The following is a 144,179-nucleotide window of genomic DNA, read 5'->3' as shown; positions in this document are numbered from 1 at the left end:
GTCTGTTTCTGTTTTGTAGATAGGTTCATTTGTGTCATATTTTAGATTCCACATTATAAGTGATATCATATGGTATTTGTCTTTCTCTTTCTGACTTACTTCACTTAGTATGATTATCTCTAGTTGCATCCATGTTGCTGCAAATGGCATTATTTCCTTCCTTTTTATGGCTCGGTAGTATTCCATTGTATATATGTACCACATCTTCTTGATCCATTCATTTATCAATGGACATTTAGGTTGTTTCCATGTCTTGGCTATTGTGAGTAGTGCTGCTATAAATACAGGGTGCATGTATCTTTTTGGATTAGAGTTTTGTCTGGATATATGCCCAGGAGTGGGAATGCTGGATCATATGGTAATTCTATTTTTAGTTTTCTGAGGAACCTCCATACTGTTTTCCATAGTGGCTGTGCCAACTTACACTCCCACCAACAGTGTAGGAGGGTTCCCTTTTATCCACATCCTCTCCAGCATTTGTTATTTGTAGAGTTTTTTTTTAATTAATTTATTTAATTTATTATTTTTCACTGCGTTGGGTCTTCATTGCTGCACGCGGGCTTTCCCTAGTTGCGGTGAGTGGGGGCTACTCTTTGTTGAGGTGCACAGTCTTCTCATTGCAGTGGCTTCTCTTGTTATGGAGCACAGGCTCTAGGCACCCGTGCTTCAGTAGTTGTGGCATGTGGACTCAGTAGTTGTGGCTCATGGGCTCTAGAGTGCAGGCTCAGTAGCTGAGGCACACAGGTTTAGTTGCTCTGCGGCATGTGGGATCTTCCCGGACCAGGGATCGAACCTGTGTCCCCTGCACTGGCAGGCAGATTCTTAACCACTGCACCACCAGGGAAGCCCTGTAGAGGTTTTAATGATGTCCATTCTGACCAGTGTGCGGTGATACCTCATTGTAGTTTTGATTTACATTTCTCTAATAATTAGTGATATTGAGAATCTTTTCATGTTCTTATTGGCCATTTGTATTTGTTCTTTGGAGAAATGTCTATTTAGGTCTTCTGCCCATTTTAGAAAAATACTTTTAATTTTGCACTAAATTGAAGATTCAGTGGTAGAATTTAAGACATCAATAAAAGTCTTTTAATATGGTAGAAAAATATTCAGCTAAGGGCTCTTTATAATACTTCACAGGCTAACTCACATTCTGCTTTTTCTTAAGACCAATCTCAGCCATATGTTTAAAAATTAGAGTAAATAATATTACAGTAAATCTTCACTCAGTATTAGGGAACAGGAGATATAAGAAGAGCAAAAATCCTGCTAAATACTTTGTTTGAAATTTCTTCCTAATTTCCAGCTTAGACCTTCACATTATATACAACTTCCCAGTATTAACTTATCTTTTGTATTTCTAGAATTATTGTTTCGGGGAAGAATAGGACAAATTATTAAAAATAGCATTAATTCCCAACTCATTGATAAATTAGAGTGTGGGTAGACATTAACTGGACATGTGGTAATGGGCAAATGGAAAGTCATATTATTTAAAAACTCAGGAATTTTGTAGTACATATTAGAACAATGACCTACTAGCAAGCAAAGAGGCACAATTTTAAGTTCAACTGATGCACTCTAAAAAAATTACAGTGTGAAAAATTGCTTCTTCATATAAAAAATAGGGGTGATGATTTTACTTTTTAGTTACTAACAAGATATGAAGCATTCGTATCTTCTGGTAAAATAGCTAGATTTTGAGGTGGTAATTAATTTGTATAATTCTAAAAATAGGAAATATTCTTTATATATGTATATATGTACTATATATGCCTTATATATATACATAATAAACATTACATGCTATCATTATAGGCACTTAAAAGACTTTATACACAGTAAATACCATATTTCATATAAATATCCCAAAGAAGTATACATTAAATTTTTTTTCTGAGTAGATCAATAAAATTTTAGGAATAGAATAAATATCCAATATCATTAAGTGTTCTGTCTTATTTTATAGCAGATGACATTAAGATCCAGAAAGGTAAAATGGTTAAAGAAGGTCAAATATTGACTAATGGAAGAGCTGGGATGAGAGCCCCAGGTCCACAAACTCCCAGCCCCCAGTTTGTTCTTCACTTCCATGTGCCAAATAAAATGTTATTGGTTATACATAGATTATGTCTACATTTGGATAAGCTTTAGGTTGTTTCTGAATTGAAAGAAAATTTCTCAATTAAGCTTCTTGATTTAATTGGATACATAAATTCTTGCTGTGAATTTGGACACATTCCTGGCTTCAGACAAATCCATAAACCCAATGAAACCAGGGCTTTAATCAAGAGAATAGATGGAAACTTTGAAATGCTAAACAATGAAATTGAACTAAAGGAATTTCACCCATTTCTTTTTCTTTTTCTTTTTCTCTTTACTATGTAACTTTGAACTGATTTGAAATCCCCTGGAGTGCTAACTTCAGCTGAAGAGTTCAGTAGGATGTAAAACCCCCAACTTCACAGAAATGTGAAATGTAACACTTTTCTACCTTGAAAAGTAATTTGATCACTATCTTTTAAATCTCATGTGTTCTGTTTCTATCCGTGACATTTTCATTTAGGTATGCTTTTAATTTTGTACGTTAAGGCAAATATATAAACAAATAAAGAACAAAGAAAGTCTGTTGGAAATGCAGGTGTATCTTTTGCTATTTAAGAGAATGACAAAGGGTTGTCTTTGATTTTTTAAAAGGGCAAATAGATTATGCAAAAGAAAAAGTAAATAACCTGACATTGTAGTCTAGAGATTTTTGTTTCATTAACATTGTAATATGAAGAAATTATTAGTACAAGATTACAGTTCATCAATGGTAAGGAGTTGAGATACCTATTTTGAAAGAAGCTTAGAGAAGAACACTATAAATCACTATGGAAATCACTTTTAGACTTTTTTAAGTCAGAGACACTTGACAGAAGAAAGCATCTCTGAAAACTAACACTAAAATTGACATTTTTAGAAACTACATTTCAAACCAAAAAAGGAATATACCTAGTTTGCTCATAGTATTTACATTTTTCAATGGGTACTCTGAAACTAGAAGAAAGAGGAAACACACAAAGGAACAACTTCAAAAGAATGAGCCAGAGCAATGATTCATATATATTTAATATTCTACATGTTTGAGTGTTTGTTGGTGTTATTCCCTTATGATGCACTTTCATTAAATAAGGTACAAGAGAGAAAGAAAGGAAGAATTCAGAGATCTGGGTGGAAGGATAGAAAATATTCTTGAATTCATTACTGCTAGAATATCATTTTTGCTGGAAAATTCTTCTCAACTTAACTCCCTCTGACTTACGACCTCATTCCTACCTCAGCAACTCTCTACTCTCCTCAACATTCCCATCCAACCTCTGAATGTTGGTGTTAGCATAATATTACTCCTGTCTCTAGAGAATGTCACAGCCACCTGCTGAAGACTGTCTCAGGGCACCATCTCCACTTCAGAATCTCTTTACTTTCCTCCACTAAGTTATTATTATTTTTCCTTATCTCTAATGAAGAATACTCCTCCTCCTTTCTAAACCTAATTCATCCACATCTCTCTGCTACCTCCTTAAGGAATTTCCTTCACTAATTATGTACTCCCATATATATATATATATATGTGTAATATCTTCTCTTTAAACGTTTCCCCTGAGTAAAGACGATTCAAGCTACTACCCTGCTTCTCCTTTTTCCTCCATCATCTAAATGAATAATAATAAAAAAATTTTAGTCACTGATTATTCACTCACTGACCACTAACTTTTTAATACTTTAAATTTTATATATCTCCCTCATTTATCTCATGTACTTTTATTAAATCAAATATCCATTTTGTAAAGATGCAGACGTAGAGAATGGACTTGAGGACACAGGGAGTGGGAAGGGTAAGCTGGGACTAAGTGAGAGAGTGGCATGGACATATATACACTACCAAACATAAAATAGATAGCTAGTGGGAAGCAGCCACATAGCACAGGGAGATCAGCTCAGTGCTTTGTCACCACCTAGAGGGGTGGGATAGGGAGGGTGGGAGGGAGACGCAAGAGGGAGGAGATATAGGGATATATGTATATGTATAGCTGATTCACTTTGTTATAAAGCAGAAACTAACACACCATTGTAAAGCAATTATACTCTAATAAAGATGTTAAAAAAAACAAATATCCACTTTGTTTGGAAAAAGTCTAAATATGTATATGTAGATTTGATCTCTGGTTCTTGGTTGTAAGGAGCAGATAGCCATTGGGCTCAATTTAAGCAAAAAATGCAATTTAATGTAAGAATATTGGGTCAGACAAAGGGAAGAGTATGACACGAACATGATTCAAAAATCAAGCAGGAATGAAGGTTTTTAACTTAATAAAAAAAAAGACAGCTAACCCAATTAAAAAGATGGGCAAATAATTTGAAAAGGCATTTCTCCAAAGAATATATATGAATAACCAATAACCAAATGAACAGCTTCTCAACATCATTAGTCATTAGAAATGTAAAGCAAAATCCTGAAGAAACTTCTTTATACGCACTAGTATAGCTGTAATAAAAATGATACATAATAACAAGCGCTAGTAAGAATGTGTTGAAATTGGAATGTTCATACACTGTTAGTGAGAAGGTAAAATGGTGCAACTACTTTGGAAAATAGTTTGACAGTTCCTCAAAATGTTAAACATGGAATTACAATATGTCTCACCAATTCCAGTTTTAGGTATATAGCCAAGAGGAGTGAAATAATATGTCCACACCAAAGTGTATGCATAAATATTCATAACAATGGTATTTGAAATATCCAAAAAGTAGAAACAATCCAAATGTCCATTAACTGATAAATGAATAAACAAAATGTGGTATATCCATAAAATTTTTCAGCAATGAAAAGGAGTGAAGTACTGATACATACTATAATATGGATGAACTTTGAAAACACTATACTAAGTGAAACAAGCTGCTTACATAAGACTGCATGTTATGTGATTCCATTTATAACGAATGTCCAAAATAGGAAAATTTATAGAGACAGAAAGTGGATAGGTGGTTGCCTGGAGGGAGGTGGGTTGACTGCTAATGGGTACAAGGTTTCTTTTGGGGTGATGAAAATGTTGCAAAACTAGATCATGATGTTTACAAACTCTGAATATACTAAAACCTACTGAACTGTATACTTTAAATGGGTGAATTACTATATTGTGTGCATTGTATTTCCGTAAAGCTGTTTTTAAAAAGTTAATCAGGGGCCATGGAAAGCCAGCCAGAATAAGACATAGCCAGCTCTGACCACAGGACCAATCAAGTTTTCATGCTGCCACTGGTCCTGTCACTCTGTCACCAGTGGGAACAGATACTGGGTGCTTACACTGATGACATGAGACCAATGCTCCTAGCTTCTTTGTGTAAGCCACTCAGACTCACGCTCTGAGTGGAAGCATCTGATTGCTCAAATTTAAGACATGTCTTTGAGGTCTAGAGTCAAGAACCTGGGGGGGGGCTTCCCTGGTGGTGCAGTGGTTGAGGATCTGCCTGCCAATGCAGGGGACACGGGTTCGAGCCCTGGTCTGGGAAGATCCCACGTGCCACGGAGCAACTAGCCCCGTGAGCCACAACTACTGAGCCTGCGCGTCTGGAGCCTGTGCTCCGCAACAAGAAGAGGCCGCGACGGTGAGAGGCCCATGCACCGCGATGAAGAGTGACCCCCGCTCGCCACAGCTAGAGAAAGCCCTCGCACAGAAACGAAGACCCAACACAGCAAAAATAAATAAATAAATAAATTAATTAATTAAAAAAAAAAAAAAAGAACCTGGGGGGAACAAGTACCTGGCCTTTTATGTAAAACAAAAATGATGTCTACTTCCCTAAATATAGACAGGGAGTTCAAGTGCTCAGTAGCCATAAAATGACAAATATTACCTACAGTCTCTCCAGAAAGCTTTGAATACGCTTTCTGTAGGGCCAGATGGATAACTAGGTATCCTACCTGAACCTGAATTTTAGGATACTCAATACTGAAGCCCTCCAACCAGTAAGATTCCTGAATTCTCCCCTAACTTCTATAATGGAGGCTTTATCCTCCCAGATACTGAAAAGAAGTTAGAGTTCTCTTTGATTCCTTATTTCTCATTACTCCCCTTCCTCAGTGAGTGGCAAAGTTTTAAACTCGTATTATCCTCCCCTCACTTTTTATAAAAATTATCATTACTGCTACTTCTAATTACTTTAAAACTCTGTGTTATGACATTCAGTTTATTTTAGTAACATTCTAACAGGATTTTCATCTCTTCTAACACAAATCTACTCCACACACCACTGCCAGATCAATTTTCTCAAAGACCACATCAAGATACTATCCTGTTCAAGAACCTTCAATGGTGAAACATGATTTCCATGTTAACAAACAGTGACTGGTATTCAGGGCCCTTAAATTTTACTGTCTTTTTTTCCAGAATACTTCCTCAGTTTTCTCATTCATATAAATATGTATTAACAAAAGTTCTGCTCTTCTCTCATTTAAAGTATACAATTCATTGGTTTTTGGTATACTCAACCATAATTTTGAAAAAGTATTTTATAAGTAGATGAACTTTAAAAGATAGGAAAATTTGCATCATTCCTAAACTGCTGCAAATTTAATAATTTTTTACTAGAAAAGCTAAAATTTAAGTAGGTTTAAATTTAAATTAAAGAAACTGATTATAATTTCTTAAAATGGCAAAAGGTATCTCCCCAATCCCTTAAAAATATCTGAACAGACATTTAATTATTTAACAGGTGATAAATTTTAGGAGAAATGTTATTAGATAGAAACTATAGGAAAAATGATCTCAAATAAATGAGCTTTAGGCAACCTATTCTAAAAATGTCTTTTTTATTATAAACCTCTCCCCTAAAATGGATTTAATATCATTCCTTTTTATTTTTTGGTTTTGGTTTCTTTCAACTTCACTAAAGTATAATTAAATTTCACTGAACGTCACATTTTTAAAGTGTACAATTGGATCAGTTTGGACATATGTATACAAATCTGAGAAACCATCAAAGTAGGATAACAAACATTTCCTTGTACCACTTTGTAACCCATCTCTCCCGCACCCCATATCTGACCTGATTTCTGTCACTATAGATTAATTTATTCTTTAGAATTTTATATGAATGGAATTATAAAATTTGTATTATTTTCTTACTTTTTTTTGGGGGGGGGCCTGGCTTCTTTCATCTAACATAATGATTTTTTGATTTATTCAATAGCATGAATTAGTAGCTCCTTATTATTGCTAACCAGTATTTCATTAAATGGCTATATCACAGTTTGTTTACCCATTCGTGTATGTTAGACATTTGGATTATTTATGGTTTTTGTCTACTTAAAATAAAGCCGTTAAGAGCATTTGTGACCTAGTCTTTGTGTGGTTGTATATTTTTGTTTCTCTTGGGTAAATACCTAGGAGTAGAATGTCTGAATCGTTATTAAGTGTATGTTTAAATTTTTGAGAAACTTCCAACTCTTTTACAAAGTAGTTATACAATTTTATATTCCCACCAGCTATGTATGAAAATCCTAGTTGCCCATATCCTTCCCTTTTCTCTTTTAATTTTGTTTAATTTTACCATTCTGATGGGTGTGGTGTTGTATCTCAATGTGGTTTGAATTCTTACCCCTAAAGACTAATGATGCTGTACCTTATGTGTCTGCGGGCCATCTGCATATTTTCTCTTTTGAAATAACTACTAAACTCTTCTGCTCATTTTTTAAAATTTCATTGTTTATCTTATTATTATTGAACTGTAAGCATTCTTTTTATCTTTGTCTGATTTATGTGTTGTGAATATTTTCTCTCAGTTTGTGGTTTGCCATTTCATTTTCTTAATTGTATCTTTAGAAGAGTGAGTTTTAAATTTTAATTTATCATTTTTAATAAATGTATGGTTCATTGTTTTTGTGTTCTATCGAAGATCTTTGATCACTTGAAGTTTGCAAAGATTTTCCTTTATGTTTTCCTCTAGGAGAATTATAGCCATAGTTTTCACACTTAGGTCTGTGATCCATTTTGAATAAATTTTTGCATATAGAGCATGATAAGGGTCACCCTCTATTTTTTCCATATTGATAGAACAACACTTTGAATTGCCTAGAAGGCAATATTCCATGGATATGTATGTCACTTTTCTCAAGTTCCACACTGTCTCGGTTAGTATACTTTTAGACTATGTCTTGAAATCAGATATGGTAAGGCCTTTTACTTTATTCCTTTAAAAAATTGCTTTAGATATTTTAGGTTCTTTGCATTTCCATGTAAAATTTAAAATCAGCTTGTCAAATTCTACAAAAGAAGCCTGATACAGTTTTGACTGTATCCCTCTTGGTTTAATCACCATAAAATTATGCCCCTTATTGTTATTTTTCTTATCTTATAATCTTCTGGGATTTGATATTTGGAAAACAGGAGTTCACTGATTGAATAACTGGGGGAAGAGCATTCCACCTGCCACAGGTATACCATGTGATATTGTACCAGGTGAGGTATTTTGGTACCTGGCATAGAACACTGATTTCAGTGCTTTGTAGTTGTAATAATAATGATGACAACATTTATACAGTCACAAAATGGAGAGACCAGTCATGACTTGATAATACTGAAACTTCTGCTGGTCACCAATATTGGCTTCACCTCTTGAAATATTCTGGCATAGATGTTGGAGTCTGTGACTTGCCTCCCTATATTCTGTTCCTAACTTAGATCTTCTTTTCCAAGCTTCTTTTATAGCTTGCTAAAATTTTACATCCTGGAATAAACTTTGAAAATTAAATTAATTGTAATTTATTTCAGCATTGCCTTATATTGTCTATTCTTAATTGTTTTGGAGTAACTGATTTCTGACGGGATGATATTCAGCTTTGAGTCACATATCTCCTATATTGTATACTTCATTGGAACACTATCAGTAGGTGCATCTGTATCTTCTGGAAAGTTCCTGATAGAGTTATAACATGCATCTAATAGAAATTTACACTAAGGCATATAGAGTGAGAATTTTTTTAGAATGTTTTTGTATCTTAATTATTATAATTTTTTGCTTTGCCCAAGAATCAAGCTCACTATCAAATAATGTGCTTGTGTAAGTTTATTAATTAGTACATGTGAAGCCCCATAATTTTTAGAGAGGAAAATTTTTGTCATAATCTTTACAATCTCCATTAATTTCCTTCAAAAAATTTTTTGTTGGGTTTGGACAGTCTGAGATACTATGATCATTAAGAATAGTACACTTGATCATTAAAGAGAACGAGAGTGAGAGTACCTTTCCTTAATGCATTTTTAAAGAAACCAAACACATTAGATACATTTATAACTTGTGTCATTTCATACACAAAGCAAACCTCAATTTGTGTAGAAAAGAGTATGACATTAACATTTTAGAGGACAGAATGTTTCTTACTCATGTTCATGTTAGCTGCCTGGCCTAGTGCCTCCCAATTTCCATATTACTTATTTGTGTCTTCTGTATAATTTCAGTATAATCTACAAAATCTTCAAAATGTCTGCTGATTACATTTTTCATTGTGAAATGAGATTTATAAAAGATATTTTATAGAAGACATTTTATGGGAAAAAATATTTTGGCATTCTTTCTAACGTGACGTTGGTGATGGTGCACAACTTCATTGTCATGGCAACAAAACATACATGAGAGATTATTTTAATTATTACATATGCTCAAGTTGAATGCTTAATTTTTAATGGGGAAGACAGAACTACAGTTTTCTTGGTGGTAGAGCCCTGAATTGCCTCAATTACTCATCAACTGAGGGAATTGAGAATGAGTTATGATCTGCATTTGTGCTGCTCTTACAGTAGAACAATGTGGTAGGCTGCCATGTTATATGAGGATGAGAACAGGATTCCTTAATCTGAAGACAGTTACTTCAGGTTTCTGTAGGTTGTCTGTACTCATGCTGGATGAAACTGGCTAGGGTATGGACAGCAATCGTTAAATGTTCTGACCTGACTTTGAGAATACCTAGTTTTCATGGGTTGGATTCTAGTTCTCTATCCTCCATATGTTTTTATCTATTATTTAATTTTCCTTTGCCTTTTTAATTTTTTTCCTGCATCAAACTTAAATATATTAATTTACTGTTTCTTATTTAAAGTTCACTTCCAATTTTTATTTTTTTCCTTTTTAAGCCATTTTATCTTATTTTCTTTACATAATACTATTTTTTCTTATCTTGAATTTTCCTGATTAACTCAGAAATTTTCCTCTCTATTATCATAATTTTAACCCATGATGATGTGCTGATCCTACTTTTTGATTGTTACTTTGAAATTCAGTAGGACATTGTAGACCAGCTAATGCTTTGTCACTGGCAATGCAGGTGCACAGCCTCAGCTTCTAGAACTTTTATCTCCCCCATTGCAACCTGTCGGGATCACCTTTCCCCTGATCCCATCTGGCTCTAGGCTGCCTCTTCTACACTGAGCAGGTCATGCTGTCTCCCAAGAAACTCTCTTTGAAGTCCCCACTAGCAGGGAAAGGCCTTAAGAAAATGGGAATCATTTTCATGTTAGTCACCTCTCAAAGTTTTGACTCCCCCGTATTCTACCTGATTTTGTTTATTACTCAGTATCCTCTGGCAGTTGTTTTTGTATTTTTCCCAGTGTACCAACTGGAGAGTTGCTCTGTATGGGTATACATATCTATTCTGGAAGCATAAACATCCAGATACTGAGCCATTGGATTGTTTGGCTAGGTTGCTATTAAGAAGGTTTCCCTGTGTTCTTTCCCTAGGTGTATAGCTAGGTGTATAGCTTTATATAAATCAAAGCTTGAAGCAGATCTGATTAGCAGCACTTTTCAGCTTTCTTCCCAGTGAGTTAGTGGCAGAGCCCTCTAGCCCCAGATCCTAGTATCATGCATTGAGCCTAGGTAATTTCTTCTATCTTCTGTCTCCTAGAGGATACTTTTACTCTCCATTAAAGAAGGAATGGACTTCCCAACCACCTCTACTGGCTTCTGACTGATAGCTCAGAAGATCTTCAACTTAAGCTGATATTTTAGTTTTGTGTTTATTTATGGAGATGTTTACCTTTTTTGGATCTTGTTGTATATGTTTGGTTCACTCGTTTTGTATTTTATCTTTCATTGCTGTATACTTGGAGTAAAGGGGACTCCTTAATGCCTGAACTTACAAACCCATCTTGACAAGAAATTTCATACTATATCTTATCACCATAGTGTCCCACACTGGGTCTAAAAGTGTACTTGAAAAAAATCAAAACATGTTTATTGAAGTATCAGTAAAAGACATCTACATGAATTTTAAATTTACTAAAAAGAAAGAAGCAGAAAGAAATCATTCTCATTAGAAATGGTTATTTGTTTTTTGTTGGATTCACAATAAGGTATGTCTGCCTTGAAAATTCCATAAGTGTGGTGCAAATGTGATTCCATCTGCATAACTTTTATTCACAGACAACTTTGTAAAGTGAAATACACTATCATTTTCGTGGATTCTGACATTTTGTTCCATGGGTGCTAAGAAAAAATCTACTTTAACTAGATAGGGCATAGCTGGAAGACCTAGCCTGTAACTTCCAAAGAAAATTAATACCTCTGAATCATCAATCTAGTGTGCTTTATTTGTCATCTCTTGTATGCTCTTATTCTTGCTCTTTCCAGATTTATCTGGATATCTGACCTTTCTCAAACTATGAAACTTATTGGATTCAAGTGTTGTGATTTATCCCCCCCTTTCCTTTCTCATCTGGCTCCTTCTTGTGTGCCTCTCCGTTTTTAGAAGTTGCAGATTCAGACGGTGAACAAATTCTCAGTTGGTTCTAAAATTCCTGTCCGTGGTCCCTCCCCTGTTTCTTCATTCCCTTACTTTCATCCTCCTTTTTTTTTTTTTTTATTCTTCAGCACTTTGCTAAAAGGACTGCATTAATTCTGTTGGTCTACAAGCTTTGCAAGTATAAAGATGAGGTTTGAATTTTTCAATACTGTATCACTACCACTTAACGCAGTACCCGATATATAGTAAGCATGCACTAATATTTCTTAAATGAAAGTTTTTGAAGTTTTTTCTAAATGTCCAATTCATACCTCATCCCTTCTAGCATGACCCTCTTTTTACTGAATCCAGAGCACATGGACCCTGCTGCTTCATTACACTCATCACATTGTAATGTAATTATTTCCTTATGTGTCTTCTCTCCTAGCAAGCTTCTACAGTCTCAGCTCCTGGCACAATGTCTGGGAGACAGGAGCTGCTCAATAAATGTTTATTGAACTGATTTATTGAATTATTTAGTAATGTATTAAAATCAGTCAGATCAAAAAATTGAAAAGGAGATGGTGAACATGGCACCTGGTGACAGTTTGGAATTTGGAAGATTATAATTTCCTTTAAGGCAGGAACCATAGCTTTTGAATTTTATTTTCATAAGAGCTGCTAGTCAGAACATAAATTGTTGTGGAATAAACTGATAACAGTCAACAAGTGAAGTGAAGAAGTACCAGTTGGTAGGTGAAAGTAGAACAAGTTAACCTTGGGTTTTTAAAAGTTTCTCAACTTTAGAAATTAGAGTTAATCTGTTGCTTTTAAAAATAAACTGATCTCATTGGATGCCATCAGATTTCTACTTGACTCTGATTTTCTGGAATTTTGCCCAGATATTTCTTCATTTTTCATAATAAATTCTGAATCTCGATTTCATTGCTTAAGCCAACTTACTTTCTTCTCCCTTCAAAGTTATTTCTGATCAAATTTCTCCTTCCATGAAAATTTCCCTGTTTACTAAATATTCTCTATCTCATCTATAAATTTTACTAGCCTTTACAATTTGTTCACTGAACAGAAGGTTATGTGCTTTGTTATTGAAGTGCTTAAGAGCCAAATGTTGGAGTCAGATTTCCTGGGTTGGAATCCCAACTGCACCACTTACTAGTTCTGCCACTTTGGGCAAGTGTTTTACCTTTTCTGGGATTCAATTTTCTCTTCTATAAAATAGAGGTAATAAATATGTCCAGCTCCATCAAATTGTTTTTTCGTTATGAGGATTAAATGGGTTAATACATGAAAATTACTTGGAACATTTCCTGGCACATACTAAGTGCTATATAAGTGTTTAAAGTTTTTCTATATTTATTGGATCTGAAAACTGTGTTTTTTAAAACTCTTTAAGTTTTAATTATGTTATTCTAAAATTAAGATGAAATATCTACTTCATTAAGACAGACATGAACAGACTGGTGAGAAATAGTGAGGTAATGGCTAAGAGCACAATTGCTAGAGCCAGACTGCCTGAGTCCAAATGCCAGTTCTGTCACTTATTGGCTGTGTCACTTATGACAGGTTACTTAAAAACTCAAAACTTCTCATACCTTGGTTTTCTCCCCTGTAAAATGTGCATAGTATAGCACATTTGTAATAGGGTTATGCTGAGAATAAAGAGTTAATGGATATAAGTTGGCTAGAAAAGTGACTGACACATAATAACTACTCAAAAAGGGTTCGCTATTTGTACTATTAAGCCACCCAGCCTAACAAATTATCACATATTTCAATACATTAGTTTTAAGGCAAGTATTGTTTCTCTTCTGATTATAAACTTTGTGTAAAGTGTAAACACTTTCCTGATTGTAAACTTCTGGTGAATGAGGGTACTTCTTCCCCTGATTTAGGCCCAGGCTGTACCCCATGTTCTGGGTATAAACTTGTACAAATAATGCTGAACTTCAGTTTACCCATTGGCTAAATAATAATATTCCTGTGTCACTCTATCATTTGTTGATTGTGTTTGGCTCTAAATATCATAGAAGACAAAATAAATCATCTTTCTATTCTCTTGATAGAAAATGATATTCTGTTGAATTGAGGCTTAAATAAACTTGAAATATATTTTACTACCATGCAACAAGATGCCAGGAGGGAAGCAGTTGTTGGCCTTGGTTCAAAATCTCAAGGATTTCAGGGCTAGTCTTTTGATGTTCTGAGATTTTCTTAATTGTTGAAATATCATTGCTTTGGTATCTCCACTCTTTATGACCTCACCCCAGTCAGGGAGAAAAAGTAATGAAGGAGAACGAGGAGGATGCTGTATCATGAAACAAACACTTTCCTGAAATTCCCAACACTTCTAAATAGTTTCCTTGGCTAGAGTGCCACATGGTCACTGCTAGACACAAGGTGGCCTAGAAAGATTGGATTTTAGCTTTAAAATATAAGAAATGAAAGAAAACAGGGCTAGAATAAACGTTGATCGAGTCTACTTAACATATAAGTAGTTATCTCATAAGGTCTTTATACTCAAATGATTTAATGTATGTAAACTTGCTTTTTAAGCTTTATAAAAAGACACGTGCAAAAATAGAAACACTTATTTGATTTCCCAGAACATCTAATTTCCAGTATGTTGCACACGGATTTCTCCTAAGAAGAAAATAGAAAATTTAAAACATTTTGATAACAGTTGTCGATTTCTATTTACAAAGTTAAATGATTTGTTTCCCTCAAGACAGTATTAGTTTAAACTCAGTCTTTGAAAAATTCTTTTCATTATATCCCATTCATTATCTTAACCATAAATATTTGTTATCCTTAAAATAGGAGAAATACTGATAAATTTGAGTTCATTCACCCATTCATGCAATACAATAAAACCCCTCTCTAATGAACTGATTGGAATCCAGACAACCCAGTCTTACAAATGCAGGATAGCAATATTGCAAATTTAATAATATGATCAAGAATGGTTACAATCTAGCAAACCTACCAAGAGTTTCGATCCCAACTCTGGTTTGGCATTAGCTGGTATCAGATGTGCACATTGGTTTAAATATCAATGGAATTAACCCCTGTTCTTGTGGCTGTGATGGAATATCTGGGACAGTAGCTATGATTTTAATAATCTTGTTGTTGTTTCATGCCCATTATTTTGGCTGGTCCAAGGAGAACAGGCTGGGAAACACATTGGGAAGGTCAAGAGACACCTTTTGTGAATTAGGGTTGCCTGTCAATTCCCTGTGTTTGGCCTTACATCTCACCCTCTCTTCCATTTCCATACCTCCCACCAAAGGTAAAAACTTAACCTCACCTTGTTTGGGAATGTAGACTGGGTGAGTTTACCTTACCCTGGGGTTTTACTGTAAATACTTATTTAGTACCTATTATATGGCAGGAACTGTATTTGGAACCAGGGGATTACTGGTAAATGAACAAATAAATATATAATTACTAATTTGGATAAGGGTTGTAACAGAAGTTAATGAAGTACTGTGATAAGAAAAAAAAAACTAACAGATTGGTTGGGAAAGAGATTGAAGGGGAAGTTATAGTTAAGATAAGAACAGAAAGATGAGAGGGTATATCAAGCAGATTCCTTGCAGAAAACAGATAGTACAATCCGAGTGAATAATTAATTAGCATTTACAAGTATAGGAACGATTTAAGAGGAATGGGTACGGTATAGGAAAGTCTTAAGGGGCAGAACAGCACTTCAGATCTAGTAATACTGTGTTTTGGGCAGAAGGAGGAGTGGAGGGCTTGCCACCTCTTGAAGGCAAAGGAAAAGGAGCAATTATTCTGGAATCTGGATGAAGAGGAACACATAAAACTTTTGTACATACTGTAGAAGGATGCAACCTGAGAAAGTCATTTACTATGTTTTCACATTAGATGTTTTTGTAAAATTTGAAAAGCTGATATACTTTTGTGTGTGTGTGCATTTTTTTACCATCTTTATTAGAGTATAATTGCTTTACAATGGTGTGTTAGTTTCTGCTTTATAACAAAGTGAATCAACTATACATATACATATATCCCCATATCTCCTCCCTCTTGCGTCCCCCTCCCTCCCACCCTCCCTATCCCACCCCACTAGGTGGACACAAAGCACCGAGGTGATCTCCCTGTGCTATGCGGCTGCTTCCCACTAGCTATCTATTTTACATCTGGTAGTGTATATATGTCCATGCCACTCTCTCACTTTGTCCCAGCTTACCCTTCCCCCTCCCCGTGTCCTCAAGTCCATTCTCTACATCCGCATCTTTATTCCTGTCCTGCCCCTAGGTTCTTCATAACCATTTTTTTTTTTTTTTTAGATTCCATACATATGTGTAAGCATATGGTATTTGTTTTTCTCTTTGACTTACTTCACTCTGTATGACAGACTCTAGGTCCATCCACCTCACTACAAATAACTCAGTTTCGTTTCTTTTTATGGCTGAGTAAAATTCCATTGTATATATACTTGCCACATCTTCTTTATCCATTCATCTGTCGATGGACACTTAGGTTGCTTCCATGTCCTGGTATTGTAAATAGAGCTGCAATGAACATTGTGGAACATGATTCTTTTTGAATTATGGTTTTCTTAGAGTATTTGCCCAGTAGTGGGATTGCTGGGTCGTATGGAAAAACTGATATATTTTAACTACAGTCAGTCACTTTCCTCTCTGTTGTATTGGGTAACAATGGCCATCTTGGGGATCCAGCTAAAGTGAATTTGAAACGATTGAAATATTTGGTTTTTGTGGGCTATACGGTTTGTAATCACTTCCATAGAAGTTAGGTTATTTCTAGCTATTTATGTAGAATGATGTTCAGGAGAACATCTACTGTCTGCTTGCTGACTCATCTGCCTGAGAAGCTAGTCTGTGGAAAACTCTTTCAACATTCAAACATGTCAAAATTTCAAGCAGAATAGGTCTCTTTGATGCTTTGTCAAAATGAAAATTCCCATGAGGAACATGCTGAATATGCAGAGGGTAAAGTTAAAAACTACCATCTCTTTTTTTTCTTTTATGATGGAAATTGTACAAAACATAATTTACCGGTGTCCCTGTGTTTGTAGAGCACCTAACTGTAAGCAATGATACAAGTGACTCTGGCTAACATTGTGATACATGTTTTACAAATCCCAATTATCAATATTTTCTATTAACTACACTAGTAGGCATAATAATTATCTTTCCTATTCACATGATGGAAAATGATATTATGTAATCAACATCACATGAATAGGTGATCAAAAAGAAGGCAACCAAACAGTATACTAAGGATGTGTCAGGAAGCTGATTAATCAATATTCTTTTTTCTCCTTGATTTTGTAACTTTTGTGGTAGTTGTCACATTTCAGTTAATTTTTATATGTTATTTCTCAGTGTAAAATTTACTTTCCTATCAAATATTGTGTTGATAATATTGTTTTCTTTTTCTTGAAGTATCTCCACAAAACTTAAATCTGCCCTTGAACCAAGGTTGTTTTCTGAGTAATTATCTTTTCCAGTGAAGGAGAGAAGGAACACTAACAGGTTTCCAATGACTTACCTCATGTGTCCTTAACTAAACCTTCTCAAACTGGTGGCATGACTGGAACCATTTCTTGGAAGACACAGCTTACTTATCATTAGAAAATACCAAAAATCTGCCATGATCAATTATACTCAGTAATTCTCAAGAAGTAAGATGCCTATGTGTAAAAGAGAACCTATCACTACTAATGACTATCTAGAAAACTGAGCTCAATGACATCTTGTAAGTTAATTAGTAAAGCAGTTTATTCTAAATATTCCCTAAATATTCTTTCAGTAGATTCTAAATATTCTCTTTGTACGTAAAAATGCACACCAAAGGTAACATTTTCAAGGATAAATTATATCCTATTTATTTATATAAATAAATTTCAAAATTTATTTATTTCATCTAATAAATTATATCTCATTTATTAGCATATTTATTGCATGTTCAATATTGAAAACCCTTATTAATGATCCATAATTGTTATTAATCTTATAATAACTCATTTAACTATAAACATAATTTATTAAAGTTTATTAATTATTGGTTAAGACACAACAGATTATTTTAATTTCCTATCTATGTTAATCCAAAGTATATCCTTTGACTTCTAAGTCCTACCTTTCAAAAATGAATTTAAAAAACAGTCTTGAGATGATGCTAAGTCTGTCCTTCACTCTAGGGACATTGCAAAGAATGTGTCCACATCTGAAGCTCAAACTATAAGTCATTCATTTTGTCATTTAAAATCTGTAGATCTTCTGGTGAATAGATAGGTTTCCACAGAGCAGACAAAGTAATATTCCTCAAACATAAAATTGATCATCTCACTCACATACTTTAATCCTTCATTATCTTATCAATGTCTCTAGGATAAAATTTAAACCCTTAACACATCCCCAGGCCCTGACTCATTTCTCAGAATATCTGCCATTTCACACCAGACTCCAGCTATACTAAAGAAGTCTGGATCATTTTTACCCCCAGGCTTTCATATCTGTGGGTAGAACACTCTACCCTCTCCTTGTCAGCTGACAAACTCTTCTTCATCTCTTTTGGTTTCAGTTACAGTAACCTATTTTTAAGAGATCATTTCTTGATCAATATAGTAGATGTTAGTTGGTTCTACTTTGTGATTTCCCCAAGGAAGTTTATGGAAATTCTTACTTAATTTTCTTATTTTCTGCTAAAGTACAAATCTGTTAGAGATAGGATCAAATCCATCACATTTATGTGACTGGCACATAGCAGGCACATTGACTGATTTAATGTATCCTTTTTTGGCAAGTTTGGAGATTAGTTTCCCATTTCAACAGTTGTGCTAATTGAACAAAGCTGAGTTATTCCATATTTGATTGTGGCACTTACTTCCTGAACGTGGCAGTGAACTGAGATAAAACTTACATCTTTGGGTACTAGTTGAGTGGGTTGGTTGGTATAGAGGAACCCACATAAGCAAAGACTGAGCACCAAGGGGCATATTCAGAAAACTGAGAGCGGTCATTCTAGGGTGGCTAAGGAGTACATGAGACAAAGCAGGCTGGAGATCGGACTGAAAAGATAGGTTAGGAACACATTAAAAGGGGCTTTTAAATCTGTGAACTTTAGTTGTTTTGAGTTTTAACTTTTAACTATAGTTGCTATTTAAAATTTGTAATAGCATTATCAAAACTGTTCTCATAGACAGATAGCACTGATGACTATGTGGGTCTGCATGAAGAAAGATCCTTGAGAAGAATTATCTTGAAAAACTGCTAGAGAAAGAGAGTGGAAAGAGAGTGGGAAGGGAGGAGTGAGGACAGAGCAGAGTAGAGGGTAGAGGAGCAGAAGAACAGAGCGAGGAGAAGAGAAGAGAAGGAAGTAGTGGATAACAGAGGGGAAGAAGGAGGGAAGAAGATGTGAGAAAAGAGATTGGGCAAATGGGATCATTAGCAAGAATATTTTTCCAGAACAAAAGGAGAGAAGACATTATCAACAAGTGGAATGGAAGTGAGGAATAAAAGTATAGCTTTGCTGTCTCTAGCTATCTTATTTTTTTTTCTGTTGTTTTACTTTTTAAAAAAATTATTGAAATATAGTTGATTTACAATGTATTATTTTCAGGTGTATAGCAAAGTGATTCAGTTATATATATATATATATATATATATATATCAATTCTTTTTTAGATCTTTTTGATTATAGGTTATTATAAGATATCAAGTGTATTTCCCTGTACTATGTAATAGGTCCCTGTTGGTTATCTATTTTATGTATAGTAGTTTGAATATTTTAATCCCAAACTCCTAATTTATCCCTCCCCTTATGATATCACTTATGTGTGGAAACTAAAAAAAAATGATACAAATGAACTTATTTACAAAACAGAAATAGACTCACAGATACAGAAAATGAACTTATGGTTAGCTTTCCTTCCATTTGATGCCTCATTTGTATTAATAGGACTATTCAGTTTGCTCATATTGCCCATGAAATGTATGCTGTATTATTTCGGCTAGAATTCTTTACTTCTGAGTTATTATTCAAAGGTTTCAAAGTTAACTTGATTATCAAGAGGCTTTTCAAAGGCAGATAATTTATCCTCTAGTAAAATGAGCATGTGCCAACTTTTAGCTTTGTTTTTAGATACTATAATGATAACAAATTTAAAAACTGAATTCTTCCCTTTTTAAAAAATTTGGAGTCATTGTAGATGAATACTGCACCAGTTTTGGAAAAACTAACATGTTTTACCTATGCTTGAGAAAATTCTAACTTTTAATCTTATGATAAATGTTTTAATTTAAAACTAATGGAATTAGAGATTTGACCTGTCAAGTTTGATTTGATTTTGATATATATTAACCTTTTCTTTGCTCAATAAACATTATTTTAAAATAAGCTAAGAACATGATATAATCACGTCTCTTTCCATTCTCTTAAAATCCTGGCCTTGATTCTTATAAAGGGACCTTCATAAGTCATACAGGTCCAAAATTCTATTTGCTCCAGTAGTTTCTGTCCCACTGGTCTATAAGCAGTTTGGTATTTTTCTGAAGAACATTTTTGTTTCATTTTTCCCTTGATTGAATGAAATCTGTATGGAACAATTGAATTCTCACTCTGCATTCTGTCTATTGAAATTGAGGTCATGGACAGCCCTAGCATTATCAGGATGTTAAATTTTAGACACATTTTATATCAAAATGAAAATTAATATTTTACTTCTTTCCCTGTTCACTTCTTATATTGACTTTAGTGAAACTAAGACATACCACAGGGTATGAAACTTTAGATATCCTAACATAATAGAATTTATTTAGTAAATTCTGCTCATATCAATTTTATTTTGCCATGTTTTCAAAATGTCTTCTGACCTTTGTCAAGTAGAAAGTGTAATTATAAATACGGGACAACTTTTCTCTATCAATATTAAAATTATTTCAGTCATTTTTCAAGGAATTATTGCAGGCATATGCAAACAGCTGGTTAAAAATCAATGACTGTAGGGACTTCCCTGGTGGCACAGTGGTTAAGAATCCGCCTGCCAATGCAGGGGGCATGGGTTTGAGCCCTGGTCTGGGAAGATACCACATACCGTGGAGCAACTAAGTCGGAGATCTGCAACTAGTGAGCCTGTGCTCTGAAGCCCACGAGCCACAATTACTGAGCCCACGTGCCACAACTACTGAAGCCAGAACGCCTACAGCCCATGCTCTGCAACAAAGAGTAGTCCCTGCTCACCGCAACTAGAGAAAGCCCGCACGCGGCAACGAAGACCCAACACAGCCAAAAAATAATTAATTAATTAATTAATTTAAAAAAAATCAATGACTGTGAAGCATGTTCTTAATATACCTAATTTTTTAAAAATGTGTTTTGTGCTGAGTTTAAAGTGTGAGTGGTAGAAACAAAATTTCAAAATTTAATATCACCTATTGGAGAAAGTTTATTTATTTGTTAATTAATGATAAAAGACTATTAGTTGATACTTATTGTGCTCTAGACCAGAGTTAAGTATTGAATGGCATAATCGAGCATAAAACTTAGATATTTAAGAGGTAGCTTTTTTTCTTCCTGGACAGGAGAACTCATGACATATTCATTACATCCATGTATTTCAACAAATACGTAGCAAATACTTATTATGTGCAAAGAACCGGATCTATGAAAAGTTAAATAAAAATATAGTGCAATCTGTAAGTGCCAAAATGGTGGTAGAGAACCTAAATGTATAACAGATATTTAGGACTTTGGAACAAGACCAGCAGGAATTAAGATCAAAATGATGTATTGTTTGAAAAGCTTGATGTGACTTGTAAGTCTGTTAAAACAAAACATAGAAGATAAATCTTGCTCCTTTTTTATTATAAAAGCTACAGAGAAAAATGAGTACCAATAAAATGAAGGGGAAAATCATTTGTTATTCATATAGAAATAAACATAGAAAGAGATTAGCAAGAGATAAAGTGACTGAGAAATGTGGCAAAATATTGGATAAAAGATATTGCTCATTTTTTAAACTTTTCTCTGAGTTTATTTTTTTTTTAAGTAAAAAGTTAGGCAGAAAAGGTGGCTCATCCTTCCACCATATTCAGTTCTTTGGATATTCATCCAGAAATATTCAATCCATTTATACCTCATGTTTACACAAAGGGTAGTACTATCCTACTTGTTTTTCCCCGCCAACATAACAAGTTATTAGCACCTTTAAGTCTACATGTTTGTTTAATGGTTATGTTATATTCTATTGTTTCTTATTTGTTGAATATTTAGGGACCTTTCTATTTTGGCTTTTGTTATTATAAAACCATGCCAAAACTGAACATCCTTGTACTTACATCTTGGCGTACTTATTTGATTTGTTTTCTTTTAATAAGATTAATTCCCAGTAAGAACATTACTGGATCAATGAGAGTGTGAGTTTGAAATGTAATAGATATTCAGTTACCCATCCAAGAAGGAAAAGGTCAGCAAAGAAAGAGGGTATGGTCTAGGGCTTCCCTGGTGGCGCAGTGGTTGAGAGTCCGCCTGCCGATGCAGGGGACACGGGTTCGTGCCCCGATCCCGGAAGATCCCACATGCCGCGGAGCGGCTGGGCCCGCGAGCCATGGCCGCGGAGCCTGTGTGTCCGGAGCCTGTGCTCCGCAACGGGAGAGGCCACAGCAGTGAGAGGCCCGCGTACAGCAAAAAAAAAAAAAAAAAAAAAAAAAAAAAAAAGAGGGTATGGTCTGATGCTCCCCAAATCTGACACCAGAACACTCCTAATCTCTCCCCAGGAATTTAGAGGCCAATCTGGAATGCAGATGAATGGTATCATGATAATATTGAATTGAGATATTTTTTAATCAAAGTGGATAGTGTGGACTGAGAAATTAATTAATAGAATTGACTTTCAAGCTGAAAATAATTATGAACTGGCAATAAGAGTTTAGGAGAATTTTTTTTTAATGGCTTGAGAAGAGGTTAAATTCAGTGGAGAATGTTGAATATTTGTAAACCCAAGTCTTGTGAAATTTTATAACCAAATATGTATACACAACATGTATGTATATTATTCTTTATCACTGAATTTAAATTTAACAAGTAAGTCAAATTGTTTTATATTACATTCTGTAATCAATATATATGCAACATTTTAAAGTTCTGAAGTTTGATGGGAGAGCATTTTTAAATTGAAAATAGGGCTTTCCTGGTGGCACAGTGATTGAGAATCCGCCTGCCAGTGCAGGGGATATGAGTTCGAGCCCTGGTCCGGAAAGATCCCACATGCCGCAGAGCAACTAAGTCTGTGCACTACAACTACTGAGCCTGCACTCTAGAGCCCGTGAGCCACAACTACTGAGCCCGCATGCCACAACTACTAAAGCCGCATGATTAAAGCCCGCACTCTGCAACAAGGGAAGCCACTGCAGTGAGAAGCCTGCACACTGCAACAAAAAGAGTAGCATCCAGGGGCTTCCCTGGTGGCGCAGTGGTTGAGAGTCCACCTGCCAATGCAGGGGACATGGGTTCGTGCCCCGGTCCGGGAAGATCCCACCTGCCACGGAACGGCTGGTCCTGTGAGCCATGGCCGCTGAGCCTGCGTGTCTGGAGCCTGTACTCTGCAGCGGGAGAGGCCACAACAGTTAGAGGCCTGCGTACCGCAAAAAAAAAAAAAAAAAAAAAGAGTAGCACCTGCTTGCCGCAACTAGAGAAAGCCTGTGCACAGCAATGAACCAACACAGCCAAAAATAAATAAATTAAATAAATAAATTTATTAAAATAAATAAATAAATAAATTCAAAATAGATTTACCCTACTGCCTATATTACTTAGTAGATTACTTTTTAAATTAAAAAATCAACAGTATTTGGGAAACTGATTTCCAGTTATAAGAAGAAATGTTATGTAAAGAATCCAAAAGAATTAAACTTGTTTACATTGTAAAAAATAAAATATGTTATGAATTTGGTATTATTTACAAATTGCAAATATATTATGTACCTCTATGTACCTTCAAGGCTGAAAGAGATTATACCAAAACCAGAGGTTGAGCAAAACATTTCATAGTGACTTAGTACTGGCAAGGCTCCCACACCAAATTGTGGTCTAGACACTCACTGAGTGTCATAGTCAGGGTTAGAGACAATTCCAAGGGCCTTGAATGCATGACTCAAGGAGCAGTCAAAGCTAGCAGAGCTAACAAAAAGGCAAAACAAGAGACTGGATGTGGTGACATATCCATTTGAACTCTTGGGAACCCACTCCCATAAGCTCATTAAAAGTTCAAAATGAAATGTAGTATGGGTAAATCAGCATAACACAGTAAAACCTCACCAAAAATGCAGATATTTTCAACTCAAATTAAGTACTTTAAATCAGGCTAAAGGATTTGACACATAAAGTGAAGCTAATGAGATATTTAATCAGAAAACTTGGTGACTTGGGTCAGAAGTTTGTTATATCTGATCTCTTGTTTTCAGGTCAAAGATGGTAAAGGATAAAAAGTTACAAAGAACAATAGCTTTGAAATAGTGCATATGGAATAAAATATCTTTTCAATAGAGTTATAAAGTTAAAAGAATTCAAAATCCTCACCATAAGCATCCAGGGGTCAATTCTTTGTTGTGGAATTTGATTGAAATACTCTTTTCAATTGACCTCTTGGAGTTATCCAAGCACCCCTGTGTGTCAAAACTCCATGCCAGAAATAACAAATGCTATTGAAGGGAATGAATTAAGTGTTCTTAAAGCAGGACTAAACCATACAGCAATGGAAGCTAACTTAACCAGCTTAACTTGAATTTCAGTGAAAATCAGCATAGACCTTCTGATCACTTTGTTCTCAAATATGCAGTGGGACAGCTAAATAAAAACAGGCCAATAGAACACTGACATGAAGATAAACTAGTGGTGAAAGAAAAGGTTAAACTGAATGAGACAGACTCCATGAGTTGCATAATTAAGGTAATACCCAAATGCATGCCATTACTTTTTCCATCACTTTCATTCAAGAGATTCATAAATCCTACAGCAGGATGGCTTTACACAGTTATCAGATAAAATAGAAATATCCAGAGGCAGAGAGCAGAGGGCACACCACTGCTTTAACCAACAAGAAAGAGATTACTACAATTGATACTAGCAAATTCACATTGGATATTCCAAAAAATTATTGAGTAGTAAAATACCATTGGATTTTCATCTTTCTGTTTTAACAAATACTTGGAATCAACATTACTATTGAATGCTACTTTCAGAGGAAAATCATTCTAATGACTTTAGTACAAAATCATCCAGAAAAAAATTTGAAACTGTTACGTTTCTGAGGAATAACATTCAACTGGCATTACAAAACAAAGAACACAAGTATTTCTGGTTAACATTAAAAACAAAATCTGACCAAATGATTGAATCTTGCAAAAGTAGATAAAAAGTAAAAAGAGCTTCTTATAATCATTTCAAGACTATCACTAAAAGAAGAAATGGTATTTTCCAAGTTATTATGAGAATTGATCTATTATTCTTATCTATAATTTTTGGTAAAAATCACAATATTTAAATCAGTGATAAAACTACTCAGTCCCCAGTATTAAATTAATGCTATCATTAAATTAATATTGTGAGATGATGAATGGATTCTAAAATTTCCTAAAAGCCACTATATATTTGCATTTACAAAAAACAAACAATGCAAAACAACTAGTAAAATATTTCAAGGCTTAGGAAAAAACAGCAAAGTAATTTAAAATGTCCTTTTATTTACTTACTTTTATTTTGTTTATGTAAACCAAGGAAAGATAGCTATCTGATTTTCATGCAAGCATTAAAGATATTCATTTAGTGCAAGAAGATACTACACAGGGAATAGATTTTTATTTGGGGGGAGGTCAAACTATGTATGTTATGTCTAAAGAAATATGCATATGTGTATGTGCAATTTTTTGCCTTTTTAGATATTCAAACTTAGTTACATCTGAAAAATAAGGTTTTTTTGTATAGTATGAATTAAGATGGAAAAATTATTTTGTTTGTGCTTTTATAAAACTGCTGTTAAGACAATACACACAGGTCAGAATTATGAAAGGTTCTGACTACTGACATTGAAAAATCTTGATTATAACAGTGTTACATGTTTATTGTAAAAAAAAATTAAGAAATAGGAATACGTTTTATAGTTTTGTAGTTACAATCCATTACAAAATGGATCCATTTTGAGTTAATTTTTGCCACTGTTAAGCAAGAGTCCAACTTCATTCTTTTGCATGTGGGTATCCAGTTTTCCCAACACCATTTTTTGAACAGACTATGATGTCTCCATTGTGTAGCCTTGACACCTTTGTCAAAGATCATTTGACCATACACATGAGGATTTATCCCTAGGCTCTATATTGTTTCATTGGTCTATTATGTCTGTCTTTATGCCAGAACCATAATATTTTGATTACTGTAGCTCTGTAATGTTTTGAAATCAAGATTGTCAGGTCTCTAGTTTTTGTTTTTGTTTTTGTTTTTGTTTTTTTCTTTCTCAAGATTGTTTTAACTCTTCAGGGTCCTTTGGGATCCCATATGATTTTTAGGATGGCTTTTTCTATTTCTGCAGAAGAAAATGCCTTTGGGGTTTTGATAAGGGTTGTATTGAATCTATAGATTGCTTTGGGTACTATGGAAATTTTAACAATATTAAGTCTTCCAATCCATGAATATAGGATGTCTTTCCATTTACTTTTGTTTTCTTTAATTTATTTCCACAATGTTTTATAATTTTCAGTGTACAAGCCTTTGCTTCCTTAGTTAAGTTTATTGTTAAGTATTTTATTCTTTTTTGATGATACAGTTAAGTTTATTGTTAAGTATTTTATTCTTTTTTGATGTATCATCTTTTTTGATGATACAGTAAATGGGATTGTTTTCTTAATCTCCTTTTCTGATTCTTCCTTCTTAGTTTATAGAAATGCAACTAATTTTCATGTGTTGATCTTGTATCCTACAACTTTAGTTTGTTATTCGTTCTAACAGATTTTTTGTGGAATCTTTAAGGTTTTCTGCATACAAAATCATATCATTTGTGAACAGTGATAATTTTACTTTTTCCTTTCCTGTTTGGATCCCTTTCATTTCTTTTTCTTTCCTGATTGCTCTGGCTAGGACTTCAGTACTGTGCTGAATAGAAGTAAAGAGAGTGAGTGTCTTTGCCTTGTTTCTGATTTTAGAGGGAAAACTTTCAGTCTTTACTGTTGAGTATGATGTTAGCTGTGAGCTTTTTAAATACGACCTTTATTATGTCAAAGTAATTCCCATCTATTCCTAGATTTTTAATATTTTTATCATGAAAGGGTGTTGAATTTTGCCAAATGCTTTTTCTATATCAATTGAGATGGTAATGTGGTTTTTATCCTTCATTCTGTTAATGTGGCATATTACATGGATTTACTTTTATATTGACTCATCCTTACATTCTAGGAATAAATCCCACTTTATCATGATGTTCAGTTATTTTAATGTGTTGCTGAATTTGGTTTGCTAGTATTGTGTTGAGGATTTTTATAACAGTATTTATCAGGAATATTGATCTGTAGTTTTTTCCCTTGTACTATTTTTGTTTGATTTTGGTGTCAGGGTAATGCTGGCCTTATACAATGAGTTTGGAAGTGTTCCTTCCTCTTAAATTGTTTGGAAAAGTTTAAGAAAAATTGGTGTTAATTCTCCTTTAAATATTTATTAAAATTCACCAGTGAAACCATCTGGTCCTGAGCTTTTGTTTGTTGGGAGATTTTTGATTAATGATTCAGTTTCCTTACTAGTTATTTGTCTGCTCAGATTTTTTAATTTTTTCATGATTCAGTTTTTGTAGGTAGTACATTTATAGAAATTTATCTAGAATTTCTAACCTATGTCATCCAGTTTGTTGATGTGTGCTTATTCATAGAAGTCTCTATGACCCTTTTTATTTCTGTGCCATCAGTTTTAATGTCTCCTCTTTCATTTGATTTTTGTTGTTTCAGTCTGTTAGGGACTGAATGTGTGTGTCCCTCCAAAATTCATATGTTAAAATCCTAACTCTCAGTATGATGATATTAGGAAGTGGGGGGGGGGGACTGTGGGAGGTAACTAGGTAATGAGGGTAGATCCCTCATTAATGGAATTTGTGCTCACATAAGAAAAGACATGAGAGAGCTCGCTTTCTCTTCTGACTTCCCACCATGTGAGGACACATGGCCATCTGCAAACCTGGAAGTGGTGTCTCATCAGACACTAGATCTTCTGGCACCTTCATTTTGGAATCCCCAGCCTCCAGGACTATGAGAAATAAATGTTTATTAAGCCACCCTACCTGTGGTAATTTTTTTCATAGTAGCCTGAACTACTAAGACATAGTCTTTTCTCTTTTTTTCTCATTTAGTCCAGCTAAGGATTTGTCAATTTTGTTGACATTTTTAAAAAATCAGCTCTTTGTTTTGTTGATTTTTTTCTATTGGTTTTCTATCTCAATTTTGTTTATTTCTGCTCTAAGTTTATTATGTCATTCCTTCTGCTAACTTTGGGTTTAATCTGTTCTTCTTTTTCTGGTTTCTTGAGGTGTCAAGTTAGGTTGGTGACTTAAGATCTTTCTAATTTTTAATGTAGGTATTTACAGATATAAACTTCCCTCTTAGTACTGCTTTTACTTCATCCCACAATTTGTGTTGTCATTTTCATTTGTCAAAGATATTTTCTAATTTCCCTTGTGACTTCTTCTTTGACCCATTGGTTATTCAAGAGTGTATTGTTTAATTTCCACATGTTTGTAAATTTTCATGTTTTATCTTTACTACTGATTTCTAGTTTCATTCTACTGTGGTCAGAAATACACTTGGTATGATCTCAGTCTTCTTATATTTGTTAAGACTTGGTTTTTTTACCTAAAATGTGACCTATTTTTGAGACTGTTCCATGTGTACTTGAGAAGAATGTGTATTCTGCTTCTTTTGGATAAAGAGTTTTGTATATGTCTATTAGGTCTATTCAATCTATAGTGTTGTTGAAGTCCTCTGCTTCCTTATTGGTCTTTTGTCTACTTGATTTATCCAATATTGAAAGTGGGGTATTGAAATCTCCTATTATTTTGATGCTATTTCTCTCTTCAATTCTAATTTGTGCTCTGATGTTGGGTATGTATATATTTATAATTGTTATATCTTCCTGGGGAATTGACTTTTTAATCATTGTATTATATCCTTCTTTGTCTCTTGTGACAGTTTTTTACTTAAAGTCTATTTTACCTGATATAAGTATCACCCCTGCTCTCTTTTGGTTACCATTTGCATTGAATGTCTATACCATCCTTTCATTTTGAGCCTATGTATTTTCTTATATCTAAAATGAGTCTCTTGTAGACAGTTTATAGTTGGATCTTGTTTTTTTTGTTTGTTTGTTTTTTTGGTTTTTTTTGTGGTACACGGGCTTCTCACTGTTGTGGCCTCTCCCGTTGTGGAGCACAGGCCCCGGATGCGCAGGCTCAGCGGCTATGGCTCACGGGCCTAGCTGCTCTGCGGCATGTGGGATCCTCCCGGACCAGGGCACGAACCCATGTCCCCTGCATCGGCAGGCAGACTCTCAACCACTGCGCCACCAGTGAAACCCCTGTTCTTTTTTTTTTAAATCCACTCTGCCACTCTATGTCTTTTGATTATGGAATTTAATATATTTACATTTAAAGTAATTTGTGATAAGGAAGACTTACTATTACCATTTTATTAATTGTTTTCTGTATGTGGTATAGTTATTTTTTCTCTTTCCCTTTCTTGCTGTCTTCCTTTGTATTTTGTTGATTTTTTTATATGCTTTGATTGACTTCTTATTTTCTTTTGTACATCTTTTATAGGTAGATTTTTTGTGGTTATCATGGGGATTATATAAAACCCTTATAACAATGTATTTTAAACTGATAATGACTTCAATTGCATAAAAACTCTACTCCTTTACATCCCCGTTGCTTTATGTTATCAATGTCACTAATTGCATTTTTAAAAATATTTTGTATTTTGTATTCATTAACATAGTTTTATAGTTATAGTTATTTTCATGCTTTTATCTTAATTTTACAACTGAACTAAAGGTTATTTACTCACCACTATTGCAGCATTACAGGAAGCTGTTTTTGCCTATATATTTACCTTTGCCAGAAAGTTTTATATTTTTGTACACTTTTGTGTTGTTGCCTAGTGTCCTTTTGTTTCAACTTGAAGGACTCACTTTTGCAATTCTTTTAAAGCAGTTCTAGTGGTGAGGAACTCTGTCAGCTTTTGTCTCTCTGGGAAGGCTTTAATTTCTCTTTCATTATTGAAGAACATTTTCATCAGATATAGTACTCTTGGTTGTCTGTTGTTTTCTCTCATCACTTTGAATATATCTTTGCTGGTATTCTAATATTTTTCATATGCTGAGTTTTCTGATTTCACTTAGTTGTCTATCTGTGTTCTCTTGTAGTGCACTGAGCTTAATATTTTGAATTCTTTGTTAGGTAATTCATAGATTTCCACTTCTTTAGTGTCAGTTTGTGGCGATTTATTTTGTTCCTTTGATTGGGCCATGTTTCCCTTTTTCTTCATATGCCTTGTTATTTTTATTGTTGTTGTGATTTATGCATTTGAAAAAATAGCCACCTCTCCCAGTCTTTACAGATTGGCCTTTGTGCAGGAAAAGACCTTCCCAATCAGCCTGGCTAGAGCTTTTAGGGGTCCTGAAACCTTTTATGGGGATGTGTCTTGTCGGGGTTTGGGTGTGTAATTTCTCAATTAGATTGGTTTGCTGGTTTCTTCTTCAGGATCCTGTAGTCTTGCTCCCTCTGGTGTTTCTTTTTATATTACTGCAAGCTCTAGGGCTTCCACAAACTGCTGAGTTCTTTTGTTCTCTGAATAGCCCAGGAATACAAGCTGTTCTAGTTCCATGAACACTCAAAATCAGCTGAGGTACAAATCAGTCCTCTGAAAGCTTGAATATTTGATGTACATTCCACTCTTCTCCTTTCTCTCTCAAGTGAGAAGCCAAGAGTTGGACATTTTCTCCCAATCACTGTGAGCTGTGCCAGTTTCTGTCTGCAATATTATAAATTATCTGGTACTACCGCAGGCTGCTAAGCTTTCTTTTGTTCTCTGTGGTCCGCAGGCCAGTTCTATTTGCATTCTGAGTCAGGCAAGACAGAAGCCAGCCCCTAGGACAGACTGCTAAAAAGCCAGAACTTTCTTTCTCAAGGATGAAATGATGGTTTGGGTTTTTCCTCCCCAACATGAGTTGTGCCAGCTTGGGGGAAAGCCTGATGCAGTTGAAATGAAATGGCTTTTCTTACCCATTTCAATACAGTTCAAAGCTATTCTTGGCTTTTAGTTTGTCTGAGTATTGAGACTTTCTAACTGGTTTCTCAAGTTCTTATAAATCTTTTTTGGGTCATTATTGCTAAGTCAGTGTCTGTGGAGGAACAAGGTATAGGACTTCCTCTTCTGCCATCTTGCTGATGTCATGCTATTGATCTTGAACTCTAATTCAACTTGCTATCAGTTTTATATTAGTGGAAATATCTCTTAGAGTTTAAGCCTGGGTTGGCTACAAGATCCAATATTTTGTGTTTATGATTTTTTTCCATGTTGTAATATGTATTTTTATGGGAATTTTGGACACACTGAAGCAAGTACTGCTAGACAAGTGTCATGTCAACCTCCAGGTCAAGAGATGAAAATAAACATTATTACTTTAAACATCATATTTGAAAAATCCTTCATGTGTCTCCTCTTCACACCCATTTTAATGAGAATTTTAAGGAAACTTGTTCTGCCTATAGCCAAGAATAAGCAGCCAAGATTGTACCATGAGTCCAGTTGACAGCTGACTCATGGTCAGCTAACCTATTTTTTGGCTAACAACAAGATTCTCTCAAATTTTGAGTTAAGAAATTGAGACAATAGAAAGTCGGATGGTACTGGGACATATAAGGTCATGTAGGACTTGGGACTGCAAAATCTCAGTGACTTATAATAATTATATTTTTCTTGCATGCCAGTTTGCATGTGGCCAGTGGTTCAGCTAATATAAGCCAGGCAGGGCCAGCCTAGGCTGGGCTCCAGGCTTCTGGTTCAATACCATATTTCTCCACGAGTTTTTATTCTGGGGTCCAGGTTAATGGGGCAGCAGCTTCCTGAAATGTGCTCTTCTCATGGCAGATTATAGTAGCACAAGAGGCCAAGCCAAATAATACCATGATATTATCCAAACCATGAAAACCATGTCTGTTTGATAACATTTCATTGGCTAAAGCAAGGCATATGGCCAAATCCAACATTAATAGGATGACAAAATCTACTCTGCCCACACTGATGCAAGGGGGTACAAAGACATGTGACAAAATCCTTGATGTAATATAGAAGGGGTAAGTATTAAGCGCAAAAATTCAGTGTACTTTTAAGAGAAAAATATAAAGAAAGAAAAGAGAACAAATATATCTGATAAATTTTTAGTTCATGTAATCACTGCATATAACTTTTGTAAATATATATGCTGGATTCCCCCAGGAGCCTTCAACTAACCTATATGAATTTAAGCAGATTTCTATCCGTTGAAATAAAGTATTACTGAACAAGGAAGACATTTAATGTTAGTTAGTTTTAAACAGAATACATGTTAAGTGTAAATTATTTAAAATCTTTCCTAAATTTAACTAAGTACCAAAAAGTACAAAACATAGAATGAAATGATCACAGTCTTCTACATTGTCTTAAATCTTATTTTTGATATATATACATGGTGTCTCTTTATGACTCTTCAGTTATTATAAAGTATTTTGTTCAATAAGTCCCTTAAAAAAACACCCCTCCTGCCAACTTCTTCTCCCCACTACTCTTTGTCATGCATGGAGAAATGAAGGAGGCACATCTTACTTTTACAAATATTTTTAATGAAATTACAAGGAATCTTCACCAATTTTTATTACGTTTAGCAAGTCAGTTATAAAGAAAAATCAGTATCTTCATTCCATTTACATACTTGTCTTACAAAGAAAGAGAGAAGTTTGAGGTTTTTATTCAGTGCTTTTTCAATAATAGTGAGGCACAAATTCAGAAGCTAACTTTAAAAAGTTTTGCAATTTCTTATGACTTCCTATTAAACTATAAAGGCAAAATTGAGAGGTTTTGACCTGAGAGTACAATGACTTAAGACTGAAAATTTAAAAATCAATTGGCTTTATGAGGCAACTTCTCTAAATTCCAAAATGTGACAATTTCTAAAATGAATAAGCTTAATATTTTAGTGTTCAATTTTTATTGGTTTTTCTAAGCTCTGAAAGCAAAAACTATAAAGGAGAACGTAAGAAACAAAAAGGTGCACAGCACAAAATATTAATACAGTAATTTCTTGCATTTTTATTATCCCTTCAGTACTCCAAGTACTTTTTAGGCAATATTTAAACTTTATATCACTTTGAGAAGGGCTATTGGGATAGTCATTATAACCACTTTTTAGTTGTGGACACTGTAAGAAATCTTGACAAAAATTCACTCATAGTTTTATAGAATTAATCCCATTGAACACTGTGTATAGTCATAGACTATATTACTTAAATATTCTCTACTAGGTGAAGAGTAAAATAATAAAAAGAGTAAAATAATTTAAAGAGAGTAAAGTAATAAAGGGCAAATTAATGAAGTAAAATAGAGTATTTCTGCATTTTTTATATAATCGTCCATAAACACTTAGTTCCATTAACATATTCAACAATTCAGTAGCTGAAATGACAACCTTCTTTATGATTTACCTTGTATACCCATAGTCTGATTTTCTTTCAGCAAGCAGTTCTTAATTTTTCAGGGATTGGGAAATTCTGTTAAAAGATAAAGGATATTCTGAGAAGAACAAAACTTATGCACTTATACACAACCTATTATATACAATTCGGGAGTAAAGAACTTCTGGGACGTATTCTAGTACTCTGCAAGTCCTTGAACTTAATGTTCAGTACCTCAGTAAGTTTAATTAGCCTAATTTCTTTTTTGTCTTCATACTCCTTTTCATGGTTGAAAAAGAGTGTTTTCCAGGACCTGAAGGGTAAAGTTATACTTCCAGAGTCTGAATGGTATTCAGTGTATCAAATAAGTATTTTTTTAATCTCACTCTAGGTATATAAACTGAATCAGAAAATAATAGCTCTTGAGGAAGAAAATCCCCAAGATTTTCTATTTTACTATAAAACAACAACTATAATTAGGTTAGGTAGAGATTTAACATAGCTATTGGGAAAGTTAGGACAAATATTAAAATCTACTCTGTTGACAGAAAGTCTTTAACTTATTTTGATGGTAGAATTTACTTTAAATTAAGTATGCATATTCCCATATTAATTTACAAAAGGATTTCATAGTGTCTTTTTCTATATCTTTATAATAAAGTGGTTAGGTATATAAGGTGCATATTATCATTAATCCCTTTTTGTATGTGAGGAAGGTAAGAATCGAGAGGTCAAATAACTTGTCTAAATCACTAATTCAAATATTAATATTTAAAGCATGGACTCAGATTCGGCTATCCTATCATGCTACAATAGGATAAATTTAAATGAATGAATGCATAATGCAGTAGTCCCTTGAATTTACTGCCTGTGTTGCTATGTTGCTCTATTTCTTGAGAGGCTTTTGTGGAAACATGCATTTCTTGATTCACTTGTAGTTATTGGTTAGCTGTCTGGGCCAGTCTGCTTTAGGTGCTGTTTACAATTGGGAATACAGTCCTTGATCAGCTGGAGCTTATGATGGGCCGTGGACTGTAGCATCACATTTTTTGTCTGCTATGACTTGTTTAAAGCCAATATAGAAGAAAAAATAATATATTTTAAATGGAAACAGTGTTTTTATTATTAAAACTATATAACAGTTTCAGATGTGACAATACTCTGACTATGGATCAAAGATAATGCACTTAGTAGAAAATGCTCTATAAATTGTTTACCTGTAATGATGATGAGGTAGACTGATTCTTCCATATCCTCTCATCAGTAGCTTGTGAGACAGCTGTCTCCGTTTTTGGCTTAGAATGATGTCAGTTGACACATTCAAGAATGTGCAGAAAAGCTTTGAAATATTAAGTGTGTTAAACTGGAACTTTTCAGTTCAGATAACATAACATTTCATAATGGCTACCATCTTAGACAGAAGGATTGATTAAGTATTGCTAAGGTATTGTAAACTCTTCCATTGAAAATTTGAAACTGCTTTGGTGCTTGCTTAGTGTATTTTTTTAGATTGGGAAGGGAGGCAGCAACAAGTGTGCTACTAAGATCCATGTAGTAAGTCCATGTTCTATCAATTCTACAACTCCCAAAACACCAAATGTTTGTATAGATAAAGTTCATTTTTAAGGCACTCATATCAAGCTCTAATGCAAGAGTGAATTAGTGTTGATCTCTGTTTTGCCAATAAACTTCAAAGTCTTAAAAGATGAAGTTTCAATTAATTGATGAATATATCAACATATCAATATATCAAATTATTCATTAAAATTTTTTTTAAATTTATTTATTTTTGGCTGCATTGGGTCTTTATTGCTGCGTGTAGGCTTTTCTCTAGTTGTGGCGAGCGGGGGCTACTCTTCGTTGTGATGCACGGGCTTCTCATTGTGGTGTCTTCTCTTGTTGTGGAGTACAGGCTCTAGGCGTGCAGGCTTCAGTAGTTGTGGCATGCGGGCTCAGTAGTTGTGGCTTGTGGTCTCTAGAGCGCAGGCTCAGTAGTTGGGGCGCACAGGCTTAGTTGCTCTGCAACATGTGGGATCTTCCTGGACCAGGGGTCGAACCCATGTCCCCTGCATTGGCAGGTGGATTTTTAACCACTGTATCACCAGGGAAGTCCCTCAACAGTTATTATTGAACGTTCAACATATTAGCAATTCAAGGTCACCATGAGCTGATGAAAATTGAGAATTTTTCCTTAAGTTTAAAAGACATTAAGACACTGTTACTTACTCTTGCATGCTTACAAAAATATAATCTGATGAAGCAGAGGTTTATAGTGAAAAAAGTGTACACTCTTCACAATCAAATAAAAATTCTATAGGCTTAGTGTTAAAAAATGTTCTTAGACTTATTTTATTTTATTTAACATCTTTATTGGAGTATAATTGCTTTATAGACTTATTGTAAATACCTTATCCAACAGGAATTCTTTTTAGAGTACTCTCTAATTCATCCTTTTGAAATGATGGCTTTGCCTTTTAATAGGAAATCTACATTTCTTTCTTAAAGGAAATACAAAGTTCTTGGCTTCATTGTCCTCCAAATTAGAGAGTAATGACACAGTGTAGTAAAGACACAGTGGCAAATTTATTTCAGGCCTGCCAGACTGAAAAATCTGTTTTTATAGAAAAATAGGCTTCCTTTGAGTTCACTAAGCTGTATTCTTCAATCAAATAAAATATTTTACGAATGTTAATCTGAATGTCCCCATCAAGGGGTTACTCTTTCATTTATTATTCTAAGCCTTAACCACTTAAGCATTCATCCCCACAGCTGTTCAAAGTCTGTCATGTCTAACCCCGTATTCCTGAAACCACAGGGTTATGGTAATCTGTCAAGTTGCTCCATCTGGGCTCACCTTGTTTCATGTCTTCTTTCCTTCTACATACTGCTAGAGTCTGCTTGGTTTCACCCACAGTGAAATTCACCCAAAGTGAATATGTCCAACTCCACTTTATTTTCCAAAGCACCACACTGTACGATCTTTGTTACATTCACTAGTGTAAATGTAAGAGAGTTATAGAACAAAATATGAAATAATTTAATTTGATCAGACTCTATTTTCCTATTGATCTTCAACCATCTGCTACATGGGAAGACATTCCTAGCTATTTCAGCCTATGATCTAGTCCTAAAACCAGACTACTGGAACACAGACTCTCCTAATGAAGAGCATTTTCCTCACTTCTTCCCTTTTCCTGAGTTCTAACAATTGATCCCAAGGGTTTTCTACTTAGAGAAAGTGATATATATTTATATATCCTTTCATATTTATAATTTTTATGTAGTCAATTGTTCCACAATCTTCATGTGTGCCAGAAAAAAAAATCTATATTTTTTGTAGCACAGATGATTAACTGTGCAATTTAAATCTTCTGTGCCTTCACTTAATTTTGGGGTTATTCTGATCCATAGTTTTCTGAGACAGCTGGGTAAAAAATTCCCCAGCAAGAACGTAGATTGTTCAGTCTCTCCCTCTAATTCTGTCAGTTTTGTCATGTGTGATTGTAAGAAGTGTTACAAAGGTCCTACATGTTTGTGGTTGAGAGATCTCTTGAGCAAGTTTTTTCCTTTTTTACTATCTGGTAGTTTCTCTCTTTCTCTTTATTAATATTTTACCTTAAATTCTATTTTTTTCTGACATTAAAATTATAACACAATTTCTGTTGGGTAATATTTGTGAAGTATAGCTTTTTCAATCATTCTGTGTAATTTTTTTCAATGTGTTTTTTTCACGTAAAGTATATAACTAGAGTTTTTTTAAGTCTTATGGTCTTTGTCTTTTAATAGGTGAATTAAATATGTTTATTTTGTTATTAATATATTTGAATATATTTCAGTCATGTATTTTTGAGTTTTCAATTTATCGTGCCATTTTTATTTTTACTTTATTTTTTTCATTCTGATGAATTTAAACATTTCCTTTATTGCAAACTATAAATTTAATTTAGTCTTCAATGTGTATTCTTAAATTTTTAACACACGTATCACACTTTATACTTCTTTAACAATTCTAAATCAATTCAGCATCTCTATCCTTCTCAAAGAAAATCGAAACAAAACAAATGTTACATTTGAAAAATACCCACTGAAGTACCCCACCTATCTTCCTTCTTGTATATACAATTTTAATTCTATTATATCATCTGCCAAGCATAGAAAGTCAATAGTTCATTCATTATAGCCAGTAATTAAAGTAAATGTATCGGAAGTCACCCTTACAAAGGACTTACCTGTAGAATGAAGCTGTGGGTGGTAGAATTGAGAAATAAAAGGAAATTGGGTCTTTGATTGGATCTGTTGAGAGCCATTGGATCAATCTGCCCAGTTTACCTTCCTCAAGACTTTACACTTATTTGACACAGAAAATTCCCTTTTTTATTTATGAAAGAGTTTGCTCTGTTACCAGTCTGTTATTTGCAACCTAATAGTCAGATTTACTACTGTTCCTTTGCAAATATTTTTGTTCCTTCTTTTCTTGCATCCCACTCATGAGTAAACATTTCTTCATGTTGAAATATTTCTTTTAATGTTTCCTTCATGAAAGATTTACAAAATCTATAAAATAAATACTTTTATTTGTGTTATTTCTTTAGAAAGTAATTATTTTGCCCTCATAAACAAAAGTTTATGTGACCATTGAATTATAGATTATCAGTTCATTCTGAAAATATTACTCTTTTCTTCTGGCCAATACTGTTTCTGATGAAAAGTTTTCTGTAAGTCTAGCTGTCATTCAATTGTAGATACTCTTTCCCTTTTGTAGTTTGTAGGGTTTATTTTTTTCTTTATCATTCTTATTCTGCAGTTTCACTGGGTTATATTTAGAAGTGTCTTTATTTTCTTAATCACAGAACATGTTTTCAATCTGAAATCTCCTCTCTATTTCTGTGCAATTTTTAGCCATTATCTCTTCACATATTGATTCATCAATGTTCCCTCTATTTTCTACAGTTGAAAATTCATTTAGACGTGTATTTTAGAGTCTCAATCTATCTTCATTCTTTATTATTTGTGCTTTTATATGTTTGTATTTATCTCTATGTCACTTTCTGGACAAATTCTTGAGTGCTACATTTCAAAAACTTCTATTTCTTTCTTTAACTATGTTCTATCTTACTTTGTTGTTTTATAAAGTAGTACTAGCCATGTATGCTCAGTTAAACAAATTGAAATTAATTATAATTAAATAAAATTTAAAGTTCAATTCCTCAGTTTTAGTAGATATAGGTGAATTGCTAAATAGCTAGAGTGCAGTTACCATATTGGACAATGCAGATACAGAATCTTCCTATCATAATAGAAAGTTATATTGGACAAGTCTAGAGAGTATTCCCTATATTAATTCTTTAAACTTGATTACAAAAAATGTTTATATGCTATGTTTCTAATTATATCTCTTCTGTAGACATCTATCTTTGACTAATTTCTGCCTCAGTTTTCTCATAATGACTCATTTATAGATGTCATTCTTTCTATTGTCTTTTTAATTATTTAAAAGTATGTATCTTAAAGCTATTACAAAGCTATTATTTTCAAATTGAGTATTTTGTTGGCTCTAGTTTTTAGTGTTTAGTATTGTTTTGTTTTGTTTTTCAGGTGTTTTATAGTGTTCATGTGCTGGCACACTGAGGCCTAATTTTGGTTCATTCTGTTTGTTTTTCTCTCTCTTGTCCTCTCATTGTATTTTTCTCTGCTTGTCTCTTCTCCAACTCAGTCAAGAAGCAGGTCATATATAAGAGTCTTGGCATCTGTCCCATGGTGACACTGGAGATATCTCACATCCACTTATGGAGGTAGCAAGTAAGTTGGCATAAGTCCTAATCTGGTGGCTGTCTCTATGTCATTTGCCAAACTAAGTCCATGGGTCATAGTTACAGGGAATAATTACATTTATGCTCAGCATCTTTCTGTGGATGAAGAGAATTTATTCCAGACCTTGATTTCATATTGTAAGCCCAGCTCTTTCTTCTCCAAATCATGTGTAGGCAGTGTTTGGGTCCCAGTTACTCTGGAAGGGGCAAAAGAACTGGCAGCATCTATCTGTTTCTGAATTTAATGCCAAAAAGATCTGAGATTTTACGCTTATTTTATAATTTCTAAGCTATAGTGATTTATCATTTTGTTTTGATAATGGCTATACGTCTTTAATTTAATTTCCAAAAATGTTCTATTGCTATCATTTGTGATGAATAGGTATACTTAAAAGTGTGAACTCAAGATCATTTTGAGTGGAAACCTCAATATCTCTCTCAATTTATTGAGTAGAAATTTATTACTACTTTGATATTTTCTGTTTCTCATTTTTCTGTTCTACTTGAAACTTTTTAACTTGCTGTGTTTAACATATTTTTGAGAATTGTATCTATTTTCCAAAACAAAAAAAAATAGATAAGAATGTCACTATTTAAATTTTTGAAAATCTTATTAATATCTGTCTAAATAACTAGATTTTTATACATACTAAGAGAGCTGGTATTTCCTATCTACTTCTGTGTTCATTCTGTTGTCATGTGATGTTTTGGTTAAAGTATTGTAAGAGACCCTCTCAGATATGTAGTTGCAAAAAGTAAGAATTTTTTTTTAGTCTTTTCAGGTAAATGTCGTATTGTTTTTTTGATAGTTTCACTACCAAACAAAACTCAAATGGTAGTTTCTTAAAAGTTGCTTGCCATATATAATTTAATAGAATATCAACAAATGTTTCATACTTTGTTAAGTTAAAGATCTTGGCCTAACTGACATTTTGAATTGATCTTTTGCTCACACGTGATTTTTAACACCATTCATTGCTAGTTTTTGGATCCCTGCTCTTCTCTATTTACACTCTCCTGTTATAGTGGTTAGACCTAAACCTGAAAATATCTTTTACTTTGAGAGGCCTATGAGGAAATCCATATTTGTCCACTTAGTACTATCATTAAATTTTATGTGAAATGGAAAAGAGACCATTAAAATAGTCTTCCTAGGCTAGATTCAGTGGGCTACAAAAGCAAACAGAAATTTAGATTAAAAAAAAAACCCAACTGATGAATGAAGAATTGTGCTTTGGATGGGAGTACCTACTACATCCTATCTGTTGGTTACTGGAAAAAGGAAGTATGTGGCCTGATATGACATTAATTCACCCTAAGGGAAATATCCCTTCTTGAGAATCAGTCACTTATAAAAAATAAAAAATAAAAAAATAATAATAACAGACTCCATAAGAAAAAATTTTTAAATATGGGCTAATAATTGAAATATCTTATGTTGAAATAATTGGTTATTTTAGAAAAGCAAACCAGCAGAAGACTTCTCAGGTGCCATTGGCTAAGAATTGAAGATAATCCTCTTTTTATAAAACACCGACTTTTCTTTCCTCAATGTGTTGTCATTTGCAAATCATAAATACATTAATTTTCCTCATAAGACTTTCAAACCACTTTTTCAAATTTAAATCTCCTGTGGCCTGTCCACCTCTAAATTCTGTTGGATCTAAGGCAAGGATACAAAAGGAGGTCCACATAGTAATTGTCTATGTACTGCAAAGCTATAAATCATAGAATTCCTAAAATATATTATTTGCCCTACCTTGGAAAGTGTCCCTTTTCTAATAAGAAAATTACATATATATATATATAGCCATATGATTCAGACTTGGTGAAATATCAAGACATGTAATATGTAAATTATTTGGCATTTATTTCATAGCTTTTATTTCAAGCAAAATTAGATTGTTAAAATAATGACTTTTACACAAATTGTGTTTTTATGATAGTAACGCCAATTTAATTTTTGAGTCATATTTCTTAGGTAGTGTTTTATTCATATTAATTTATAGACAGTTTGCTTTGTTAAAGTTGTCACTAAATTGGAATTACTAATACATTTTTTAAAGTAAAACAGATTCAGAAATTATCCATGAATTTTACCTATGGTACTCAAAAATTGTAAAAGAATCACATGCATGATAAATTATAATTACAGAATAACTCTTACAGAGGAGTTAAAGTTTTATCAGAAAGTTCACCTCACTTACATGATTTCTGCTCTCCCTTAAAGTAATATCTAGGGTATGTTTGTTAATGTCAACAATTGTTACATACTTCATCTATGTTAATCATGATCCACAGATATATAAATTTGAGAATAATATGAATTGTTTAATTTTTCAAAATATTTCTCCTCTTGCTCTATATAGTTTTGCAAACATTATAATTCTTGAGTACTTCCTGAGCCAAGCTTTGGACACAAAGAGAAAAAGAAAATGGGTGTATGGCACCACTATGAAATTATATTTCACTATGCAAAAACTATTGTTTTATGCTATTTGACAGGAAGAAGTACATTTATTTGTTTGTCTTTTCTCAAACCTATGTATCCCACCAATAAAATTCTTCTAGAACACTGAAACAGTGCCCCTCTTCAATGTCAGCAGCAATCCAAACCACAAGCCTTCATTTGGACACAGTTGACTTCTGTTTCTGGATATATGGCAGGAGATGTGGAGAAGTGTTTCCTTTTCCTTGGTACTTGCATTTATCAGGAGAGCAGGGTTTTTTGTTTGTTTGTTTTTTGGAAGAGTAATTTGCCATTTTATATATATATATATAATTTTTTATTGAAGTATAGTTAATTTACAGTGTTGTGTTAGTTTCAAGTGTACAGCAAAGTGATTCAGTTTCATATATATATAATATATATATTCTTTTTCAGATTCTTTTCTATTAGAGGTTATTACAAGGTATTGAGTATAGTTCCCTGTGCTATACAGTAGGTCCTTGTTGTTTACTTATTTTATATATAGTACTGTGTATATGTTAAATTAGGAGTTTAGGAGAGCAGTTCTTTAGAGCTACTGGTTGTGTGCCAGGGCTGCACATTGGATCCCAAATGATAGACTGGTTCATGTGTTTTTTAAATTAAATTTTAAGTTTGTGTGTGTGTGTGTGTGTGTGTGTGTGTGTGTGTGTGAGGCAAGAGAGGAGAGGAGAAAGGGGAAGTGTGGGGAGGAGAGGAGAGAACCCTCTAAAGCATAGGACCCAAGCCAGAGTCCCCTCTTGCTCAGGCCTAACAAGGTGTTTTCCTATAATCATGAGAATGTGTGTTAATGACAAACCTGAGTTCAGCCTAAGTGGATCCCAGAACGTGCAGAGGCCTTGGTGTTGATGACTGACACTGAGATAGCGTCCATCTCTAGACTAATCCAACTAGGTTTAATTTAGTAAAAGGGCCGGGACAGGTATCTGTTAAACAGTCACCTGACTGGATTTTCTCTGATGAAATAGGACCCAGTTTATTCTTTGCTCTATGAACTATTTATCATGTTTTCAGGAAGTCTGGATTCATTTAATAGGATAATGATTGTCTGAGAGTCAGACAGTTTATGTGCAACTATTCTATTTTCTGGATGGCTGCTGTTCTTATCATCTGTTCCTTAATGCAGGGAATATGTGCTTAGTATTACATGTATACAATCTTTACTTGCAATTTTAGAAATATCAGCTAACAAATATTGAAAAAGTCTTACTAAGAATTTTTGCAAATTTTTAATGTTTTATTTTAAAACCCCATCTTATTTATTTATATTATTTCACAGTTTTAAAGATTAATTTCTTTTTAATGAAGGCTTAAAAAGTAGTCAGTAAACCATTCAACTCCAAACATGAATGCAGTGTTTACATGTTAATAAATTTGGTTATCAACACAATATTTATTTTCTATGAACGGTAATGTATTCTATTGTTTTTATAACTATTGTTTAAATAGGCAGATAACAAAAGAACTCAAAATCACCAGAAATATTTGTATGGTCAGGCCACTCAAGATAGCTGTTGACATCCCCTGCTCAACTAGTGCCTGCTTCACCTATACCCTACTCACATGACTGACCTTCCTATGTACTTGCCCCAGGCCCCAGCTAGTGATTGCTCTTATCAAAAAGGCCGTGAGGGGTGTGCCCATCTGTTAGTTTCCTGATAACCGATGAGCCAACCTGACATCAATTCCCCCTATAACTGGCAATCTCCCCTTTCCCCAGGAGCAAATACTGCCCTCCGCACATGGTGGGGTATGGCTCCAGGACCCTGCTTCAGACGTGTAAGCTCCCCCTATCCATTAGCCATTAATGTCTCTGTTGCTGACTCTGGGCTCTTTCTTTGGTCTTGAAGCTGGGCAGGCACTGGGTTTGTAGGCCTGAGGGGTGCAGCCCAACAATATTTTTGCTCTCTAGTCTAATTTTAGTTTTATAGTACTGGCTTTGCTAAAATTAAAATACATTAAATTATGTCATAAAATATAATTTGCAAAAAGTAAAAAATCACTCCTATGTTATGATTGCTGTGTTTTAATATTTTAGGATAGTTCCTTTGTTGAATTCAGCTTGGATTATGTTGGAGGATACAGCTGGGTAATAATAATAACTACTCACTGCATATTTTGTTCCTAACATTGTACTGGTTGCTCTGCATTGCTAATTTAACCCTTACAACAGTCATATAGGTGATATAGTTAAATTTGTATTTGTGTGCAACTAATAGAAAATGTGAATAATATCAACTGTGGTAGCTTACATTATTTGTTGCAAATATTCACTCACCCTTTTCTGGATCCATTGTCCTCTGTTATGTGACTTTGCGGTTTTTTACTCTAAATGGGGTAGAGCCCATTTGTTACTGAGTCCACGCTCATACTGCTCACTGCATGACAGGCCAATAAGTTGAGAGATGAGTTATTGGGTCAAGGAATAGTGACTTTATTTGGAAAGCCAGAAAACAGAGAAGATGGTGGACTTTTGTTCCAAAAAAACATCTTGCCTGAGATAGAATGCAGGCTTCTTTTATACCAGAAGAGGAGAGGTAAAGTCAAACATTTCCTGGTTCCAGTCAGCCTCTGGTGGGGATGTGTTAATTTCTTCCTGCCTGCAGTCATTCACACGTGGGCCTAGTCAGGATGTTTGTTGTAATTTAAACAGAGGTATTTTAGCTTAATGCTCATTACCTGGGAGGCAGGGTTCCCAGAGATGGGCTATTATGTATAATTTAAGTTTATAAGCAACATCCCTTTAGTGATTAACTTGTAATATGATACAGAGTGTCTCCCCTATTACATATTTCCCCCTTTTGACTAAGATTCAGCCATGTGACTTGCTATAGCCATTAGAAGGAACATGCCAGTTTTAAGTCTAGACCTTAAGAGACCTTTTGGATTATCATTTGCTTTCTTGTGCTTCTACCATCATTGTAAGAATTTGTTTGGGCTATTCTGCTATTCCCAGAAAAAGAATGAAAGACATGTGGAGGAGAGCCACCCTGACAAACCACCCCAGCTAAACCTATCTTATATAGACTTGGAGATAAGAGTGGTAAGCCACTGAATTTTGAAGAGTTTTGCTATTAAATAATAGTTAACCAATGTATTTGTAGGGTTTCCTTATAAAACAAGAATTCTGGAGAAGGAAATCCTGGACTAGTATAATCTTTCAAGTGTATTATCATAGACCCAAATTATTCTATATTCCTGTTCCATCAAAATTTATCTTATGGCTCTTTCATCCTTGTGGTCAGGAAATGGTTGCTGCACTTATAGACATCAAATGCATGTTCTAGGTAGGGAAAAAAAAAACAAAGGGAACAGGCTAGGGTCAAGAAGTCAAGAAGACTTTCAGATCTGTCCCTTAAAAAAAAAATCTCTCAGGCTTCCCTGGTGGCGCAGTGGTTAAGAATCCGCCTGCCAACGCAGGGGACATGGGTTTGAGCCCTGGTCCAGGAAGATCCCACATGCCGTGGAGCAACTAAGCCCGTGTGCCACAACTACTGAGCCTGCACTCTAGAGCCTGCAAACTGCAACTACTGATCCTACGTGCCACAACTACTGAAGCCCGTGCACCTACAACCCGTGCTCCACAAGAGAAGCAACCGCAATGAGAAGCCTGCGCACCGCAACGAAGAGCAGCCCCCACTTGCCACAACTAGAGAAAGCCCACATGCAGCAACAAAGAGCCAATGCAGCCAAAAATAAATAAAATATAAATTTAAAAAATAATACTATAAAAAAAATCTCTGCAATAAGTCCTTCTTTAGCTTCAACAAACATCTCATTGTCTAGAATGGGATCTCATGACTACTCTTTTTTTTTTTTTTTTTTTTTTTTGCGGTACGTGGGCCTCTCACAGTTGTGGCCTCTCCCGTTGGGGAGCACAGCCCCGGACGTGCAGGCTCAGCAGCCATGGCTCACGGGCCCAGCCGCTCTGCGGCATGTGGGATCCTCCCGGACCGGGGCACGAACCCATATCCCCTGCATCGGCAGACGGACTCCCAACCACTGCGCCACCAGGGAAGCCCCCATGACTACTCTTTTTCTCAAGGTGGGATAGTAGGGAAACCCTCTGTTTTCCTGATTTCCCCATGCTGAACCTGAGTTTGTCCTTTCAACACTTAAAAGATTCCAAATTAGGGGAAGCTGAGTCAACATGGATTGCAGCTGTATCTGCTATAGTAGGGAAAGGCAAAACAAACATGGATTATGAATGACTTTGGAGAACTAACCTGCCTTGTCTGCCACAATCTTTTAGTGACTCAATATATTATTTCTTATTTCATAGTTAATGTACTGACCTCCTCCATGAGAAACACAATCTAAAAGTGTGATTCACTTATTACATCGTTTCAAGTTTAGGATATTGGGGTGACATGAAGTTTTTCTAATGTGGATGTGACCTGATAGCGTATAAGCTTAAATGACAAGTTATTAGCTTTCACGCATCCAGTTTACAGTGGCAGAGAACTCTGATATATCTGCAATAAAAATGTCATTTCGAGAAAGGGAGAATGATAAATAAAAAACCAACTTATCCATAACTGTTATTCAATCCTGTTCTTTAGGAAAAAGGACAACTTTCTCTCATGATAGAGAAAATTCCTCAGTTTATCTTTGCTTCTGTTCTTGAGAAGATCTGCTTTATCTCTCATCTTCCTTGGTGATATCTGACGTAGACATGGGGGGATGATGCCCTTACTAGGGGCTGCAGAGATTTCTCAAGTTCTCTTCTCTTGGTCTGAGTTTAGGGGCCTGGAATTTGTCTTAGCTTTGGACATTCACTGGCTCTTGAGGTTATAGTCAGAAATTAACTGGCAATTTAATTCTCTCTGTTCTCTTTTTTTATTACATTTTTAAAAATTCATTTTATTTATTTATTTTTGGCTGCATTGGGTCTTCATTGCTGCTCACGGGCTTTCTCCAGTTGCAGCAAGCGGGGGCTACTCTTTCTTGCAGCGCGATGGCTTATCATTTCAGTGGCTTCTCTTATTGAGGGGCACGGGCTCTAGGCACGCGGGCTCAGTAGTTGTGGTGCACAGACTTAGTTGCTCATGGCATGTGGGATCTTCCCGGATCAGGGCTCAAACCTGTGTCCGCTGCATTGGCAGACGGATTCTTAACCACTGCGCCACCATGGAAGCCCCTTAATTCTCTTTAAAATTAGCAAGTGCTCAGTTAATTTGTGCTTGGTCATATCTATGAGAAAATAATTACAGATATTATCTATTTTTAATCCTTAAACCTCAAAAGTTTTGGATCTTACGTGTTTGCCTTTCTGCTCTTTCCATCTTCCTAGCCCTTAGTTTAATGCAATTTCTTTAATGAAATTTAAAAATGGGGACTTTAGTGAGGTAAATCTTTAATTCCATTTTTTCAGCCACTTCCAAACCTTTGAATGGCAGACCATTTTTACAGGCTTGAGAAAACTAGAGGTCCAATTGAGTTTCCTGTAAGGCTGCAACATTTAACCTTTTCAAATACACAGACTCCCCTGTATTCCTGATTTCCCCATCCTGAACCTGAATTTGTCCTTTCAACACTTAACAAGATTCCACATTATGGTAATCTTAGTCAATACGGATTGCAGCTACAAAGAGCGCCTCTCTTTGATTTGCAAATTTGGTAGACCAAATCTGGAAGACCCATCCTTTCTTGTGGGAATTTGCTGAAATTGGCACTGGTCAAGATTCTGATTTTTCTTATTATTTCCCTTAAAGTTGAAATCTGAGTCAGCATGTTGACTACAGCAGGCTGTAGTTACACCAAATGTTTTTCTTTGTATAGCAAGGATCAATACACTGCTTCCCAGAAATTGTTAGAACTTTACCTATCAGGGTCCTACTATTTTTACACTTAGCAAAGTCAATAGTTTCATTTTTGTTTGTTCAGCACCCCAATTTTCAGGCACACATTTTGTATTTGTTAAAATTCTGTTTGGCTGCAAATAAAGTTAGGCTCAACAACTATGAGCTTTTTCTATTCCACTGAATAAGGAGCCTGGGGTAGTTATTCAAAGACAAATCCTTTCATTTCCCTGATTTCCATTCTGTACATGTGTCTTTTGTCACTGGTCATAAAATGATCCTGTTCTCCTAGATATTTCATCACATTCCAGGTGGAAGAAGGGGGAAAGCAAAAAGCTGAAGGCAAGGAGACTGACTTAATCTTTTCCTTTAAAAACTTTGCCAGAATTCCTGCTCAGCAACTTCTGTTCACATTTCCTGGGCAAAACTGATTCTCATGTTATGTCCTCTAAGGCAGTCAGGGAAAGTGAGCATTTTACCATTCCAACCTGTTTATTAGAGGAAGAAAAGGAGAAATTTGGTTATGAATGGCTTTTGTGTAGCTAACCCATAGTGTCTACCTTACTTTCTTTATTAGATTAGGAACTCAAAACTATATTTGTCCTAAAATTATGCTAAATTGTTTACATTTTCAGTTGGGAATATCTTTTTAATAAAGTTTTTCTTTCTGTTGCATTTAGAATATTTGACACCAGGCTTTTAAATTTTCTTAACCCATAATTTGACATCTGTTTCAAATTAAAGAATGTTCTTTTGTTCTGCACATACTTATTAATAAAAAGTGATAAATATCTAATAGAAATCCAAAGGCTTTCATATTTAGATCATTGTGTCATAAGCTCAATACAAGTAAGATTTGCTGAGCTTTCATAAAAAGAACAAAGGAAATGGCATTAGAAGATTCATCTTTTGGCCAGATACCATAAGATCTTTGAGCATCAGATTCTCTGTTGTAAAAGTGAAATTATAATATCATTTCACAGGAAGTTTGTGAGATTTCATTAAAATAATGCCTGTGGAAGCAGTTTGTGAAGTTTGAATGCCGATGTATCCTGACTGTTGGTTAACAAATTCACCCCAAACTAAAGGGAAGTAAGTTAGTTTTTGCCAAATAATTATATGCACAATGGACTTAGAAACACACACAGACACACAAACGCACACACACACTATTAAGATCTTTAGACATCCACATTCAGGTAAAATTTTTCTTCCCATCTTCTTTGAAAAACACATTTTGCTGGATTTCTATAAAATGATAATTTTCTGCTCTCTTAGGACCATTAACTGCAGATAATTCATTTCGAAAAGTTCGACCCTTTTCAGATTAACTTAATGTGAGTACAATTGTGCTCTCTTGAGAAGGCTGCTGTTTTCTCTATCAAGTGCCCTTGCAAAGGTATATTAATAACGTGCTCCTTGTGATTTAGATGGACTATCCATAGAGAAAATAACAGGAATGACAGAAAAGCAACTCAGGTGAGTCATATCACTGACAAAGCACAACTTAGAACATAACAATGGCTCTGTTGTACTATATAATGCCAGTCAAAAAATGACTACATTACCAATTTTACAAACTGTGTCTTGATTTCTGTCTTTTTTGTCCACTCCTGTGAGGACATATGAATCTCATCTTGAGGATATTGGCATTAAAAAGCACACACTTTTAAAATAGCATGAAGAGATAAAGGAAAATGAAAACAGCTCAGTTAGATTTACGTAGGATATAAAGGTAATGAAAGAGATGTAATCTCTCTCTAAGCTATTAATAGAGTTCCTTTTTTTTTTTAATATTGACATATGTCATGAATTTTTAAATTTATTTATTTATTTATTTATGGCTGTGTTGGGTCCTCGTTTCTGCGCGAGGGCCCTCTCCAGCTGTGGCAAGCAGGGGCCACTCTTCATCGTGGTGCACGGGCCTCTCACCATCGCGGCCCCTCCCATTGCAGAGCACAGGCTCCAGACATGCAGGCTCAGTAGTTGTGGCTCACAGGCCCAGTCGGTCCGTGGCATGCGGGATCCTCCCAGACCAGAGCTCGAACCCGTGTCCCCTGCACTGGCAGGCAGACTCCCAACCACTGTGCCACCAGGGAAGCCCATCTTTTCTCCTCTTTTTAATAGTTTAAGTTTGGAATTAATTTTGCTTTGATTGTTTGGTAGAGCAATCTGATGAAGTCATTTCAGCCTGGAGTTTCCAATGTAGGAAAAGTTTTGAGAACTATTTTGATTTCTTTAATGGTAATAGAACTATTTTGATTTTCTATTTTTTCTTGAATTAGGTTTGAACAGTCTTATTTTCATAGGAATTTGTCTATTTCCTTTGAAATTTTTACATTTATTGGCACATAATAATTTATAATATGTTCTGATTATCCTTACAATATCTGACTGCATTTCAATCTCCCTTTTCATTATTGAAATTGTTTATTTGTATCTTTATTTTTTTGGATCAATTTCACTGGAGACCCATCAATTGTATTAGTCTGTTCAATGAACAAACCCTTGGCCTTTTGATCCTTTCTATTAAAGTTTTGTTTTGAAGTTTGTTGATGTGTGTGTGTATATATATCTTTATTCCATTGTTTGTTTTCAAGCTTTCTATTTTTTTTGTTTGTTTTAATTATGTCTCTTGAAAATAGCATAGAGGTTTTAAAAATTATTTTTTATCCAGTCTAAAAATTTTCAATTAACTGGAGTATTTAGTCCGTTTGTATTTCTGGTAATGAGTGACATACATGGTTTTGTATCTAAATTTTTAATTTTTGGCTTTTTAATTATCCTCCATTTATCCTCTCTCTCTCTCTCTCTTTCTTTTCTTATCTTCTTTTATTATTTTTCCACTCAACCCAATTTTTTCCTTTTACTAGTTTAAAAGATTCATATGGTGTTCTAATTTTTAAACAAGTCCCTAGGTAATAATAACATGAGTACTTGCCAAAGTCTAGAGTTAATGAGTATCTTTACCCTTCTTTTCAATAATACAATAACAATACTCTAATTGCATTCATTCACTTCCATCTTATGATATATTTTAATTCTGTTACATTGTATCATATTGCTATTATTGGTTTTTTAAAATTGTTTCAAACTATGTGTTTTTCAATTAACCATAAGATTTCCACTTTCTTTATTCTTCTTTTCTTTCCTGAATCTCAGGCCTTTCCTTTTCTGTTTAAAAAATGTTCTTTTATATTTTTCTTTAATAAAAGTCAGCTTCAGTAAGCCCCTTTAAGTTTTGCCAGCTTGTTTTGGTCTGAAGATATCTTTATTTGACCATTGTTCCTGAACGATAGTTTCATTAGGTCTAGTATTCTAAGTTGACAGATGTTTTTCACAGAACTTTATATCATTCCCCTGCCTTTGACTTTCATATTGCTGTTATTTGTCTACTATCTATGTATATATCCTCTGATGATAATCTGGGTTTTTAAAAAATATTTTTATTTCTGCCTTTGTCTTTGGTAATTTTTTGGTTTCACCATGATATGTCAAAGTGTATTTCTTTGTGTTTTTATTGAGACATTCAGGACTTCTTAATCTGTGGATGAAGAATTTTATGAAGAGTAGAATATTCTATCATTGACTCCAAATTCCTTCTTTTATTTATTCTTTCTCTCCTCTGTTTCTGTATATATATATATACATACATACATATATATATGTATGTATATATATATATATATATATATATATATATATATATATATATATATATACATACATACATATATATATATATTTGACCTGGTAGTGAACTTCTTGAAGTATTGTTCGTTTGTATATTTTCCATCTTATTATTTTCAAGGTATTTTTTATCTTCTATTCATCATTATTTATTTATAATATTTACAGTTAGCATCCTCTTTTGAACTATGAAACGTTTCTTTGTATCATCATCCAGTTAGAAAATTTCTCTTCATTTTTCTACTCTGCTATTTAAACCACCAATCTTTTTAAAATATTAAGGCATAATTTACCAAGGTAAAATTCACACTTTTGGGTTTATCATCTTACGAAGTTTTAAAAATGTATATAAACACCTAAACACCAAATTATCAAGAAGTAAACAATTCCATCACTCCAAAAAAAAAAATCTCTCATGCCTCTTTGTAGACACCCCTGTTCATTCCCCACCCCCTCGCAACTATCTGAATGGAGTTAAAAATATCTTTCATTGATTAAAAAAAATATTTTTTGTATTACTTCTAGAAGTACACTGATTTTTGAATTTTATTCAAATCTGTTTGATTCTAAATTTGGTTTCTGATTCCTTTTGTGTATTTTCATGCTTGACTTTTTTTCTTCAAGTATATTAAATGTGGTAATTTTATTGTCCATACCTAATAACTTCATTATTTGAAGATTTTGTGAGCCTGATTTGCTCTCTATTATTTCTGCTTGTTCTTGTTTATGAGTTGCTAGATAGACTGTGTGTTTGACTGATAAATATTACTTTTGCTTGGGATTTTATCCATTGAAATTGTTTGAGGCCCAAAATGGAAGGTGGCTTACACGAGAGAGAATCTGTATTTGCTTTTGCGTATTTTTGGCTTGAGATTTTCCTGGACTTCTCATTTCTTGTGAAATTGAGCTACAAAACTGTGAAGGTCAGCTATGGTTCCCAATTTTTAATGACTATTATTTTCTCCCCTCTGGTAAGCACCAAGATCTAAGACAGCTGGTATTTATTCCCTAATTTATTTATTTATTCCCTGAGTTTATTTATAATTCACTTCTACAATAGCTGTATAACCTTTTGAAGGCTGTATTGTAAAGAAATTGGCCTTGCACAAAAAGAGGTCTGTCCCTTGCCCTAGACTTTCTAGGGCAGGGCCCAGCTACACTTGATTTTAGGGATGAGGCTGTGTTAGTGCAAGTTTGTGTGCCTGAAGCACAGTGTGCCTGAAGCCAAACACACCAAAACGTTGGAATTTGGATCAGAGAAAGGTTTATTGAAGGCCATGAAAGGAGACGGGTGGCTCCGAAGCTCCCCCAAGGATTTTGGCAAAGCATTTTTAAAAGCCAGGTGAGAGAGGGAGGTTGCAGGGTATCTGATCAGCTCGTGCATAAGTGTCTGCTTGGCTGATGGAACAAAGTGGTGTCACAGGGGTTAATATTATCAGTCCTTAGTCTCCAGGAGCCCTGGGCCTATGTGCTCTTGCTCATCAAGTAGTTAACATCTTCCATTTGGTGGGGGGTTTTCATATCTGTAAAACAACTCAGGAAATGTGCATCAAATACTGTTATCTAGGTACTTCAGAGAGGAGCTAAAGCAGAGGATATGGAAGAAAGGCCTGTCCTGGGAAGGCCCCATATGGTCCTGCTCGGTTACAGCTGGACACAGCCAATTGTCCTAGGATGTGGGCTGGCCATACTAGAAAGACCAACTATGTGATTTAAAGGCTGGGGCTTTGATCATGTGTCAATCAACCTGGAGTCTAAGGTCAACCACATGTCCAGTCAATCAGTCAATCAAACCTATGCACTGGAACCCCAGTAAAAACTCTGAATACAGAAACTCAGTTGAGCTTCCTGGCTGGCAGTAGTCCATGTCTATTGTCACAATTGCTGCTGGCAAAAATAATGTGTTCTGACTCCATGAGGCAAGGACACAAGAAATTCCATGTTTGGAACACTCCCGGATTTCTTCCTATAAGCTTCTCTCTTTAGCCAATTTTAATCTGCACTTTTCCCTATAATAAACTCTGTGAGTATAATAACTTTCAGGGAGTTCTGTCAGTCCTTCTAATACATCATTGAACCTGAAGGTGAGTTTGGAACCCCAGGAAATTACAGTTGCTGTCAGAAGTAAGGGTGGTCTCCTGGAAGACTGTGCCCTCAAACTTTACATTTAGGCTCCTCTGGATAAGAGTCTGGACTTAGATAGTAATTATCTCTTTAAGCACCCCACCTTGGCCATGTCCTGCTTTTAGATCCCTTTTACCTTATCCTAGCAGGTCTTGTGTACCAATGGCTTCCCCTATTTGACCAAATGTATGCAGATGACCAGCTGCTGCTGTGCTCTGCTTCTTTCTCATTCCTGTCTTTACTTCTTCCTTGCCTAAAAGTGTATTACTTTCTTGCTAGCTCAACAATGCTTATTAAAAGTTTGTTTTGGTTTTGCTTTGTTTTGTTTTGACCTTTTTCCCTAGTGGAAGAATTGGTCCAGTTTTCTAGCCAACCATATTACTGGAAACAGATGCTTATTTTATTTAAAATATTAAGTTTGAAAAACTTTTGGATGAGCAGAAGTTAATGATCAGCAAAGGGCTGGAAGAATGAAATAAGGAAATGTACAACTAGATCTGAAGGAAGAGTTTAAGAATGGATATATAAAATATGTGTTTTTTGCTAATGTATAGATGGTTCTGAAGTCATAGGAAAAGATAGAGATACTCAGTGTATAAAGAGTATTTAGAATTGAATCCTAAAGGAGGAGGAGGAGAGAACAATATTTATGATGTGGACAACAAAAGTCAGAGGGTTTAGAGTAAGATAAGAAATGAACCATAGAAAGTACCAAGAAAAGAAAATTGATTCACAGAATTCATAGAATTAACTCAAGTAGTAATCCGAAACGTCCTGTAGTTATGGTGATTTTCAGTTTTTTTTTTTTTTAATAAATTTATTTATTTTATATTTGATATTTGGCTGTGTTGGGTCTTCATTTCTGTGCAACAGCTTTCTCCAGTTGCGGCGAGCTGGGGCCACTCTTCATCACGGTGCGTGGGCCTCTCACTGTCGCGGCCTCTCCCGTTGCGGAGCACAGGCCCCAGACGCGCAGGCTCAGTAGTTGTGGCTCACGGGCTTAGTTGCTCCGCGGCATGTGGGATCTTCCCAGACCAGGGCTCGAACCCGTGTCCCCTGCATTGGCAGGCAGATTCTTAACCACTGCGCCACCAGGGAAGCCCTGATTTTCAGTTTTATTTAACCAAATTATTTCTAAAGAAAGATTAAATTTATCCTCTATCCATATATAAAATAGATAAATATTTAGAATAATGGGATATTTGAATCATTTCCACAAACATCTGAACCTAGTAGTAAACTATTGGGGTTAGCATTATAAAAGAATTAATCTATAATCATGAAAATGTAATCTATAAAATGTACAAAATGGCATCATAGAGATACTTAACAGTGCAATGCTGAATTATTCTCTTGTATTAATAGGGCACAAGGTAAGAAAATGGTATTATTTCCAGACATCATCTCTGGGCTTGAAATTTAACTCTTTATTTGTGTAGGAAAATCTTAATAGAATTTATGGGATTAAATAAGGTATATTAAAATGTTTGATTAAAAACCCAAGCCAACCACATAAATCCAGTATACAATTTTATCTGGTAACAAAATGAAACAGGATGACAAAACTTACAATTTTCTTGAATTGCCATAGAATCTGATTCTACTGTACTGGGCTCTCGTTTCTCTAAAAGAGGTGGTTAAATCAGCTTTAAAACCCTTCAAGTAATATTGGCAAATCAGCCTCTCAATTTAAAAGCTGTATACACAATGAGAATATGCAATAGCAACAGCAAAACACAGGAAGTGGAGAATTTAAGGCACAGGAATTGAGACATAAAAGTAACCATAGCTCCTGAGCAGACATTAAAAACCAACCACGTCATAAGTAAAGGCATTCTAAACAAGGTCCTCCTTTTTACAACAATTATACTGTATTTGATTAAGTCTAATTGAGATGCAGCCAAATTCACCTTTTGGCTTGATTTTACTATACTAAAAGAATTTTCAATACTTTAGTGTGTATTTATTTACCTGTTACTTTGGGCTTTGGCACCATGTAAGACCTAAGTCATCGTGTATTTTGATGTTATTTTGTTTGGGTTTTGCTTCTCCTGGTAAAACCTTGGCTGCTTTGTATTCACAAAGGCTTATGACAACAAAATGTTTAAGTCATTGTGCTGCATATTGGCCTCTATCTTATGCAAGATTTTTGTCTGTCCTCATGACTTTCAGTTATGATGACTGTACAATTTGGGCTTCATTTCTCATAATTGATTTGAGAACGAAATTAATTTTCATGAAACTTTTGACTCAAATATTGCCATCCTAAACTAGATGCATTTTAGTTATCACAATTTGTCCTTTACACACTTTTTGTGTTCTAAGTGAGGTACAGTCATTTTGTTTTTCCTATCATAAATGGCTACAATATAAAATGCATTCTGCTTTGGAAAGAGTGATTGAAGCTACCTCCATACATAAAGCACTTTGGCTGAAATGGGCTGTATTCCTGAAACACGCTTTTATTATTTATTGACTCACAATCCTATAATAATCTTTCTGAACCACTTTTGATCTGTTTTTATAAATATTGTGTTCTCATTTTGAAAAGATTTAGCAAGTTGGAAAATTTTCCATTTAGAAAATTAACATATTGGTCCTTCAAAGAGGGTTTTGTTTGAGTAACCAATGATGAAACCTGCTCTCTGTACTTAGGCAAGCATTTGTGAACAAGTTAAGGCATAATTGTGAACATTGTCAAAGTCAGTGAAATAGCTAAGGTATTATATGCACTAAAGGGAATGAGCGGTGTTGAATTTGGGAGAGGAAAGTCAAGAGCATTAGCAATCTGAAATTTAACCTTTTGATTTATTTAACATGTCAAAGTAAGGATGTCAAAAGTAGTTAAAGCAATTTGTTTTTTTTTAAACACCAGGAAGAGTAGGTTAATTTTAAAATTCTGTTAATGCTAGCCAGGTACATGAAATTCAATAAATCTCTGCTGAATGTATTAGCCTGTAAACGTAATCTTTGTTGTCTTAACCCAGTCCTGTGGCTGGTAAATGAATTATCTCTTGATAAGAAAATGCATAAAATAGTACTTTGTACATAATAAGTAACACTAAATATCTGTTTCACGATTTAACAAATTTAAAAAAAATTCTCTGTCCCGCAGTGACCAATTCAGGGTTGACTCATGTCGACTTAAAAAATCTGCACCACCTAAATGTTGAGAGTTGTTTTACTCGGCAGGATTTTTTAGGACTTCAAGCCCAGGAGGAAGCATCTCAAGTAACCCTGACAGAACTCCTCCTCCAAGGAGGTGTGTTGTGCGGGCAGGATACATAGGACCCTTTTAACAAAGGGCAGGTAGTCTGAAAGTCAAAAGATTACTGTTAACTAAGGAAAACCATATATGTCAAGGTAAAGAATGTAGCGCTTTTCTGTGTATGGGAAGATGCAAGGGTCTGCGCTCACTGAAATCATTCCTTTGATATGCACCTCAGCTCTCTGGAGCCAGTATCCTGTTTTTCACACCCTGAGTTTCCTCAGGGCTCACCGTGGGGAGTGGCTGCAGTCTGATGGCTGCTAGATGGCAGGTATTCTTTCCTTCCTGCTCACCATCACCATCGGCTGTGGCTGCAGTCGTTGATGAACTGTGACATCATTTGTTTACTGATATGGCAGTCAATATTCAATTTATCACTTATGTCTTGAACACCCTGGATCACTTATGTATGAGTCCTTGACGTTCCTGTTCTGACTTTCAACCTTTATCCAAGCTTGGAGTCCTAGTGACTGGAGAACATACCTTCTTGAAGAGGTTGGGTATATTAAGAACATTTCACACTCAGCAAATCAATTTTTTTCCTGCTATCCAGCTACTTTTTTCTTGTAAAGTTTTACATTTATTCATTTAAATGTCAACTTCTTTGAACCTCCTTCCCTGACTCCCTTATCTAAAGTAGCCATGACACCCCAGAACTTGATTATATATTTTTTTTATTTCCCAGGGCTTAGTGTCATCTGATATTGTCATGTTCATTTATTTGTTTAGTTTTGTATTTTCTTTCCCTTCTATTTAGAATGTAAGTTTGCTTATCTTATTCACCATTAAATCTCCAGAAGTGTGTTGGTACATAGTAGGCACTAAATTTGTATTCATTAAATATAGGCGTGTGCCCTTAAAATGTGCAATCACTCTGAGGTAAAAGCACATTCCCCCCCCCCACCCACCAAAAAAAAGAAAAAAGAAAGCATCCATTGGTATCCTTTTTCTTCTGTATAATTTGTAACTCTTCTAATGGAGTTTCTTACAACAAATGGAATGATACTTATTCATTTATGTGTACAGGTATTTTTTTTAATTTTTTAATTTTATTTATTTTTAAAATTTATTTATTTTATTTTATTATTTATTTCTGGCTGCGTTGGGTCTTCGTTGCTGCTGTGCACAGGCTTTCTCTAGTTACAGCGAGCGGGGGCTACTCTTTGTTGCAGTGCCTGGGCTTCTCATTGCAGTGGTTTCTCTTGTTGTGGAGCACGGGCTCTAGGCACGCGGGCTCAGTAGTTGTGGCTTACGGGCTTAGTCACTCTGCAGCATGTGGGATCTTCCCGGGCCAGGGTTCGAACCCATCTCCCCTGCATTGGCAGGTGTATTCTTAACCACTGCTACACCAGGGAAGTCCCTGTGTATAGGTATTCTTTATCTTAATTTTAGCAATTTGCTGTGGGGAGATATGACTTTTGGACTGCATTTAAACAGTGTCTTTGAGGAATATCTAAGATTCCACCAGTTAGAGACAAGTTGGTAACTTCCTCTTCCCGAGTAGATAGATAGCATGCTGTTTGAATATGAAAAATATTGGAGGATGGAAGAAAGTTGGTTTATTAATGTGGCAGTAGCAAGGAGTTTAGAAAAGTAGGAAATTATTTTGATGACTATAAATTGCTGTTTAGCAAACTGGAAGCAGACTACTCAATATAATGTGAAGCTAAATCAGTAAGACAATATAATTGGACATTTAATAAACACTTGTTAGAATGAACAGAAACTGAAGCACTTTTTAAAAAATAACAACTTTATATTATTCCATGTCCAAGGAGACTTACCAACATGAATTATCACCAAGATCCATTTATTGATTTAATTCTCCCAAGTAAAATTGAATTCATATAAATTTCTAGGTAGTTTGTAAGAAATATCTAGTAGACATTTACTGCTTCAGAAAAATATTAAGAAATGGTTGATTCTGAGTTAAATTATGCTTGTGTTTGATAGGCAAATATTCAAAATGTTATTACCTTTGCTAATAATAATAAGTAGGGTTAGAGAAAACAAGCTGATTAGACAGTTTACTGACATTAAAAAAATCATTAAAATTATTACATGGTAATTATAAACCTTTGTTCTTTGTTTACTATGGCACATGAGATGAACTGCCTAAGATGGTTTTGGGTTTGTTGTGATGTAGGGTGAGTGAGATTAATATGTTTTAAAATGACAAGTCATATGTCATAAAAATCCTCTTGAGTTTAACAAATAGATTTTTTCTTGTTAATAAACTCATGTAATTGTATTTAAAAGGTTAATGGGGGAAATAATCTCACTCAGGGAGAGAACTGTTAGACTCTTAGAAACCTTTCCTTGGAGTGATAGTGAGTGACCTTTTACTGAAGTTTCTACCAAGATTATTAAAAATGGGCCAATTATGGAAAATGATTATCTTTTGATAACCACTGATTATCAGCTAGTTACAGAGAATGTCAGTTTCAGGAAAATAAATAGATAGTAATTTGTTTCAGTGTCTCCTACATTTTTAGAAATGGCCAGAGGCTGTTAATCTCTGCAGTGTAGAATGTCTTATATATTCTACTAATTCCTCAAGAGATTGGACTCATTTGGAAATAAGGTCACTTTTGAAATGTCATCTCTGAACAAGTAGCTTATGGTGAACTCTTACAATTATGATTACTGAATTTTTGCCATTTTAGTCATATGGAAAAAATAAAATTGAAACAGTAAAAATCAAAGTATTATTGACAATATACATGGGAACAGCATAAAGTAGTATAACAACAGTTAGAGTAGTAAGCAATAGTTACACAAGTAGTAAAGCAGTATAATATTAGTTCTGACATGTTTAGTGCCTTCTAGTGGCCAGGTTCCTTCATACATAATCTCTTGTTCTTACAATAACCTTGCAAAATAAGTAAGATTATCCTGATTATTAGAGTAGGAATTCTAAACTCAAAGAGATTTAATAATTTTCTTTTTTGTCCCACACTTAGTATGTGGCAGAGCTAGAATTTTGACCGAGGTTTCTCTTGACTCTAAATATTGTGTTTTTAAAGATTAAAATGTTTAATGACTATTTGCAAAATGTCAATATATGCCTCCTAGAATATTTATAATAATTAGATAGGACAGATACATATAATGTACTGAGCACAGTGTCTTCCCATAGACAGTGTTGAATAAATAATATTTACCTTCATTATTACTACAATTATGATAATTTTTGATATTTTATTTTGAAGCATTCACCTCCTCAGTTTTCAAATCTATCTGTATTTAACTATTGTGCTGCTTATATTGAGGGACAACTTACTGATTTTGTGTGAAAATGAAAATTTGCCTAAATAGAAAAAGAATACTGGTATATTAGTGCTATATGTGTATTTTGTTTCCAGAGAAGCTTATATTTTCATGAAATTTATTAAATGTTAATATATTTTTATTGGTTTTCCATTAAATATGGTTTATAGAGCTTACTTTATTGTCATAAGAGCACATGACATTCAGTCCCAGGAAATAATAAACAGTACAGGTGGAAGAGAAACTACAAAGAGATAACCCTCATAATTCTAAACCTATTTTCCTCGTAGCTTTTTGTTGTTACTGGTTATGTCTCTTCCACATGATTTCTTTTTTACTTAAATTTTCCCCATTTTCTCTCATTGTTATGAATTTATCAAATTAACACTTGTTAAGTGGAGCATAAGATGCTGGATGGTGACCCTCGATTCAACAGCAGACCACAAGAGAAACTGAAATAGTTTATTACTCACAGGTCTTTGAGGAAGTACCAAGCACACCTAGAAAGTTCACATGGAGAGATCATGGCAGAGTGGACAGAGAGAGACAAGGACAGAGAGAATGAGAGAGAGAGGCAGGGCCTGGGCACATGCTTTTGTTAGGCTCTGTGGGTAGAGTGTTTCAGGGTTTCTGGCTAAGGTTGGATTGGTCAATTCAAGATAACAAAGGGGGTGTTGGTAAACCCCATAGTGGTCTTATCTAAGGTTTTGGTAAACCCCTTAGTGGTCTTAACTAAAGGGCGCATAAGGGAAGGGCCGTGGGAGGCAAGGGAGACTGTTGATCACAAGGGCTGTTGGGGTAGTGTTTAAGGAACTTACACTTGCTTGTGACTCTACAGACTGCCATCTAAGGTATGCACTTGCATGAGTGGCTGGTGTCAATTTAATGTCACTGCAGTCCTTTTGGCCAAATAAAATGGATGAGGAGGCAGCAATACCATGGCAGTAATACCATGGCAGCAATACCATGGAGTAGCTTAGCTAAGCTCTTCACACCCATGCATCACCTATGTTTTTCTACAAGTGCTTTTATAAGTTTACATAATTGGTCTTTGCTTATGTAAAATAAATTAGAGTTGATTAAGTAGAGAAATAAGTGGAAGCCTTTGAAGTATTCACTAAGATTCCTTAATTCACAAAGATTTATGTAAGGTCTTTTGGAAACTGTGAGCTCCACAATTTCATTTAAATGATAATTTAATTTATAAGACCTTAATTAACACTGAACCATCGATCAAAATGAAGCATAGTTATGTAAGCAAAATGGAAAAATAGAAGTAAAATTGTTTAATAGATTTTCTAGGAAACTCCAGTCTGTCATGTATAACTCAAATAGCACTGTAATTGGACTCAAGTTACTTATTATAACATTAGTTCTGTTACTAATTAACTGCTTCTAACTTAGAGAAATCATTTAACTTCAACTTCCTTATCTGAACCATGAAGTAGTTGAATTAAATGTGTGGTTTCCAAACTATGAAGAAGCCATGATATGCAATTCAAAATAGTCCAGACACCTGCCATAAGTGCTGAGTGAAGTGAGATTTTTCGATTTCCAACCACTCCTGTCAAATTCATACAACACAGATCCGCTCTCATCCGATCTATTGAGAATCCCAGAACATTTTCATTTGTAAAAAAAAAAAAAGACTTGCATTACTTGTTATATTTGAAAAACAACTTGATTTCTAAGGTCATTTCTGACATTGAGCTTCTCTTTTCCATTATCCCAAGTGGGGGGATTGCCCTTAACGTACATATTAACTTTGAGAAAGTGCTTTTGGCTTTCAGAATATGAATTTGTTAGGAAAATAAACTTTATGCAACTGTTGTTGCATAAGTAGTTGTGAATATTTGAGGGGTATTAAAATATTTATTTATTTTCTTTATTTTTTTTGGTTGTATTGGGTCTTAGTTGTAGCATGCGGGATCTTCGTTGAGGCACGCGGGATACTTTGTTGCAGTGCTCGGGCTTCTCTCTAGTTGTGGCGTGTGGGCCCTCTCTCTCCAGTTGTGACATGTGAGCTCCAGGGCGTGTGGGTTCTGTAGTTGTGGTGCATGGGCTCCAGAGCACATGGGCTCTGCAGTTTGCAACACGCAGGCTCCCCCATTGAAGTGCGCAAGCTTAATAGTTGTGGCGTGTGGGCTTAGTTGATACGGGGCATGTGGGATCTTGGTTCCCTGACCAGGGATCAAACCCACATCCCCTGTATTGGAAGGCAGATTCTTTACCACTGGACCACCAGGGAAGTCCCAATTTGAGGGTTTTGAGGGCCAGAAAAAGTTGTGCCATTTTATAGTTCTTCCTCCATTCATGTAGTCCATTTTTCTCCAGTCCTGCTTCTACTATTTGCCAATCAATGCATCAACTCATTTTGACTTACATTTGGGTCACCAGTATTTGGCAATTGACAGTAACAGACAAGGAAAAAGTAACAGTGAGGTATTAATTTAAAAAGAAACAGAAATATATTGCATTGTTATATGAAATTATGAAATTAATCATAACATTTTGTTAATATTTCTTTGGAGTATGGTTTGATAAAGACACTTTTGGCTATCCTGAATCATTAATGACAAATTTTAATTTTGTGTTTGATTGTAATGTACAATAATGCTAAAGGAGGGAATAAGGATGTACTTAATATTTCATAACTTACTGGGTGAATTTAAGAATATCAGTTAAGCATAAAGGGAATTGTAAATTAGATCTCATAGGATCCTAACTCTTAAATGTATCATTTCTGGAATAGCTCAGGTTTTGTATAATCTATATAATCTTTTATAACTATCTAACTATGTATAAAACTATATCACTACAAACTGTATAATCTTTGCTTCTTTCATTTCCAATACCCATTTATTTTTCTCTTTAAATACTGTAGCCAGTTACTGGCCTACTTATTTCATTTACTTATTTATTTACTTACCTATTTATTTTGGTATTTAAAACTTACTGTTTTGCTACTATTGCTCATTTATCAAGCAACATTGTGTGTGTTTGTGTGTGCATATGCAAAATAATGCACTCATATAATTATTTCACAGGACCAAAGCTGTCATTTGAAAAGATATAAATGTCCTATTGCTACTGATTTCCATCTAATCCCTTCCTTTGCTAATTTTTGCTCTATATATCTTGGGAAATTATTATTTTTAGATTTTAATAACATTGATTCTGTTGCTTCTGCTAGATTTGAGGGAGATAATGGTGAAGTGTTTTAATCTCTCTAAATTTCCACATAAAACACATAAAGCAACCAGGATTATAAATCTAAAATCCTAGGGAAAATATGTGCAACAAAACTAAATGACCTCAAAATCTAAGCAAGTGGGGATAAAGCACCAGCATCTACAAGATCCATGTGATACCAGTGTAGAAGTGGAGGTCCTGAGAACAGAAGAACCCCAAAATTGTCATCAGGAATTTGGTGACTTGAGAACAGATTATTCTGAGAATAGCAGGAAAACTGGTAAGGGATTTGTAGATTCCAGTTTTCAGGTGGCCTCAAGAGGATTATCAGCAAGTCTAAAACTTCTGGAAGTGGTTTAAGGCACTGAACTCTTGAAGTGAACACACCAAACCTCTGTTCTAGTAGAAAGTCCCATATGATGAAAAAGTGTTGGGAGTAGGAAATACATTCGGGAAAACAGGGATAAGAGAAGCAAAGAAAGAGACTGTATAAAGTAAAGGTGAGAGAAGGAAAGTTAAGAGACAGAACTCAGCAAGTACCAAGGCATATTTTTATTGCTTCAGTAAAGATAATGGACTCATAGAGCCTTAAAACTAGAAAATTATTCTAGTCTGCATCTCCCTCCTAAAAATACAGAAAATTTCACTTTACTATTAAAAAAAAAAGGAATGGGAAAGTATCTGTCAAATTTCATACAAATATACAGATTATCTTAAGAGAAAAAGAAAAAAGTAGAATAACGTCTTGAAGAAAAAGTATAGACTAATATTTCAAAAATGAACTAAAGATATTAAGAAAAGAGTAAAGGCTATGAAAAAGCAGTACAAATAAGAAATTTTAAAGTCATAATTAGATTATTAGAAAAAATTTTGAAAGAAAGGTGAAAGTCAAGTAAGAATTAAAATTAACAGAAAAAGCATTTCAAAAATTAGAAAATAACTGTGAGACACAAGAATATAGAAACAATCTAAATAAAATCTTGAGAAAATTGAAGAATAAACATTTTAAAATTCAAAAAGAAAGAATGAGATGAAGATATGACAGAAAGTTAAATATGTAGGATTTATGCAAAGAAGGTACAACGTATGAATAGTAGAATTCTCTGTGGAAGAAAAAGTAATGGAACAGAGTAAGTATTAAAAACTATAATTCAAGAATATTTTTGATATTAAAAGAGAATTTAAGCTACATATGAAGTGGTGTACATATCCACATATCTGGGAAAATCAAGCTGGAGTTTCCAACATTGAGATATATCCTCTTAAATGTACTGGACTTGGGGGTAAAAAAAAAAGAAAGAAAGAAAATCTTTTGGCCATCTAGACAAGAAGACTACTTACAAAGTTAAAAATCAGGCCATCATCAACTCCTTTGAAAGCAACACCTTTTATTTGTTAGACAAAAATAGAATATAGTAAGGAATTTAAGAAAAGAAAATATTAGTCAAAGATTGTAAATTCAACCCAATAAACTTCAAATATAAAGCCCACAGACAATCTTCTATGGACGTGCAGTAATTTAGCAAATATTGTTGCTGAGGCATCTATTTGATAATGAATTCAGACATTGAATTGAATGAAATTGAAATAAATGATTGAAAAGCCATCAACATAAGGACCAATGTTGATACTGAATATATTTACCTGTAGATCTCTGATTAAATGATGGATTATAAGAAAATAAGTATTGTATATGGTGGCTATATGTTCTAACAGTGTACATTGTGCAATTATTAAACATTGAGACAGAATAAGGAAATTATATGAAAAGTAGAATGCTTATTGATTGTCTTTCAGATATTAATTTGGAGTAATATGATATCACTTTAAATCAGATCATGAGAAGAGGGAGGCTAAGGAAGTAAAACCGGATGGTTCAGGAGTTCATAAATGTTGATACTGGATAATGGATAAATGGAGTTTCACTATACTATTATTCCTACATTTGTATATGTTTGATGTTTTCCATAGGAACATTTTAAAAAAGATAATCCTTGAGAAGGGTTTAGTTAATTTATTACAGGAATTTCCGTTCTTTAGGGCAGAGCAATTACTGATCCATTTATGCTTCAGTGAGTAGACCTGGTGGTATCTTAGACGGTGTTTCTTTTTCTTTCACCCAAGTTACATTGCCCCTTTAGCTTTCACTGTTAATTCATGCATATGAGCATAAACAGATTTTAGATGGCTGTCATTAAAATCCCTTGTTGCTATCACCTCTGCTAAATCCCCACCCATACACATACACTTATAAGTTAATTTAACAATTGACAATTAGCTTATTGGTTTAGTTATGGGCATCTATATATTTTTAGAAACAGTTTTAATAGTATAAAATGACTCCTGGTAGACTGTTAGACTCTGATGTATTATTTTCAGGCTCTTGGAATTACTGTGCAGTGTACCTTTCACTTCTGCCACTGAAAACATGATTTTTACTTTTATTATGGTTCTGGTCTAGAATGTGATGATCCCAATTGTACAGTTACTAAATCAGTCTTCTGTCAATTCAGAAATCTGGGAAATTGAAACCGTTTTGGCTTTACTTTTAAACATTGCTTCATTTCTTTTTCATTTTGAAACTGTTCTATTGTGTATCTCTGTCTAATAGATGACCTGGTGGTGCTATTCAAAAGCTTTAAGTTGTCCTCAAATCAAACTTCAGTGAAAGGAACTTCAGGAAAATTCACACTGCTGAAGGTTATGTTTTAAAAAGTTGCTGTTGGTTACATTTACTTTAAGATATTTATAAATTCTCTTTATCGTTTTAAAATGAATTAGGGGAATTCCTCTTCACTGAATGCATTTTTTCTGTAAATTGAAGCTAATTGTTAATCAAGTTATCTTTGAATATTCATGCTATGTGATTTGTAGATTGAAATATTCATAATTATAGAATTTGACTGTTTTAATATATCTGCACTGAGTTGAGAAAATACACAGAAAATTAGATATAAGAAAGCTGACACCCATGTCATCCACCCTTATTACACTGGTACATCTACCCCAGCTCACATCTATGGCCTTATATTCCCTTCATGACTGGGTGACAGAAGAGGAAAAATGCTGAATTTTGTTCATGGGGGTCAAATGGGCAAGAAAATAAGAGTCCACTTCCTTGCTTCAATTCAAGACAGGACATTTCTGAGGGATGGCTTCAGAATTACCATGGGCTCTGCTGAGGCCTCTTTTGTAACTGCAGCACAGTTCAACTTCTTTTTCTGCTCACTTATCCTTCCCTCACTTCCTTGTGGGTGTAGTTTTCTGGAAGCATTCTCCAGTAAAAAATTTGCATACAAATCTTCTGCTTGGAGTCTTTCCTGGGAACCAGACCTACTACATTATGTATTAATTATAAATTAATTTTGATATATTAGTTTAAAACAGCTTAATGTTTTTACTCAATTACTAGTCTTAATTTTACACAAGGACTTCATGGTATATAAGAAGATATTATGACATTATTTCCCAATTTGTCAAACATTGACCATTGAGTGTTTTCATGGTATATTATGGTAATACTTCATGGTAATATATATTTAAGTTTCTCTTACCAAATTAGTTTCACATCCTCAATAATTCAGTGAAGAAATTGTAGGGACATTGCAGCAGGTGTTTGTGTGAACTCCAGAGGACAGTATATTTTTTCATCAGAAGATCACCAGAAGGCACTGAAGATAATTGCAAAGAACCAAATGGCCATAAGTTAGCTGTAAAAATAACATGGTGTGAAAAAACTTCTTTATCTGTGGTGGGTCCCCCAGATGTCAAAGAAAATTTGTTTTATATGCCATTGCATTGAGTGCAATTATCCAATATCTAAGCCTTAATATACTTGACTTTTGACTTTAAAAAAATGATTATATTCCCTTCTGTTATCATTGATTCATTCAAAAACACTCATTACATGGTGAAATATTCTTCATGATTTAAGGCATTAAGTAGCATATTAGTCTCCAAAATGTAAGTCTTTCTTTAAAATACACTAGAGTTTGTAACTCAGAGTGTACTCTATGCATCAACATTTTCAACATCACCTAGTAGCTTGCAGAAATGCAGAATCCTGTCATCCCCAGGCCTTAGAAAATGGAGTCTGAATTTTAGCAAGTCTTCCCCAGATGATTATACACATTAAAATTTGATGAGCATTGTACTAGAGAATAATTATTCTAGAGTTCTATCAGAATAAATTTTAAAATTTCATTTCAGTGAAATTAGAGATTTCATGATGAGACTCCAGGCTGATCCCAATCTAGGTCATCTGGAAATGCTACTTATTTCTTGAAAAATTTAGTGAAAACAATACTTCACCTGGGAGGTCTTCACTTTTCCCTAAACAAAAGCAAGAGCTTTTCTCCTTTCTTTTGCGCTGCCCTGTGCACTTCTGAAGACCCTGTATTTTCCTTATCAGAAAACACAGCACAAGAAATTGTTGTCTATCTTTCCTGTGTAGTGAGCACCTATTGAATAGTAGTCCTATCACCCTTGTCTGGTAATTTCTTTGCATTCCCATCTACATGTTTTCAGCAGTCACTGCAATTTATGCCCCTTTCTCTGGCAGTAGAGGATTGGTCCAGTGGTAAGCATCTCATTCAAACAGATTGTAGGGTCTCTTCTTTGGAAATTTTGGAACTTACATAGAGTTCAGATACCTAGACTATCACATATAACCTGGGGAACTGTTTATGGTATCCATTTTCTGCTATGAGATCCTAGAAGCATAAGTCAGTTTGCAATAGAAGATTGCAAATGTAATAGATACTCACAAAGAAAAGCAGGATTGAAGAAAACAGAGAAGGATTTTTGGTTTCATAACACTAATCTAGGCCTTGGTTCCATTCTAAAGTTGCTGCATCCTTGTCCTAGAGCCTATGGATAATCCCACTTTGTTGACAAAGTTCTCTTTTTTTCTCCTGAGCTAGTTCAAATTGAGTTTCTAATATTTGCCACCAAAACAATATTAATATACTCTAAAACACTGTAGACTTTGTGAAGGCAGAATTCTTTTATGCCTTGCTTGGTGCTCTAATCACAACAGCTAAAACAGTTTCTGGTGCAAATTAGCTCTCAAAAAGTGCCTATTAACTATCTGTTTAATGAATAGATAATATCCCATATCTGTACTGTTTACCTTTAATGGTTTTATGTGTCTATAAAAGTGTGATTTATTTTAATTCTTCCAATTAATTTTTATACTCTGGAAAAACCCTCGACATTATACCTTGTTTTATATCTCTAACACTTCTATTGTAGTGCACATTTGTTGATTAGGTCAGTCCAACACCCTTTTTCTGCTTTGGTTAATAGGCCCCTGTTTCCTGTGGGAAATTCATTTCATCAGATTTGCATTGTAATGACCTTGCTCTCTCCCTGTCAGCCAGTATTGGACACATTACCCAAGTCTTGGATAATTGGAGTATCCATTTCCACATTGGACATAGCAACAAGTTCAGGAATGAGTGCAGGTCTCTGGTTGAGCCCATCAAGTCCTCCCTGATAATTTTTCTGTAGGAACTAAGGGGAAAGATTTTGTTTTCAGAGGATACAAGTTAAGGGCTGACACATAGATACTCTTGGTCCAAAATTTGGAGTGATAGAATGCTATGATATCACTAATGGCCCTGGTTCCCAGTGTGACTGAGACCAGTGTCACAGTTAATTGTGCCAATTAGTTCCTCTTGGGCCTTCAGGTAGTTTGCATACAAATTTGTTATCTGAACGAGTTCTGAAAAATACATGTCTACTACAGGTAAAAAGAGCAGGTAAACATATATTGGAAACAATACAGGTTTTCAGTAATGTGATTTGTGTAAAAACAATATTTCAAAAATAACAATTTGCCTGTATGCAAAAAAGTAACCAGTTAGAAAATATAATGGAAAAGAAAAACATTAAATAGGGGCACAAGAATTAAATACCAAGGAATACACTTTACAAGAAACTTTCAGAAACTATATCGATAAAACTTTAAAACTCTGTCAAGGAACAACAAAAGAAAAGGCTTGAATAAATAGATTAAAATGAATTTTTAATAGAGGTAATAGTCAAAATGACAATTCTTTTGACTTAAACTATGAAAACAACATTTAGAAATTTATGAAGTGAGTGATAGCTCACCAAGAAGAGCACACATGCAGAAACTGCAATGACTGGGGGCAAAATCTAGCATGTTAAAGATGAGGCAACTAAAATAATATATATGTATCAATGGAAGAGTGTAGGACCAAGAAACTAGTGTTACGTATACTATTGATACATTGGGAAATGTATCCTCATGTATGAGAATTTAGTACGTGATAAAGGTGACATTTCAAATTAGTGGTAAAAAAATGGACTCTTTTAAAAATGTTTTGGGATAACTAGCAAGCCTTTCTGAAGAAGGCTTTAAGATGGAAAGAGGAAAGAATGAAGGAAGAAAGAATGGAAACCCCAGAAAATATATAATCTGTCACAAGAAACTAAAAACTATATATTATATAGAACCAAAACCACAAGCAAATAAACCAAAAAAGAGAATTGAGGATATTTGCAAACACATGATGACAAAAAGTTAATTTCCATCATAAAGTACAATTACAAATAAAATAATACAACTGTTAGAAAAAAGTGGGTAAAGAATAGGAATAAGTAAGTCACAGAAAAAGAAACAGAAATATCTAGTAGACATTTGAAAATATGTGGCCATAGGAATGCATGAATGGTACCACATATAGAAGCTCTATTAATGTAACTTTATAAAAGGTTAAAGAGAAGGACACCACTGTCAGCTCAACAGATCAAGTAGTAAAGTGTTTTACAAAATTTACCTCTCATTTCTGATGAAAATATTTCATAAATAAAACATAGGAAGGAATAAAATGTGATTAGTGATTCTATCTAAAACTTTCAGTAGGCAAATAAATTGTTGTGAAACATTAAAAATATTTCCAATAAATTCAGGGCCATTTAGAAGTTTACCACAAGGTGGCAGGGTACAAGATTAATATATAAAACTGAAACTCTCCTAAAAAACAATAACTAATACTAAAATGCAAAAAATATATATAAATTCCTTAAAAATGGCAATAAAATCTATAAAGTATGTATACGCTGAATCAGAAATGGAGAAATCTTGTATTAAGAAAATTATAAAAGAGGTACTAAAGACATTAAAGGAAAAACTAGAAAAATCTTCTATTCATGGCAATGAATAGTTGGTATGAATGAATATGGTAAAAATATCAGTTCTTCAATCAGTCTATAGATTTACTATCAATACAATTTCAATTAAAATTGTTCTGGAGATTTTTCATGGAACTTGGCAAACTTATTCTAAAATTCATATCAGTTTAGCGAAATCAGCTAAGTTAACAAAGAAAGATAGAAACTTGTTCTATCAAATACCAAAGATTCTTTTAAATCCAGAAAGTTTAAAAGTCAGATTTGAATGTCTCCAATATTAAAATTAGATCTGTGTCTCACATCTTTTAGAACAATGATTTCCATGTATATTAAACACATAAAAGGAAAAAAATATTTCAAATATTGGCAGATTATAAAAGAAAATATTTATGATTTTAAGACAGGGATGGCCATCTTAAGTTCCAAAATAAGCAAGAGACATGAAATAAAATATTTTTAAATTGACATTTGAAAGTAAATTTCTGTAAGATAAATGACATAATAAACAAATTTAAGGGAAAAAAAAGGGAAAGCTGAACAACAAAAGTACAAGCTACAGACTGGAAATTTTATTTGTAACACACATAGCAAACAAAGGAATGAGAGCAGAATGTGCAAAATTTCCTATAGATTGATTTCTAGAAAAGCCAGCGTATTGAAATTGACATATGGCAGAGGATACAAAGAGAAAAGCACAGAAGAGGAAATTCCAGTGGCCATTAAAAAATGTAAATATCAATCTCTCTAATAGTGAAAGACAGCGATAATAACAAAACACTGTTTTATAACAACTAGTGTATGTGAAGATGTGGTGAAGTTGGAACCTTCTATACTCCTTTGAGTATGCAAATTTTAAAAGCCACTTTGAAGAAAGATGTGGCAGTGTGTGTATATATATATATATATATATATATATATATATATATATATATATATATATAAATATATATATATATAAATATATATATATATATAAATACATATATATATATATTTGCTTTTGCCAAAGGAAAATGAAAAATAGACTAGATTTCCATTAATGTGAGAAGAACAATTGTGGAAGTTAATTCATTCAAGGCAATTATGAAAAGCTTCTTTACTATACAGTCAAATTGCCAAAAGTCAATGCACAGAATAATCAATTTGCCAAAGTTAAATTTTTTTAATTTTAAAATTTACAACGATATGTATGATTTGGGACTTTTCAAACAATTGGATAGTTAACAATTTTTTTTTTTCTTGGCAACATTTTAAGAAATGTCCAATTGTGCTTTATCAACTTGCAGCTGCAGCAGTGAGAGAAGATGCTTCCAGGGACCAAAAAACAGTAAACAAAACAGCCCAGAATGATGATACCAGTGATCTGGTGAGTATGGGGCAGAGATAAGAGGAGTTTGAAGGGCATATTTTCAGAATATTATTCCCAGCTTCTGAAAAAATGAAATATTTTTATATTCTAAATGTATCAACTTAAATTTTGCAGAAATCTATAAAAGCTGATAAAGTATACCTCTTCACATTGTTGTAAGTGTTCTATAAATAGTTAAAATTTAGAAAGTAAATATTACAATTTTTCTATTTGACATATTGATCATTCGGTGAAATGGTTCTCAATGAATTTGCTTTTGGTGAATTGGTTAAATAAAGTGTGCTATATTCATGTAGAATAATGCAATACAGTTAAAAGAATGAAGTCGATCACATCATGTGATATGATATGTTATTTATTAAGTAAAAGCCACATTGAACAAAATGATACATTTCTTCAGGTATGAAGAGTTAGGATGTATTTTCAAATAATAATAATAATAATAATCAGGCTGTCCCTGGCAGAGGGGAGAGATTTTAGCCCCAGGTCTTAAAAGTAAAACTTGTTAATTTATTACTCAGATAATTAAAGATGAATTATTTTTTTATTTATATACAATAAGAAATTTAATTTATATTTTCCCTTCTTTTGGGATTTTTGGCTAAGGCCCACATGTTGAGGACAATGACTGATAAGGTTCCAAATACCCTACAGCAGGATGTTAGAAGACAGGGGTTAAAAACTCATAGCATAACAAGGCTTGTGGCCTTTGGCCCATACCCAATACAGGCTATACAGAGTTGAAAAGCTCAAGAAGCATTTAACAGGGAAATGTCTATAAATAAATTTTTTTTTTGTCCAAAACGGGAGTGCTGTGCACTCTCCCTTCCCACCCTAGAGAATGAGCAAAGCCTTCCCCTATACATAAATTAAGACAAGTGAGGGGACTCTTTGGAACATTCTGCTGCCTTGGGAGTATGATGATCCAGAGAATTCTTGGGACAATGTGACCAGTGTCTCCTGGATTTGGGGAAACACTAATTCCTTTTGCTTGAGTGAAGAACCTATAAAAGTTTCCCTGGGAGGCTACTGTGATTGGCAGGATAATGCTCCCTTCTCCAAAAGATGACTATGTCCTAAACCCTGGAAATTTACATGACAAAAGGGACTTTACAGATATGTTTAAGGATCTTGAATGGGGAGATTATCCTGGAGAAATAACAAGGATCCTTATAAGAGAGAGACAGGAGTGTCAGAGTGAGAGAAGAATATGTGACAGTGGAAGCAGAGGTTGGAGTGATGTGCTTTGAAGATGGAGGAAGGGGCCACAAGACAAGAAATGCAGGCAGTCTCTAGAAGCTGGAAAAGGCAAGGAAATGGATTCTTCACTAGAGCCTCCAGAAGGAATGCAGCCCTGTTAACACCTTGATTTTAGGCCTATAAGATATATTTTGAATTTCTGACTTCCAGAGCTGCATGATAATGCATTTATGTTGTTTAATCAAAAAAAATAAATAAAAAAAAGTGTGGCCATTTGTTACAGCAGCAATAGGAACTAATGCAAATACTGCCTTCAAGTGACAATCATGGTGTTAAGAAAGCCATGTATGTGTCCTGCCATACCTCCTCCCTGTGTGATCTGAGCAAGGGAGGGGCAGAAACAGAAGCAGGGCAGAAGATTGAACAACAACAGCAATAACAACAACAAAGAAAAACAAGAACAAAACAAAGAGAAGAAAGTGTTATGGTCTTGTTACCAAACTCAAGTTTGGCTACTCAGTACTCAAGAGACAAGTGTTGGTTGGAAACGAAAGGTTACTTTATTCAGGAGGCCAGCAACCTGGGGAGAAAGCAGACTCTTGTCCAAAAACCAACTTCCAAAATTCTGCTCAACCATGAAAGTTTTTAAAGGGAGAATCATTTGAGAGGGGGTCAGAGTCTTTGTTATCATCTACTGGGTGCAGACTTTTTTCTGATTGGTTGGTGGTGAGGTAACAAGGTGGCATTTGAAGTATGTTAGACTCAGCCTGAAGTTACCATCTTCTGCCTGGGTGAGGACCTTAGTTCCTACAGAAGAGCTCAAAGATATTCCTTGAGGAGGAACCAGGACACTGCTTTATTGCTGCACTATTGTTTCTTGACTGTTCCTCCTTTGTTTCTGCCTTCCTTCCCTTCCCTGATTAGCAACTGTTTGAATCTGCCCTTTGGAACTCAGGGAAGGTCAAGGAAGCTGATGAAGCCTAGTTCCTACAAACAAGAAATGGGGGATGCGGAAAGGATTTGTACCTGAGAGAGCCCCACAGGGTCCTGCTTGGTATCAGTCTGAATGTTTGTATTCCCACCACAAATTCATATGTTAAAACATAATCCCCAGTGTGGTGGTATTTGGAGGTGGGGGCCTTTGGGAGGCAATAAGGTCATAAATGGGATTAGTGCCCTTATAAAAGAGGCCCAAGAAAAGTCCCTTGCTCCTTCTACTGTGGGAGGATACAACAAGAAGTCTGCAACCAGAAGAGGTTCCTCAACTGACCATGCTGGCACTTTGACCTTGGACTTCCAGCCTCTTGGACTGTGAAAAATAAATTTCTATTGTTTATAAGCTACCTAGTCTATGATACTTTTGTTATAACAACCCAAACTGAGAGGAAAGAAAAGGAAAAAAAAAAAAAGAGAAGAGAAGAAAAGAGACACACCCATCTCCCCTCTGCAGGTTCTCTAGTCTATATCAGTCTTGATGTTACTGAACTCAGGTTCAGCTGCTTGCCACTCAAAAGACGATAATCAAGAGGAAAGTGTCAGTCAGAAGGAAAGATGCTTTAATCAGAAAAGCTGGCAATCTGGGGAGAAGGTGGACTCATGTCCTGAGACCAACTCCAAAGATTCTGCTCAGCCATGACAGTTTTTAAAGTGAAAAAAAAGGAGGAGGTGTTTAGAATCTCAGTGAATCACTGGGGCAGAAGGTTGGGTTCGGCATCATTCTCCATTGTGTGCAGATTGGCTGACTCTCTCTTCAGATGTTATCTTGCCTGCAGATCTGCCTGCAGGATTGCTAAGGAGGTCGTTGGGACTAGAGAGCTAGTCATTCTTTAACTACTTAATTATTTATTTTTATCTAGGAAAAGAATCAACAGGTTAAGCAAGGCATAGTATGCATTCAGGAGAGCAAACATCAGGAGTTAGTTTAAATTGCCTAGTGATCTAATTCCTATAATTAGGTTCTTTCAAGGTTAGAGGGGGACAGAAATGGGCAAACAGGAAAGGGACAAAGAGCTGCTTTCATTGAGTTGAGGAAAGCAGAGAATTTTGGTTGCTGTAATGTCTAGGTCCATTCAATATAATATTATACACACACACACATATAACACATATATGTGTGTGTGTGTGTGTATATATATATAGTTTGTTGGAGAGTGAATTAAGAGGTAAGGGATAAAAGATTTTCACATTTTACTTCATAGAAGTAATTGTTTTAAAATTAGTTTAAAAGTATATTTTATTTTTAAATTACAGTATTTAAAGAATTATCTGTTTAGATCTAAATGTAGATATTGGTGAAATGAAAGAAAAACTGCTTTGTTTTCCATCTTAATCACCATGGGACAGAGAAACTCACACATCTATATGAGGTGAGGTCTGACAGAGATCAATAATTCAGTATAAGCAGGAAATGAGCAATTCAGTTTTCAAAAAATATATAGCATTACTAATATTCCCTGGTAATATTGATCTGGGTATGAATGAGGGTGATGTGTTTCCTACAACTAAGGGAAGAGTAATTTGAGTCATTTTTATTAAGGTATTCAGGACAGGATAATCACAAAAACTGGAGAACTTGTTTGAATTTGAGTTCAAATTCCAAATGGAAAATTGTGTGTGTGTTTAAATTTATTTCACTCTCTTCATGTGACATTCCTTTAGACTTCAGGATGTTCCAGATGTCCACAGATCATTCAACTATCTAAATGCTTAAATTATATCCTAGAAACTACCAGAGAATAAGGCTGTTTAGAATAAACCTTTAATCCTGTGGTTAACAGTAATTGTGAAAGGAAGAGACATTGGAGGTCTGCACAGGCTGAGCATATGAAGGAAACTTCAGCAGAGAGAGAGGAATAGTATGAGCTAAGACCTAAGAGTGAAATGATACAGCTGAAAATGTGGTGTGTGCTTAGTATAAGATGAAGAGAGCAGGTCAGCTGACTCCTGAATGACATCACCCTCCCCCCACCCCACCTCCCCACTCACCAGCATAAATGTCCTCTTCCAGATAAGTCATTGAGTGGAGAGAACAAAGACTTTTTATCCATCTTTGTCATTCACATTCACATTCATAGGCTTCACACTTGGCTTGTTTACTTTCACAGAACAAGAATTCCTCTTGCTTGAAAAATCTTAAATTCCTAAAGCTGAGACACTCCTATCTCCTCACAATATTAATCTATAAACCATTATGTGTGGTCGCAGTCTGGTTTCCTTGTTTCCTGGCTATTATAGAGAGACTGAAATTTCAATAATCATTTTGTAAGAATTGTTTCATCATGCTTGAGTTGAATTGGCTCCTTGGGAGGCTTAGCTCAATGAGTATATGCTGAGGTGAAATGTGTTTCTTCTGCGGTGTGTTGGGTATCTGTAAGCTAAGGAACAGAAGACCTTCAGGGAATGTGAGTTTCTGAAAGCGGGGTGAGAGGATTTGTGCATGAAAATATTGAACTGCCATCCATCATGTGGGTGGGTGAGATTCCTCTTTATATTATTATAAAATATAGCAACAGTAAATATAGAACAAGTTGTCTTCTTCCAAAATGAGGTTATTGCTGTGGTTTTCCCCCAAGTTTTATGTCGTTTGAAGGACTTGCTTGACTTCCTTCTTTTGTAGTTGCTTTGTGCCATAGAGTCTCCATTTCAACACCAGTTTTAGCATCTCCGCCACTTAGAGGTATTTTATTTTCACAATTTATTTGTATATCTATCAAAAATAATGGACTAAATTGCTGAGCAGTTAATTTGTATTAATTTTGAAGAATGCGTTTCAGTTTTCAATGATGTTAATAAAGACTTTAGTTTGAGGGGAGAATATTCTATCAAGCACAAAGATTTTTCAATCTTTTGCCAATACAGTAATCTTTTGCAAAAGAACAGAAAGCATTTTGAAAGCCCCAGTGTCTAAAATCTTTTTAATTGAAATTCTCTTAAGTGTAACACTTAGTTTAATGGGGTACTATATGGCAACTTTGCTCCAAGAAAATGGCCATTCCTAAATATCATGACATTAAAGTGTGAAATAAAGGATGTTCTATGACAACTTTACAATATATTGAGTACACCAAATGAGGTAATGATAGCTAGGTATTTTGTACTAATGGATTCATTATATTGATGCATGGTATGGTGAAACATAGATTCCACCTTTCCTTTTGCTCAGTTTTAGAAAATACAACTATGGTAATTACAAAAGGATACATTGAGATAAAAGTTGTTGAGATGTTGTGTACTTCCTATGGCAATATTTTCATTCAAATAAACTCAAATGTTTCATTGAAATTCAATATGAGAATAGATGTTTTGTAATTGTAAATATGAGAAAATCAGAATTCAAATTCTGGCTTTTCCTCATGAATTTTCAGACTCTCAATTTTTTTCACTGACCCAAATGAAGATTACAGTACCTATCCCTCTGTGTTACTGTGAAAATTAAATAAGTATTGTAAGGACTTAGTATAGTGTTTAGTATTGAGTCAGTTAAGAGGTGGTGATTGTCATTCGTATTATTATCATGATTATTATTAACATTCCAAAGGGTTCAGACATTCCTGTAGACTTTCTGTATGTTGTTTTTCATTTGAAGTTTGTTCTTGTAACTATTAGTTATCTCTACGTAGTTAATTGTTTCTGACTTGTGCAGAGAGGCAAGTAGTATGCCAAATTGGAGGGACAAAATTGGTTAACTCAGAATTGGACACATTAAGGCCCAAGAGCCAATTAAATTATTTAGTTGGATAACTAAAGATATCTAGTGGGGAACTAGATATACCTAAGTAAGCCCAAACATACAAGTGGTCTGGACTGGACTTTTGAATTTGAAAGGGGCCAGTACTGATCCTTGCAGATTGTCATCACCCAGAGGTAGCTCAGCTGCATATCTTCAGTGTTTAGTTGCCCCACTTATAACTGATGCTCAGTAAATGTTTATTCCTTGTACTTTGTTATGACCTCCTCTCTTCCCATGATGAGGTATGAGGTAAGACCGAGAAGCCAGGCAAACAGAATTTCTGTAGTACCAGATTGGTAAGCCTGCCCTTTTTTAATCCCACTTTACACTGAAGTTTGCCTTAATCAAGGTTTTTGAGGCCTAGGCCATAGCTGATATGCACAAGCATTCATGAGTCCAAATACGCATTAATGAATTCACTTTTTTTGTGTGTGGTTATAAAAGTCATAAACACTTTTAACAAATAACTTTGAATCTAAAGGGTAAAAAATTGGGATGAATATTATTAAAAATGAGATTACAAACTGTATGATGTAAAGAGAACAAAATCAATTCCAATTAATTCTATCAGTGAAATTGGATTGATTCAGTTTTTTTATATCATACCTTATGGTTTTAATCTTGATAACATTTATAACTGCTAGGATTTTACAGAGAAAAGCCTCTTCAGAGCTGACTGTCTCATCCTGCTAAATTCTTTAGTCACAGCCACAGTTCCTTTCTTTGTGCACATTACAATAGTAGAATATGACATCTTAGATATTCAGTAAAACCTGCAAAATTTCAACGTTGCAAAGCAGTCTGGGACACCTGCATATCACAATGATATGAAAGCATGATTCCCCAATTCTAATTGCATTTTAATATAAGAAAGTATTAGTGAATTAAATATGCTCAAATTTTAGGAACTAATCAACCAACATTATTTTAAAGCACATATGCTATGCCTTCTACATTTCTAAGAATGTTGATAGATAAGACAAATCCTTACTCTGAAGAAACTGACAATAAGGTTGAGAAAGCAAAGTGAATTAAATAGAGAATTGTTCACAACAAAATATGTGATATTAGGTAGGGAAGTTAAGCATGTTCGGAATTATTAGACAGGGACAAATTTTGATGGGAATGTTTTAGCTTGTTATTTTGGGTTGAAGTGAGAATAGAGAACATTAGGAAAGTGAAGGGTTAACTTTTCCTCTTTTAGGTATTTGTGCTATAAAAACAAAGAAACCAAAGTGAAGAGTCTTGTGGTAAGGAGGTGGTCTGTGAAGACTCTGCTAACAGATTGATTATAACAATGCCCTTTGAGACATATAATAATGTTATGTTAAATGATTTAATAAGACATATAATAATGTTATGTTAAATGATTTAATAAACTAGAAGATGTGACAGTAATTTATATTTTTGTCACATGTTGATACTAGTCATTTTTCTTTCCCAGAGAGTCAGTTTGAAGTTGAGTTTGGATATGTGACAGACACTATGCTACGTGTTGAGAACACGAGAAAGGAATAAGAAATAGACCCTTTTCTCAAAGAATTCCTTTCCAGTGCCATTTTCTTATTTTGGTCACCGTCATCTTTCATTTGGACTTGCAGACTAACTTCCCTAGTCTCTCTCCCCATTCAATCAATCATCCACAAGCTGTCAAGAATAGTTTTCTAAATTACAAATCTAATTGAGTTACTGTTCTGCTTAAAATTCTTCAGTGATTTCCCATTGCATATTGGATAAAATAGAAGTCCTTTAAACTGACAAGAAGTTTCTTAACAGTTTGATATTTTTTCTTGGTCATGGATTATTTACTGTTTCCCAAATATACCTTATTTTTTCATGACTCTGGGTCAAAGAGAGTGTCTTAAATATATTTCACTGTAATATAACTCTTTTTCAATAAATTGGACTCACCTCCTCATTTATTCTTTCTTTTTTGGAGATGATGCGTAAGTCGAGACATCATACTCTCAGGTTTCACACTGTGGTGATTGGTAGTGTGGATGTCAGTGTGATGTATGTGATGGTGTAGGGACTTGCCTGTCAAGCTGAGCAAGTAGTTTGCCAGCAATGTGAAGTTGATGAAGGTTGGATTTTTATCCTACTACATTAGTTTCTAGTAATTAACTTAGAAGAGTGTTTCAAGGCTGTAGTATCAATTGAACCATTGTTAGAATGGAGGTGGAGGAACAATTTAGGAGCATATTGCAATAATCCAGACATAAGTGACTATCCTGTATTGGGATGGACTTATTAAAAAACTGAAGACAATAAAGCTTATGATCATTTATCTGGGGAGCTAAGTATAGGAAGTATGCAAATAATAAAATATTCATAATATTTTACTATAACTAACCATAAGAGTTTAAAACATATATAGTAATAAGTGATTTGTCAGCTAGATGGTGTGATTTGACAGCTTCTCCAAAAAACAAAAAGTTGGTCCAAGCTGCCAGAGTTGACTGATCCATACAGTATAGATGGGAGGGCCAAAACAAGATAAACAGATTTTAAAAATGCCTCTCTTAGATTATTTCTTGATGTGAAAAATCTAATAAATTTAATGGAATAAATTTATTTACTAAGTAGGAGATATTTTAGTACCTCTATTCTATAAGAAACTGAAAAAAAATTTAAAAAGAAAAGACATCTAAAGAACATTGTATTTATGCAAATATTATTTTATTAATTAATAGTCAAAGCACTGTGACAGACCATGAAAATAAATATTTGTGATTTATTATTCTGGTGTAGTTTATTTTACCAATAGCTGGGATGACTACATAAAATAGAAGTAGAAAAATGGAAATATTTTCCTGTAATTGTCAAAGAGTGTGGCTTCATAATACTTGAATTAAGTAAAAACTGTAAAGAGGATTAAATAAGATTCAATACAATAAGTATCAGACAGTTTTCACTTTTCTAGGATAGTATCATATTATAGTTATTTGCAGCTTAAATTTTCAGGGAAGTCAATCACTTTATGTTCCTAAACTTCCAGTCTCCTCTTTCCCTGGTTTTTCAGTAGTTTTCAAATACATAATCTTGTACTCAATTTAGGAATAGGTCCCTTGGTTTATATTTGTGAGTCTCTGGGAGCCAGTAACTTGGCCTTGTGGTCCTGTGTTTATGACATAGAAGCATCAGGTGAGGAAAGAAGTTGACAGGACAGGAAAAAAATTGAGAGTAAAGGGTAAAGATGTGAAGAAATGGTAGATATGAGGAACTATTTGGTGAAGAAATAGTTCGTACATGAAATGTCAAGGGAATTATGACATTATATTTACCTGTGGATAGCTTTGAGATATCCCTTGAGATACTATTTTTTAAAATAACCTGTACTCCATTGGAAAAATGTCCTATTATTATATTATGGCATCTTGGTACCACATCATATAAATGAAGAACAGACCAAGTGGAATGAACTTTTCTAGGAAATGATTCAGTACTCTATCAATCTTTATGAATAAAGTGCCCATTATTTGAATGGATAGCAATGCTGAACCTGACCTTGTTATCACAAGTTTGATATACTGCCCGCCACTCTGTAGATCACAAGCTCAGGGTCATCAAATGAAGGTTTATGTTCTTAGACTAGAGAGTTGTGTAGCCATACTATTTATCATGAAGATCCATTTATTATTTAACTTTAAAAAAATGAAATAATAATCTGCAAATCTGATTTTTCCTCTCATGCAACCCATCTCCCATCCAAGTACTAACCTGACCTGAACCTACTTAGCTTCCGTGATCAGATATGAATGGACGAGATTGGGTGTGTTCAGGGTGGTATGGCTATAGACTCATGCAACCTGTCTCAAAAGGATAAAAAGAACTGTATTAATAGAGATTTCTGATTATTAAGAATTTATGTGAAATTATTGTTCTAATGAAATATATAAATTCTATTTAATTTAACTTACATTTATATATATATATATATATATATATATATATATATGTTTTTTTGGTTTTGTTTTGTTTTTTTGCGGTACACGGGCCTCTCACCACTGCGGCCTCTCCCGTTGCGGAGCACAGGCCCCGGATGCACAGGCCCAGCAGCCATGGCTCACGGGCTCAGCTGCTCCGCGGCATGCGGGACCCACCCAGACCGGGGCACGAACCCGTGTCCCCTGCATCGGCAGGCGGACTCTCAACCACTGCGCCACCAGGGAAGCCCTACGTTTATATTTTAATGCAGGGAAGACAGTGGCTTACCTGCAACCATATCCTGTTCTATTAAATGAGTCTTGTAACAAATACTATGTAAAACAATTCCTTTTTTTTTTACACCTTTATTGGAGTATAATTGCTTTACAATGGTGTGTTAGTTTCTGCTGTATAACAAAGTGAATCAGTAATATGTATACATATATCCCCATATCCCCTCCTTCTTGCGTCTCCCTCTCACCCTCCCTATCCCACCCCTCTAGGTGGTCACAAAGCACTGAGCTGATCTCCCTGTGCTATGCAACTGCTTCCCACTAGCTATCTATTTTACATTTGGTAGTTTACATATGTCCATGCCACTCTCTCACTTCGTCCCAGCTAACACTTCCCCCTCCCCATGTCCTCAAGTCCATTCGCTACATCTGCGTCTTTGTTACTGTTCTGACCCTAGGTTCTTCAAAACCACTTTTTTTTTAACATTTTTTTTTTAGATTCCATATATATGTGTTAGGATACAGTATTTGTATTTCACTTTCTGACTTACTTCACTCTGTGTGACAGACTCTAGGTCCATCCATCTCACTACAAATAACTCACTTTCTTTTTATGGCTGAGTAATATTCCATTGTATATATGTGCCAAATCTTTATCCATTCATCTGTTGATGGACACTTAGGTTGCTTCCATGTCCTGGCTATTGTAAATAGTGCTGCAATGAACATTGTGGTACATGACTCTTTTTGAATTATGGTTTTCTCAGGGTATATTCCCAGTAGTGAGAGTGCTGGGTCATATGGTAGTTCTATTTTTAGTTTTGTTTGTTTGTTTGTTTGCGGTACGCGGGCCTCTCCCTGTTGTGGCCTCTCCTGTTGCAGACCACAGGCTCCAGACGCGCAGGCTCAACAGCCATGGCTCACGGGCATAGCCGCTCCACGGCATGTGGAATCTTCCTGGACCGGGGCACAAACCTGTGTCCCCTGCATCGACAGGTGGGCTCTCAAACACTGTGCCACCAGGGAAGCCCCTATTTTTAGGTTTTTAAGGAGCTTCCATACTGTTCTCCATAGTGGCTGTTAACAATTTACATTTCCACCAACAGGGCAAGAGGGTCCCCTTTTCTCCACACCCTTTCCAGCATTTATTGTTTGTAGATGGCCATTATGACTGGTGTGAGGTAATACCTCATTGTAGTTTTGATTTGCATTTCCCTAATGATTTGTGATGTTGAACATCCTTTCATGTGTTTGTTGGCAATCTGTGTACCTTCTTTGGAGAAATGTCTACTTAGGTCTTCTGCCCATTTTTGGATTGGGTTGTTTGTTTATTTGATATTGATCTGCAAGAGCTGCTTGTATATTTTGAAGATTAATCTTTTGTCAGTTACTTCATTTGCAAATATTTTCTCCCATTGTAAGGGTTGTCTTTTCATCTTGTTTATGGTTTTCTTTGCTCTGCAAAAGCTTTTAGGTTTCATTAGGTCCCATTTGTTTATTTTTGTTTTTATTTCCATTTCTCTGGGACGTGGGTCAAAAAGGATCTTGCTGTGATTTATATCATAGAGTGTTCTGCCTATGTATTCTTCTAAGAGTTTTATAGTATCTGGCCTTTCATTTATGTCTTTAATCTATTTTGAGTTTATTTTTGTGTATGGTGTGTTAGGAAGTGTTCTAATTTCATTCTTTTACATGTAGCTGTCCAGTTTTCCCAGCACCACTTATTGAAGAGGCTGTCTTTTCTCCACTGTATATTCTTGCCTCCTTTATCAAAGATAAGGTGAGCATATGTGCATGTGTTTATCTCTGGGCTTTCTATCCTGTTGCATTGATCTATATTTCTGTTTTTGTGCCAGTACCATACTGTCTTGATTACTGTAGCTTTGTAGTATAGTCTGAAGTCCAGGAGCCTGATTCCTCCAGCTCAATTTTTCTTTCTCAAGATTGCTTTGGCTATTCGGGGTCTTTTGTGTTTCCATACAAATTGTGAAACTTTTTGTTCTACTTCTGTGAAAAATGCCATTGTTAGTTTGATAGGGATTGTACTGAATCTGTAGCTTGCTTTGGGTAGTATAGTCATTTTCACAATGTTTATTCTTCCAGTCCAAGAACATGGCATATCTCTCCGTCTGTTTCTATCATCTTTAATTTCTTTCATCAGTGTCTTATAGTTTTCTGCATACAGGTCTTTTGACTCCTAAGGTAGGTGTATCCCTAGTTATTTTATTCTTTTTGTTACAGTGGTAAATGGGAGTATTTCCTTAATTTCTCTTTCAGATTTTTCATCATTAGTGTAGAAGAATGCAAGAGATTTCTGTGCATTAATTGTGTATCTTGCTAGTTTACCAAATTCACTGATTAGCTCTAGTAGTTTTCTGGTAGCATCTATAGGATTCTCTATGTATAGTATCACGTTATCTGCAAACAGTGACAGTTTTCCTTCTTTTTTTCCCAATATGGATTCCTTTTATTTCTTTTTCTTCTCTGATTGCTGGGGCTAAAACTTCCAAAACTATGTTGAATAATAGTGGTGAGAGTGGGCAACCTTGTCTTGTTCCTGATCTTAGTGGAAATGGTTTCAGTTTTTCAGCATTGAAAACGATGTTGGCTGTGGGTTTGTTATATATGGCCTTGATTATGTTGATGTAAGTTCCCTCTATGGCCACTTTCTGGAGGGCTTTTGTCATAAATCAGTGTTGAATTTTGTCAAAAGCTTTTTCTGCATCTATTGAGATGATCATATGGTTTTTGTCCTTCAACTTGTTAATATGGTGTATCACATTGATTGATATGCATATATTGAAGAATCCTTGAATTCCTGGGATAAACCCCACTTGATCATGGTGTTTGATCCTTTTAATGTGCTGCTGGATTCTGTTTGCTAGTATTTTGTTGAGGATTTTTGCATCTATGTTCCTCAGTGATATTGGCCTGTAGTTTTCTTTCTTTGTGACATCTGTTTGGTTCTTGTATCAGGGTGGTTGTTGCCTTGTAGAATGAGTTTGGGAGTGTTCCTCCCTCTGCTATATTTTGGAAGAGTTTGAGAAGGGTAGGTGTTAGCTCTTCTCTAAATGTTTGATAGAACTCACCTCTGAAGCCATCTGGTCCTGGGCTTTTGTTTGTTTTAAGATTTTTAATCACAGTCTCAATTTTAGGGTTTGTGATTGTTCTGTTTATATTTTCTATTTCTTCCTGGTTCAGTCTTGGAAGCTTGTGCTTTTCTAAGAATTTGTCTGTTTCTTCCAGGTTGTCCATTTTATTGGCATATGGTTGCTTGTCGTAATCTCTCATGATCTTTTGTATTTCTGCTGTGTCAGTTGTTACTTCCCCTTTTTCATTTCTAATTCTATTGATCTGAGTCTTCTCCCTTTTTTTCTTGATGAGTCTGGCTAATGGTTTATCAATTTTTTTTATCTTCTCAAAGAACCAGCTTTTAGTTTTATTGATCTTTGCTACTGTTTCATTGATTTGTTTTTCATTTATTTCTGATCTGATCTTTATGATTTCTTTCCTTCTGCTAACTTTAGGTTGCCTTTTGTTCTTTCTCTAATTGCTTTATGTGTTAAGTTAGGTTGTTTATTTGAGACTTTTCTTGTTCCTTGAGGTAGGATTTTATTGCTGTAAACTTCCCTCTTAGATCTGCTTTTGCTGCAACCCATAGGTTTTGGGCCATCGTGTTTTCATTGTCATTTGTTTCTGGGAATTTTTTTATTTCCTATTTGATTTTTTCAGTGATCTCTTGGGTATTGAGTAGCGTATTTTTTAGCCTTCATGTGTTTGTATTTTTTACAGATATTTTTCCTGTAATTGATATCTAGTCTCATAGAGTTGTGATCAGTAAACATACTTGATATAGTTTCAATTTTCTTAAATTTACCATGGCTTGATTTGTGACCTAGGATGTGATCTATCTTGGAGATGGTTCCATGTGCACTTGAAAAGAAAGTTTATTCTGTTTTTTTTTTGGATGGAATGGCCTGTAAATATCAATTAAGTCTATCTTGCTTAATGTGTCATTTAAAGCATGTGTTTCCTTATTTATTTTCATTTTGGTTGATCTTTCCATTGGTGAAAGTGGGGTGTTAAAGTCCCCTACAATGATTGTGTTACTGTCGATTTCCCCTTTTATGGCTGTTAACATTTACCTTATGTATTGAGGTGCTCTTATGTTGGGTGAATAAATATTTACAATTGTTATATCTTCTTGGATTGATCTCTTGATCATTATGTAGCGTACTTCTTTGTCTCTTGTAATAGTCTTTATTTTAAAGTCTATTTTGTCTGAAATGAGAATTGATACTCCAGCTTTCTTTTAATTTCCATTTGCAGGGAATATCTTTTTCCATCCCCTCACTTTCAGTCTGTATGTGTCCCTAGGTCTGAAGTGGGTCTTTTGAAGACAGCATATATACAGGTCTTGTTTTTGTATCCATTCAGCCAGTCTATGTCTTTTGGTTGGAGCATTTAATACAGTTACATTTAAGGTAATTATCGATATGTATGTTCCTATTACCATTTTCTTAATTGTTTTGGGTTTGTTTTTGTAGGTCTTTTCCTTGTCTTGTGTTTCTTGCCTAGAGAAGTTCCTTTAGCATTTGTTGTAAAGCTTGTTTAGTGGTGCTGAATTTTCTTAGCTTTTGCTTGTCTGTAAAGGTTGTAATTTCTCTGTTGAATCTGAATGAGATCCTTGCTGGGTAAAGTAATCTTGGGTGAAGGTTTTTCCCTTTCATCACTTTAAATATGTCCTGCCACTCCCTTCTGGCTTGCAGAGTTTCTGCTGAAAGATCAGCTGTTAACCTTATTGGGATTCCCTTGTACATTATTTGTTGCTTTTCCCTTTCTGCTTTTAATAGTTTTTCTTTGAATTTAATGTTTGATAGTTTAATTAATATGTGTCTTGTTGTGTTTCTCCTTGGATTTATCCTGTATGGGAATCTCTGTGCTTCCTGGACTTGATTGACTATTTCCTTACCCATATTAGGGAAGTTTTCAACTATAATCTCTTCAAATATTTTCTCAGACCCTTACTTTTTCTCTTCTTCTTCTGGGACACCTATAATTTGAATGTTGGTGCATTTAACATTGTCCCAGAGGTCTCTGAGACTGTCCTCAATTCTTTCATTCTTTTTTCTTTATTCTGCTCTGCTGTAGTTATTTCCACAATTTATCTTCCTGGTGACTTATCCATTTTTCTGCCTCAGTTATTCTGCTATTGATTCCTTCTAGAGAATTTTTAATTTCATTTATTGTGTTGTTCATCATTGTTTGTTTACTCTGTACTTCTTCTAGGTCCTTTTTAAACATTTCTTTTATTTTCTCCATTCTATTTCCAAGATTTTGGATCATCTTTACTATCATTACTCTGAATCCTTTTCAGGTAGTCTGCCTATTTCCTCTTCATGTGTTTGGTCTGGTGTGTTTTTCCCTTGCTCCTTCATCTGCTGTGTATTTCTCTGTCTTCTCATTTTGCTTAACTTATTGTGTTTGGGGTCTCCTTTTCGCAAGCTGCAGGTTCATAGTTCCCATTGTTTTTGCTGTCTGGCCCCAGTGGGTAAGCTTGGTACACTGGGTTGTGTAGGCTTCTTGGTGGATGGGACTGGTGCCTGTGTTATGGTGGATGAGGCTGGATCTTGTCTTTCTGGGGCCAGGACCATGTCTGGTGGTGTGTCTTGGGGTGTTTGTGACCTTATTATGATTTGAGGTAGCCTCTCTGCTAATGGGTGGGGTCTTGCTAGTTGTTTGGCATGGTTGTGCAGCATTGCATCTTGCTGGTCATTGAGTGGACCTGAGTATTAGTGTTGAGACAGAGATCTGTGGGAGAGCTCTCACCGATTCGTATTATATGGGGCTGGGTGGTCTTTGTTGGTCCAATGTTGTGAACTCAGCTCTTCCACTTCAGAGGCTCAGGCCTGACACCTGGCTGGAGCACAAGGACCCTGTCAGCCACATGGCCAGGTACGTGGGGAATTTCTTGCCTTTGGGAAGTCTGAGGTCTTCTGCCAGCATTCAGCAAGTGTTCTGTGAGAGTTGTTCCACATGTAGATGTATTTTATTTATTTATTTTATTTTTTTGCACTACGCGGGCCTCTCACTGTTGTGCCCTCTCCTATTGCAGAGCGCAGGCTCCGGACGCACAGGCTCAGTGGCCATGGCTCACGGGCCCAGCTGCTCTGCAACATGTGGGATCTTTCTGAACCAGGGCACGAACCTGTGTCCTCTGCATCAGCAGGCAGACTCTCAACCATTGCGCCCCCAGGGAAGCCCATGTAGATGTATTTTTTATGTATTTTGGGGGAGGAAGGTGATCTCCACATCTTACTCCTCCGCCACCTTGAAGGTACTTCAAACAGTTTTTAATTAATGCTTACTATGTGCTGCTCTGTGCAAAAATTAACTATAATAATGGGATTCTGTTTTATGGTTTAAGTGTGGATTGATTTCTATTTCAAATACTCAGCTTTTAATAACAGGTGAAGAGATGGCATACAGTAGATTTCACTGCTTATCAAGAATCAATAAGCTGGCCAGTCATAAGATGCTTTTGTATTAACATTTTGTTTTTATTAAATGTTTGGCAGACTTGGAGTGAATTTCTATTTTCTGCTTTGGGGGTAACTCACTGCTTATGGGGCTATGGAATATAAAATTGGTATTTTGAATTCTATTACAGTATTCACATAATAACATAAATGCCCTGTTTAATGTTCTGGAGGTTTCCAATTAAAATTATACATGATCTTTATCAGAACATCTATAAATAAATAGAAGCAAGAAAACTCGATTATATGTGTAAGAGAATGTAAAACTTATGTGTGTATGGGAGGGATTTCTAGATGCATTAATAATGCCCTTTCTTCCCTTCTTCTACAAGAATAGAAATTTTAGCTAGACAGGTAGACATCAAGCTGAAGATTACATTTTTAGACACCCTCATAATTAGGGGTGGCCATGGGACTTGTTTTTGGCCAATGAGATGTGAAAAGAAGCAATATTTGCTATTTTAGAATTATGAGCCTGAGAGAAAAGGGGCATGCTCTTCCTTTTCCTTCCCTATTGCCAGTTTGTTGGAATATGGACCTGATCGTGGGAGTTGGAATAGCCATCTCAGAACATGAGATAGACTCTGTTTAAGGAAGATGGCAAAGCAGCAAACTAGCAGGGGCTGGAATTATCTGATGTCATGGAGCAAATAGCTTCCATTTGGACTATTTTCAAGAGAGTTATATATTTACATCTTGCTTGAACCACTGTTATTTTTTCCTCATTTATAGCAGTCACACCACACTCTAAATAATATAACCTAGATAATAACCTAAATAATATAATCTAAATCAATTTTAGAAATTACCCAAATTTGCCATTGATGAAAGGAAGAGTTTTAGGGTCAAAATTAACCAAAGAAATTGTCAGACTTGAATGTAATGTAAATCAACACCATGCAACAGAACTTTCTGTGATGATGGAAATATTCTCCAGTATCAGTAGCTACTAGACACATGTAGATAATTGAATATTTGACACATGGGTAATTTTATTAAGAACTTGAATTTTTAATTTTAGTAAATTTTAGTTAATTTAAATTTAGGTAATCACACATGGTTAGTGGCTACTTTATTGGACTGCATAGTTATAATAATATATTTATTTGCTATTTTGTCTGGTGATATAACCCACATATTATGCCTCTTATCCTACTTAGTTAGAGGAATGGTGCTGTTAAAAACATGTCAGAGAAAATGCCTTAAAAATGTACACTTACCAGGTGAATTACTGCAAGACTATATATATTTTTTTACTTTTCTATAGTTATTTATTAAATCTTAATAAAATGTAAAATGGGTAAAGTGTAGTATTTATTCTGTTGGCTCCTGAAAAGTAAAAGAAACATAATTAATTTTAAAAATTGGTATATTTTAAAATATTTTTATAATTCTCATATACTTTATTTATCTTTTGAATTATAATTAACATAAAATATTATATTAGTGTCAGGTATACAACAAGCTTACATTTACTTAATTTATATGTCTCAATAACTATTTAACTAAAGTTTTTAGTGTTCAAATTGTCATGTGCATCTATTGAAATACAAAGTAGATGATTGCTTCTTACATCTGCTGCTTGTATAGCCATGCATCAAACTGACTCCCATATCTTATTTTTCCAGGAAGATGGTGCAGAGATGGTGGGCAAGCTTATGCTCTTTACTCCTGGCTAGGGCTTCCATCCAGAAACTCTCTCTGCTTTGTTACAGTGACTATTTAGGCTGGCAAATGAACTTGTTTAAAGAATCCCCTTTTCACCCCTTTCCATTAAAATGAAGTAAACAGCCAAGCTGAAGTACATAATTCTAAATATCTTTTTCTTTTCTGTCCCCAGATAGTTCCAATTGGCTTTTTTGGAGTCCCAAGGAATCAAGCAGAAAACACTGTTCTTAATAAGAGAAAAAGTCTTATAAATTCTAAATTCCTCTTTTAAAAATTTCTACCCTGATGTCCCAGAGGATAGGGATGAGAAAGGGTTCTACCTGGTCCATGATATATCTGTACTTTTGATTCTCGATACAGCAAGGGTCACTTCTTGAAGAAGATAGTGGCAATAGGAAGTATAGGTGCCAGGCCAAAGACAAGGTTGCTGAATGATACCCATACAGAAACATCTTAGAATAAAGAACTTTAAAAGTTCTTCAATTATACTCACTTAAAGCCTGATTTTAATTTTACCCTTTTAAAATAATGGAATTCAAATCTTTCCTTCAGTATCATTAGTAAGATTTCTTTGAAAACATTAACTTGAACTAAAATGGAGGGTGCATTTCAAAATAAATTTCCAAAATCTAAAATACCAAACCCCCTCTCAAGTAATTTTCCATTTCTAAACATGCTTCTGATACACAGGAGAAGAGTCTTGGTGTTATTTCTTAATTTCACATCAATAAGATTATTTTATTGGGAGAAATAGGTTGAAGGAAGAGAAAGGGCATTCACTGAGTTCCTAAGTTCTGTCAAACCCTGTGTTTGGCCATTTATAGTTTTTATCTCTGTTCATACATGTGATTCTGTGACATATATTATTTTTTCCTAGTGCATAGGAGAAGAAACTGATGGAAAAAAATAATTTAATCCCATGTTTCTCTTCTTAAGTTTGTGGTATTTATATTGTATAATTATGGCTTATCTTTATATTAATTCTCCTTTTGAATGACTTTTTTTTAACGTGTTCTCCTTTTTATTTGTCTACTGAAATCATTCTTACCCAAGTGCTTATACTTTTGGCACAGATGATTCCAAAAGTCTCCTAACTGTATTTACTGCCTCCATACCCTGTTGATTAACCTTTTTAATGCTAACCGTTTATATTGCAAAATGTAATACCCATAGAGGTAAGTGTACAGAAAAAATGTGAACCTTGATTTATCACAAAGACTCATGTAACCAACATCCAGGTCTAGAAATAGGACACTGCTACCCCCACTCCCCAAAAGACCCTACCTTTTAGTCACTCTCCTACCTTGCACAAAAGGTAAACACTTCCACGCTTTTCTTGATAGTTTAACCACCTAAGCATAAATCCATAAACACTGTACTTCAAATTATTTTTGAACTTAATATGATTTGAATAAAATGCATATATTTTTCCCTGCACTTCTTTACTCAACATTATGATGTAAGATTTGTCTGTTGTTGCATAGCTGTGGTAGTCCATTATTTTTTTTTTTAATTTATTTATTTATTTATTTATTTGTGGCTGCATTGGGTCTTCGTTGCTGTGTATGGGCTTCCTCTAGTTGTGGCAAGCGGGGGCTAATCTTTGTTGTGGTGCATGGGCTTCTCATTGTGGTGGCTTCTCTTGTTGCAGAGCATGGGCTCTAGATGTGCAGGCTTCAGTAGTTGTGGCTCATGGACTCTAGAGTGCAGGCTTAGTAGTTGTGGCACAATGAGCTTAGTGGCTATGCGGTATGTGGGATCTTCCCAGACCAGGGTTCGAACCCATGTCCCCTGCATTGGCAGGTGGATTCTTTTTTTTTTTTTTTTTTTTTTTTTTTGCGGTACGGAGGCCTTTCACTGTTGTGGCTTCTCCCATTGCGGAGAACAGGCTCCGGATGCACAGGCTCAGCGGCCATGGCTCACGGTCCCAGCTGCTCCACGGCATGTGGGATCCTCCCGGATCGGGGCACGAACCCGTGTCCCCTGCATCGGCAGGCAGACTCTCAACCACTGCGCCACCAGGGAGGCCCGGCAGGTGGATTCTTAACCACTGCACCACCAGGGAAGTCCCTTGTAGTAGTCTATTATATGTATATACCAAAATATATGAATCCATTCTACCATTAATGGATAATTCGGTTGTTTTTCATTCACACCTCTAAAAATGCTACTGTGGACACACTTGTAAATGTCTTATGGTGCATAACACATGCAGTTCTGTTTGGTATATACCTGGGAATTGGATTTTTAGTCATTTGACATTTATATGACAAACTGTGAAAGATACTGGCATACCGTTTCCCAAACCATGCAAATTTGTTCCTCCTCCACTCTATTTTGTAGTCAGTACTTTTAATGTTAGCCATTTTGGTAACTATGTAGTGATATTTCATTTTAGGTTTAACTTACATTCCTTCATTACTAACTAGAATGAGCACCTTTATTTAAAATTTCATTTCCTAATTCTTCTAGCTAGTATATAGAAATGCAGGGGGGTTTTGTTTTTTGTTTTTTGTTTTTTTGCGGTACACGGGCCTCTCACTGTTGTGGCCTCTCCCTTAGCGGAGCACAGGTTCCGGACGCACAGGCTCAGCGGCCATGGCTCACGGGCCCGCTGCTCCACGGCATGTGGGATCTTCCCGGACCGGGACACTAACCCGTGTCCCCTGCATCGGCAGGTGGACTCTCAACCACTGCGCCAGGTTTTTAATATTGAGTTTATATTTAGCAATCTTGCTAGATTGCTTTATTAGTGTAATACCTTATCTGCAGATACTTTTAGATTTTTTTCTTAAATAACAGTATAACCTATAACCGTTAGTTTCTCCAATTTTTACATTTCATTTTTTTCCCTACCTTTTATCATTGTTTATGTACAAAGTTGCGTAAAGAGATGATAAGAGTATCCATCTTTTGTTCCTATCATCAGAGACAAAACTTTAAACATGTCACCAACATGTATGATGATTTTTATGATGTGTATTTTATTGAATTATCCTTTTTAGATTAAAAAAATCACCTTCTGTAACTATTTGCTAAAATTTGTTTTATCAAGAATGAATAGTGACTTTTACTAAATGTATTTTTATTTTGCATCAGTTCAGATGACCACACTGTGTTAATGTAATAATTGCACTGATATTCAAATCCTAAATCAATCTTGTATTTTTCTATTTTCATACTGTCCTCAGCCAAATTTGATATCGATGTCAGTATTTGCTATCCTAAAGCAAATACTTTGCTGATATCAATGTCAGTAGTTGCTTGTGCAGAGTGGTAATCTTTCTTTTCTCTCATTTGGAAGATGTTGTGTATGATTAGAATTATTTCTTTCTTAAAATTTTCATAATTCATTGATGATGTTATTAAGTTTTAGGGTTTCATTTTCTAAGGAAAAGCATTGTATTTTCTTTTTACTTTGTGGTTTTTGTTTTTTTGGCTACACTGTGCACCTTGTAGGATCTCAGTTCCCCCACCAAAGATTAAGACCCGACCATGGCAGTGAAAGCCCAGAGCCCTAACCACTAGCCACCAGGGAGCTCCCTGTATTTTCTTTAAATTTACATTATTATTCATGTTTTCCTTTTTTGTTGTTGCTTGCCAGTTCACCAGTTTTTTTTTTTCTGGATTATAGAGGTCATGGTATAGGCAATGGATGAAATTGATGAGAAACATACTAATATTTGCAATGATATGAGTAATGTTCTATTTTTGATATTGAATGGTGAATTTTACATATAGAAAACACTTTTGTACACCAAAATATAACATATTTTAGAAATTTTAAAAAAGCATGTAGTGAATCAATATCTATCAATCAAATACTACTCATACTTTCTTTTTTTTGTCCTTCCTCACTTAGATGTATTTAACATAAAAATTCCACTTGCTGACATTTTAAGTTACTGTATTGAGATTTTTTTGAGAGTACATCTCCTTTCGTTGTACTTTCTTATTTTGTCTGGTTCTGCCTGAAATGAACTGCTGGAATTTAGATTGATGGCAAATGTGCTTCACTCTACCAAGGCAGAAGCTATCAGTCTCCATTATATCAAATAGCCCCTACTGTTCTGTCATCTGTCTTTTCCAAGTGGACATCAGTTAACCAAGACACAGATATACTGTAAGGTCATTGATAATGTTTGTCATCAATTTGATTTATGGTTTTAAATAGATGGAGTGTACCTTGAAAACTAAGCCTTGATTTAAATAAATCAGATCTGCCTGTGAACTTATAAAAATATAGCAAAGATCTACACATTAAATTCTGTGTGACTGGGCCATTACAATGCTGTCTAGATGTACTATTCCTCTAAATTAAATGACTCAGCTCACACTCCTCAGCTTCCTGATTTCATTTTCAAAGATACTTCATTTTTTGTTCAAATACCTAAAAATGGAAGCGTCTATCTGCTTGAGTTAAACTTAATATTTAAACAGATTCAGCTTGAGTAATATCCACATGCAACTCAGTCCAGATTTACAAGTAGAATTTTGGTGAGAAACTGTGTTTATGCAAAATCATTTTCTTCTGTATTAAAAAAATGATCAGTTCAGTTCAGGGTGATCAGTAGCAAGGAAAACTGAGCAGTTTATGATAGCTTAATGAAGGTTCAAATCCAGATAGAAATATGAAGAATTCCCTCAATGAAATGGTGGAAAATATGCCATATCTTAACTCTAGATGGGCAACAAAGTTTGAATGAATTATTTGAGCTTGAATAGAGTTATAATGCAAAGATAAGGATCACAATAGTCTTAGAGATTTCTCCTTATAATTATATCCATATAGTGCACTCCTTTTTTTATTATAATGAAATATTTTAAGCACACTACAAATAGTGTGCCCAAGTGCCCACCTTCTAGCTTAAGAAATAATACTACAAATATAATTAAAACCCCCTTTATACAATTTCTCAATTCCATTCTCCTATCTCCTTTACCTCCTGGAGGTAACCACTATCCCAAATTTAAAGTTTATCATTCCTGTGAATATTTTGGATGTTTATCAAGTATGTTTGTACCCCAAAATATATAATTTTGTTTTGTATGTTTAAAAATTTTACATAAAAGTATCATTCTGTAGTTAAATTGTATCAATGTATTTTTGAGTTTTATTTATGTTGATGCAATTTTCCCTACTTCATTAATTTCACTCTATATCCATTATTCTTTTGATAAATAGCTAAGTATTTCACTTTCTCATTACAAAAACTCAGCAATATATATGCTTGTACATGTGTCCTTGATCTTAAAAAAATGAAATACAAAGGAATGGAGTGAAATGGCAAGGGAGAAGAGAATAAAAGAAAATATTCAAAGGTATCACACATGTAAGGATATTGTTTCATGAAAATTCTTTTTTCCTCTAGCTATATGTGTACAGCATTGCAATATAAAAATTATTTTTTTACTGTGAATGATGGTTAATGTGTTTTTTAAAGTACTGCTCTAATATATGTGAATAGATATTGAATTCTTGGATAGTAGGGTACTGGCATCTCTAACGTAATGGATATTCCAAATTCTCCTCTAGAATGGTGGTGTCAATTAAATTCCTCCAGCAATGAGGGAGAAGTCTTGTCACTCCATATCCTCTGATGCTTATCAGGCTTTTGATTGTTTCACATAGTTTTAATTTGGATTGTCCTCACAGATGATAAGGCAGATTATCTGTTCAAATTCCTACTATTTTTATTTTCCTTTTCAGTGACCTGCCCATTCAGAGTTTTTGCCACCACTCTATTTTTCTTAAGTATTTGCAGTTTGTTTTCCTATGTTATATTGTGGGAGTTCTTTATATAACCTTGGTCCTTGTCCTTCTGATATCCATCTGGTTAGAAGTCATCTTCGTATTGTCTGTGGTTTGATTTTTCACTTACTTTGTGATGAGCAGAGATTCATTTTTCAGTATAGTTGAACTAATTGAGTGCCACCATTTTGGTTTCTATCTTTAAAAAATATGTTTAAAAAAATCTCTCACTATGCTATGTTTTTGAAATTGTTCTCTTCTATTTTGTTCTAGAGGATTTAAAATTTTCACATTTAGTGTTTTAATGCCCATGACACTTATTTTTACTGTAAGGTGTAGATCCAAGTTAATTGTTTTCTTTTTTCTTTTCTTTTTTTTTTTGGCTGCACCATGCAGCATGCAGGATCCTAGTTCCCCAAGCGGGGATCGAACCTGCTCCCCCTGCAGTGGAAGTGCAGAGTCTCAATCACTGGACCACCATGGGAGTCGCAAATTGTTTTCATTGAATGACAATTTATCTCAGCATATTTATTAAATAGACCATGTTCCCCAGTAATTATATTATTACTAAAATATAATATAACTGTGTTATTAAAATAATTTTAATAATTAGTGCCAGTCATTAAAATCAGTCCTCTGACCCTGTTCTTCTATAATTATTTGCTAATTTTGAACATTTTCTCTTTGATAGTATTTTAAGAATTAGCTTATCTATTAAAAAAATCCTTTGAGGAGTTTGATATGAATTACTTTGAATTGATAGATTTATTTTGATGTAATTAATTTTAATAAAATTTTAATTTGAGTATCATTTTATATTTACAGAAAATTTCAAAGATAGTAGAGAGAATTCCCATATAGCACATACCCAGTTTTCCCTACTATCAATATTAACAGCTTACAAAAATGTGTACATTGTCAGAATTAATGAATCAATATTGATACATTATTATCCACTGTAACCCATCTTTTATTCAGATTTCCTTCATTTTTACCTAATCTACTTTTACTATTCCAGGATACTAGATTACATTTAGCAGTCATATCTCCTTAGGCTCCTCTTGGTGTGACAGTTTCTGAGATTTTTCTTGTTTTTGATGACATTGAAAGTTTTGAGGAGTTATTTTGTAGAATCTATAATGAAAGATGACAGTAATGGTGAGTGACATTATGCATTTGTCAAAATCCATAGAATTTCACATTACAAAGTAAATTTTAATATGTGCAAAAAACTTAAAAAGTCAGTTAAGAGGTCGAGAGAACCCAGGATGGAATGTAGAATGTGACAGAGAATCTAACTGTATTACAAATGTATGAAGCAACCTAACAGAAGAGAATGGGGGAAAAGATGCTGAACTAAGTAATTTTGAAAATGACTTCTGTAAGAATAAAGGTAAAAGGAAGGCTACATAAACACTATACTAGTTGATAAAGTTGTTTATCACAGGGGTACATATAATAATTCTGAAGCTACTATACCTATATATTGCATTAAATAAATAGATGGTGGATGGTGAGAGCCAGGTTTTTCATTGCTGGAGTAGGAGTTTACAGATAAGAAAGAAGTTAGAATTATCCATAATCCATATGGTAATGGATTAATGTTTGAGGGATCAGTATGAACTTCTGTTTAGGTTAATATAGATACAGATGGCTAAATAGGGAAACATTTATAGATATGTTTATAGACACATATATTTCCTTGCTCTATCAACTAAGAGAGCCTAGAAGCAATGACACTCTAGTTACAATGAGTAGGTGTAGCACTCAGATATCAGTTTTTAATACCATTCTCTAATAAAAACAATTAGCCATTTTCCTTGGAAAATGGTTAATTCTAAGAAGTGGGCAGGGAATATGCAACATGAGCTTGCAGCATTATGTAGTGTAGTGCCAGAAAGTTAGGTAATTCTCATTCCCCCCCAGCCCACACACATACCACACACAGAGACACAGACAAACACACACACACACACTAATAGAATATGTGAAAGAGATTCAAGAGCTAACTGGAAGGTTGAAATAGCCAAAGTTGAAATAATTTGAGGAACAAAAAAATAAAGTAGTAATGGATTAGAACCCAAAGTATAAAATAAATATCCATGAGTCCATACTGACATAAATGATTGAATAAATAAGTAAATTATGAGAACAGAAAAATCCTCCATGCAGAAGAATTCCAAATAATATATGTAACTATTCTGCCCTCAAGAAGTGGAGCAAAACTCCCTACTCCTTAAGATGTGCTGAACAGAATGGCTTCTTTCTAAAGAATACCGTATGGAAAGGGGAATAAAAGAATAACTTTACAGTGAACAAGCCTGAAAAAGTCTACTTCAACCAAAAGATCGGATCAACATCAACAGTGATAAGTTATGCTGGTAATATATAGCCTTGATATGATGTGATGAGAATGTAATGTCTATAGATTTTATCACTGTGGTCTTCTGCCCCAAATTCCTTTACTGTGCTTGATTAAACATCAGACAAATCCCAACTGAGGCACATTCTATAAAAATACCTGACCAATACTCCTCAAAACTCTCAGTCATCAAAAACAAGGAAAATCTGAGAAACTGTCACTTCAAGAGGAACCTAAAAAGATAAGACTACTATTTATGTAGGATTCTGGATGGGATTCTGAAATAGAAAGTAGAAAACGAAGATTAGTTAAAAATGAAGGAAATCTGAATAAAATATGGTTTATAATAATGTATCAACTTTTATGCCTCTGTGTGTGTGTGAGTCTATGGACCATAGGCTACATACAAAATCCAATGCTATAATGAGAAATATGGTGTATATGAGAGAGAGAGAGAGAGAGGAGAGGGGAGAGAGAAGAGGAGGGAATCTTTAGTCCTTGTATGCGCTCCCAGGTTTTGGTTTTTTTTTTTTCTCTCAAACTGGATTAAAGCCCTATAAAAGATTCATACTGTATTGAACAAAATCCCCTGATGTATAATCAGGAGCCCATAAAATTTTTCTTTTTCATTCACTTAGAAGCTCTTGGGGATGAAGAGTCAGATGTTTCATATATTTAAATCAAATGAGCACATTTAAGAATTTCGTTGAACCTGATACATCCATACACTTAAGAAAGTCTAAGAGGGGCATACCAGGACCTTTTTTCTTAAGAACACAGTGGGTACCTGCAGTCCTTGAGAGCTGGTGATTGATCATATACCGCAAAACTCCTAGAGGACCACAGCCTGGAATAGGGTAAAAGATAGTAGACTAAACTCTTTCCTTGTTCAGAGTCTCCTGCATCTTTATAGCCCTAGTATACATTTTATATAATATATTCTAGTAAACAAGCATACAACTCATACACTTCAAAAACATAGTAAAATAATGTTTACTCATTCTTTGGGTTCCGGACTCAATTCCAATGTGTGGAGGGAGGTGGTGTCCCCATATCATCAACCAATGCTCTGGACACTAGCTGTGTGTCCTACAATACAACTCAATTCTATCTACCCAGAGATAGTATCAGATCCCACAAGTAAAGGGCTCAGTCCCACAAGACTGCCCTCTACTTCAGAGGACAATTGCAAACCTAGGTTGTTACCTATGCTTCAGAGGTTCCCATGATCCCCTCCTTGGGTTTGATTAATTTGTTAAAGTGACTCACAGACCTCAGGAAACTCGTTTACTCACTAAATTACTGGTTTAATACAAAGGATTTTAAAGATAGGATTAAAGGACCATTCAGATAAAATTTATCTCTGGTAATCACTCTTATTCTGGGAAAGACCAACGTAAATCCTGATGAAGAAGTACGTAGTATGAGCAGAGGAGCTTCTGTCCTCATGGAGTTTATGGCTGGGCACAGTAGAAGTCATTTGTTCTGGGATGAATTTTCTATTACAGTTTTCATTTGTATTTCATCAAACTAACTTCCCCTACAGCAGTCTAGCAGTCTAGCAGCACTCTCAGCATGTGAGACTGTTAGTTTATGACAAATTACTGCACATGGTCACCTACTAGAAAACTGAAGGTTGCTGTAAAAGATCAGTGAAAACTTGTGTATGGCATAATCTTAATTTATTTTATACATCACAAGATTCAGCTTCCGAGGAAAAATAGATTTTTATTACTCTTATTATAATGCATACTTAGAAGCTAAAAGATAAAGCCAATGATGCTTACTAGTATTTTCTAGTTTTTTAGTATGTTTTAAAGGCTTTGAATCTAAATTACATGTAATGATGTTAATAATGTGTTATCCATCATGAATAGACTTACATACCTGACTTTCAAAATTACTTTAGTAATATAAATGGTGACTTTGCACTACTTTATTCCTGGTCTCATGACTAATTTCCTTTGTGACCAACAGACCGTGGTCATGAACGGTGAATTAAGATTTCGCTGCCTATGGCCATTGCAAGAGAAAAGTTAGAAGTCACAGATGGGAATTGATACCAAGATATGATTTTAATAACACCAAATTACAACAAATGAAACAAATTAGTCACAGATACAGAGGTAAAATCATGACACAATGATTCACATTATATCTAGAGGATATAATTTAAAAATAATAGCAACTGTAGCACTTGGCTTCCTCTTTTTTGATAAATGTTGTTAATAATACTTTATATTTGCAATGTGTAAACTTTTTCAAGTGTAATACAGGATTAACTCTGATATTTTTAAATGTAGGAGTATACGAGACATAAAGTAAAATAATGGGAATAATTTTATGAAAGAGATGTCCAACTCACTAGTTACAGAGTAATACATTAGAGACTTTTTTTTTTTGAGCATAGTAAATTAAGACGACTAAACCATTACATTATCAAAGTCTTTTTGAACAAAAGTGGTATTTGACTTAAATTTCAACTTCTTTTCAGTGGAATAAAATAGATTTCTCAGAAGTTAAAAAAGAAATTGGAAGGATAATTGCAACTTAAAAGTTAAGAGAACATGTTTACAACTTAAAAGTCCTAAAGCAGTTGAAAAAGTAGAAGTTTAAGTCTGACAAAATGGAAGATTTAAATGGAGGTTTTGAAATGAAAGACATACCTCCCTTTTCATTAGAGTACAGTTCTTTTTCTTACCTTATGGTGCCCAAAGTTAATACAAATGATGCAAGAGCAAGGTTTTTTTCCCAAACTTAATACAAGTGATGCAAGTGCAAGATTTTTTTTCTTCAAGATATGTAATGTATGGCTACTACTGACTGAAGAGTTTTATTGTTCTCTTTATTGTGATATCATGCCTAGTGACGCTTTACCTTACTTGGAGGAACCTCAATCTGATTCTTCAGAAATGCTCAGTAAGCGATAATAACCACACTAAATTTTAATTTACTTTTGAGAACTTTCTCAAATGAACTCATAATGATTTTCCTTAGATATTTCTGGTAATTGTAGAAGGATGCACTACAAACCCATTCTTATAATAATGCCCTTTAGCATCTCTTCTTTTATGGATCTCAGCATTTCTATGACAGGCTGTGTTATCACAGCTTTTTAACATGACTGTAATTTATCAAGTCACAAGCAGGAAACTTGTAGTACATTTTAATTTAAGATATTAAATTATATTTTAATTGGTTAACATTAGACATAGGATAATAAAATGAATTCTTAGTGGTTACATAGTTGAAATAGCAGGAAAGGGAGCAGGGCAAAGCCTCTGAAAGAATGACATAGCCCAAGGACATGACATAAACTGATTAGAACCAAATGGGCCCAAGATGGCAGACAAGTCAACTTCCACCAGACCTTGAGCCTCAGTATATGCTCACTGTAACCCATCAGCAAGGTAAATAACACACCCACAGGCACCATGACAATTTCCAAGGCCAACCAGAAGGATCAAAGAGTGGGCCATGGCCCAATTCCTGGAAATCCTCACCCCTTCCTGAAATAGCTGGAATACTCCTCCCACTCATTAGCCTATGAAATTACCCACCCCTATAAAAACTGACAACTCCATACCCTGGTGCCCTTCTCACCTTCTGAGATGGCCCACACTCTCTCTGTGGAGTGTGTTTCTCTCTAAATAAATCCAGTTCTTACCTATCACTTTGTGTCTCACTGAATTCTTTCTGTGATGAGACATCAAGAACCTGAACTTCATTAAGTCCTGAAACCAGGTGTGTGATCTCAGTGGGAAGACTGTGGGTTTTGGCCAGATTCAAGTCCCAGCCACATGGGTTCAAGTCCCAATCTGGGTTAAGCCTGGGTTCAAGTCCTGGCATGTGGGTTCAAATCCCAATGTGAGGTGCATGGTTTCACAGTCATGCCAATATCACTTCTTTTGTGTATTGATTTTCTTCATACAATGAGAAAGAGAATTGCTGATAAGAACTAGAAGTCTTGGTTGCATGATATTTTCATAATTTTGGCTTCATATTGAGCAGTTCAAGAGTCATCTTGAATTAGTAAATTGTACTTTATTCCAGGGTGAAAGCCCTCTTTCTTCAAGATAACATTGTAAATGTATCACTTTTTTGTTGCATCAACACTGATTTGCAAATAACACAGCAGTGCAGTAATTCAAGGTATCTGTATATGTCTCCAGAGATATAGAGCCCAGAAACATTCTTTAGAGGCTCAAACAGACTCCCTTCCAGTAGTCCTAAGGGTGCTGGTTGTACTCAGCCTCTCTGGTATAGGATTGTTGAGACCTTTTGTCCCTGAATGCTCATTCAGGCAGCTATTGGACAGCATAAATTTAGAAACTCCTTTCAAATGCCCAGAAACCACATACAAAATACATTCTATTTTAATATTTCACAAATAATAATATTTTTCCTCACCTAACTTGATGCATGTTCAGTTTTTAACGAAATTGGTAATTAACAAATTGGAATAATCAAAATTCTATACTAAATAGCATAGGGGTGTTATGCTTCTAGATGTGTATGGATGTGTGAGATCATTTTCTCCAGTTACTTCACCTTGGTGATACCACTAATAATAATAAACATGAGAGTAAAACTGAATATTTTTATTGAATGCACTCTTTATAGGATAATACCATGTTATGTATTTTTTAAGAATCATCTTCCTTAATCATCATAGCAATCCTAGGAGGTGGGTACTATTATCTATATTTTACATTGAAGGGTTTCAGAACAAACCTCCCCCAAATATGTTACTTCTGCATGAAAATTATTTTGAGCTAAAGGCAATTGAGACCCTGTGGATTGAAGAGAAAATTCTGCCCCTGCTTAACTACTTAGAATAATTTAAATTGGCCTTTCCCAGAATAAGAGTTATTACCAGAGATAAATTTTATCTGAATGGTCCATCTGTAAGTCAAGGCAAACATCTAATTACCCAACATCTGCTCTTCTTATTGTCCTGTAAATTACCCTCCTGTCCTTGGAAGCCTCAGGCCCCTAGCCTATTTCTTAGCTCAAGATGGCATATATATCTTATTTTTCTCTCTTTGAACTTCTCATGTATGTGGGGTCTTTGACCTTCTTATATATGTGGGGTTTCCATACATACAAAATAAAATTTGATTTTCTCCTGTTAATTTGTCTCATGTCAATTTAATTCTTAGACCATCCAGAAGAAACTGAAAGGGTAGAAGAAAGTTTTGGGTTTTTTTTTTCCTCCCACAACATACAGAAAACTGAAACACTGAAAGCTTAAATAAATTGCCTCATGTCACCCAGCAAGAGGAAGTGTCATGCATAGATCTTGAATGCTGAATCTTTGCTGGATGTGACGTTGTGATTTATAATAAGAAATATGCGTTTGGTCTTTGTCCTGTTTCTAGCCCTGAGCTTCTAAAACACTTGGAACTTCCTAAGTGGTGAGAGAGATAAAGGTGTCTTTTTTAATGTTAATGAGGTGACTTTTGGAATGCCCCCTGGTCACCTAAGGATGGGGGCTGGTTGCCAGAAGAACCAACCACGTGATTGAAGAGTTGGAACTTTCAGTTCCACCCCTTGACCTCTGGGGAGGGATGAGGAGCTAGAGGTTGAATTGATCACCACTGGACAAGACTTCATCTATCATGCTTATGTAATGAAGCCTTTATAAAAACCCAAAGAGCTTTTAGGTTGGTGGACAGGTGGAGTTTGGGGAGACTGACAAACTCAGAGAGAGCATGGGAGCTCCATACCCTTTTCCCATACCTTGCCCTGTGTATCTCTTACATCTGGCTGTTCCTGAATTATATCTTCCTATAACATACTGGTAATTTAGTGGGTAATTGAGTTTCCTGTGTCCTGTGAGCTGCTTGTAAGCAAAAAGAACAAAGAATCTTGCTCATCATCCAGTTTAAGAAAGGTTAAAATGCAACCCATTCAAGAGCCCACCAACAGTGTGCCCTGAGAAGAGTTTCAAGACCCAGGATTCTTGAATCTTCCCATACATAGATAAGCACTAAAACCATTAACCTGAAGTACCAGGATTTTGTGATAAGCAGTAATCTTTTACAATGATATATATTTTATTACATGTATTTCCCAGGACCACTCTCCTCCCCCCACCCCCTCTAAATATATATATATATATATATATATATATATATATATATATATATATATATATATATATATATATGCTGGCTCTTGGCTCTTTCCCTCCCTCTTTGGAGCAGTTCCTCAGAGTTATCTGAGAGGCTATCTCCTGGGCTATAGTCCTAGTAAGACTCTGAATAAAATTCAACTCACAGCTCTTATGTTGTGCTTTTTTTTTTTTTTTCCCAGTAGACATACTCTAGCAAATTAATCAGACCCAAGGAAAGGTCATGGAAATATGATTTATAGCCAGTTGGTCAGAAGTACAGGTAACCACATGCACTTGAGATTGGCATCCTGAGTTGGACTGGGTTGTTGGAACCTCCAATTTGTAGCACATGAATCAAAAGACTGGTCACAGCCTGGGCTTTGTTGACCTGAAACTAATTAACTGTCTGCTATTTCTCCAGCAAAGATAGGTTTATTCAGGATTGGTGGAGCATAGCAATTTGGGATCAGCAGCCATGGTGAGCCACCTGCAAGTCCCCACAGGGCAAGGAAAGGAGAACACTTTTATAGAGAGGAAAAGGAAGTTAGGAGGGCTATAGTAAACAAAGAGTCTGTGGTTTTTCATTGGCTGAGTCCTTGCCAGGAAAGAAGAGGAGTCTTTCTCTATCCTGTTGGGCTCTGCTATCTTCACCATCTGTGAGAGCTCTCCTTTCTGGTCTCCCACCTCTAACTGAGGTTTCTGTTTATTAATTTTTTATAGCCTGCAATTGGCATCCAAAGTGGAGGGCAGTCTTGTAGGATTGAACCATTTACCTGTGGGATCTGATGCTATCTTTGGGTAGATAATGTCAGAATTCACTTGAATTGTAGAGTGCTCAGCTGGTGTCTGGAGCATTGCTTGGTGGTGTGGAGAAACCTCCCTTTCCACCATGAATTAGAATTCTCCATTCCAGAACCCAAATATTGGAGTATCCTGTAAAATAGCCTTGACATTTGGTTTTAAGTTACCATGCTTTAAAAGTATTGTTAATGTCTTAGATTATTTTTAAGTGTGTGAAATACAAAAATATGTTACTTTTTGTGCTAAATAAACTCCCAGTCATCAGTGGACTTTGCCCGTACTGAAAAGTAATGGGATTGCAAAGGCAGAGAGGACAAATACCATGGACAGCACACAGAGTTACAGTGTGCACTTGCTTTTCCCTCTGCTTCCTTTTAAAAAAATATTTTTATACCAAATACTAAAGAGGTCATGAAGTCAAGATATGAAGACAGTCTGACTTTCTTGAAGATTTGTGTTGAAGAAAAATTGAAACTGAGATGACAGTTGATGAAATATGTAATCTGTGATTCATCTGTCCTCCTCTAAATTCTAGAATTACTTTCTCCACTCATTTTGTCAGCATTCAGAAATCTCAAAGCACTCAAAACTTAGCCTAAGACATTAAAAAATGGCAGAGATGAAATACAAGAACACACACACATTTTTTCCTCATCAGTGATTTCCAGGCAATAGTGGTGTAAGTGTATTTCTCCAATACATTGGCTGAAAAGTAGAGAATTAGAACTATATTTCTCTCTTTTCTCATTCACTTCCTCTTCTTTTGTATCTTTTTTCTGTTTCAGCTGAACTATTCTTTCAATTGTTTTCCTTTACTTCTCTTCTTACCTTCTTTTCCTTTGCCTCTGGTCCTTAGAATGCAGATGTTGAGAATTGTGTTTTGATGAGTTTGAGAGATATGCAAGGGTAGCTGAAGTAATTCCAGCTTGAGTTTTTGTTTTATGCTAAGTTTAAATGAGAAGGGAAAAATGAGTGTGAATAGTTTCGAAGGACTTTTTGTGGTTCTCTGAACTTAAGACCTATCTTGTTAATAGAATAGAAGAATTAGTATAATATGTTGCTTAAGAACACATGTTGGAGTAAGACTGGAATTTTAAATCTGGATGTTCCATTTACTAGCCATGTGTATTTATTATTGACTCAATTTCCTCATCTGTAATAATGGAGACAATGTTACTCCACAGGGATGTTATACTTATTAAGTTGAGTGATGTGTACCAATTGTCTCATTTCATGCTTCTGAAAAAATAAATGCTATTTCCCTTTTCCTTACCTAATGCAAATCCAGTAGTTAGCATGGCGTTTAAATTTAAATAGGCCTAATTATTTGTAATTGTTCTTATGAGAAGAAAATGTTTCTATATATCTTTAAAAGTCAACTAAAACATGTTAACGATTAGAGTAATACATCGCTGATCACTTTTTGTCATTGTTTTTGTCGGTTTTGTTTTCTGTTTTACAAGAGAGTTTCTTCGGCGGGTTTTAAAGTCTAGTTTCATTTCAAAATGAAGTAGTTTCCACAACTGGATGGACCCCTTGCAATCCTGTGGATTAGGTTATATTAATCTTTCCTTACCAGCAGGGATTTTTCCTCCAGATCAGTGCATGGTTCTTTGTCCAGTGTATGGAATGGCTGATTGTGCTTTTGCCCCCTATGGAGCTGGAAACTGGGGGACCAGGTGTATTATATAATTAGTGTGTCCCAATCAAGCATCATCTGTGTTGTTCCTGAGTTCATTTTCCATATCTGAAATATACCCGTCTGAGCTAAAACTCACTTTACTTTTAAACATTCTACAAATGTGACTGAAGTGTTTTTCATGTTGAATGCTTTTTTGACTTCTTAAATAGGGGATTTGGAGATTTTGAATGACTCTAGCCATGCAGTATTACCATGAATCATCCAGTAGCTACTGAGGAATAGTTATGTTAGACCTCCTCTATCAACTTTTAATAAGCATTCACCTCATTCCTCTAAGCCACAGTTCCATCTGCCACTGCTTGCTGCTGTCTATGGATATTTAGATATCAGATGCAGCATCCACCCTTATTTTAATCTACAGGTTTAATGGAATGAAATAAAGGACTTTAATGGAATATTATGTTGACATTAGAGGGGTTGTGGTGGCCAACAAGTAATGGCATGGAAAATATCTTTGATATAATATACAGCTGTCAACTTAAAAAACTGTTCACAACCTAAAAGCTGAGAGTTATCTTTTACTTGGCAGGAATTTTTAGGACTTCAAGCCCAGGAGGCAGCATCTCAAGTAACCCTGAGAGAACTGCTCCAAGGATGTGATGGGGAGAGCCAGAATATATAGGAGTTTTGCAACAAAGGGCAGGTAGTCTGAAAGTCAAAAGATTATTGTTAATTTAAAAAAAAAAAAACTAGATATGTCAAGTTAAGGAATGTAGCACTTTTCTGTGTATGGGAAGATGCAAGAGTCTGGGCTCACTGAAATCATTCCTTTGATCTACACCTCAGCTCTCTGAGGCCAGTATCTTGTGTTTTCACATCCTGAGTTTCCTCAGTGCTCACCATGGGGAGTGGCTGCAGTCTGATGACTGCTAGATGGCAGGTATTCTTTCCTTCCTGAGTTTCCTCAGGGCTCACCAGCTCACGCTAGAAGGCTGCAATCGCTGATAACTGTAACATACTTTTTTTATTGATATGGCAGGCAATAGTCCATTTCTCACAGTGATAAAGGAGAAAGGATACATACTGCAAATGTACAACATTTATTATAAAAGATGTATACATAGATTAAAGTGCAGAGAGAGGGCTTCCCTGGTGGCGCACTGGTTGGGAGTCCGCCTGCCGATGCAGGGGACGCGGGTTCGTGCCCCGGTCCGGGAAGATCCCACATGCCACGGAGCGGCTGGGCCCGTGAGCCATAGCCGCTGAGCCTGCGCGTCCGGAGCCTGTGCTCCACAGTGGGAGAGGCCACAACGGTGAGAGGCCCGCGTACCACAAAAAAAAAAAAAAAAATGCAGAGAGAATGTTAAAATGCTAATGGAAGTTTTTAGAGGCAATTTAAGCTATTGGTGCATGTTCTTCTATATACTTAGAATTTTATGTATTGACATTGCTTCAAAAATAAAATGAAATATGTTAAACTTTAGGAGTTTCTTACATTTCTATGTAGTTGATCTGAAAATGAGTGGATTTTGCTTGTAGAATTGTCTATAAATTAAGGGTGCATAGGCTTTGAATGTGAGACCAAGGGATATCCCTTCCATCTGGGTGCATGCATTTAGCATAATGAATTCTAAGTCCAGAATTTTTGCTGTTAGAACTTTTTGAACTTACCTCTGGTTACTAAGCTGGTTTCTGGGAAACTGAGGTTTTAGACAAATTGCTATCCATTTCCATTCATGGTTGTTTCTCAACAATGATTAGAATAACAGTAATATAAAAATAAGAGACATTAAGAAATAATGACACAAATCCACAAGGGCTGATTAGGAGGACTTCGCAGTGTAATATTTTTCAAATCACTTACTTCTATGATCCCAATGATTTTCTTCAGTATTTCAGAGCATTCCTCCTACCTGGACTGCTTTGGGTAGATGGTCTTCTTCATCGTGAAAGATACAAGGAGCCTAACTAAAGCCAAGGATCAGTTACTGCTGTACATGACTAACAACTTCATTCCAAACAGTGAAATATAACTCTCAAGAATATTATTTTGACAGATATATCCACAGTGTTTTTTAAGATGCATATACTAGAGCAATGATCAGAGGTGTCTTTACTGTAATGGATGAGGGAAGTGTTTTATAATTCTAATGTGCAGGATGAGTTTGAAAAATAAAATTTGTGAAGCCATGAAATTTAAGAGATTGTGTAGAGATAACAAAAATCACATGTTTTAGTTTCTTAGGATTGGTATAAGAAAGTACCAAAAAAAAATGGGTAGCTTAAAACAGCAGAAATTTATAGCCCCATGCTTTGGAGGCTAGAAGTCCAAAATCAGGGCTATGCTGGCATCTCTGATGGTTCCAGGGGAGAATCCATCCTTGCCTCTTCTAGCTTCTGGCATTCCTTGACTTGCAGATTAATCTTTCTAGACATATGGCTGACTTCTCCCTACTTGTCCTCATATGATCTTCTCTCTGTGCATGTCTGTCTCCATGTCAAATCTCCCTTTTTTATAAGGACAGCAGTCATATTGGACAGTGCCCATCTTAATGACCCTATTTTAAAGTGATTACCTCTATAAAAGTCCTATTTCCAAATAAGGTCACATTTTGAAGTATTGGGGGCTAGACTTCAACATATCATATTGGGGGACACAATTCAACCCATAACACCTCATGGAATGACAGCCATAATAAGGAGAAAATGAAAAATATGTATAATCCATTGACCATAAAATTGAGATTATCCAAAAATAAAGTGAGAATTTGATCATGCATGGTTTAGATTTCAGTATACAACACTCCTACACCTCATAAAGAAGCACCTTCACATGATAATAATATTATGATGAGAAAAAATAAACTATGTTTGAGGCAAAACAACATGCTATGGGAAGATGTGAAGAAGTTTAAAATGGCTTAAGTCAAAGACCCAGGACAAAGCTAGGAGAAAAAGAATTTTGTATGTCCAAAATTATTAAACAGCTTATGGGGTAAGATCTTCCAGCCTACTGTTGTCCTAGTATTTTTCTCTATGATGTTGATAAGTGGATGTCAGTCAGAATTTTCCAGTTTTAGCTGTCAACATTGTTTCCTGGAGATAGAAAAGTGGCCTAAATTCATTCTTCTGATGCCTATGTTAAGTTGTCTTGGGGTCTGAGCAGTTGTGAAATTTTGGCTTAGATTATTCTCCCTGGCCTTAGTATTTCAGGGTTGCTAGTGTTTGCTTGACCCGTCCATTGGGCATTAGGGGTATTCAATAGAACTTCAATTCAGTAGAACAGGAATTCAATAGAACATCTGTTGTTGTACCAGCTAAAAATAAATTACAATTCATAAACACAAATATTTTTTAATATTCTATGTAAAATAATATCTTATATTTTAACATCAGAGGCACTGATTATATTTATTAAGACTTTAATACAACTAAGGACCATAAAAGTATCTGTTAAATGATTGAATGCCATAGGGTAAATCGGTGCAAATAGATCAGTAGGAAATTTCTCTTCTTATAAATCTGATTTAATATTTTGTAGAGGACTAAGTCCTAGTCTCCAATATATTGGTCTATATTGTTAGAAAGTAAAGAAATTGATCGCTGGTCATATTAGAAATGTTCTAATATATACTCGATGAATAATTTTAGGGTTATTAAAAAAGAAAATTTTATAAGAAAATATATCCTTACCAAACTCAAAAGGTTAAATAGCACTTTCAACTTAAACTAATTGTATTTCTTCTTTTTTGCAAATATTTTTCTCCTATCCCATTCCACCTACAAATATGTTTACTGTTAACAATTTAAGACACCAAATCAAAAATATGTGTTACTGAAACAATAATCACTGAAAAGGAAATTTGATACATCAAAATATATCCAAATTTATTTTAAAATCACCTTTTCTAGAGGCATAGCTTGTTCAGACTCATGTAACAGAAAATATTGCCTACTAAAAAGAAACTTGAAAAGATTCAGTTTAAAATGAACTCTTTTAAATATTATTTCAATATTTTTAATGAAACCCTTTGAATTGTGTAAATAGCCTTCTAATAATAGCAAAAATATGCATGAAAAAGACACTATAATTTATTGCTTGCAAAACATATTAACTTGTTTTCAGATGCTCCAGCGTTGACATTAGATATATTCAAAGCAGAAAATAGATCTTAAGGAACTAGCACTGAACAGTAATGTCCTGGGACACAGCATTTATTATTTCTAGGTCACTGCAAGGTCACAGCTGAAATAAAGAAAAACATCGTGAAATCTCAAGTTTGGCCCTACATATTTTTCAGTTTGCTTTTGCATTTTTCATTTTGGTTGAGCTTTCTTGCTCCCACATCTGTACCTGACCTTCTTCACAATCTCCTGATCATCCACACTGGTCTGTACCTCTTTCCTCCTGAGTCTTCTCAGAGAATCTGGATTTCTGCTTCAGCCTTAGAATATACCCACATTTCTACAGAATCTCCCATGGCAACAGACTCAGCCTGATTCAAACATATTTAATTTTCTGGGCAATTTTATACTTTTATGGGAATGAAAACATATTTTAATTCCAAAACATTCTATCGTTTTTCTAAACACTTAAAGTCTTCTCAAGCATATTGTCTATGAATAGTTAATATGCATCGCTCATTAATTTTTTTGTAGTCCAACAATTTACAATTACTTCCAAATTTCCAAACCAATGCTTTTGCTTTTTCTCTTTTCTGCAAATCTTCAACATCATCATAAAACATGGCATGGAGAATTTAGTCAGAAGTTGTCAACCCTAGATTTAGTTTGGAATAACCTATAAAACTAAAAACTTCCAGAGGCCTGGTGTCACTCCCAGAAATGTGATATAATTGATCTATATGGACTTGGACATCAATAATTTTTAAAGATCCTAGGTGATTCTAATGTTCAGATGGAGTGGATAAACCCTGAACTCAACTTCCAGAATCCACAGAAAAATGTGAACTCTTCTCCCAGTCTTTGGATATTGTAAACTCTATCCTTGAAGCAAGTTAGATAACTAAAAATTTACAAACTGAAACCAGAAAAAGTGTTTTGTTTGTGGTTTGTACTCTTATTTAAGGCATTTATACATACAAACAGTAAGAAGAGACAATTTTCTTCCTTGTTTATTCTGAAGAAATATTGCTGAGGAATGCTTTGCTTCATTTTTGTACTTTCCCTGTATTTTATTTCATAAGAATTTTAATATCTAATCAAGCCGTTCAGAGCCAAGTAATTTATCCAGGTTAGGTCTTCTGGTAAAGTTTTATATTTTAAACATGTAGGTCCTGCACATTATATATTAGACTTATTTCAACATATAACACAGGTTTGTGGCTATTATAAATGTGTGAATGGGATATTTTTAAAAGATTTTCAATTTCCAATCAGTTATTACTTATGTGTAAGAAAGTAATTTTCTAGTGTTGATCTTTTGCCAACTCATTTTACTCAATGATCTAGATTTTCTGTTAGCTCTATTTTATTCCTTTTAAGATAATATTATCAAATGACAATTTTGCACTCTCTTCCAATTATTCCTCCCCAATATTCGCATCTCCTACTTCTGCTTTTATTGTTCTTTTGAATTGCCTAGGACTGTAGTATAATTTAAAATACTTTTGGTGATAGTGAATGTACTGATCATTGTTGGTAGCTATTCATTTGTTCTGTTTTTCAATCAGTGACTTGATTTTTAAAATCAGTTATACAAAATTCCCCAAAGTACCCCATTTTGTTCAGAGAAAACTGACCCAGCTTCAAAGCTAAATTTTATTGATCGGAGACCTTCAAGATGGCGGAGGAGTAACACGTGAAGATCACCTTCCTCCCCACAAATACATCAGAAATACATCTATATGTGGAACAACTCCCATAGAACACCCACTGAATGCTGGCATAAGGCCTCAGACTTTCCAAAAGGCAAGAAACTCCCCACGTACCTGGGAAGGGCAAAAGAAAATAGAAAAAACAGAGACAAAAGGATACAGACGGGACGTGCACCTCTGGGAGGGAGTTGTGAAGGAGGAAAGGTTTCTACACGCTAGGAAGCCCCTTCACTGGCAGAGACAGGTGGTGGGGAAGCTTCGAGCCACAGAGGAGAGCACAGCAACGGGGGTGCAGAGGGCAAAGTGGAGAGATTCCTGCACAGTGGATTGGTGCCGACCAGCACTCACCAGCCCGAGATGCTTGTCTGCTTACCTGCTGGGGCGGGTTGGGGCCAGGAGCTGAGGCTCAGGCTTTGGAGGTCAGATCCCAGGGAGAGGACTGGGGTTGGCTGCATGAACACAACCTGAAGGGGGCTAGTGCACCACAGCTAGTGGGGAGGGAGTACGGGAAAAAGTTTGGACCTGCCTAAGAGGCAAGAGACCATTGTTTCGGGGTACGTGAAGAGAGGGGATTCAGAGCACCGCCTAAACAAGCTCCAGAGACTGGCATGAGCTGCGGCTATCAGCGCGTACATCAGAGACAGGCATGAGATGCTAAGGCTGCTGCTGCAGCCACCAAGAAGCCTGTGTGCAAGCACAGGGCACTATTCACACCTCCCCTCCCAGGAGCCTGTGCAGCCCGCCACTGCCAGAAGCAGGGCCAAATCCAAAGCTGAACCCCAGAAGCTGTGCAAAGCAAAGAAGAGAAAGGGAAATATCTCACAGTAGCCTCAGGAGGAGTGGATTAAATCTCCACAATCAACTTGATGTAGCCTGCACCTGTGGAATATCTGAATAGACCATGAATCACCCCAAAATTGAGACAGTGGACTTTGGGAGCAATGATATACATATTTTTTTCCTTCTTCTCTTTTTGTGAGTGTGTATGTGTATGCTTCTTTGTGTGATTTTCTCCATATTCCTTTGCTTTCACCATCTGTCCTAGGATTCTGTCTGTCCTTTTTGTTTGTTTCTTTCTTTGTTTCTTTGTTTTTTAGTAGTTTCTAGGGCTTCTTATCATTGGTGGATTTGTTTTTTGGTTTGGTTGCTCTCTTTCTTTTTGTTTTCTTTTTTTATTACTTTTATTACACCCCACTTTCACCAATGGACAGATCATCCAAAATGAAAATAAATAAGGAAACACAGCTTTGAATGATATATTAAACAAGATGGGCTTAATTGATAGTTATAGGACATTACATCCAAAAACAACAGAATACACTCTCTTCTCAAGTGCTCATGGAACATTCTCCAGGATAGATCATATCTTCAGTCACAAATCAAGCCTTGGTAAATTTAAGAAAATTGCAATCGTATCAAGTATCTGTCCGACCACACACTATGAAACTAGATATCAATTACAGGAAAAAAAAAAACTGTAAAAAATACAAACACATGGAGGCTAAACAATACACTACTTAATAACCAAGAGATCACTGAAGAAATCAAAGAGGAAATAAAAAAATACCTAGAAACAAATGACAATGAAAACACGATGACCCAAAACCTATAGGATGCAGCAAAAGCAGTTTTAAGAGGGAAGTTTATAGCAATACAATCCTACCTCAAGAAACAAGAAACATCTCAAATAAACAACCTAACCTTGCACCTAAAGCAATTACAGAAAGAAGAACAAAAACACCCCAAAGTTAGCAGAAGGAAGGAAATCATAAAGATCAGATCTGAAATAAATTAAAAAGAAATGAAGGAAACAATAACAAAGATCAATAAAAATAAAAGCTGGTTCTTTGAGAAGATACAAAATTGATAAACCATTCACCAAACTCAACAAGAAAAGCAGGGAGAAGATTCAAATCAATAGAAATGAAAAAGGAGAGGTAACAGCTGACACTGCAGACATACAAAGGATCATGAGAGATTACTACAAGCAACTCTATGCCAATAAAATGGACAACCTGGAAGAAATGGACAAATTCTTAGAAAACCACAACCTTCCGAGACTGAACCAGGAAAAAACAGAAAATATAAAAGGCCAAACACAAGCACTGAAATTGAGACTGTGTTTAAAAATTTTCCAAAAACAGAAGTCCAGGACCAGATGGCTTCACAGGTGAATTCTTCAAACATTTAGAGAAGAGCTAACACCTATCCTTCTCAAACTCTTCCAAAATATAGCAGAGGGAAGAAAACTCCTAAACTCATTCTACGAGGCCACCATCAGCCTGATACCAAAACCAGACAATGATGTCACGAAGAAAGAAAACTACAGGCCAATATCACTGAGGAACATAGATGCAAAAATTCTCAATGAAATACTAGCAAACAGAATCCAGCAGCACATTAAAACGATCAAACACCATGATCAAGTGGGGTTTACCCCAGGAATTCAAGGATTCTTCAATATATGCAAATCAATCAATGTGACACACCATATTAACAAATTGAAGGACAAAAACCATACAATCATCTGAATAGATGCAGAAAAAGTTTCACCAAAATTCATCACCCATTTATGGTAAAAACCATGCAGAAAGTAGGCATAGAGGGAACTTACCTCAACAAAATAAAGGCCATATTTGACAAACCCACAGTCAAAATTTTTCTCAATGGTGAAAAACTGAAACCATTCCCACTAAGATCAGGAACAAGACAAGCTTTCCCATTCTCCCCACTATTATTCAACATCGTTTTGGAATTTTTAGCCACAGCAATCAGAGAAGAAAAAAGAATAAAAGGAATCCAATTTGGAAAAGAAGTAAAGCTATCACTGTTTGGAGATGACATGATACTATACATAGAGAATCCTAAAGATGCTACCAGAAAACTACTAAAGCTAATCAATGAATTTGGTAAACTAGCAGGAAAAAAAATAATGCACAGAAATCTCTTGCATGCCTCTACACTCATGATGAAAAATCTGAGAGAGAAATTAAGGAAACACTCCCATTTACCACTGCAACAAAAACAGTGAAATACCTAGGAATAAACCTACCTAAGGAGACAGAAGACCTGTATACAGAAAACTATAAGACACTGATGAAAGAAATTAAAGTTGATACAAACAGATGGAGAGTTATACCATGTTCTTGGATTGGAATAATCAACATTGTGAAAATGAATATACTACCCAATGCAATCTACAGATTCAGTATCAAACTAACAATGGCATTTTTCACAGAACTAGAACAAAAATTTTCACAATTTGTATGGAAACTCAAAAGACCCTGAATAACCAAAGCAATCTTGAGAAAGAAAAACTGAGCTGGAGGAATCAGGCTCCCTGATTACAAAGCTACAGTAATCAAGACAGTATGGTACTGGCATAAAAACAGAAATATAGATCAATGGACCAAGAGAGAAAGCCCAGAGGTAAACCCACATGCATATGGTCACTTTATTTTTGATAAAGGAGGCAAGAACATACAATGTAGAAAAGACAGCCTCTTCAGTAAGTGATGTTGGGAAAACTGGACAACTACATGTAGAAGAATGAAATTAGAACACTCCCTAACACCATACACAAAAATAAACTTAACATGGATTAAAGACCTAAATGTAAGGCCAGACACTATCAAACTCTTAGAGGAAAACATAGGCAGAACACTCTATGACATAAATCACAGCAAGATCCTTTTTGACCCACCTCCTAGAGAAATGGAAATAAAAACAAAAGGAAACAAATGGAACCTAATAAAATTTAAAAGCATTTGCACAGCAAAGGAAACCATAAACAAGGTGAAAAGTCAACCCTCAGAATGGGAGAAAATATTTCAAATGAATCAGCTGACAAAGGATTAATCACCAAAATATACAAGCAGCTCATGCAGCTCAATAACCAAAAAACAAACAACCCAATCCAAAAATGGGCAGAAGACCTAAATAGACATTTCTCCAAAGAAGATATACAGATTGCCAACAAACACATGAAAGGATGCTCAACATCACTAATCATTAGAGAAATGCAAATCAAAACTAAAATGAGGTATCATCTCACACCAGTCATAATGGCCATCATCAAAAAATCTACAAACAATAAATGCTGGAGAGGGTGTGGAGAAAAGGGAACACTCTAGCACTGTTGGTGGGAATATAAATTGATACAGCCACTATGGAGAACAGTATGGAGGTTCCTTAAAAAACTACAAATAGAACTACCATATGACCCAGCAATCCCACTACTGGGCATATACCCTGAGAAAACCATAATTCAAAAAGAGTCATTTAGGACAATGTGCATTGCAGCTCTATTTACAATAGCCAGGACATGGAAGCAACCTAAGCATCCATTGACAGATGAATGGATAAAGAAGATGTGGCACATATATACAATGGAATATTACTCAGCCATAAAAACAAACGAAATTCAGTTTTTTGCAGTGAGGTGGATGGACCTAGAGTGTGTTCTACAGAGTGAAGTAAGTCAGGTCAGAAAGAGAAAAACAAATACCATATCCTAACACATATATACAGAATCTAAAAAAAAAAAAAAAGGTTCTGAAGAACCTAGGGGCAGGAGAGGAATAAAGTCGCAGACGTGTAGAATGGACTTGAGGACATGGGGAGGGGGAAGAGTAAGCTGGGACGAAGTGAGAAATTGTCATGGACTTATATATACTACCAAATGTAAAATAGATCTCTAGTGGGAAGCAACCGCATAGCACAGGGAGATCAGTTTGTTGCTTTGTGACCACTTAGAGGGGTGGGATAGGGAGGGTGGGAGGGAGACACAAGAGGGAGGAGATATGGGGATATATGTATATGTATGGCTGATTCACTTTGTTATAAAGCAGAAACTAACACACCATTGTAAAGCAATTATACTCCAATAAAGATGTTTAAAAAATTATATAAAAAAGTAATCGATGACTCTTCTATCGTAATGTAGAAAAGTGAGAGTTTTAGCTCTAACTTTAGATAAGAAATAAAGGCTTAGCTTTTTGTATTGTCTTTGATAAAATTTAAAAAAGAGACAGCAAGAAGGTGTCAGTCTGCAAACCAAGAAGTGGGCTCTCAACAGAACCCAAGAATGCTGGTACCCTGATTTTGGACTTCCCAGGCTTCATAAACTGTGAGAAATAAATTTCTGTTTTTAAGCCAAAATAATAATAATAATAATAAATTTTATTGATCAAGAGTATTCCCATCACACTTGCCATAATGACTGGTCCAATAATTCAGGTTTAAGCCAGTCATCATAAGACATTACCCTTAGCCAAAGTGGAGAATTGAAATTGAACATATTTACTAATTTGGGGCCAAGAGACATAGATAGCAACTTGCTAGAGGAGTCTGGACATGAAGCTTCTTCTCTCTTAAAAGTGATCCACCAAAAGAGATACATTTTTTTTTTGGACGTCCTGGTATGGGGGTGAGTTATCTGAAAAAATACTACCTCCATTTTTCCACCATGAAAAATAATACAGCCTGAGAGTGAAGCAAACAAAGATACTACATATGAGTGAATTATAGGAAAACAGCAACAGTTTCAAGCCAATCCCGAAATTTGAAGCCAAGATAAATCCAATCCTGTGAGTTAATAAACTTTCTTATCATTTAAGCAAGTTTAATTTCCATTTTGTTATTTGCAGTTGAAAAATATCATAGATGATACTTGACTATATGTATTTAGAGTATGGTTTTAATGAAGATGATTCTTACATTTTTTTGTAAGACATGACAAAAATTTATATACATATCATAACAATGTTAAGTAATTTTTTACCTGTATATATCATGACAATGTTAAGTAATTATTTTTTTCTACTCCTAGCCTGATAAGTAATTTTACTATCTATACAGTTGAGTTTTATAAAATGCTTTTTGAAATCTAGATGACCAGGTGGATATTCTCCTTTATTATGTTAATGAAGTGAATAATCATAAGAGATGACCAATGTTGAAAATATCTTGGATTTCTCAAGTAAAATTTACTTGATCATTAGATTATTCTTTGATACACTGACTTGTTCATTTATCATTATAATCTTCTATAATGTGGATACATCTTGTCCACATTTGAAGACATTATTTTGCATTTCTGCACCAGATTCCGTTAGTTGTTAATCCCTGCCCCTCACTGCTTCTTCCTCTCTGACTTTGTTTGGAGCAGCAATATACCCAGCAAAATATAGTTGGCTTCTCTTATTCACAGATTCTATATATATAAAGTCAAGTGAGTATGTAATGGTCCAAACCCTTACCTTTATTCACACTGGCTCCCAGGCATCTAGAATACAGCAGGTCCTAGTCGTACCCCCAAGGCAGGTGAGACGGAAGCCAGTCCCCAAGCCATTGAGAAGCTGGAATGTTGGACCCATTCTCCAACTCTTTCCCTTCCTTGAGAAAAGCTGGAATTTGGGGGTTATCATCCTCTTGTTATGTTCTGAGCCAAAGGGAAATGTATGGTAAATGAATGTATACTAGTCCAAACTGTCATCTTTATTCTCAGTGGCTCCCACCTTGGAGCTCTTCCTTTTCAGGGCTCAGATTCAGCCAAGACAGATACCAGTCCCTCAGGAAGCCCCTTGAAATGTCAAAACTTTGGATGTAGGGTACAGTCCTCTCCTTTCCTGCCCAGGAAGAACCTGGAAGCTGGGGAGTTTCCTCTAGACCATGGGGTGTTATGCCAAGAGAAGGGATTATGGTGAGAGGGTGCCACGAATTTTCCTACCAGCTTTGATGCATCTGGTTTTGAGCTTTTCATGGGGTGCAGGAGCCTTTCAACTGGTGCCTGGATTTCTTGAAAAGGGAAACAGTCTGTGTATTGTTGTCAAAGAGGTTTGTCCATTGGTGGAAGGAAAGTCTGGAGCCTTCAGTTCTGCCATCTTGCTCATGTCCAACACCAACTATTTTTTGAATAACATCAATGATCTCACTAAGTGAGTAATAAGTGAAGCATATGCTTATGATCAAACAGGAATGCTGTGGGTATGTATCAGGGTCTTCTATTCACAAACAGCACAAGTGAACTGTGATTAATCACTAATCTAGAATTTATGGAAGGATGTGGGTTAGAAAACAACTATTGAAGGAAAAGACAAAAATGATATTTTAGGAAGAACAAGAATAAGACAGCTCTGCAAATCTAAGTTTATAAATCAATAAATAATCTTTTCAAGGTACAGTCATTGGGGTGGGGGGAATCATCAGCTTCACTTGTGTTTTACACAAGATTCAAATTCAAGCGGAACTTCTTCATTACCTGCCTAAGGTTTTTTGCCTGCCTTAATTGACAGCCATACCAAGATTGTTTATAGTTGAGAAGAGATGGTTCTAAATGAAGAAAGAGGCACTTTTAGCAAGAGAAGGGAAAAACGCTAAGTGGGCAAAAAACACCAGAAGCCTACTAGACATCTTATGATTTTATTTAAATTTATGAATAACGATATCTTCACTTCATTCTTTCAAAACTATCACGTATATTTCTGATTCCAAAACTTATGATGTATTTCAGCAGCTTATAGGATAAAATTCTTCAACATTATATTTGAGGATTTTGTTAATCTGACCTCAGTTCATACTTTCCTTCTCATCTCTTGCCTATTTGACCTCGGTGCACTCCTGCCATTATCACCCTGATTACATAGGCCTATTTCACATTTTTGAAATAGAACTTTGTATGTGCTCTCCGTTTTCCTGGAATGCATTTACCACTACCATGCCCAGCCCTCCACCTTCTCTCCACTTCAACACCTACCCCAAATCAGAATTTAGAAGTTACCATCTCAGGAACAAAAGAACTTAGAGAATCAAGGTGTATCTGCCAAACACCCCAACGGAGATGCTCAACTCCCGACCACTGCATTATGTATAAGCTTTGTCCAACTTATGCTTTATCATCTTCAGTGATAGAAAATGTATCACTTCTTGAAGCAGCTCATTTCACATTCTGATAAACTTGACTTCTGGAAACCTCTGGAAGGATAAGGCTAGAAAGATACAACTCATTCATTAAGGTCTAGCTCATACATCACTTCTTCTATGAAACCTATTCTGACTTCTGGAGAAAATTAATCACTTACCCATAGGTACCCCCAAAGTACTTTGCTCCTAATAAGTGCAATAATGTTACACTTTACAGTTACTTTTGCCTGCCTTTGTTCCTGACCCTGATTTTGACTTTCTTAAGGACGGTTAATATGCATTAACTTTTGCTTTCTAATGCCTAGCACTGGAACAAAGAGGGGGCAATCAATAAATCTTGGTAGAAGATAGACTAAATTGTACAATCTTTTAAAAACAAATTTTAACATCTTTATTAGAGTACCATTGCTTTACAATGGTGTGTTAGTTTCTGCTTTATAACAAAGTGAATCAGCTATACATATACATATATCCCCATATCTCCTCCTTCTTGCGTCTCCCTCCCACCCTCCCTATCCCACCCCTCTAGGTGGTCACAAAGCACTGAGGTGATCTTCCTTTGCTATACGGGTGCTTCCCACTAGCTATCTATTTTACATTTGGTACTATATATAAGTCCGTGCCACTCTCTCATTTCGTCCCAGATTACCCTTCCCCCTCGCATGTCCTCAAGTCCATTCTCTATGTCTGCGGTCTGCATCTTTATTCCTGTCCTGCCCCTAGGATTTTCAGAACCAACTTTTTTTTTTTTTTTTTTTTTTTAGATTCCATATATATGTGTTAGCATACGGTATTTGTTTTTCTTTTTCGGACTCACTTCACTCTATATGACAGACTCTAGGTCCATCCACCTCACTACAAATAACTCAATTTTGTTTGTTTTTATGGCTGAGTAATATTCCATTGTATATATGAGCCACATCTTCTTTATCCATTCATCTGTTGATGGACACTTAGGTTGCTTCCATGTCCTGGCTATTGTAAATAGAGCTGCGATGAACATTGTCATAAACGACTCTTTTTGAATTATGGTTTTCTTAGGGTATATGCCCAGTAGTGGGATTGCTGGATTGTATAGTAATTCTTTTTTTTTTTACATCTTTATTGGAGTATAATTGCTTTACAATGGTATGTTAGTTTCTCCTTTATAACAAAGTGAATCAGTTACACATATACATATACATATGTTCCCATATCTCTTACCTCTTGCATCTCCCTCCCTCCCACCCTCCCTATCCCACCCCTCTAGGTGGTCACAAAGCACCGAGCTGATCTCCCTGTGCTATGCAGCTGCTTCCCACTAGCTATCTATTTTACGTTTGGTAGTGTATATATGTCCATGCCACTCTCTCGCTTTGTCACATCTTACCCTTCCCCCTCCCCATATCCTCAAGTCCATTCTCTACTAGGTCTGTGTCTTTATTCCTGTTTTACCCCTAGGTTCTTCATGACATTTTTTTTCTTAAATTCCATATATATGTGTTAGCATACAGTATTTGTCTTTCTCTTTCTGACTTACTTCACTCTGTATGACAGACTCTAGGTCCATCCACCTCACTACAAATAGCTCAATTTCGTTTCTTTTTATGGCTGAGTAATATTCCATTGTATATATGTGCCACATCTTCTTTATCCATTCATCCGATGATGGACACTTAGGTTGTTTCCAGCTCTGGGCTATTGTGAATAGAGCTGCAATGAACATTTTGGTACATGTCTCTTTTTGAATTATGGTTTTCTCAGGGTATATGCCTAGTAGTGGGATTGCTGGGTCATATGGTAGTTCTATTTGTAGTTTTTTAAGGAACCTCCATACTGTTCTCCATAGTGGCTGTACCAATTCACATTCCCACCAGCAGTGCAAGAGTGTTCCCTTTTCTCCACACCCTCTCCAGCATTTATTGTTTCTAGATTTCTTGATGATGGCCATTCTGACTGGTGTGAAATGATATCTCATTGTAGTTTTGATTTGCATTTCTCTAATGATTAATGATGTTGAGCATTCTTTCATGTGTTTGTTGGCAATCTGTATATCTTCTTTGGAGAAATGCCTATTTAAGTCTTCTGCCCATTTTTGGATTGTGTTGTTTGTTTTTTTGCTATTGAGCTGCATGAGCTGCTTGTAAATTTTGGAGATTAATCCTTTGTCAGTTGCTTCATTTGCAAATATTTTCTCCCATTCTGAGGGTTGTCTTTTGGTCTTGCTTATGGTCTCCTTTGCTGTGCAAAAGCTTTGAAGTTTCATTAGGTCCCATTTGTTTATTTTTGTTTTTATTTCCATTTCTCTAGGAAGTGGGTCCAAAAGGATCTTGCTGTGATTTATGTCATACAGTGTTCTGCCTATGTTTTCCTCTAAGACTTTGATAGTTTCTGGCCTTACATTTAGGTCTTTAATCCATTTTGAGCTTATTTTTGTGTATGGTGTTAGGGAGTGATCTAATCTCATACTTTTACATGTCCGTGTCCACTTTTCCCAGCACCACTTATTGAAGAGGCTGTCCTTTCTCCACTGTACATTCCAGCCTCCTTTATCAAAGATAAGGTGACCATATGTGTGTGGGTTTATCTCTGGGCTTTCTATCCTGTTCCATTGATCTATATTTCTGTTTTTGTGCCAGTACCATACTGTCTTGATTACTGTAGCTTTGTAGTATAGTCCGAAGTCAGGGAGCCTGATTCCTCCAGCTCAGTTTTTCTTTCTCAAGATTGCTTTGGCTATTCGGGGTCTTTGGTGTTTCCATACAAATTGTGAAATTTTTTGTTCTAGTACTGTGAAAAATGCCATTGGTAGTTTGATAGGGATTGCACTGAATCTGTAGATTGCTTTCGGTAGTATAGTCATTTTCACAATGTTGATTCTTCCAGTCCAAGAACATTGTATATCTCTGCATCTGTTTCTATCATCGTTATTTCTTTCACCAGTGTCATAGTTTTCTGCATACAGGACTTTTGTCCCCTTAGGTAGGTTTTTTCCTCGGTATTTTATTCTTTTTGTTGCAATGGTAAATGGGAGTGTTTCCTTAATTTCTCTTTCAGATTTTTCATTGTTAGTGTTAGACATTCAAGAGATTTCTGTGCATTAACTTTGTATCTGGCTACTTTACCAAATTCATTGATTAACACTAGTAGCTTTCTGATAACATCTTTAGGATTCTCTATGTATAATATCATGTCATCTCTAAACAGTGACAGCTTTACTTCTTCTTTGATTTGGATTCCTTTTATTTCTTTTTCTTCTCTGATTGCTGTGGCTAAAACTTCCAAAACTATGTTGAATAATAGTGGTGAGATTGGGCACCTTGCCTTTTTCCTGATGTTAGTGGAAATGCTTTCAGTTTTTCACCATTGAGAATGATGTTGGCTGTGGGTTTGTCAAATATGGCCTTTATTCTGATGAGGTAAGTTCCCTCTATGCCTATTTTATGGAGGGTTTTTATCATAAATCAGTGTTGAATTTTGTCAAAAGCTTTTTCTGCATCTATTGAGAAGATCGTATGGTTTCTGTCCCTCAGTTTGTTGATATGGTGTATCACCTCGATTCATTTGCATATATTGAAGAATCCTTGAATTCCTGGGGTAAACCCCACTTGATCATGGTGTTTGATCGTTTTAATGTGCTGCTGGATTCTGTTTGCTAGTATTTCATTGAGAATTTTTGCATCTATGTTCCTCAGTGTTATTGGCCTGTAGTTTTCTTTCTTCATGATATCTTTGTCTCATTTTGGTATCAGGGTGATGGTGGTGTCGTAGAATGAGTTTGGGAGTGTTCCTCCCTCTGCTATATTTTGGAAGAGTTTGAGAGGATCGTTGTTAGCTCTTCTGTAAATGTTTGATAGGAATCACCTCTGAAGCCATCTGGTCCTGGGGTGTTGTTTGTTGGAAGATGTTTAATCACAGTCTCAATTTCAGGGCTTGTGATGGGGCTGTATATTTTCTATTTCTTCCTGGTTCAGTCTCAGAACGTTGTGGTTTTCTAAGAATTTGTCCATTTCTTCCAGGTTGTCCATTTTATTGGCATAGAGTTGCTTGTAGTAATCTCTCCTGATCCTTTGTATTTCTGCAGTGTCAGTTGTTACTTCTCCTTTTTCATTTCTATTGATTTGAATCTTCTCCCTGTTTTTCTTGATGAGTTTGGTGAATGGTTTATCAATTTGTTTATCCTCTCAAAGAACCAGCCTTTATTTTTCTTTATCTTTGCTCTTGTTTCCTTCATTTCTTTTTAATTTATTTTGGATCTGATCTTTATGATTTCTTTCCTTCTGCTAAATTTGGGGTGTTTTTGTTCTTCTTTCTGTAATTGCTTTAGGTGCAAGGTTAGGTTGTTTATTTGAGATGTTTCTTGTTTCTTGAGGTAGGATTGTATTGCTATAAACTTCCCTCTTAAAACTGCTTTTGCTGCATCCCATAGGTTTTGGGTCATCGTGTTTTCATTGTCATTTGTTTCTAGGTGTTTTTTGATTTCCTCTTTGATTTCCTCAGTGATCTCTTGGTTATTAAGTAGTGTATTGTTTAGCCTCCATATGTTTGTAGTTTTTACAGGTTTTTTCCTGTAATTGATATCTAGTTTCATAGCATGTGGTCGGAAAAGATACTTGATACGATTTCAATTTTCTTAAATTTACCAAGGCTTGATTTGTGACCGAAGATATGATCTATCCTGGAGAATGTTCCATGAGCACTTGAGAACAAAGTGTATTTTGTTGTTTTTGGATGTAATGTCCTATAACTATCAATTAAGCCCATCTTGTTTAATGTATCATTGAAAGTTTGTCTTTCCTTATTTATTTTCATTTTGGATGATCTGTCCATTAGTGTCCATTTTGGATGATCTGTCCTTTGTAAAGTCCCTTACAATTATTGCATTACTGTCGATTTCCCCTTTTATGACTGTTAGCATTTGCCTTATGTATTGAGGTGCTCCTATGTAAGGTGCATAAATATTTACCATTGTTATAACTTCTTGGATTGATCCCTTATCATTATGTAGTGTCCTTCTTTTTCTCTTTTAGTAGTCTTTATTTCAAAATCTATTTTGTCTGATTTGAGAATTGCTACTCCAGCTTTCTTTTAATTTCCATTTGCATGTAATATCTTTTTCCATCCCCTCACTTTTAGTCTGTATGTGTCCCCTGGTCTGATGTGGGTCTCTTGTAGACAGCATATACACAGGTCTTGTTTTTGTATCCATTCAACCAATCTGTATCTTTTGGTGGGAGCAGTTAATCCATTTACATTTAAGGTAATTATTGGTATGTATTTTCCTATTAGCATTTTCTTAATTGTTTTGTGTTTGTTATTGTAGGTCATTCGTTCTCTTGTGTTTCTTGCCTAGAGAAGTTCCTTTAGCATTTGTTGTAAGGCTGGTTTGGTGCTGCTGAATTCTCTTAGCTTTTGCTTGTCTGTGAAGGTTTTAATTTCTCTGTTGAATCTGAATGAGATCCTTGCTGGGTAAAGTAATCTTGGGTGTAGGTTTTTCCGTTTCATCACTTTAAATATGTCCTGCCTGTCCCTTCTGGCTTGCAGAGTTTCTGCTGAAAGATCAGCTGTTAAGCTTATAGGGATTCCCTTGTATGTTATTTGTTATTTTTCCCTTGCTGCTTTTAATATTTTTTCTTTGTATGTAATTTTGATAGTTTGATTAATATGTGTCTTGGCATGTTTCTCCTTGGATTTATCCTGTATGGGACTCTCTGTGCTTCCTGGACTTGATTGACTATTTCCTTTCCCATATTAGGGAGGTTTTTGAACTATAATCTCTTCAAATATTTTCTCAGACCCTTTCATTTTCTCTTCTTCTTCTGGGACCCCTATAATTCGAATATTGGTGTGTTTAGTGTTGTCCCAGAGGTCTCTGAGACTGTCCTCAATTCCTTTCATTCTTTTTTCTTTATTCTGCTCTACAGTAGTTATTTCCACTGTTTTATCTTCCAGGTCACTTATCCATTCTACTCCCTCAGTTATTTTGCTAATGATTCTTACTAGAGAATTTTTTATTTCATTTATTTTGTTGCTTATCATTGTTTGTTTGCTCTTTAGTTCTTCTAGGTCTGTGTTAAACGTTTCTTGTATTTCTCCATTCTATTTCCAAGATTTTAGATCACCCTTACTATCATTACTCTGAATTCTTTTTCAGGTAGACTGCCTATTTCCTGTTCATTTGTTTGCTCTGGTGTGTTTTTATCTTGCTCCTTCATCTGCTGTGTGTTTCTCTGTTTTCACATTTTGTTTAACTTACTGTGTTTGGGGTCTCCTTTTCTCAGGCTGCAGGTTCATAGTTCATGTTGTTTTTGGTGTCTGCCACCCATGGCTAAGGTTGGTTCAGTGTAGGCTTCCTAGTTGCGAGGACTAGTACCTGTGTTCTGGTGGATGAGGCTGGATCTTGTCTTTCTGGTGTGTAGTACTGTGTCCGGTGGTGTGTTTTGGGGTGTCTGTGACCTTATAATTATTTTAGGTAGCATCTCTTCTAATGCATGGTCTTGTGTTCCTGTCCTGCTAGTTGTTTGACATAGGGTGTCCAGCACTGTAGCTTGGTGGTCGTTGAGTGGAGCTGGGTCTTAGCATTGAGATGGAGATCTTTGGGAGTGCTTTCGTGTTTGATATTACATGGAGCCAGGAGGTCTCTGGTGAACCAATGTCCTGAACTCGGCTCTCCCACCTCAGAGGCACAGGCCTGACACCCGGTCGTAGCAGCAAGACCCTGTCAGCCACATGGCTCAGAACAAAAGGGAGAAAAAAGAAAGAAAGAAAGAAAACATAACATAAAATAAAGTTATTAAAATAAAAAATAATTATTAAGTTTTTTTAAATAATTAAAAGTAAAAAAAAAACAGAAAGAAGAGAGCAACCAAACGAAAAACCAAATCCACCAATGATTACAAGCACTAAAAACTATATTAAAAAAAAAAAGAAAATCCTGGGACAAATGTTAAAAGGAAAGCTATGCAGATAAAATCACCCAAAGAAACATACTCATACACACTCACAAAAAGAGTAAAAGGAAAATATATATATATCGTTGCTCCAAAGTCCACCGCCTCAATTTTGGCATGATTCATTGTCTATTCAGGTATTCCACAGATGCAGGGTACATCAAGTTGATTGTGGAGATTTAATCTGCTGCTACTGAGACTGCTGGGAGAAATTTCCCTTTCTCTTCTTTATTCGCACAGTTCCTGGGGTTTAGCTTTGGATTTGGCCCTGCCTCTGCATGTAGGTCAACTGAGGGCATCTGTTCATTGCTCAGACAGGATGAGGTTAAAGTTGCAGATGATTGGGAGCTCTGGCTCACTCAGGCCGGGGGAAGGGAGGGGTACGGAATGCAGGGCAAGCCTTTGGCATTAGAGTCTGGCGTGACATTGCAACAGTCTGAGGCGTGCCATGTGTTTTCCCAGAGAAGTTGTCCCTGGATCATGGCACCCTGGCAGTGGCAAGGTGCACAGGCTCCTGGGAGGGGAGATGTGGGTAGTGACCTGTGCTCGCACACAGGCCTCTTGGTGGCTTCAGCAGCAGCCTTATAATTTCATGCCCATCCCTGGTGTCCACGCTGATAGACGCGGCTCATGCCCATCTCTGGAGTTCGTTTATGTGGTGCTCTGAATCCCCTCTTCTCGTGCACCCCAAAACAATGGTCTCTTGCCTCTTAGGCAGTTCCAGACTTTTTCCCAGACTCCCTTCCAGCTAGCCATGGTGCACCAGCCCCCTTCAGCCTGTGTGCACACATCCAATGCCAGTCCTCTCCCTGGGATCTGATCTCCAAAGCCCGAGCCTCAGCTCTCAGCCCCCACCTGCCCCGGCGGGTGAGCAGACAAGCCTCTGGGGCTGGTGACCGGCACCAATCTTCTGTGTGGGAATCTCTCCACCTTGCCCTCCGCACCCCTATTGCTGTGCTCTCCTCCATGGCTCTGAAGCTTCCCCCCACCCAGCCTCCGTCTCCGTCCATGAAGGGGCTTCCTGGTGTGTGGAAACCTTTCCTCCTTCACAGCTCCCTCTCAGAGGTGCAGTTCCCATCCCTATTCTTTTGTCTCTGTTTTTCCTTTTTTCTTTGGCCCTACCCAGGTACGTGTGGAGTTTCTTGCCTTTTGGGAGGTCTGAGATCTTCTGCCAGTGTTCAGTAGGTGTTCTGTAGGAGTTTTTCCACATGTAGATGTACTTCTGATGTATTTGTGGGAAGGAAGGTGTCTCTACGTCTTTCTCCTCTGACATCTTGAAGGTCTTACCCCCAAATTTTTATGTTAGTAGTTTCACGTGGGAAAATTTCAAAAAAATAGGCAATACAATACAATAGATTTTATAACTGTAAGCACTGCAATATAAACTTACTCCTGTGTGGTCCCAAAGTATTTTGCTCATATGAATCTAACTGCATTTGTTACAATCTGTTACTTATGTCTGCCTTTGCTTCCCCAACTGCAGTGCTTACAGTCAATGTATAAAATCTATTGTATTGAATATTTCATTCAAATTTTCTCATATGTATATTTACAGAATCTTTTGATTTTGTTCCTAACCAAGCTCACTTATCTATTTAAAATTTAGAAACAAATATTTTACTGTACAACTGTGACTAATATATCAATAGTGCTCAATCTTGTTATTAGAGCCAAAAACAGCAAGGAAACATTAATTCCTCATTCTTCCTTATTCCAGCTCATTTACATTTGTTGTGATTATGTTTAGTTGGTTGATTAATTGAGTAAACTTTTGGCTGCAATAATAAAAGTCAGAATAACAATAGATTAATCCACATAGAAATTTAATTATCTCTTACATACAGTCAGAGCAAAAAATATTCCTGGTGTGATACGGTGGCTTTATCAGGCTCTATCAGTGCAAGAGTCCCAGCCTCCTTCTATCTTGCTGGTCTGCTACACTCAATGTGCCGCTTCCATTAGAAATACCACTCCTAAAAGGGAACCCTCTTGCACTGTTGGTGGGAATGTAAATTGATACAGCCACTATGGAGAACAGTACGGAGGTTCCTTAAAAAACTAAAAATAGAATTACCATATGACCCAGCAATCCCACTACTGGGCATATGCTCAGAGAAAACCATAAGTCACAAAGACACATGCACCCCAATGTTCATTGCAGCACTATTTACAATAGCCAGGTGATGGAAGCAACCTAAATGCCCATCAACAGACAAATGGATAAAGAAGATGTGGTACATATATACAATGAAGTATTACTCAGCCATAAAAAGGAACAAAATTTGGTCATTTGTAGAGACGTGGATGGACCTGGAGACTGTCATACAGAGTGAAGTAAGTCAGAAAGAGAAAAACAAATATTGTATATTAACGCACGTATGTGGAACCTAGAAAAACAGTACAGATGAACCAGTTTGCAGGGCAGAAACAAAGACACAGATGTAGAGAACAAACGTATGGACACCAAGGGGGGAAAGTGGTGGGGGGTGGTGATGTGATGAATTGGGAGATTGGGACTGACATATATACACTAATATGTATAAAATGGATAACTAATAAGAACCTGCTATATAAAAAATAAATAAAATAAAATTCAAAAATTAAAAAAACAAACCCACTCCTGTTTGATATCACCATTCCAGCCAACAAGACTGCAAGAGGCAAAAATATAGGGCATCACTTTGCCTCCTAAGGAATAGCCTGAAAGTCATCCATGTCACATTCTCTCAAATCCCATTGCCTAGAACGTAGTCACATGGCTATACCTAAATGCAGGGAAGGCTGGGAAATAACGTCCTCAGCTGTCACATATGTATGTATTAATCTTAAAATTGAAAGGGTGGGAATGGAAATGTAAGACAACTAGCAGTGTCTGCTCCAGTTGGGTTCATTCTCATTTTGTTACCATCCTGATGTCAAATGGTAATATACAGCAAATATCAATATAATGTCTAATTCCTTTGCCTATTGGAAGAAGAGAACACCAGTCTTTTTGGCAAATCATGTGATCTTCTAAGAGCTTCTTTTTAAAATATTTAATTAATTAATTAACTTATTTATTTATTTATTTTATTATTGGCTGTGTCTGATCTTAGTTGCGGCACGTGGGATCTTCATTGTGGCACGTGGGCTCTTAGTGGTGGCATGCAGGCTTCTCTCTGGTTATGGTGTGCAGGTTTTCTCTCTCTAGTAGACACACGGGCTCAGTTGTGGCATGCAGGCTTAGTTGCCCTGCAGCATGTGGGATCTTAGTTCCCCTACCAGGCTTTGAACCCACGTCCCCTACATTGGAAGTCAGACTCTTCACCACTGGACAACCAGGGAAGTCCCTAAGAGCTTCTTATAGTTGGAAGTTATACAAAGTCTGGCATACTAATGGTGCTGACATACTGTCATTTTGTTATTTGCAGAACATTTACATGGAATAATAATATTTTTTTTATTGACTGGAGAATAATAATAAAAGTATAATATAATATACTTTATATTATAAAATAGGCCATTAATACTGGTATTATCCTAAAATTTAAAACTCCCTTTCCTCACCTCTACCCCAGTTTTTTCTGTTTTGTTCCCACTACATTTCTATTATTACATTTTTAACACATGCCTAGTACATAAAATAACTGTATATGTTGTGGATGACATTTAAAGAATACTTTAAAAATCTTACCATTTAACAGTATTTATTATAATTATTATAGTAAACAGCTACCTCTCAAGTAGTCTCTGAAACAAAACCAATCTCACATAAATTTCTTCTCATTGAATGCATTAGTAGGCAAAAAAAAAAAAAATTAAGCGGACCCTTGGGAGTACACAGGAAACAAGGAAAAGTAACTTAAGAAAACTTGAAAAACATGCAAAACACAAGTATGGCAGAAGATAAGGACTCCTACATCCCCCAACCCTGCTGAATAGAATAGAATGTTTCTAACATTTCCATGCCCTATCTTTCTTCTTAAACTACCCTCAGATACACTTACTCCAAATCCATTTCTCCATCATCACTACATTCCTCCCATTTCTGTGACTAACTGGAATAGAAGATTTTCTCCTCTGTCTACTATTCCACATGAAAGAATAAGAATGCACACAGACTACTGAAGTAAGAAAATATAAACTCATAAATAATGTAATATAGTTACACATTAATAAGATTGATTTTCCTGAAGGACACTGAGTAACCAGGTTGTTAGTATATAGTCTCACCATATATGTATTTATTTACATCTATTTTTTCTTATTATAAAAATAATAAATCTTCAAGGTGGGCAAAATCAAACAGTACAGAAATATGTCATAGAGAGTGAAAATTCATTAATATTGATAATGACCTTTGAAAATTGCATCCTATATTGTCTTAATGATAACCCAGAACCTTTAAGAAACATTTTAATTATTCCTCTGTGTAACAAGGCAGATAATTATACAACAAATATATGATCTCAAATATTAGTTACATTCTAATATCTGGAAAATCAGTGTGTGTGTGTGTGTGTGTGTGTGTGTGTATGAGTTTGGTTCCTGAAATTGCTAAATAAATAAATCATTCTTGAATCAGTAAATAATAGATAATTATGAGTGTGTGCTTTTACATGATTTATTCATATAAAGATAATGCTCAGTATTGGTGTGGATAAAATGAAATATTCACACCCTCTTTGTGAGCATATACAGGGGTATGCTTTTTCTGGAGTACAATCTGTCAAAAAGCATCAAAAGCTAGAGCATATTCTTATACTGTGTGAATGACTAAGAAACTACATTTATAAGAATTTATTATTTTTTTAATATTTATTTATTCGGTTGTGCCAGGTTTCAGTTGCAGCAGGCAGCCTCCTTAATTGTGGCTTGCTGGCTTACAGGAATTTATTTTAAGAAAGTAACTAGAGGTGTGCTTGAAGACCTATATCTTTGAGGTATTTGTACTAGTAAATGCCATTTCATTGTGGTATTTGTAGTAGTAAAAATTTTAAATGTGCTAAATTTCAACCAAAGGGAGATGGCCAAAGAAATATAGTTGATCTAACTAATGAAAAACCAGAAATTCATTAAAAAATCACAATCTCATAAGCTTTATAATATTGGAAAACATCAAATGAAACAAAAGTACAGTGTAAAGTTGATTATACAGTGTCATAGCAATTTATTTGTGCATATTTATATACATATAAATTGAATAGAAATTTTATAAAAAAAATTAACAGCATTTAAAGTTTCTTTTGTTATGTTTCTGTATTTTTCAACATTTTGTAACTTTTTATTTATAAATTATACATCAAAAAGAACCATTATGTGTATAGTTCCCCTAAGACCTTTTTCATCCCATTGAGTACTATTATGTTGTAATAGAGAATAGAACATGCTGGTATCTATGAAACAGGAGTGTAAGTGATTGGTGTAATGTCTGTACAAGGCTTAGTAGGTGGGTCCCCACTGTGCAGAAATAAAAGAGGTACCATTGGGCTTCCCTGGTGGCGCAGTGGTTGAGAGTCCGCCTGCTGATGCAGGGGACACGGGTTCGTGCCCTGGTCTGGGAAGATCCCACATGCCATGGAGCAGCTAGGCCCGTGAGCCATGGCCGCTGAGCCTGTGAGTCCGGAGCCTGTGCTCCACAACAGGAGAGGCCACAACAGTGAGCCCGCGTACCACCAAAAAAAAAAAAAAAAAAAAAGAGGTACCATTAATTTTGTAGTTGATGTGAAATTGCCCTTGAGTTTATACAGTGCACAACTCACATGGTTATATTAGGAAGCCATGGTAGGAGACTAAGAAGTGATAAGAATGAGGAGGATACAGAAAATCTCGTTATTAACATTTAGCCTCTGTATCAGAAGGGATGGGTGTATTCTAATTCAGGATTCATTAAACTATGACCAAATCAGGCCCATCACATTTTGTAAAAAAATAAAAGTTTTATTGGAACACAGAATGCTCATTTGTTTATCTCTTGCCTATTGCTACTTTTACAGTACAAGAAAAGAGCTGAGTATTTGTGAGGGTATAGCCTGCAGAGCCGAAATCCTCACTATGTTATTCTAGATGGAAAAGGTTTACCAACCCCTGCTCAAAGTATACTGCAATCATGAAAACAAATCAACAACAAAAAAACAAGTAAATGAAAATCTCATAAAGTATAGTAGTTATTATACTGCCCAACAATATTTTTTGTTCTCCTTTCCATCAGGAGGATTGCACTTTCTTGACCCCTTGAATTTAGGCAAGGCTATAGGACTTGCTTTAGCAATAAAATGTGACCAGAGCACCATGAATCACTTCCTGGTTGAAGTATTAAAGATATAATAAGGTATAAATAAAAGTATGTATTCCCATCTTCTATCGCATTCTGCTGCTATAGTTATTAAAGATCTGACGAAGTAGAGCTGTAATCTAGGATGCTGAACCCCGCCATGTAGAACAATTGCCTTGGAGACAGCTGCCTGGAAAGCTGCCAACCCCAGCAGAAATTGAGAAAGAAACAAATCTTTGATGTTTTAAGCCACTGAGATTTGGGGCTGTTTATTACCATAATATTTACCCAGCTTATTGTGACTGATACAGAGAGTAACATTTTGTTTTAAACTACGTATTAATGGTGAATAGATTCACAATAAAATACCAGGCCACGATTTCTTCAACTGCCTTAGTGCACGAACATGATAGATATAGAATAGAATTCCTCAATGAAATTTGTGACTACTATCTTAAAAGCAGCTAAAATTTTAAGAAATGAGAAAGTATATATTCTTACTAATACTCCCATACCAACATATTTTAGAGTTGGCAAACCATTAGAGAATTAAGATAGTTTGTCAAAGAATTATAGTCACAAGAAAGAAAAAATAATTAAAATTGGATATAGATCATCAAAAATAAATATTTGATATAATGCTGTTTAAATTATCGGCTATTTATTCCTACCTCAGGTTTAAGAAAAACTCTACTTTTCATAATTCTATGATTTTTTTTTTTACCATTACCATTTGTGCTATAGCAAAACAGCAAATTGACTGGAGCTAGCTAGCTCATTATTTTAACAATGATGAAGTTCACAATATTGTTTGTTCCTTTTGAACTGTAGCACAAAAGAAAATGGGTTTTAAAAACTGAAGTTTGAATTGGATGGAACTTTTTGTTTTGGTTTAATGGTATCAGTGCTGGGTTAATTAAGCTCACAAGTCTGGGCTTTTCATAGCAGTCATTAATTTTCCATGAGGTTGAAATTGAGATAGTGTGGAAGATTTCACCATCATGTCATACTGAGTGTTTGAATGTGGTTTGACCAAATTTCTCCAGCATATAGTCTTCTTATCCCCCCAAAACAGCTAAAGCATCATTTGTGAATATGAAAAATTTCCCAATCATTTAAGTTTAGGATTCATAGCTTTTCATGTAACCTAAGTTTCTAGGCTCTCTTCAATAAATGGAAATAATAAGTGTTGACAGAAGGAAAAACTTTGAATTCTGACATTTGATAAGTCTTGAGGAAATGTCTCCTCTATCTATTTCCCTTTTTATAAAAAGGATTATGGTGTGCTTTCCTTTTAGAAAGTATTAAAAACATAACTTGTATTTAAAAAATCACAGGGAGTGAAATAAGTTATATATGCATACACATATATACACACACATACATATAATCTACAGATGATAATTGATAACTATTTAAAAATGAATTTATAGTAATTACATTTTAAAACATATGAAAAGTAGATAAGGGAAGTAATTTGGGCTGAGCACACTTCAAATGAGATAACCTCATCATAAAATTTCTATCATCATTAATATTCTTCCTCAACTGTTGTAGCACGTTTGTTTTATAAATTGAGTCACAAAGGATTCTTTTTTCAAACTCAAATTGGTAAAACTATTTGGAGCATGAAAGAAAAGATCAAAAGGACCAGCTGGGAACAAAGCACAGTGATCAGAATTCAGGATAAGCTACAACACATAATAATCCTAATTACCAGTCTTTAGTTAAACCAAATATACTGAATAAATTTCATACTTCCCATCTTCCTGGCTATTGGGCTGAGAGTGTTTTGATTTTGCCTGACCCCAGGAAGGTCAAGGAGGCAATTGCATTGAGTGATTTTTTTCTATAAAGGAAAAGCCAATGTTAATTTCCACCTGTGTTAAATTTGGTCAACATTACACAATATTACTGTTTCCCTGATAACCTTAGGTTTCTTCTAAAACAGTTTTTTTGTTTGTTTTGTCATTTTTTTTGTTTTTGTTTCTTTTTTTGGTGTATAAGCAGGCCTGATTTTTTTTAGTTGCACTTTTCAATTTTAGGTTTTATTTTTTTCCTTTGCTTGATTTTTCATAGATTTCTAGAACATTAATATACTGCAGTATAGCATTTAACACCTGTTTGCTAGACCTTACCTGCACTCTCACAGAGATGGAACTCCTGTGTCTTAGTCCATTTGGGCTGCTATAGTAGAATATCATATATGGCTGTCTTCTTGCTGTGTTCTCACATGGCAGAAGAGCTGAGAGAGCTCTGTAGGATCTTTTCAGAAGGGCACTAATCCAATTCATGATAGCTCCAACCTCATGACCTAATCACCTGTCATAGGCCCCACCTCCAAATACCATCACATTGGGGATTGGGTTTCAACATATGAGTACCGAGGTCCTGCAGGTACCAGTGGCCCGCCTTTGAAACCACTTTGAGCCCCTACCCCAGACCTTACACTCTGGGTCTGTGATAGAAGTAGCAGCTCTGATCTCTGAATCATCTTCAGCCTATTCTTCCATTGTCTTAGAGAATAACTCAAGCTTTCTTGAGATGTCTAATTCATACTAATCATATCAAATGGTTGCTTGGCCACATCCGTAGTGTTTTCATTCTTTGTAATATGAATAGGCTGAGCATTTTCCAAATCTTTAACTTCTGCTTCCTTTTTTGCATTAAATTATCAACTCTTTTTTTACATTATTTCTCTCTTCTCTCATTTTACAATAAGCAGTCAGGATGAACAAAGCCACATCTTCAACACTTTACTTAGAAATAGCTTCAGCAAAATATTCATTTTTATCACTTGTAAGGGCTACCTTCTACAAAACACTAGAACATGAACTCAATTCAGCCAAATTTTTTGTCAATTTACAACAAGGATTGTCTTTTCTCCATTGTCCAATAACATGTTCCTCATTTCTTTCTGAGACCTCTTCATAATGGCCTTTACTGTCCATATTTTTATCAACATTTCTGTTCAGGATTATTTAAGTATTTTCTAAAAAGGTTGAGATTTTCTCTACAGCTCCTCTGTTTTCTGTGTGAGCTCTCACCAGAATTCACTTTAAAGGTCCTTTCATGGCAATGTAGGTTTTTTTTTTTTTAGAATGAGCCTTAAATCTCTTTCAGACTGTACTTATTACCCAGTTCCAAAGCTGCTTCCACATTTTTAGTTATTTGTTATAGCAGCACCCTACTCCTGGTACCAATTTCTGTCATGGTTTGTTTGGGCTGCTATAACGGAATGGGTAGCTTATAAACAACAGAAGTTTTTTCCTTATAGTTCTGCAGGATGGGAAGTCTAAGGACAAGGAGTCAGCTTATTCAGTGTCTGGTGAGAACCTATTTCCTGGTTCATAGACAACATCTCTCTATGTCTTCACATGGCAGAGGGGGTAGAGGAGCTCTTTGGGGTCCCTTTTATAAGGGCACTGATCTCTTTGAGGAGAGTTCCACTCTCATGATCTAATCACTTCCCAAAGGCCTTACCTCCAAATATCATCACATGGTTTCAACATATGAATTTAGAGGGGAAACAACATTCAGTCTAAAGCACTCTGTAACTATGTTTACGCTCTGAGCCCCTAGTTATTTTTCCTCAGCCCTGGAATGTTGATAGGAGATATGGAAATGTTGAGTGGCGTTGGGAGTTTAATTTTACTAACAGTTAAGCTTTTAAGGGATGGCTAACCCCTGCCATTGAGATCTCAGGGAGCTCTTTTTGGTAGAAAACTTTCTAAGGCAATTTTTTCACTTGGATTCTCTAAGACAGTCCAAGGTACTGTATAAAAATCGTTTTTGTTTGTTGCTTGTTTGTTTTGTTTAAGTCAATCCAAACTAATGTCTGTTCTTTCAGAAATTCCAGTACCAAAGTAATACCATAGGATTGGCCTTGGTCATTCAACATAACTATCGTCAATGTTGAAATTGCCATATACAGTTTCAAAACACAAATTTATTATTCAACATGAGACACAATGTCTTATCTGAGGAAGAGATACATTTTGCTTTTTGATGCTTTTGTCTAAATGGAGCCTTCTTACTAATGTCCCAAAATGTCAATCTATTTTATTTTAAATAATACAGTCTTGGAGGAATAACACAAATTTTAATGAAAATATTACAAGCCGCACATGTAAATTCTAGTAACAATTAATGACATTTCTTAATATCATGGTAACATTGTTCCTCTATGTGACTGCAGGAAACTAGCTAACAATGTGTGACAACTACTGCTGAACTTATTCAGACTGAAAATATGTTTAAGTAGCTTTCTCTTCTAGTATAGAGAAGATATCTGGGAAAGCAATATTTTCATTTTAATTCTGATAACTTGGTGACTTGGCATGTGTCCAACTCTGATTTTTTAAAACTGGATCCAAACCAGGTTACTGTATGTCAGTGTGACCTGTGAATTATTTATAAGAGTAAGAAAGAGCCAACACTTGATCTCCTAAGGAATATTAACACATGGGGGATACAACAGTCTTACAAAAGAAAATGAGAGTTTGAAAGGAATAAAGATTATGACTAGTGAACTCTGAGAATATAAAGTACTTTGAAACCAAAAATATAACCAATACAACAAAACCAAGACCCTAGTAAAAGAAAACCATAATCTGCTTCTGATCTAAGAATGTATTATACATTTTCCTCAGTGAGAGAGACAAGGCACCCTTTATTATCAGGAAAATTCTATTTTTTTCCTTCCCCAAATCCTAATAAGACTGTGTTGAATATTGTGTGAACCAAGGATTCTTTATATAAATATTGCTTTTAAGAATACCATGACAGTTACAAGTGTTTCTTTTTGGTGCTTTAGGGGGTGAACTTCTTAGTTCACATGACAAAATACAGGCACTGGATCTTATGGTATAAAAGTTTTCTCTAGCTTTTTTCTCTAGCTTTCCACAGTGTTCAGTGTTAATGTTTACTGTCTCTTCAATGTCTGTAGGAAAATGTTAAATTTATCATGCAAGGTTCTAATATAAGTAAATATGTATTATATATAGTCTAATATAAGTAAAGGATCTGTTAATTTACCATAAAAAAAGAATGCCATGAATTGCTTTGAAATAAAATTGTTAAATTAGGAAAGTAAAATCAGCCACTGCCCGATTTAGTTTCACGTCTTTTTTTTTTTTTTTTTTTTTTTTTTGGTCGCACTGTGCGGCAGACGGGATCTTAGTTCCCCGACCAGGGATCGAACCCATGCCCCCTGCAGTGGAAGCGTGGGGTCTTAACCTCTGGACTGCCAGGGAAGTCCCCACATCTCTCTTATTTCTTTTCCAGGACACCAATTGGTGGCCCCTGATGCTATAAATGGGAGTTTCTAGAGGTCAGCAACCATTTCTTGGTCATCTCTTTAATGTTTATTTGAGTGCACTTTCCCATGAGTATTTTTTAAATGATGAATAGAAATTGAAACTTATTTCTTTGGTTGAGGGAGGGAAATCTTGTTGGCAAAGAGCCAAAAGAGGAAGACACATTAAAGTGAATGAACACTCACATTAGCTCTTTCTATATAAGGCTTAACCACTTGAAAGAAAATTTACAAGCCCGACTAAGTCTCAGGTGTTGAGAACAAATCTATTAGCCTTACCAAAAAACAAGAAGGGAAATAAAAAGAAGGGCAATTTAATTAAAGGAAGTAATAAATATGGAAAAATGAAGAGGAATAAATCTATTGTAATTTAAGTTTCTGATTTTTAAAGCTACTTCAGAAAGGGGGTGAGGCACAACAACTGACTTCAACTCCAGCCAATTACAAACATTTTTGTAAATTGTTTCCTCTGTATTATGTTGGCCTGAATATGCTTTATATCCAGCTACTTTTTAGTGGGCCTAATGACTTCGTTGGGAGGATGTAAGCAAGACAACTATTGTGTAATGATTGCAGAGGGTCATCAATTCTTGGAGAAAATTAATGAGAATAATTTGAACAGGAGAAAAATGGTGATAATTCCTTTTTGTACAGCCTTTGGAAACTATCTTTGACATATTTTGAGGCTTCTAGCTTTTAAAATAAGAGCAAAGTATTAAAAATGATATAGAAATGTGCCTGAACTTGTAATTATTGGGTGATGAAGAGCTGTTTTTAAAGGTTTGATTTTCAGAGTCTGGACAAAAGGAAGACAACTAAAAGGAAGTATTAAAGCTACTATTATAACTGCTAGTAAATGTTTTATAGCAAATAGTTCAGTAAAACAAAATAGTTTTTAAAATTTATTATGGTACATAGAGAGATAAATAGAACCATTAGCTCAATACTGACAGTGTCAGCGGAGGAACATGGCAACAACAAACACAGATAGTTTTAGTAAAATGAATGTCTGCTTTTAAACATTGCCATGGATGCTAAAAGAAAATTATTTGGCAGAAGTGTGTAAATGAGTATGTTATTGGTAGGAAAAATTATATGTAAAAATTGTGTGTGTGTGTATATATACATACATACATATATATATATATATTATTGTGTCCTTATGCCTTAGATGACAGTGATGTAAGTCAGGAGATCATCTGATTACATATTGACTGGAAAATTGTTTTTATAATTGTAGAAAAGGTAGAAAAGTATAAAGAAGTACCTTCCTAAGCTTTTGTTCTCTAGTTCAATCTATTCTGAAGGAGACCTAACACCCCAGACTATATAAGGCTGCTTTTACATGAAGGAGCAAAGGCAGTATACCTTTCTTTTTAGAAAACTAGTATTACCTCCTATTATATTTATATCAGACTTAATTTACTTTATAACCATTAACACCAATATAGATGGAAAATACAATTAAATGGAAACACTTTGAAATTCAGCAATTATGTGATGTTTGAAAATATTCTAAATTCAATAAGTTACTGACAGCAAGTTACTGGTTATTCTCTAGGTAGACCATTCATTGAGAAGGGGAGATGAAAAGTGTTTTTACAGATTTTTCCAAGAAGTGTTTATAATCATTGGTTAGCATCAAAAATGGCAGTTATTTAGGGGCTTCCCTGGTGGCGCAGTGGTTGAGAGTTCGCCTGCCGATGCAGGGGAAACGGGTTCGTGCCCCGGTCTGGGAGGATCCCACATGCCGCGGAGCGGCTGGGCCTGTGAGCCGTGGCCGCTGGGCCTGCGCGTCCGGAGCCTGTGCTCCACAACGGGAGAGGCCACAGCGGTGAGAGTCCCGTGTACCGCAAAAAAAAAAAAAAAAAAAAAGAAAGAAAAGAAAAGAAAAAGAAAGAAAGAAAAATGGCAGTTATTTAAATTGGAAACTTTGGTCTTTATCCAGTTGCAGTAAATTAAATCTTCACTGATACAGGAGAAAAGTATGGTTTAATTTTATACAGTTTTTTTTTCAAATTCAATTTAATACTACCTAAATGTACTTTTCCACATAACTTTCTCATAAAGAGCCCAATTTTCACTCTGAAGGAGAAAAAAATAGTTCAGTGAACAAATTCAAGAACCCTTTATTTCTGGCTTGAATTGTAGGAAAATAAATCTAGAAGTGTTGACTGTTGATTAAAATCATTATAACTATACAAGATTAAAGCAGTATTATTTGAAAATAAAATCTATGGATCAATAATAATTTTGAAAACATTATTGCTAAAGGCAGGTTCATCCATATGTATGATTAAAGATAAAAAGAGTTTAAAATTCACCTCTAATTTCTCAGTGAAGTAGACAGCCAGAAAGTTTGTTCATAATATTTACAAGTAGATTTTTAAAGTTTAGATTTGGTATATAATCTTAAATAAAATACTCTCAATTTTATGCTTAACCTCATGCCATAAAGTGAAAATGAGACTTTGTACTACCCTGGATAAATTTTAGGACCATTTTATTTTATAAGTACTTAAAATTGAAATTATCCTATATCTACTAACCCTTGATTTTTTTACTGTAATTTGTCCCCCCACCCTACTCTTACTATTAATTAATTAATTCATTCACTCATTCATTCATTATTCATTCATCTCTTTGTCTGATTCTCCCCAAGAATGGAAGTTTTACAAGAAGAAGGACATTGTTTGCTTATTTCACTCCATGTATATCCATTTTCTGGAAATTTTCCTGGTCTCATAATTGGTGCTTGATTATTATTTGTTCACAAAAAAGACATTAATTCCTAGCTCTTTTGAAGTTTTGACCTAAAATTTCCTTGCTTTCACCTAAGAATCTTATCTCTACAGCCATATTTTAGCATCTATGGTGTGCTGGTCAGTGCTTAAAAACTGACTCTCCAAGAAAGAAAAAGGAAAAAAAGAACACCCTCCTATGTAGCATTTGCTGATTACTATAGTGGGAATTCCCCCCATTGATGATGTAATCAGAAGAGAGAAGTGGAAATGTGACTGGACCAATTTCAGTAGAAGAGACTAGAATGGTAATGCATTTCTATACGTTAAAATGTTCAAAGATCAAATGCTGTCACAGCTACATTCTGTGACATTTCTATATTAGGAAAAGATAATTTCAATAACATTTAAAGTATTCCACTCCAAAAATTGGGAATATCTCTGATCAGTATTATAAATTTTTTACAATCATAAAAACAAAACCTAAAAAGAAGATATGAATAGAAAAGTATAGAGCAAATTTTATTTATTAATGTAAAAATTCCAAATAATTATGAAGATTATATAATAATTATATAAATAAATGGAATAAATAAAATTCAGCAGTGGATTACAGAATTAATATACTACAACCAAGTGGTTTGTTTTTTTATATCTGAAAATTGGAGAATAAAACATTGAAAAAGGTACTTCCCTGGTGGCGCAGTGGTTAAGAATCTGCCTGCCAATGTAGGTGACACGGGTTCGATCCCTTGTCTGGGAAGATCCCACATGCCACGGAGCAACTAAGCCTGTGAGCCACAACTACTGAGCCTGCACTCTAGAGCCAGCGAGCCACAACTACTGAGCCCACATGACACAACTACTGAAGCCCACACACCTAGAGCCCATGCTCCACAACAAGGGAAGCCACCTCAATGAGAAGCCCACGCACCACAATGAAGAGTAGCCCCCGCTTGCCTCAACTAGAGAAAACCCACATGCACAGTAAAGAAGACCCATGGCAGACAAAAATAAATAAAATTTTTTAAAAAATTGAAAAAGATAAATGTGCTTACCTCTAGGATTTTACAAATGGTTTCTCATAAAGCAATCTGTTTATGTTTATTCTCTTGCACTGGGTCTTCTCATCTGCTGGATGAAATTTTGGGGAAGTGTCATGACTTTTCAGGTCATTGTTAGTAATGAATGTTCAGTATTTTAAAGCCCAGTCCAGCATAGTAACAAAAAGTTTAAGTGCCATCCCTTCTCTCCTCAATTTTTTTCTTGCCCATCTCTAAACTGCAAGACACACACCTGAAGTAGAAAGAGATTGTGCGCATTGCGCCTTTCCCCCACATTTTACGTGCTCTTTTCTCCAACCCCTGGCCTGTTAACCAAATTTCTACCCTTTACTGGATCATAGAATGAGGATGGAGAAAAGGAAACAGTAATGATCTGATTTGACTAGTGCCATTGTCAGAGGGCAGAACCATTTCCAGATTTGGCAGGTGTTTAAAAGCTGGCCCTTTTCATCATGGGACATACCAGTGGCTTCTTCAGAAATTTAACCATTTCTCTGGGTATCTTGCCTATAGTTCTCTTCATATAAATATTTGCATCTCTTTGTTTTGGAATCCCAGTAATTCATCTCCCTGTATGGAGTAAATTGTATCCCCAAGTGGCTTTAAACAGAATCCAAGATCACTCTTTCCTGCCTTTCTCTTCCTTTCAGAGCCATAAAGGTTTTTCATTACAAGTTTATGTTCTTTAACAAATATAGTGCTATCGGATGATTCATTTCTTCCTGAGTGAGCTTTACTCGTTGGTATCTTTCAAGGAATTTGTCCATATTATCTAAAGTCATCAAATATGTTGTCATTAAAATTTTCCGAATATTTCATTATCATCTTTATCTCTTTAAAGTATCTTGAATAGTATGTATTTTTCCCTATTACCTTATTAGGACCTCTGCTACAAATATGAATATAAGTAGTAAGAATAGGCACCCTAGTCTTATTGCAGACTTTTGGTGGAATTTAAACACAGATTCTGGGACTCATTTCCTTGTGACTCCCTCCTTTTCAAGATTCTTTCACTCATGTTTCAGCTGTTAAGGCAGCCCAGCTAGTAAAATTATGCATTTCTATTTGAATGTCAGTTATCTTTGCCTTGTGGACTAGTGGAAAATCCTCAGAAAAAAAATTTTCAGGAAAAAATTTCACACAAACACAAATCTCACTAACTATAGAGTTTTTATCTACTTCAAGCGTCCATATATCTGTAGCTTCTGCCAGATTTTGGTCACTCACAGGTGTTTCAAATAGCAGCTTTTAGATATTTTGTATAGAATTTATAATTGTTACCCGTGATAGGGTATGCATTCATTACCAAAAAAGTAACTACATAAATCACTTTTAAAATCTGGAAAACATCACATTAAAAAAGGAAAATATAAAATAAACTATATTTTTATTATGTATTATGGTACTCGGTGCTTATAGAATCTATTAGTTTAATTAGTTAAAGTAAATACTTGGAAAGTTTTCAATT

The sequence above is a fragment of the Mesoplodon mirus genome (genome assembly GCF_964341445.2).
Source record: "Mesoplodon mirus genome assembly, chromosome: 9".
Taxonomy (NCBI): domain Eukaryota; kingdom Metazoa; phylum Chordata; class Mammalia; order Artiodactyla; family Ziphiidae; genus Mesoplodon; species Mesoplodon mirus.
Note: the sequence above shows the minus strand (reverse complement) of the source record.